Here is a 144,179-nt window from a genome sequence, read left to right as displayed (position 1 = left end):
GCATTAACCACTACAATACAGGGCACTTTCACCCCCTTCCTTCCCAGCCCAATTTTCAGCTTTCAGCGCTCTCGCTCTTTCAGTGACAATTGCGCGGTCATGCTACACTGTACCCAAATGAAATTGTTATCATTTTTTTCGCACAAATAGAGCTTTATTTTGGTGTTATTTATTCACGACTCCGTTTTTTTTTTTTGCGATATAAGCGCAAAAATAGCGGAAATTTGGAAAAAAAACTATATTTTCTTTTTTCTATTTGAAAAGAAATCCAATAAAATCAAATTTTGTCATAAATTTAAGCCAAAATGTATTCTGCTACATGTTTTTGGTAAAAAAAATTCCGTTAAGTGTATAATAATTGGTTTGTGTGATCACGGACATATGTACGCAAATGATCATGTACATATGTGTGCAGGTGATCACGTACATATGTGTGCAGATAATCATTGGGACATGTGATTTTAGTGGGACATATGTGGGGGACATGTTTTTATTATTAGGGACATGTGTTTTTATTATTTGGGGACATGTATGTTTTGGGGACATGTGTGTTTTGGGGACATATGTGGGGACTGTGTTTGTACTGTGTGGTGTGTTGTGTGTGTACACTACACTGATGATCAGTGAGTAAAAAGCTGTAAAAAGCAGCCCATACTCACTGATCATCAGCCGGCTGCAGCGATCTGCTCTCTTCTCCTCAGCGGTGACTTCCGTGTGAGGAGAGGAGAGCCGATTGCCTAGCAACCGGCTGTTTGTTTACATCACATGACGGCCGTGATTGGACACGGCCGTCATGTGATCAGGAGGGCCAATCACAGAGCCCTCCTGCCGATCTGAGATGTGCCGTGTCCGGGTGACACGAGCACATCGGGATCGCGCCGCTGCGCGGGCGCGCGCGCGATCCCGCTGCTCCTGAATGACGTTCCCAAACGTCCTATCAGGAGCAGGCGGCTCCCACCCGGCCGTATATACGCATTGGCCGGGTGGGAAGTGGTTAAGGGAACAGAATGGGAACAAGGCCAGACTGCCAATGCCAAGGGCCAATGCGAAAGCTTGGGTCACAAGGCAATTGTTCATGGAATGGTTGCACGAGATGTTTGCACCCACCAGAAGAACAAATCTGACAACCAACTGCCTGAAAGGTGCCTTCTTCTGATGGACAGTGCCCCGGCCTTGGTGGATGATATGGAGGCTGAGTAGTCAAGTTAACCCCACCCCCACCCAACATGACACTTCTTTCACAACCCATGGATTAGCAAGTCAAATTTTGCAATCCAAAGACATGCAGGTAGGTTAATTGGCTTCTGTCCAAAATTGGCCCTAGTATATGAATGGGGACCTTGGATTGTGGGCTCCTTGAGGGTAGGGACTGACGTGAGTGTGCAATGTACAGGGATAGGGACAATTGTAGACACTCACTCAGGTTGAACTGGATGGACTGGTGTCTTTATTCAACTTAAACTATGAAACTAGCAAGTGATGTGCAACTTCAAAAAGCTGTACACAAAGGCCCTCTTCACTAGGTGTTTTAATGTTACTGAAGAGATGTCCTCGAGTCTGAAAGAATTCTGTAAGAAACATTTCAATGTTCTCCACTGCATTAAACTCATTGATAAAGCCTGGGAAGATGTCACTCACCAAACCTTAAACTCAGCCTGGAGGAAACTGTGGAAATTTGGAAGGGTCTGATGCAGAGGCAGTGGAGGAGTTTGTGTTTATGGGCAACAGTATTGGTCTGGACATCGATGGTGCAGACATAGAGGCGCTTGTTGAGGAACATGAGGAGCGGACCATGGAAGAACTTTCTGCACTCCACAGTGAGCAGCAGAAGGCTCTTATTGAGAAGCATTCCACTGAGGAAGATGGGGAGGAGGTTAGCAGTGATGCCCTAAAATCCATTATAGAAAAATGGAATGAGTGCCATTTTTTTTGAGAAGCACCACCCCAACATAACTGTAATGAGCCGGGTGTTAAATCTCATGAACAATAATGTGGTCTCATCTCCAGAGGGTTATACAGCCAAGGAAAAGACAAGCGACAATGGACAGATTTTTCACTGAGACTGCAGCTAAGAGACAAAGAGAGGAAACCCCTGAAGATCTCCCCAATGTCCGTATGGAGGGGGGACTCCCCCCCTCTGAACAATAACCACCTCCCACCTGCTTTCCTCCATGCCAGAAGCCGTCTCAAGCAAGGTTAGTGTTCTCTCTTCATACTGAACTGTACTTTGTTTCATACTTTTGTGGTTCAAAAACAAAACGAGTTTAGAACGGATTAACCTGATTTACATTGCACCCTATGGGAAAATTTGTCTCCGACTCGGTTCATGAGCAATTCGGTTTGCGACCAAAGTCGTTTCACAAATTAAGTTCTTGAACTGTGGTATTGCTTTAGATTGTGGTTGTACAGAAGACGCTCTGTGTCCATATATTGATCATCCCTGCGGACCCAGACAGATTTCCATCCCTCATTGGGAAGATTAATAGGCAGAGAAGCTATGGGCACTGTGGCTTCCACATAGTTTTGCAAATATGTGCAAACCCTCCGTTTTTAAAAGCAGTTGTAAAGGCAGAAGGTTTTTTTTTTTTTATCTTAAAGCATTCTATGCATTAAAATAAAAACCTTCTGTGTGTAGCAGCTTCCCCAGCACCACCCTAAAACTTACCTGAGCCCCTTCTCTCTCCAGCGATGTCCACGAATGTCTTGGCTGTCAGGGACTCTTCTCCTGATTGCTGAGACGCAGCAGTGGTGCCACTGGCTCCTGCGGCTGTCAAAGTCAGTTAGCCAATCAAGGGAGAGAGGGGGTGGGGGCGGGTCTCAGTGTCTGAATAGACACAGGGAGCTGGGACTCGACTCGGGGTACCCTATAGCAAGCTGCTTGCTGTGGGGGCACTCGACAGGAGGGAAGGGCCAAGAGCAGTGAAGAGGGACCCGAGAAGAAGAGGATGCGGGCTGCTCTGTGTAAAACCACTGCACAGAACAGGTAAATATAACATGTTTGTTATTTAACTTTTTCTTTTTTTTTTTTTTATGAGACTTTACAATCAATTTAATGTGAATCGTTGGACAGAATCAATTTGGTTTGTTTGCAGGCTAGCTGGTAAGTGTTCTGGGAAATTCTTGGGAGGAGAGGCTGGCTGCTGCATAGTAACATATTTATTACAGGTACTTCTATAGCACTGGGGTGCGCTACCTACAGGGTTCGAGGGGGTGCGCCGCGTACAGACCGCAGGGTTCGAGGGGGTGCGCCGCGTACAGACCGCAGGGTTCGAGGGGGTGCGCCGCGTACAGACCGCAGGGTTCGAGGGGGTGCGCCGCGTACAGACCGCAGGGTTCGAGGGGGTGCGCCGCGTACAGACCGCAGGGTTCGAGGGGGTGCGCCGCGTACAGACCGCAGGGTTCGAGGGGGTGCGCCGCGTACAGACCGCAGGGTTCGAGGGGGTGCGCCGCGTACAGACCGCAGGGTTCGAGGGGGTGCGCCGCGTACAGACCGCAGGGTTCGAGGGGGTGCGCCGCGTACAGACCGCAGGGTTCGAGGGGGTGCGCCGCGTACAGACCGCAGGGTTCGAGGGGGTGCGCCGCGTACAGACCGCAGAGTTCGAGGGGGTGCGCCGCGTACAGACCGCAGGGCTCGGCAGGTGTGCTATGCACAATGTGCAAGCTGCCAAATCATTGTTGTAGCTCTAGTCACTGCTACCTCTCCCTACTACCCATGTATTTGGCTTTGATCTATCTCCCTGTGTAGGTGGCGCCGCATGGCGGGGGAGTGAGATTGTTCTCACTTCAGGAGAGCCATCCCCATCCAGTGGGATAGGTGACATCCGGAAGCCAATGAAAACAAAAAGTTTCCCGTTGTAAACACCAAAGGCTTGACAGCGGGGAGGGTGACAGCTGGAGGTGGTAGAATAGAGTTCCACCACAATCTGGCTGCAAAAACTGGGTGAGAGGGCCACATGACAAGGCCCAGTAGCCAAGATTTGTCACTCTTGTGTGTGACATGTGCTTTAGCCATTGCAGTTCAGGACAGCCCCATTAGAAGGGATGATTTCTCCTTTCCCCAGAGGTCATTCATAACAAATGATCAGATGGAACAATGTGAGATATGTGATGTGTAGGAGAGGTGACCTATAGGGTGCAGTGATCATAGATCTGATGAATGGGCACTGGATGCCCAGTCCTCTATGGGGTCCCTCTATACTACCCATATGGGAAGATTCCTATGGTTCCTGCACACAGCCCTCCATACACCGCCTGGGTCACGAGCTCCCCCTAGCTGCAGGATGAGGTGAAGCCCTCTGCTGGGACCCCCGTGTACACCTCCTAATAAGAATCAACGGCGCCGTATCCTGTCTGTCCTCACCTCTCCTCTTCAGCAGCAGAGCCGCCACAGCACTGTCCACCCCTCCGGACATGGCACACACCACCCGCTGTACCGCCTGCATGTTCCTCACACACACCTCCACCCCCCTCAAGGACAACCGGCACAATTCATAGGAGGTGCAAGACACACAAATCACCGGCCAGAAACTTCCACCGCGACCGGCAGTTCCCACGTCTCCTTTATGGTAATGTCATCAGCGGCCGCTAGGTGTCAGAACTGTCCTAGAAAACACGGAGGTCACCCGCGTGCTTTCTGGGTGATATAATGATCTGTCAGTATCAGTCAGCATGGGGGGAGGAGCTTTGATGTGACGAGACTCGCATGTACAGGAAGTAATACACCACAAAGCACCAAACTGCTGGCCCAGAGAAGAATGTTTATTGCATGTTTATGGAGCGGACAGGTTATATCTACATGAGTTGAATGAATTATATTTTATATAATAATTTCTTTTATATATATATATATATATATATATATATATATATATATATATATATATATATATATATATATATATATATATATATATATATATATATATATATATATATATATATATATATATTATAAAAGTATATGTGTAAATAAGGGATGGAAAGGGATCACCGCTCCAGGTGGAAATGCGGGTCTAGAACTCTCCTTGGAACTGCAACACCAGGTGCTGGCTAAGCATATAGCAACATGAGGCAAAAAGGAAGTTCTGGACAGCCACACTCTTGAATACAGCCATTATTTGTAAAAAGTCCAACAGATACAAGCCACAGCAAAAATAATGGGGCAAACAAACTGACGCGTTTCACACTTAACCATTAGACAAGGTTTAGGAGTGTGTCTATGGGAATTAAGGATAAGCTCAAGCATGTTCACAACTCCAAATGTTGGCACCCGCCAGGAAGCTGACACTCTGCAGCGCTAATCACAGGCAGTGAGTCATTTCCTTATCTGTGCAGCCGCGGATCGGGAAATGTCTCACTACCTGTTAATAGTGATGCGGAGTGTCAGCTTCCTGGCAGGCGCATGGAGTTGTGAACATGCTTGAGCTCATCCTTATTGGGAATGTTTGACCTTTCTTCCAGAGGTCAGGACTCTGTGCAGACCAGTCAAGTTCCTCCACTCCAAACTCGCTCACCCATGTCTTTATGGACCTTGCTTTGTACACAGGTGCGCAGTCATGTTGGAACAGGAATGGACCATCCCCAAACTGTTCCCACAAAGCTGGGAGAATGAAATTGTCCAAAATGTCTTGGTATGCTGATGCCTTAAGTTTTCCCTTCACTGGAGCTAAAAGGCCAAGCCCAACTCCTGAAAAACAACCCCACATCATAATCCCCCCTCCACCAAATGATTTGTACCAGTGCACAAAGCAAGGTCCATAAAGACATGGATGAGCACATTTGAGGAGGAGGGACTGGCCTGCACAGAGTCCTGACCTCGACCCGATAGAACACCTTTGGGATGAATTAGAGTGGAGACTGCGAGTCAGGCCTTCTCATCCAACATCAGTGCCTGACCTTACAAATGCACTTCTGGAAGAATGGTCAAACATTCCCATAGACACACTCCTAAACCTTGTGGACAGCCTTCCCAGAAGAGTTGAAGCTGTTATAGCTGCAAAGGGTGGGCCAACTCAATATTGAACTCTACAGACTAAGACTGGGATGCCATTAAAGTTCATGTGCGTGTAACACCCCTTTCACACCAGGGCGTTTTGCAGGCACTATAGCGTTAGAAATAGCGCCTGCAATCCGCCCTAAAGAAGCTGCACCATTGTGTGTAGTGTGAAAGCCCCGAGGGCTTTCACACTACAGCGGTGGGCTGGCAGGACGTCAGAAAAAAGTCCTGCCAGCAACTTCTTTGGAGCGGTGAAGGAGCGGTGTGATTACCGCTCCTCCACTGCTGCTCCCCATTGAAATCAATGGGGCGCTATTGCGGCGTATTGCCGGCGGTTTTAACCCTTTCGCGGCCGCTAGCGGGGGGTAAAATCGCAGAAATGCGCCGCAAATCCGGTGGTAAAACGCCGACGCAAAGGGCGGTGTGGTGTGAAAGGGGTCTTAAGGTGGGTGTCCCAATACTTTTGGTAATATAGTGTATGTGAACCAGGGCTGACATTTCGGAAATCCCACGATTGCTAACTGTCACATTTGCTTGTGTTCTCAACCAAACTGTCAAACCTTTAAATGGCTGATGTCATAACTGATCACATGTGCAGCACCATGGCAGTTGCAGATCAAACTGAAGCACGCTCCTTGGCAGGAGGATTTAATTCTGCTTTAAGGCTGTCGCCAGTGCCTAAAAATTATAAATAGAGAGCAGCCGAGCATGTGCAGAGCAGAGTGAGACAGTGTAATACTGGATTTTAACTACTTCAATACAGGGCACTTACACCCCCCTTCCTGCCCAGGCTATTTTTCAGCTTTCAGCGCTGTCACACTTTGAATGACAATTGCGCAGTCATGCTACACTATAACCATGTGAGATTGTTAGCATTTTCTTCACACAAATAGAGCTTTCTTTTGGTGGTATTTAATCACTTCTGGGTTTTTTATCTTTTCCAAAAAAAAACAAGACTGAAAAATTTAGAAAAAAATTAAAGTTTTTCTTAGTTTCTGTCAGTAAATTTAGTAAATACCGTATTTATCGGCGTATAACACGCACTTTTTCCCCCTTAAAATCGGGGGAAAGTCGTGGGTGCGTGTTATACGGTGATCCCCACTGTCTGCGAGTCAAAAATACAGAGCGCTGCCAAACAATACCGAGCCGATTGCTCGGCTCCGCTCGTAGTCCCGCCTCCCTGCTGTTTCTCTAGCGAGCACTGCCGAAAAAGACCGAGCCATCTGTACTGTGTATTCGGCTGGGCTCCACTCGCAGTCCCGCCCAGTATGGGCGGGACTGCAAGCCGAGCCGAGCCGAGTACACAGTACAGTCGGCTCGGTCTTTTTCGGCAGTGCTCGCTAGAGAAACAGCAGGGAGGCGGGACTACGAGCGGAGCCGAGCAAGTCGGCTCTGTCTTTTTCGGCGGCGCTCGCTCGGTCTGTCTCAGCGGCGGGAAATTTAAACATGGGCAAGGCTGCAAACGGCACTGGCCAAGCTGCAAATGACACTGCAAAGCTGCAAACAGCGCTGGGCAAGCTGCAAATGACACTGATCATTCTGCAATGATGGACAAGGCTGCAGATGGACACTGATAAGGCTGCATTGACTGGCATTTAAATGTAAGTTTTTTTTTTTTTCCTTAAACTTCCCTCCTAAAACTTTTTTCCTTAAAATGCCCTCCTAAACTTGGGGTGCATGTTATACGCCGTTGCGTGTTATACCCCGATAAATACGGTAAGTCATTTTTCTCCTTCACTGATGGGCGCTGATGAGGCGGCGCTGATGAGCACTGGTGAGATGGCACTTATGGGCACTGATTAGGTGGCTCTGATGAGGAGGCACGAATATGCCAAACTTATGGGCACTGATGGGTGGCACTGATGGGCGGCACTGGTGGGCACAGATAGGCAACACGGATAGGTGGCACTGATGGGTGGCATTGATAGCCAGCACTGACTGGCATCACTAATGGGTACTGATTACTGGCTCTTGTGGGCACTCACTGCTGGCACTGGTGGGCACTCACTTCTGGCACTGTGGGACACTTTGGTCAGGCATTAGTAATGTATAGTGGTGCATTAATGTTGTTATGTACAGTACTATATATAGGCTGTATGTGTCATTGTCCCCTATATTACTGGCCAGTAGTATATGTCATAGTGTCTGCAGTCATAGTGTCCCCTATATTGGCGGTTAGTAGTATGTGCCATAGTGTTACCTATATTGCTGGTCAGCAGTATATGTCATAGTGTTCCCTATAGTACTGATCAGCAGTATATGTCATAGTGTCTCCTACACTGCTGGTCAGCAGTATGTGTCATAGTGTCTCCTATATTGCACCCTAATGACTATGTGTGGTGCCGATTCCCCTTACGTCCCAAGCTTCCCTCCCCCTGGTTGACCTCCCACCCCACAGTGCTGCTGGTTTCCCTCCTCTGTGAACACACTCGCTCACTGTGTCCTTTCATAACTGAAGTATTGTAAACTGTGTTTATTATGCTTCCATTTGTGAATAAACAGGACGCCATTCAGCACAGAGCACTTCCCATGCATTCACTGTCCAGTGCATCTGAGGCTGTCGAGAAAGGTATGTGTGTTTGGGCTTTGGGGTGCACACCCTACTCTAATAGGCTGCGTACACCTATGATTGCTGGTCAACAGTATGTGTCATAGTGTCCCCTATATTCCCGATAAGCAGCATGTGTCATAGTGTCCCAAATATTGCAGATAAGCAGTGTCATAGAGGTTTATTTACTAAAGCTAGGGAGTGCAAAATCAGGCTCACTTCTGCATAAAAACCAATCAGCTTCCAGGTTTTATTGCCAAAGCTTAATTGAACAAGCTGAAGTTAGAAGCTGATTGGCTACCATGCACAGCTGCACCAGAGTCTGAGTGCTCTAGCTTTAGTAAATCTACCCCATAGTGTCCCCTATATTGCTGATAAGCAGTATGTGTCAGTGTGTCCCCTATATTGCCGATAAGCAGTATGTGTCATAGTGTTCCCTATATTACAGATAAGCAGTATGTGTCCCCTATATTGGTGATAAGCAGTATGTGTCAGTGTGTCCCCTATATTGCCGATAAGCAGTATGTGTCATAGTGTTCCCTATATTGCAGATAAGCAGTATGTATCAGTGTGTCCTCTATATTGCCGATAAGCAGTATGTGTCATAGTGTCCCCTATATTGCCGATAGGCAGTATGTGTCATAGTGTCCCCTATATTGCCGATAAGCAGTATGTGTCATAGTGTCCCCTATATTGCCGATAAGCAGTATGTGTCATAGTGTCCCCTATATTGCCGAAAAGCAGTGTGTGTCATAGTGTCACCTACATTGCTGGTCAGCAGTATGTGTCATAGTGTTCCCTATATTGCTGGTCAGCAGTATATGTCAGAGTCTCCTATACTGCTGGTCAGCAATATGTGTGATAGTGTCCCCTATATTGCTGGCATAAGCGTGCGCAGGGGGTTTGCCAGGTGTACCTGGGAACACCCTAATGGCTATGTGTGGTGCCGATTTCCCCTACTGCCCAAGCTTCTCTCCCCCTTGTTGGCCCCACACCCCACAATGCTGCTGGTTTCCCTCCTCCCCTATGACCCTGGCTACTGAGGGGTATGTTTCAGGATGGAGAGCAGGGGGAAGGGACTAGTAAATACGTAGTTTACCAGCCCCTTCCTTTTCTAAATGAACACAGTGAGCACACTCGTTCACTGTGTTCATTCATAACAGAAACATAGTAAACTGTGTGTATTATGCTTCCATTTGTGAATAAACATTTAGCACAGAGTACTTCCCATTCATTCACTGTTCAGTGCAGCTGAGGCTGTAGAGAAAGGTACAGTGCCTTGCGAAAGTATTCGGCCCCCTTGAACTTTTCAACCTTTTGCCACATTTCAGGCTTCAAACATAAAGATATAAAAATTAAATTTTTTGTGAAGAATCACTCGTCCCCACCCCCTTTCCTGGCGGGCCGGGTAGCGTGCTCGGATAAGGGTCTGATATGGATCTAGGGGGGGGACCCCCACACCGATTTTTCAGCATAGGGATTCCCCTTTAAGTCAATACCAGGTGACGGGGCCAGCGACGCCTCCTTTTGCTGGCCCCGGCTACCTGGAGACGCACTCAAAATGAGCAGACTTTCCTCCGCGTGTGTGGGCGAGTCCGTCCGTTTCAAAAGTACGGCGGATAGTCCGGCGGACTCAGTACGCTGTATAAGTCCGCCGCAAAAGTACCATGTGTGGGCAGGTAGCTCGTTCGGAAAGTCCGGCGGACAGTCCGGCGGAAAGTCCGCCAGACTAAGTCCGCCAGATAGTCTGCTACGTTTGTACGCGGCATTATATTGCTGGTCAGCAGTATGCGTTAGAGTGTTCCCTATATTGCTGGTCAGCAGTATGTGTGATAGTGTCCCCTATATTGCCGATAAGCAGTATGTGCCCTAGTGTTCCCTATATTGCCAATAAGCAGTATGTGTGATAGTGTCCCCTAAATTGCTGGTCAGCAGTATATGTCATAGTGTGCCCTATATTGCTGGTCAGCAGTATGTGTGATAGTGTCCCTTATATTGCTGGCCAGCAGTATGTGTCATAATTTTCCCTATATTGCTGATAAGCAGTATGTGTCATAATGTTTACTATATTGCCAATAAGCAGTATATGTCATAGTGTCCCCTATATTGCTGGTCAGCACTGTATGTCATAGTGTCCCTTATATTGCTGGTCAGCTGTATGTGTCACAGTGTCCCCTATATTGTTGGTCAGCACTGTATGTCATAGTGTCCCTTATTTTGCTGGTCAGCATTATGTGTCATAGTGTCCCCTATGTTGCTGGTTAGCAGTATGTATCATAGTGTCCCCTATATTACCGATAAGCAGTATATGTCATAGTGTACTCTATATCGCTGGTCAGCAGTATATGTCATAGTGTCCCATATATTGCTGGTCAGCAGTATATGTCATAGTGTCCCCTATATTTCTGGTCAGCAGTAGGTGTCATAGTGTCCCCTGTATTGCCGATAAGCAGTATATGTCATAGTGTCCGATACATACTGCTGGTCAGCAGTATGCATCATAGTGTTCCCTATATTGCTGGTCAGCAGTATGTGTCATAGTGTCTCCTATATTGCCAATAAGCAGTATATGTCATAGTGTCCCCCATATTGCCAATAAGCAGTATGTGTCATAGTGTTCCCTATATTGCTGGTCAGCAGTATGTGTCATAGTGTCCCCTATATTGCTGGTCAGTAGTATATGTCATAGTGTCCCCTATATTGCTGGTCAGCATTATGTATCATAGTGTCCCTTATATTGCTGGTCAGCAGTATGTGTCATAGTGTCCCCTATATTACTGGCCGGTAGTATGTCATAGTGTCTCCTATATTACCGGCCAGTAGTATATGTCATAGTGTCTGCAGTCATAGTGTCCCCTATATTGGCGGTTAGCAGCATGTGTCATAGTGTTCCCTATAGTACTGATCAGCCGTATATGTCATAGTGTCTCCTACACTGCTGGTCAGCAGTATATGTCATAGTGTCCCCTATTTTGCTGATCAGCAGTATATGTCATAGTGCCCCCTATATTGCTGGTCAGCAGTATGTGTCATAGGGGGTTATTTACTAATGGAAAATCCATTTTGCACTACAAGTGCACTTGAAATTGCACTGAAAGTGCACTTGGAATTAAAGTCTCTGTAGATCCGAGGGGGACATACAAGGAGAATTAAAAACAGCATTTTAGCTTGCACATGATTGGATGATAAAATCAGCAGAGCTTCTACTCATTTCAGATCTACCCCTTAGATTTAGAGTGACTGCACTTCCAAGTGCACTTTTACTGCACTTTCAAGTGCACTTGCAGTGCAAAGTGGATTTTTCCTTTCATAAATAACCCCCATAGTGTTTCCTATATTGCTGATGAGCAGTATATGTCATAGTGTCCCCTATATTGCTATTCAGCAGTATATGTCATCGTGTCCCCTATATTGCTGGTCAGCAGTATGTGTCATAGTGTCCCCTATATTGCTGGTCAGCAGTATGTGGCGTAGTGTTTCCTATATTGCTGATCAACAGGTGGGAAAAATGAATTGTCAAGAGAAGGAAAAATGTCTGGCGTCAGGGGGAGCAAAAAATGTCTGCGATTGGTGGTAAACTTAACGAAAAAATGTCACACAAATGCCAATACAATAAAATAAGATTTTTAAAGCAGCTTACCTGTAAATGCCTTTTCTTTGATGTACATCGGGGACACAGAGCCATAGTAGTTACTATGTGGGTTATATCGGACTGTTAGGTGATGGACACTGGCATGCCTCTAAGGCAAGGCGTGTACTCCTCTATATAACCCCTCCCATTACTGGGAGTCCTCAGTTTTGTAGCCAAGCAATACAAGTGTATACCAAGAAGGGAGGGACCTCTGTGTCCCCTGATGTACACCAAAGAAAAGGATTTTACAGGTAAGCTGTTTTAAAAATCCTAATTTATTTTCTTACATCAGGGGACACAGAGCCATAGTAGTTAATATGTGGGATGTCCCATAGCAATGGCAACTGAAGGGGGGGAGACACAACAAAAATAAAGAAAGCCAGAGAACTCATACTGCAGCCTGTAGCACACTGCACCCAAAGGCAATATCCTCATGACCTTTAACATCAAATTTGATAAATTCTGGTAAACATATGAGGATTTTTCTTTAAACCATAAGCCTGAATATTGACTTGACGAATCCACTTGCAAATAGTGGATTTTGACGCTGCCTGTCCTCTCTTTGGACCATCTGGCAGTACGAATAAACCATCTGTTTTACGAACCTGAGAGGTTGCCTTTAAATACACTCTGACCGCTCTCAATACATCAAGGAAATGTAGTGCCTTTTCTTCCCTAGATCGAGGCTCTGGGAAGAAAGAAGGAAGAACAATATCTTGGTTTAAGTGAAAACCTGTCACCACCTTTGGTAGGAATTCAGGATGAGGACGTAACACCACCTTATCCTTATGCATGATCAGATATGGCTCTTTACAAGACAGAGCCACTAGTTCTGATACTCTTCTAGCAGAAGAAATGGTAACCAGAAAGACTATCTGTCTAGTCAAAAGAACCAAGGTAATTTCACGTAAAGGTTCACAAGTCTGTTTCTGCAAAGCCGATAAGACCAAGTTTAAATCCCAAGGATTTAGAGGTGCCTTGATAGGGGGATTGATCCGTTTTACCCTGAACAAACATATGCACTAAAGAGTGAGAAGCCAGAGGCCATTGAAAAAATATTGACAAGGCCGAGATCTGGCCCTTGATAGTATTCAAGGCCAGCTTAATTTCTAATCCCATTTGCAGGAAATCAAGAATCCTACCTATGACATATTTCCTGGGGTGCCAACCCCTGGATCCACACCAGGAAACATATGCCTTCCAGACTCTATAGTAAATGACCCTGGAAGCCGGCTTCCTAGCATTAATCAAGGTAGACTCTACCGAAGGAGACAACCCACGATCCTTTAGAATGCGACTGTAAGGTAGGATGGAATACCAGACCTTGCACGAGAAGGTCTGGCCGTAATGGCACAGTCCAAGTGACTACTACTGTTATGTTTATGATCTCGGCAAACCCAGGTCTTCTGGGCCACGCTGGGGCCACCAGAATGACCTCCTTTTGTTCCTGCTTGATCCTGCAAAGAAGACGTGGAAGTAGCAGAACTGGAGGAAATAGATCAGAGAAAACTGATCCCATGGTAAGTCTAATGCGTCTGTTCCGCAAGCTAATGGGTCCTTTGTTCTCGACACAAAGTTGTCGACCTTGTTGTTGAATTTGTATGCGAACAGGTCCATGTACAGAGTACCCCATCTCTGACATATCGGTAGGAAGATGTCTGGTTGAAGAGACCATTCTCCCGGAAATAGTTGTTGGCCACTCAAGTAGTCCGCCTGCCAATTCTCTATCCCTGGAATGAAAATTGCCGATAGGCAAAGGACATTGTGTTCTGCCCAAGACAAAACATGATTCACCTCTTTTTGGGCTGCACGACTCCTCGTACCCCCCTGGTGATTGATGTAATCACCAGGGGGGTACGTGGCATTGTCGGACTGAATCCTGACAGGACAGTCCCTCAGTCTGACCTTCCAGGACTTTAGAGCCAGACGAACTGCCCGAATCTCCAAAATGTTGATAGGCAAGGTCCTTTCCAACTTGGACCACTTCCCCTGGACAGAATCCTCTTCCAGGACTGCTCCCCAGCATAGAAGACTGGAATCCGTAGTCACCACTTTCCAGGAGACTGGTAGAAATGATTTTCCCTTTTGAAGGTTGCTGGATATCAACCACCAATTTAGGCTCTGACGCACATCAGGAGCCAGGCGAATTGGAAAATCTAAGGCCTGAACCCTCTTGTTCAAGGCTGACAGGATTGTGTTTTGTAGCAATCTTGAATGAAACTGCAAACTCGAAGGAGGCCACCATTTCCCCCATAGTCTCATGCACAACTGAATGGAAGGCTTTTTCTTTGCTTTGATGAACTGAATTAGTTCTACAATGGAACTGATTCTTTTCTGGGGTAGAAATACCTTTTTTCTGTATGGTATCTATGACCAGACCCAGGTACTGTAATCTCCTTGATGGTTTTAAGGAGGACTTTTCTAGGTTGAGAATCCAGCCTAGAGATTCCAGGTAGTTTACTGTTGTGACCAGACTGTGGTTTAGCCCTGAAACTAAATGATCTATTAAAAGCAGATCATCTAAGTAGGCTAGGATTGTTATGCCTTGAGTCATTAATCTGGCTAAAGGAGGTGCCAGAATTTTTTAGAACACCCGTGATACTGTGGCTAGACCGAATGTCAGGGCCACAAACTGAAAATGATGATTTTCTGTTTCGAAGAGCAGAAATTTCTGGTGAACGGGAAATATTGGCACGTGGAGATATGCATCTTTGATATTGATAGAAGCCAAAAATTCTCCTCCTTGGAGGATGGCAACAACCGTCCAGATTGACTCCATGCAAAAGGATCGGATGTTCAGGTGCCGATTCAGATCTTTGAGATCTAGAATAGGTCTTACTTCTCCGTTTGGTTTTGAAACCGTAAAGAGGTTTGAATAAAAACCTGTGCCTTGTTCCTCTAAGGGAACTTCTTATATCATTGACTTGGATAATAGATGATCCAGTGCTAGAAGGAGAGCCTTCTTCTCTGGGTCCTTGAGAACATTTGACCTTAGAAACCGAGGAGACAGAAAAACTCGTAACTCTAGTTTGTAACCTAGAGAAACGGCAGAAGCCACCCATCTGTCTTGACATTGTACCTGCCAGATCCTTGAGAATTGCAGGAGCCTTTCCCCCACCCGAGCGAGCGGGGGCGCCCCTTCATAAGGAGGTTTTAGCACTCTGTTTTGTGGGCTTTCTGCCCCATGATCTCTTCTGACCTTGGTGCTGCCCTTGGGGTTTTCCCCTTAAACCTGATGGTTGAGACTGTCGAGACTGCCTAGAGGCTGATGCCCCTGGTACAGGAGAAGAAGCCCGCTTAAAGGAGAAATGCCTGAATTTATTTTTTACTGTTAAAAGAGAGCTTTTGCCATTAGAGATCTTTTGTAGGTATTTATCCAAATCATCTCCAAATAACCATCTCATGGTTATGCAGTGATCTTCCTGTGTTTGCTTTCCTCCCCTCATGTCTTCAGACTAAGAGGCCAGCCACTTCCACCTGGTGGTTTTTATAACCTCTCCTCTAAGCATGGCTCCACCCCAGGCCCTATCAGGGAGCCCTATATTAACCTGTGCACTGCAGGCCATCAGGGCTGATCAACCATTGTGTATTCCTTTGTGTGTTAGCTTCCTGTTCCTGCCGTGTGCTCTGCTACTGTTTTCCGTTACTGACTTTGGCGTGTCTTGACTATCCTTGTTTGCCTGTGATCCTGACCTTTTGGCGTGTACCCGACTATTCTTGTCTGCTTGTGGTCCCGACCTTGGCTTTGTCCCTCACCATCCCTATCCTCCTGTTGCCTTCTGTGGGTGTGAGCTGGGGGACCCTGGGGGTCGCGACCTGGAGCCAGTTGCAGCCAAGTCCATCCTCACCACCAGAGGCGCTGGTGAACACCTGCTGGCTCTTAGACTCCACGCCCCAGGGAATCTTACGCTCTAACCCCAGTGGGATCTGTCCCCCGTCTGCAGCAGTCAGCCGTAGGGTCCACAACCTTGCGGTGCACTCCTGATCCCTACGGTGTGCACCTGTCACCTCGCCTCAAGGTGACCTGACAAACCATTTACTGCTGACCAATTTTTCAGCCAAAGAATTCTGTGAGAATACACTAATCCAAGCATAAGCTGTGAGATTTGAATGACAGCATCTGTCATAGCGTCTACTGTGAAACACAGTGCGTCTGATAAATCAGCGCAATGTTGGGCCTGTTCATCAGGCAGAACTTTAAGCATCTCCTCAAACTGTTATTTAATGGACTGGGATGCGGCAAGAACTGGCTGCGCTACTGAACTTGCTAAAGCCATATGGATTTTAGAAAGAAGCTCCAACTTTTTATCTGCTGGATCCTTTAACATGAGCGGATTATCCACCTGACATGTGAGATTCTTATTCACTGAGGCAATCGCAGCATCAACCGCTGGAACCCCCCATTTTCTTCTTCCATAGGGTAAAGTGTGGAGAATCTCTTAGGCGGATAATATTGTTTACCTGGATGTTCCCATTCAGCATACATAAGCTTCCTTAGCCATGCATGAATAGGAAAGGCAATACCAGATGGAGGAGGTTTTAATGATCCCAACTTAGAGATGGGATCATCAAGAGCCTGCTCTGCAGGCAGCAAAAAGGTTAAACAAACCCACTTAGTAAGAGAATGCACAAGCAACCTGTCTTGTGATGTTACACCTTCTATATTAGGATCCTCAGAAGAGGATAAACCAGTATCTTCCAAATCTTTGGGAAGATCTACCTGATCCCCAGCATCCTGAACCTCTAAAGGAGGGTCTTGAGCACTAGATGGGGATCTGCTACCTTAAACCCCACTATGGAGGGATAAAATAGCATCAATCTTCTTTTCCAAATTAGCAATGGTAGAAGACAAAACCTCACGTGTGACATACTCAGGGGCTGAAGCATCTTGTGCGACTGCAAGCAGTTTTCCCTGACGGCTCAATCTGACCGGCCGCAACACTCTCAGAGGAGGATGACATTCTTTTGGAAATGGCTTTAGTTTGTTATGTAACCTTTGACCCCTTAGAGGAGTTCCTGGTCGCTTTGCCACTCATACCTTAAAAGCACAAAGCAGAGGCACTACCAGCAAAAGAATGTAAACTGCTAGGCTATATTACAGCGCAATAGCTGCTATTAATCCCAGCTTCTTTACAGTACAATGTGTCAAAGGGAAATGCCTGTGTCACCAAACCTGATCCAGCCAACCTCTTTGCTCTGTCCCTCCACCGCCAGGCAGCAGCTTCACACACACACACACAGCGCTTAAATCACTTCATGAATATGTGGCCGGCGTCTGGCGCCATTAGTCACACCCCCCACGCTGAATACGGCCCCCCTTTTCCTTTTCAAAGGAAAGCACTTTCCCACGCGAGCGGCATCTGCAGCATGGCGGGGGTAAATCCTCTGCTGAGCAGCCGCGGTCTGCCCTTTTATTTATTTATTTATTTTAAAAAGGCAACTATCTTGGCATCCTGTCCCCCGAAGGGGAATAAAGCCCATCTAGGGGCACAGGAGGAGACCAGACCCCCCCTTCTTACTGGAGGGTCTGCTGCCGGCTGGAGGAGAGGACGATGAAGGCTTCTGTTGTTTGCAGCATCAGGACAGTGAGTGCTCAATACAGCCCCCATTGGTGACACATAGGCATGACAACATTATACATAGAAGAAGAAATTCCTGAGAAAATCTCCCTTACCTTATCCTCGCAGCAGGGGTTTTTTTAGAGATAAAGACCCAATCTTCACCCTTCACAGTGGGCTCCGAGACCTTTTAGGAAACCTTCAAGAACCGGGGAACCTCGGGTTACCCACAATCCTGGACCAGCACCCTGCCTGTAAAAACTTTATGGCCTTACTACCAAAAAGTACTGGATCCCAGGGCCCAGAGCTCTCTAAAGAGAAGCGTTTGCAAGCAAAACCTTGTTTCTTCGGACACGAGGCCTGGGTACCATTCATTTAGCCCATGAAAAGACATCAGAACGGATCCGGTCAGCATGGCTAGGCCCAGCAAGGATTGCTTCCAGTAGAGCTCAGCACAGCACATCTTTACTCGTGACCAACACCTTAGACATGGCGAAAAAACTGAGGACTTCCAGTAATGGGAGGGGTTATATAGGGGAGTACATGCCTTGCCTAAGGGGCGTGCCAGTGTCCATCACCTGTGGATCCGATATAACCCACATAGTAACTACTATGGCTCTGTGTCCCCTGATGTAAGAAAAGAAAGACAAATTGGCTTGTAGTTATTATAATGGAGGGATAAGAATTGCAAATGAGCATGTGTACCATTGTACAAACTGAAGGAGGAAGGAGTATATATAAAAACATAATTAACCACTTCCCGACCAGCGCACGACGATGTACGTCGACAGAATGGCACGGGCAGGCATATTGGCGTACATGTACGTCCAATATTCGTTGCCGCCGTGCCATCGGGAGCGCGCCGCCGTGAGTCCGGTCGCGCGTGAGTCCGGTCGCGGGACCCGCAGACTCGATCGCCGCGGGCATCCCCGCGATCGTCTCACGGAGCGGCCGAATGGAGGAAATGCTGTATAAACAACATTTTTCCATTCTGCCTAGCAACTAGTGACGCTGATCTCTGCTCCATGTGATTGGAGCAGAGATCAGTGTACACTAAATGAAAGCCCAACCCCCCACAGTTAGTAACACACCCCTAGGAACACTTAACCCCTACACTGCCACCCACTGGTTAACCCTTTCACTGCCAGTGTCATTTACACAGGAATCACTGCATTTATATAGCAGTGATTACTGTATAAATGACAATGGTCCCAAAAATGTGTCAAAAATGTCCGATGGGTCCCCCACAATGTCGCAGTCACAATAAAAATCGCAGATCGCCGCCATTACTAGTAAAAAAAAAAATAATAAAAAATTATTAATAAAAATGCTATAAAACTATCCCTATTTTGTAAACGCTATAACTTTTGCGCAAACCAATCAATAATCGCTTATTGCGATTTTTTTTACCAAAAATATGTAGAAGAATACGTATCGGCCTAAACTGAGGGAAAAAAATGTTTTTTTATATATTTTTGGGGGATATTTATTATTACAAAAAGTAAAAAATAATGCGTTTTTTTCAAAATTATCGCTCTATTTTTGTTTATAGCGTAAAAAATAAAAACCGCAGGGGTGATCAAATACCACCAAAAGAAAGCTCTATTTGTGGGAAAAAAAGGACGTTAATTTTGTTTGGGAGCCACGTCGCACGACCGCGCAATTGTCAGTTAAAGCGACGCAGTGCCGAATCGCAAAAAGTGGTCTGGTCTTTGACCAGCAAATTGGTCCGGTCTGAAAGTGGTTAATGTAAATATTAGCATCTGTAATATCAGATGTTATATCAGAAGAAAAACGGTCTGAAAGCGAACGACAGGAAAACAGGAAAATTGTAGGGGCCCTCTAAACTTGCTCCCATGTGGCTATATTGTAGCGTGCTCAGTGGCTATAGACTGTATAGACAGGCCTGCTGTGGACAAGTCAGCAACTCTGTGTGCATTCCAGCAGGCTAATTATTTCCATTCCAGGTGGATATGTGTTCCACCAGAACCACAAATGTTTAGACTTAGGCCTCATTTACACCAGCGCTGTCAGATCTGCATGTATAGGTATTTAGAGAACAATTTGAAAAGCAAAAATCTTTTGCAATTTGGTCGCATTGTACAAGTTATAGTTGCACAAAAAGGTGTCTGAAAAGTGACCGCCCATATAAGATGGGTATGCAGGGGGCTCCAGATGGCTTTCTCTCCCTTCATAAACGTGGAAGTCATATGTCTACCCAGTGGCCCTCACAAAATTTATATAACTTCACCCCATATCTGGCATGTTTACAGGGGAGCTACTGTTTGATGGTAAGTCTGCCTGTGAAATGTATGAGGAACCCATCAATGCAGATATTTTTGTGGGGAGTATAAATGTAAGAAATTTTTGTGAAAAAATTGATAAGTGGTCTAATTATAGTAGCTCACAAAAGTGAGTACACCTCTCACATTTTTGTAAATATTTTATTCTATCTTTTAATGTGACAACATTGCAGAAATTAAACTTTGCTACAATGTAAAGTATTGCGTGTACAGCTTGTATAACAGTGTCAATTTGCTGTCCCCTCAAAATAACTCAACACACAACCATTAATGTCTAAACCGTTGACAACAAAAGTGAGTACACCCCTAAGTGAAAATGTCCAAATTGGGCCCAAAGTGCCAATATTTTTTGTGGCCACCATTATTTTCCAGCACTGCCTTAACCCTCCTGGGTATAGAGTTCACCAGAGCTTCACAGGTTTCCACTGGAATCCTCTTCCACACCTCCATGATGACATCACGGATCTGGTAGATGTTAGAGACCTTGCACTCCTCCGCCTTCCATTTGAGGGTGCCCAACAGATGCTAAATAGGGTATAGGTTTGGAGACATGCTTGGCCAGTCCATCACCTTTACCCTCAGCTTTTTTAGTAAGCCAGTGGTCGCCTTGGAGGTGTGTTTGGGGTCGTTATCATGTTGGAATTCTGCCCTGTGACCCAGTCTCTGAAGGGAGGGGATCATGCTCTGCTTCAGTATATCACAGTACATGTTGCCATTCATGGTTTCCTCAATGAACTGTAGCTCCCCAGTGCCGGCAGCACTCATGCAGCCCCAGACCATGACACTCCCACCACCATGCTTGACTGTAGGCAAGAAACACTTGTCTTTGTACTCCAGTCCTCACCTGGTTGCTGCCACACATGCTTGATACCATCTGAACCAATACGTTTATCTTGGTCTCCTCAGACCACAGGACATGGTTCCAGTAATCCATTTTCTTAGTCTGCTTGTCTTTAGCAAACTGCAGGCTTTCTTGTACATCATCTTTAGAAGAGGCTTCCTTCTGGGACGATAGCCTTGCAGACCAATTTGATGCAGGGTGCGGTGTATGGTCTGAGCACTGACAGGCTGACCCCCACCCCTTCAACCTCTGCAGCAATGCTGGCAGCAATCATACATCTATTTCCCAAAGACAACCTCTGGATATGATGTTGAGCACGTGCACTCAACTTCTTTGGTGGACCATGGCAAGGCCTGTTCTGAGTGGAACCTGTCCTGTTATACCGCTGTATAGTCTTGGCCACCATGATGCAGCTCAGTTTCAGGTTCTTGGCAATCTTCTTATAGTCTAGGCCAGTGATGGCGAACCTTGGCACCCCAGATGTTTTGGAACTACATTTCCCATGATGCTCATGCACTCTGCAATGTAGTTGAACATCATGGGATATGTAGTTCCAAAACATCTGGGGTGCCAAGGTTCACCATCACTGGTCTAGGCCATCTTTATGTAAAGCAAAAGTCCTTCTTTCCAGATCCTCAGAGAGTTCTTTGCCATAAGTTACCATGTTAAACTTCCAGTGACCAGTATGAGAGCGATAACACCAAATTTAACATACCTGCTCCCCATTCACACATGAGACCTTGTAACACTGATGAGTCATATGACACCGGGCAGGGAAAATGGCTAATTGGGCCCAATTTGGACATTTTCACTTAGGAGCGTACTCACTTTTGTTGCCAGTGGTTTAGACATTAATGGCTGTGTGTTGAGTTATTTTGAGGGGACAGCAAATTTACACTGTTATACAAGCTGTACACTCACTACTTTACATTGTAGCAAAGTGTCATTTCTTCAGTGTTGTCACATGAAAAGATGTAATAACATATTTACAAGTGTACTCAATTCTTTTTGTTATTCCCATGTTTACAATAAGGCCAAGAAAGGTTTAAAAAGAAATAGGGATTACTGGCAATGTACTTTTGGACATACAGGTTACATTGCCTCACAATTCATTTGAATAATTCTTAGGTGAAAAACAAATAAAAAAATAAACAGGTGAAAAACCTTTTGTTCCACCTGAATTCCTGCTTGGACTTTAAAAGGGATAAGGCATATCTCTGAAGTATCCCTGATTTCAAGGGACTGTCCCTCATTCCTCCTCATGTGTCCCTCATTTTGTTCTGATCTATATATAGTTGTATATAAAATGCACAATGTATCTTTTAAATAGTGTTTCTCAGTACTAATCCTTTCATCCAAATTCTAAATTGCTGCATTTTTTTAATTCCAAAAGCCAATATAAATGAATAGTATTAGTGTAGTAGTAGTGGTAAAAAAAAAAAACTTGTGGGTCTAACCAATCATTTGATTGTGCAATTGTCCTTTTAAGGAGGGGGGGGGAGGCATGGCAGGGGGTGTGCCTTATGCCTGCATAATTTTGCTAATAGGTGCCCCTCACTCTCATCTCAGAAAGTTGGGAGGTATGGATATGGTCTTGCTGAAGTACTGAAGTACAGGGGCAGAGAGTAGCCACAAAAGATTTGAAAGTGCCTCTGAGGCCCTAATCCTAATGACTGATATTGTAACACCCCACTACTTGTGCTTGCCACTTCACGGGTCTGGTGATACTAGATCTGGTGTGGCTAATGATCCAGAACACTGTTGCTGGCTAATGCTGGTCTGGCAACACTGTGACTGGTGTGGCTAGGGATTAGGAACACTTTATGACTCACACTGGTCTGGTGACACTGACATTGTTGCTGATGTACATTGGTCAGAGGCAGGTGGTGTTCCATTTTGGGGGGGGGGGCAAACAAACCAAGTGACCCCCCCACCCCGTTCGGTCACGTGATCAAACCCTCCACCCATCCGCCCACCAGCTCCTCACTTATCCCTTCCAGGTCACAGGCATCTTCAGCAGCTTCCCCCCTGCTTCTGCTCCCGGGCGATACCGTCGCGTCTCTTCTTGGAGAAGGCCTTTGCCCTTTCTTAAACCAGTTAGAGCCTCAGGCTAAAAATCATGTGCTTAAAAAAAAAAAAAAACCTTTGAAACCCATGCGACCGGTGCCCTGCATGTAGATTAGGGGCCGGACAAATGGATCCCCTGCACCCCTAATGGAGCAGCCACCACTGGGTCTGGTGTTACTGACACTGGGGTGGCAGAGATCGGGAAACAATGTTGCTGGGTTACACTGGCATGGTATCACTGATACTAGTTTGACCGTGATCAGGAACGCTGTCTGGCTGCAACGATCTGTTAACACTGTGACTAGTGGGGCTAACAATTAGAGAGACTGTTGCTGGCTGCACCAGTCTGAACATACTGCCAGCAATCAGGAACACTAGGCCTGGCTTACACTGGTGTGGCTACCAATCATGGACACTGTGGCTTCTGCACACTGTACTGGTGTGGCTAGCTATCAAGGACATTGTTGCTGACTGAACTGGTTTAATGACACTGTACTGGTGTGGCTAGAGATCAGGGACCATGTAAATGGGAAAAAATAAATAAATGATTCTTCCACAGTAGGAAACGCTCTGTTTCTTCTCACAGTCATTGGTGAGAGGAAACAGAGCGGTGGCTGTCACATGCAGCCTGTGTTTACTTTTTTGATCACTATGGTTAGTCCAAGGAGACAGTGATCACAGGGCTATGGTTCTTATTAATATTTATCAGCTTATTTGCCTCTTATTTAAGGTTTTCCTCAATCCAGCAATTAAAATCCAGCAATTAACAGCATATTGCTCTCTTGTTTTTATTGGATATGATTAGCTTGTCTTTTATACTTTTTTTTTTTTTTTTTGTTTTTTGTTACATTTCTATTATTACCTCCATTTAATTTATTTTCATTATTCATTTTAAATTCAGTCAGGATGATTTTTCTATATTTTATTTAGTGATATTATATGCTGATTCCTTACATTTCTGTTTACTAAGGGTTAATTCCCATCATGTGCATTGCTTATATAATCCCCGAAAGGTATCAAATAGGTTAGACTGATGAAGGGGGTGTCCCGACTCCTAAAACGCGTATCTCATCGATCTTTGCGAGAGGGAAGCTCTTCAGGTTACCACTTGGTGTGGTGCTCCTGCCTTCAGCGATGTCTCCAGCGTTCTTGGATCCTCGTCAAGTATGGCAGCTTCCTATAGCAGTGAAGCCTGGAATGTAAATACATATTTAACATTTTCACCTCTGGTGCAGTGTTAGCATGTATAAAAAACAATTGTGAAAAGACAACACCTTGTAGAATGTAAAAACAAAACAAAATTTAAGTGATAAATATCCTAGAACAAAATTTGAATGCCTTTGGTAAATAACGCATATTTTTTTTTTAGTGAACTGACTACATTGGAGAAAAATACCACGGGTCATATTAACACAAAAATGTGCGGTATTTATCTCTTAGTGAATTGAGATGTATGTATCTATTTTTATTTCGATATTAGGTCCAGATATGGGATCCCTAAGAAAACATTGCTTAGCAACTAGCTGCACCTGGGGTGAGGTGATGTGATTTCAAGTTATTTTTTCATAATATATATTGAAATAAAAGTATTTATTGATAAAGTTTAGATTTTGGGGAGTTTGAGGGTGGGGGACTAGCTGTATATGTCTATAAAATAAAGTCGTTTTAACATTTAAGGTCATATTTTGTGGGGGGGGGCGTCAATATTTTAACATACAATCTCTTGAAGCCGCAACATACACTTGCTGTACATCCCCCAATTACAGACACGGTTCTCCCTACTAGGACAGGAAAGATGATGAAAAGAAAGACCGGAGGGAAGAGAGACCAGCAAAGTGAAGCAAAGAAGTCACCAATGGAGAATGTCCGACCCTTCAAGCTCTTCTGCGGCTCCCAGAGATATAGAGGCTTTCTACAGGTTTACTGGTATGTCCTCACTTTTCCTTTATGATAGGAAACCTGCTGAATATATTGCAAATATAACCACTTTTTTATGTTCATTATATCTGTCAGACCCCCCCCCCCCCCCCCATCCTTGAACACTTACCTGCTTTTTGTCACCACTCCAGCTCTGTTCTGTCTGCAGCACCGCTCCTTTCAATTCCAGACCTCACAGGAGTTGCTGTCAGTCAAACTTCTTTGAGGAGGGAGCTGGGGCAGGGCCATCTTTAAGGCAGGGCAAAAGGGGCAGCTGCCCTGGGCCCTGTCATTATTGTGGGGCCCAAAGCAGCTGCCTCATACTTGCCAACATGTCCCTTGAGGTTTTAGTCCTGTTGTTGTGTACAGACGACTCACCTGCAGACCCTGTGTTTACATGTAAATAACCAGCATTCATATGTAAATAGCAGTGACATGCATATGTAAATAGCTGAGGCCAAAGGCATTGATATGTAAATAAGGCAGCATTCATATGTATATCATGCCCTCTGCAGTGAGAAGATGATGTGCTGTAACCTACAGCAACCAGTGAGCAGTATTACTGTACAGTAATCTCTAGCAGCCAATCAACAAGCCGAAATCATGTGCTGTAACCTCTAGCAACTAATCAGTGAGCCTTAAGGAATGCTGTAACCTCTAGCAACCAGTCAGTAAGCAGTAATGATATGCTGTAACCTCTGGCAACCAATCGCAGCCTGATCTGATACAGTAAACTGATTTTAAGTCTAGCTGCTATTTATTGTATGTCTCAGAGAATGTGGAGAGCCAAATTGCATGGGGGGAGGGGGGCCCTAAGCAAATTTTTGCCCAGGGCCCAATCAATATTAAAGATGGCCCTGAGCTGGGGCATGGCTTACCAGCACTGTGTGCGTCTATGGATGCATACAGCCCGAGTCAGAAGCATGCCCGCATGGGTGCCCCCATAGTACACTACTTGCTAAGGGGGCACTCAGAGGAAAAAGGAGCAGACAGCGTCAGTGAGGGACTGCCAAAAAGGAGGTAAAAAAACGAATATTGATAAACAAAGCAGGTAAACATTTTTATTTATTTAATTGTAAACATTTGCCTTTAATAGCACCTTAATGTTAAACTGATGACCTGTAGGGGCTTTTAAAATGCCATCTATGGGAAGTTTAGGGTACTGAAGCTTTTTATTTTTGTTTGACATGTTGGGTATTATATTTTGTGCACCAATACTAAAGTGGGATTTTTTATTTCAAGCCTCCTTCACGTAAAGGCAAAAAATCAACCAACAATGAGATTTCAAACCCATTTTCACCTGAGATGAAGGATGAGATCTTTAGGCTAAGGATCCGTGCACAGGTGGACAGAATCTGTGATTCCTTCATTGTCAGATTGGGAGGACCAAGATTTTTTGACAGAAGACACAATGAGCTCCAAACTGCAGGGGAACCTGGCTATGTTCCAAGGAAAAGAGGATTTACATTTATTTACTGACACACACTGGTCAACATACATTGACTGACATACACTGATCTAAACTAACAGAGGACATCCAGATGTACATAAACTGACTGGTACATCATACGTTAGAGAGATGCACACAGACACACAACCAAATTAGAAGGCCTCCTGCAAACATACATCTTACATTAGAAAAACGATGACTAGCATCGAGTAGGGTAGCTTAGTGTAGTTTAGTGTAGGTCCTGCCCTAGAATAGTCTACCTTGCCGTGGTGGGCAGGCTTGGAATCTCCTGGTCAAAAGTGTGTCAGTAAATGGAAGGAGATCTCTAGAGCTTCACTCTTGGCCAATTGATTTCACTAAAGGACTCTTGTGGGGTTCAATCTCAGTGCATCGGCGCCATGCATAAAGGGGCCCCTCGAGTGGTGTCAATAGACACTGCAAGGTGGGAGTCTATTGTTTGTTTTTGTATTTTTTTTTTTTTTTTTTTTTTTTTCTCTGTCTTTCCACCTGATGCTGCAGCCAAGATGGAGGGGCACCCACTGAGGTATGGATTATCCTCAGCTGTGAGTGTTCCCTCATCTCTTCACAGCTGCAAAAGACATCATGCATGACGCTGGCGGGGATCCGCCCAGGGCCTGGGGTATATGAGCTGGGACAGACAGACAGTTCACTCCTCCACTGTGCTCCACTAGGAAGAGATCACTCCTTAACTCTACATATGGGTAATAGCTTTATGCATGTTTTTTTTTTTTTTCTCCTTTTTGCAAATACATTGTTTCATTCAGAGCACTGCACATACTTTTTTACACATTTGGATTGGATGATTTTGTATTTCCCCATCATCCATTTCCACTTATTTAACACACATTTAGTCTTCTCCTATTTCCCAATCATTCATGTATATCTCATTCACACACATTTTTTAGCAATCAGCTATATTCATTCAACACGTTCAATCCAACACTCAGTGTCCTGCTTTTGGGTTTTTTTTTTGTTTTTTGTTTTTTTTTTTTTGTTTTTTTGTGACCCATCACACTTTTCTCTTTCACAGATTTGGGTAACACACATATACATTTAGTACCTAGTGGACCTGTGTTGAGGATGTCTGTTTCGGTGCCCCCTGACATTGTTGGGGGATGGTCTGAACCCTGCCTCAACCCCGGATGAGACGGTTTTATCCCAGCTCTAACAGTTCCCATTGCTGGAAGTTCTGCCCAATCTTTGGGCTACTTTGTAAGTCACTTTATCAATCAAGTGGACCAATTTGATACTTTCTCTATTTAACTGAGGTTCCGCCTATATTAACATTTGTCATATTTATTTGCTTTTTTAGTAAAAACATGCATCCCACCCCTGATGACTGGCAAGAAGCCAAGAAACGCGTCGGGTTCTCAAACTAAGGATGCCTACCTAAGCTTATTTTAATCCTTGATAATATCAACTTTTGTCTTATTGAGTTTGTACTCGTTCATGTGATTTTATGATTTTTGATTTATGCATTTCTGTTATGAACTGCATCCATGTATGTCCATTGATTTGTCTATACTTCGAGATTCTCTGATTACTATTATGAAAATATATTGAGTGTATATCCATATTTATATTACTGTACTACTATTGTATGCATTCCGATCTTGGACAACCCCTAGTGGCTATTGATTATAAATTAAATCTAAATCATTTTATTCACATGTATTCATATATTGTTATTTTCAATTGACATGCTTCGTTTAAAGTCCCACTTGTTCCCCTTTTCTTTTTACATAATGTACCCGGGATGGAAGCATGCCATTGCTATTTAGTACTGCAGCTAGGTCACTTATCTTTAAACTAAAGGACTCTTGGGTTTATTTAATGTACATAAAAATAGTTGTAAAAGGGATGGATGTTTATTGGTACATAATCATACTTTCATAAAAAGTAAGCAGAAGAAGACATTCTGCCCCTTATCTCCATGTTACTTTGTGTGCATTGAGCTGTATTTATCATTGATGCTGGGAAAAAAACTGACCCAAATGGGGGGGGGGAGTTACTAAAACTGGAGCACACAGAATCAGGTGCAGTTGTGCACAGTAACCAATCAGCTTCTTACTTTAGATTGGTAAATTTTAGCTTTGACAAACCTAGAAGCTGATTGGCTACCATGCACAGCTGCACCAGATTCTGTGTGCACCAGTTTTAATACATTTCTCCATAGAGTCAACAGCAATAGCAGATATATAGATTTTATCTTTCATTTCACACTGCACCTGAAATATCATGGGTGATTACTGTGGGAGGTGTAGACTTTTACTGACATACTTATTTCCCCAGGCGTTACAGTGTTACTAAACCCACATCAGTAAAATGAGTCTATATATGCAGTAAAGCATGCTTGTTATAATCAGTGTGGAACCTAAGGGGTTAATCCTCTGCATTATGTAAAAAGGCTGTTTGATCTTGTTTCCTCTCATCCTCCTCATTCTTCCACAGTTCCCAATCCATATCCTTTTAGTACAGAGCCTTGAGGGTACTCTGCACATGCTCAGTTTGGTATGTTTTGCTAAAGAGTTTTTTTTTGGGGGGGGGGGTGCATGTGATCAGCGCAGAGTCATTTAGCATTGTCCAGAGTGCAGGGGTCATGCAGCCTCATAGGATAGTCAGAGGAGAATGGAGACTCCTCCTGCAAGCTTTCACCAATGTCATAGTCATAAGACTGCTATATACTGCGATGAGTAAATGTATTTAGCAGTTTATATTTACTAAAAATAATTGTATTTCCATATTTTATGTACTGTGGGAGACCAGATATAGTGAATGCATTGTCCTGGGTTTAGTAACACGTTAAGTTATATTAAAGAAGTTCTATTGACACAGCATCGGCGATCGTGTGTACGAATTGTATCTTAGTGAGGACTTCTGAGAAAATCAGTGAGCCAATCACACAAGCAGGAAATTATGTTTTGAGGGGGGGGGGGGGGGGGGAGCCATATTGCATTGCACTTTACAGAAAATTACAGTACTGCAGATTGAAAACGATAGGTCATTTTTAATAACATTCAATTACAATATGACTATTTTTTTTACCCATGAAAGTGGGTAAAGTGCTCCTAAGGCACATCACTGATATTCCGCCTTCAACCTCACCGATATCTAATTAACATTTGCGAAACGTTTGTGTTATCACACTGATACAGACGTGTTCACACCACGTTACCTCAGCTGTGAATTAAAGGAGTTGACAATCTCCAATTTCTCCCAGCCATGACATATACCTTAATTTTTTTGCCACACAGGTTTGCAAAGTGACACAAAAGCTACATATATTTTTATGGAGGCTGGATTTGTGGTAGCTTCACATTCACAGAGGCATTTCATGTATAATTGTCCTCAAGATCCTCCCAACTGGGGGTTCACTTCCAGGCCCAGGTCCCATAGCAGCCAGGTGGGCAGCTAGTGTTACTCCACTGGGCAAGGCGCTTTAGTTAAAGTGGAACTAAGATGTACAAAATGCAGATTCTGTGAGGTTGTTTTACTAAAAGTAGAGTTCAAAACTTGGTGCAGCTGTGTATGGTAGCCAATCAGTTTCTAACTTCACCTTGTTCAGTTAAGCTTTAACAACATGGAAGCTGATTGGTTTCTATGCAGAGCTGTACCCAATTTTGCACTCTCAGTTTTAGTAACCCCTGTATGTCTCCTCTTCCTCGCCTGCTAGCTAATTCTTCCTAACACTGAGCCAAACAGGTGCAGCTCAGCACAAAGTCTCAACCTGTTTTGGGTGTTGGGAAGAATTAACTCCGCTGTTGGCCAGACAAACAAGACATTAAAATAACATTATAAAAATGCCAGTAGCTTTGCAGTGAGTTTTTCAAAGTTTTTGCAACGGCATTTTCCCGCGTTAACTTTGTTTGCTTTTTGTTTGTTTCGTATCTTCTTCTTTTTTTTTTTTTTTTTTTTTTATGGATCAAAAACGCTGGTGAGCCACGTTTTTGAGCATTTTTTTGATGTTAGAGTGTTTTTACAGCTGAAAAATTCCTCTCGGAACCCACTAGTTGAAAGCCAAAAAACGCCGCAGCCAAAAACTGCTGATAACAGCCTATGTGTGCGTGGACACATGGGTAACATGATGGTGAGTTTATTGACTGTGGAAAAAAAACACCTGAAGCCAAAAAACAGCAGCTGTAAAAACGTCCAGAAATGTTCAGTGTGCATGAGGCCTTAACCACTTCAGCTCCGGACCAATAAACACCTTAAGGACCAGAGGTCTTTTTGCAATTTCGCACTGCGCTGCTTTAACTGGTAATTGCCCGGTCATGCAATATTGCACCCAAACGAAATTTGCGTCCTTTTCTTCCCACAAATAGAGCTTTCTTTTGATGGTATTTGATTGCCTCTGCGATTTTTTTTTTTTTGCGATATAAATGGAAAAAGAGCGAAAATTTTGAAAAAAAATATATTTTCTTCTTTTTGTTATAAGAAAAATCGAATAAACTAAATTTTAGTCATACATTGAGGGCAAAATTTATTCAGCCACATGTCTTTAGTAAAAAAAATGTCAATAAGCGTATATTTTTTGGTTTGCGCAAAAGTTATAGCGTCTACAAACTAGAGTACATTTTCTGGAATTTACACAGCTTTTAATTTATGACTGCCGATCTCATTTCTTGAGGTGCTAAAATGGCAGGGCAGTACAAATCCCCCCCAAATGACCCCATTTTGGAAAGTAGACACCCCAAGGAAATTGCTGATGGGTATGTTGAGCCCATTGAATATTTATTTTTTTTGTCCTAAGGGATTGAATAATGACAAAAAAAAAAAAAAAAATTTTTTTTTACAAAAAGTTGTCACTAAATGATATATTGCTCACGCATGCCATGGTTATATGTGGAATTGCACGCCAAAATATATTCCGCTACTTCTCCCGAGTATGGGGATACCACGTGTGTGGGACTTTTTGGGAGTCTAGTCGCGCACGGCACCCCGAAAACCAATCACCACCTTCAGGATTTCTAAGGGTGCAAATTTTTGATTTAATTTCTCACTACCTATCACAGTTTCGAAGGCCATAAAATGCCAAAATAGCACAAAACCCCCCAAAATGACCCCATTTTGGAAAGTAGACACCCCAAGCTATTTACTGAGAGGCATGTTGAGTCCATGGAATATTTTATATTTTGCCACAAGTTGCGGGAATATTACAAACTTTTTTTTTTTTTGCACAAAGTTGTCACTAAATGATATATTGCTCACACATGCTATGGGCAGAAGTCAAATTACACCCCAAAATAAATTCTGCTGCTTCTCCCGAGTACGGGGATACCACATGTGGGGGACTTTTTGGGAGCCTAGCCACGTACGGGACCCCGAAAACCAAGCACTGCCTACCGGATTTGAATATAAAATGCTATAAAAAACAAACTAACCAGAGTCACCCGTAACACTTATACGGTGATCAGTGGTGAAAGGGTTAACTAGGGGCAATCAGGGGGTTCAAATTTTTATTAGGTAGTATATGGGGGTCCCTGGCGCTATATAAAAACCTGACGGGGAACCTAAATAACTAACTGGCTAACCAGCGTCACCAGTGACACTTATACTGTGATCGCTGGTGAAAGGGGGTGAAAGGGTTAACTAGCAGCAATCAGGGGGTTAAAACCATTATTGGGTAGTATATCGGGGTACCTAGCGCTATAAAAACCTGGCGGTGAACCTAAAAAAATAACTAGCTACCTAGCGACACTGATGCAGCGTTCAGAAAAATTATCGCTTAGTGACACTGGCAAAAGGGGGTGAAAGGGTTAACTAGCGGAAATCAGGGGGTTAAAACCATTATTGGGTAGTATATCGGGGTACCTAGCGCTATAAAAACCTGGCGGTGAACCTAAAAAAATAACTAGCGACTGTAGCGACACTAATGCAGCGATCAGAAAAACGATCGCTTAGTGACACTGGCAAAAGGGGGTGAAAGGGTTAACTAGCGGCAATCAGGGGGTTAAAACCATTATTGGGTAGTATATCGGGGTACCTAGCGATATAAAAACCTGGCGGTGAACCTAAAAAAATAACTAGCTACCTAGCGACACATGCAGCGATCAGAAAAATGATCGCTTAGTGACAGTGGCAAAAGGGGGTGAAAGGGTTAACTAGCGGCAATCAGGGGGTTAAAACCATTATTGGGTAGTATATCGGGGTACCTAGCGCTATAAAAACCTGGCGGTGAACCTAAAAAAATAACTAGCTACCTAGCGACTGTAGCGACACTAATGCAGCGATCAGAAAAACGATCGCTTAGTGACACTGGCAAAAGGGGGTGAAAGGGTTAACTAGCGGCAATCTGGGGGTTAAAACCATTATTGGGTAGTATATCGGGGTACCTAGCGATATAAAAACCTGGCGGTGAACCTAAAAAAATAACTAGCTACCTAGCGACACATGCAGCGATCAGAAAAATGATCGCTTAGTGACACTGGCAAAAGGGGGTGAAAGGGTTAACTCTAGGGGCAATCAGGGGGTTAAATCTTTATTGGGGGGTGATAGGGGGCTACCCTGGACCTAACACTAACTGTCCTGACAGTTTTTACTGTCACAACTGACACTGAATGCATTGATCAGTAAAGAAATGATCAATGCAATCAGTGACACTGTGACTGGGGGGGGAGGGGGGGCGGGATCGGGGGGGGGACCGGGGGGGGTTTGTGTGCCTGTGTGTACCTACATGTCAGTGTAGTGTTGGTGCACACTTACTTTTACTCTTCTCCTCGTAGTCCGGTCAAAAAGACCGCCCCGAGGAGAATGACATCACTTCCTCCTTCCTGTGTAAACAATACACAGGGGAGGAAGCTTCTCATTGGCAAGGAGCGATCCAGAGGGGGTGGCCGAAAACCAACGGCCATCCCCTCATCACGGAGCGCTCCTGGACCGAATCGGACCGCCGTAAACAGCGGGAGGGGGTCCGATCGGACCCCCCACCCGCTGGAAGGCAATCACGTAGATGTACGTGATTGTGCCTGCCTGTGCCATTGTGCTGACGTACATTGGCAATACGGCGGTCCTTAAGTGGTTAAAGTAATATTGTTCTGGCAATATTACACTATTGGAGTGTTTTCATTTTATATTCGGTTTGGTACCTCTCTGTACCAGGTGTGTATGCGCTTTTTTTTTTTTTTTGTGCTGCTGCCAGGGTGCTGGAGTTGTTTGAGCGCCACTCTGAAATGGACCCTCCTGCCTGTGAGATGCTGAATTGGCTATGTTAAAAAGAGCATGTTTACCACTCTTAGCAGGGGGTTACAATCTTTCCGGCAAGCAGAGCATGAGAGTAAAGGGTGTTTACCGGGCTTTCTTGGAGACTCTTATTTGCATCATTGCTGTGAGATCACCTGAAGATTATGCTTTTCTTGTTTTTTCTGGACTTTTCTTTGGCTCACTTGCACTTTATGGACTATTGATGTGTAATTGCATGTACTGTTTGAGCACTGCACTATTTTTTTATTATGTAATAAGTGTTATTAAGCCGACCCCCTAATTCATGCACCTGGCCCCGAATCTACATGCAGGATGTCGGGCACATGGATTCCAATAGGGTTTTTTTTTTTTTTTTTTTTTTTTTTTTTAAGCACCCGATTAGAGCCTAAAGCCCCATACACACTATCAGTTTTCTGCCGCATTTTTCCTTCAGATTTACCAAAACCATGTAGTGGAAGGACCTGTGTGATTGCACACAAATTGAAACTCCTAAGGTTTGACCTCATATTACATGGTTTTGGTAAATTTGAAGGAAAGAAAATCTGATAGTGTGTATGGGGCTTAAGGCTCTAATTGGCTTCAAAAATGGTGGAAATGCAGAGCACTTTGCCCCCCGAGCCCACCCACTTGTGTGACATTAGCGAATTAATATTTACTAATGTCTTCCTGCTTCTCCTCCTGGCCAATCAGGAAGTGGGACCTGAGACCCGACTGGCCAGGGAGTCTTGGCACTCCCAGCCAATCGGGTCTCAGGACCCTCTTCCTGTTCGACCAGTAGGAAAAGCAACGACCCCATCCTGCACCTCTCCCACAGCAAAAGGAGGCTGCCCAGATTGCCAGCTAAGTTGGGTTAGTGTGAGTTTGCACCCCTCCAATTTATAAAAAAAAAAAAAAAAAAAGAGCACTAGCCCCCACTGATCAAGACACAGTGCACAGCTGCTACATTTTTGTGAATTTATCCTAGCGCAGGTTTTACACTTTTTTTTTTTTGTATATTAGCTAAACATGCAGGTGCCGTTAGAAGTGAAACAATAAAAATTAGACCTTAGGCAAAACTGAGGCGACAACAACAGTTTATGGGACTCCAAAGTTACATTTCCTGGCAGCATACCAATAATGGTGCCCCATCGCTATTTCCACCCACAGGAGCACTTTAACCTCCTGCAGACCGCTCACAGAAAACCTTGTCAGCTTGCTTCCAGGTTTAGGTCGAGGGCAGGGGCTGGTGAGCGTGCGCTCCTGCCGGCCCGTGCTGTGATTGGACACAGCATGAGTTTGTCAGCCAATGATTTCGGCTGAAACCTGCTGATCGGCTGTGTCAAATCTCACACACAGAGTTCTATGTTTACAAACATGCAAAGCTCTGTGTACAGAGAACAGCAATCTGACTGTTTCTTGTCCCTGAAAAGCAGGGGGGGGGGGGGGGTGGGGGGGGAAACTGCCAGATCAGTATGTAAAAATGGCACATCATTACACTTGTTAGGCACACCTTTGACCCTCTGACTGCCCCTAGATGTTAATCCCTTCCTAGCCAGCGTCATTAGTACAGTGTCAGTGTACAGTTTTATCATTGATCACTGTATTAGTATCACTAGCAACATCAGTGTCTGTTAGCACCAGATTTCCCGCCACCCTATCAGATTAAAACTAGAAGTCGCTGATCAGGGCCATTATAGTATAGAACCTATAGCTGCGTCAATTCTAATATACCATTGTATAGATGTTATTTTCATACAAACCAATTAATATACACTTGAGATTATCTTTTATTTTTTTACACCAAAGACATTTTGGTCTAAATCTATAAAGAAATTTTTATTGGTTATGTTGTACAACAAATAGAAAAGGGTGTTTTTTTTTCTGTTTAAAAAAAAAAAAAACGCAGTGGTGATCAAATACCACCAAAAGAAAGCACTGTTTGTTTGAACAAAATTATATAAAGTTAATTGACGTACAGCATTGCATGACCACACAACTGCCAGTTAAAGTAGCGCAGTGCTGAATAGCAAAGAAATGTCCAGGGATAAAATCTTCCAGAGGTCAAGTGGTTAAAGTAAAACAAAAGTAAAATCAGTCTGCACGCGGCCCTAAAACACGAATACCACTGAATACAGTGCCCAATCACTGGGTATTTCAGCCTGCCATAGATAGTAGGCTGCAGACAGCAGGGCTGGATCCTGCACCTGTGGCTTGCGGGCACACAAAAATTCCAGGTTTTAATGCACAGGGACTAAGAGCGGGGTGGGCATGAGGCCGTAGTGTCTAGGAAAACCTTGTAGGTCACAGTCTAATTTCTGCCTGAAGAACCACTTCAAAATCAATACAGTAAAGAGAGCCCTGACCACACTGGGCATGTGTAGACCCACCCCAGTAACAATTTTTTTTTTTTTTTTTTTTTTTTTTTTTTAACGGCATGCAAAACACACCCAAAAAAAGTGCACACACATCAAGAGTGAACACAAAAACATTCAACGGGTGTCTACTGTCCTCCACAAGGAAGGACCTTACCCTGATCCCCTGGGGAGTTAGGCTCCAGACGGGGACTGAGGTACCAATACATGGCCCATCTAGCCGAAGCCAGACGACCACCTTTCTCTGGAAGGTCTGCCGAAACAGACCCACCCAGGGACTTGGGTAGGGGCTCCCCCGAAGGAATAAAAATAAAAGGGGTAGGTTGCGCTAAGGAACTTATGAGCGAATCCACATAAAATATAAAAAAGGAAAGTAGGTAAGAGCTGCCTCTATTACTATCCACCTGGTGGGGTGGAAAATGTTAGATAAAGGAGTGCTATGAATAGATCTGGCGCTATACCTGTGTATCAGAAACTTAATTAATGTGCTGAATTAAATTTGAAATTGTTACATTAATCCGGTGTGTAAGAGTTGGTGTGCAATATATTAGTGTTGGGATAAAGTATAAAATATAAACTGTGGGTGGGAAGTAAAAACTCAAAAATATATGTGTATAAATTGTTAAAAATTTACCAGCATGCTGGCTGGAAAATAAAGTATTGTCTCAGGTGCGATAAACCTAAATGGGTGATTACCTTATGCACTCTTAATCACATGAGTACCTTAAATATGTGAACTACTTAATAATTCAGGTAAAAATATTACATGTAAATATGAACCATAAACATAATACAATTGTGCACAAATGTGACAAATAAAATCTATGCGTGCAATAATACAATTGTGCACAAATGTGACAAATAAAATCTATGCGTGCAATACTAAAATGTACAATAAATCCGTGATAAATATCAATACCCCACGTGAAACATGCCAAATATTACGAGTGAAAAAAGAAAATAAATTTAAAAGGAGGTGAAAAAATTCCAGAAATAGAATAAAATAAAATAAAATAAAAATGAAAAATAAAAAATATTAAAAATAAAAATAAAGGATTTTTTTAGGTATTTGTCCCAAGTAATAAAAATATAAAAATGTGTACAAAGAGAAAAAAAAGGGGGAGTAAAAAAGAAGCAAAAAAGCACAGTCTCTGATGCAGTGTAGTTAATGGGGGATTTCCCGTAGATACAGGAGGGGATGTGATGGATCCAAACAACTAATCTTCATGCATTGTGGGCACTTATAGGATGTACTCTCACCAGAAAAATAACCCCATCCGGGGTGGATCAGCCTTCACAGTATAAGCTACCGTGTCGCTCTCTGGCTTGCTTCAGATAGGCTGTTGAGGATCCCTCGTTATTTCCAGGTGGAGTGTGCCTCAGTATATATATTGAAAGAGAGGACCATACATAGTGTGATACTGTATAAATCACTTTATTAAGAAGATACTAAAAATTACTCACACTTTTGAAAGAAGAAAATGGCTTGAATAAATGCAGTATAAAGGTGCAGTGTGAAAGGTATGGAAGCTGCTGAGAGCGTTCCGTTCGTCTTCCACGCCGTAGTGTAAAGGTACAGTGTTAAAGGTAGGAAAGCTGCTGAGAGCGTTCCGTTCGTCTTCCACGCCGACTGTATTGGAAGTGTGTATTCGATAGGCCACGCCCTACGCGTTTCGTCACTGGGACGTCATCCGGAGCGGCTCCGGATGACGTCCCAGTGACGAAACGCGTAGGGCGTGGCCTATCGAATACACACTTCCAATACAGTCGGCGTGGAAGACGAACGGAACGCTCTCAGCAGCTTTCCTACCTTTAACACTGTACCTTTACACTACGGCGTGGAAGACGAACGGAACGCTCTCAGCAGCTTCCATACCTTTCACACTGCACCTTTATACTGCATTTATTCAAGCCATTTTCTTCTTCCAAAAGTGTGAGTAATTTTTAGTATCTTCTTAATAAAGTGATTTATACAGTATCACACTATGTATGGTCCTCTCTTTCAATATATATACTGAGGCACACTCCACCTGGAAATAACGAGGGATCCTCAACAGCCTATCTGAAGCAAGCCAGAGAGCGACACGGTAGCTTATACTGTGAAGGCTGATCCACCCCGGATGGGGTTATTTTTCTGGTGAGAGTACATCCTATAAGTGCCCACAATGCATGAAGATTAGTTGTTTGGATCCATCACATCCCCTCCTGTATCTACGGGAAATCCCCCATTAACTACACTGCATCAGAGACTGTGCTTTTTTGCTTCTTTTTTACTCCCCCTTTTTTTTCTCTTTGTACACATTTTTATATTTTTATTACTTGGGACAAATACCTAAAAAAATCCTTTATTTTTATTTTTAATATTTTTTATTTTTCATTTTTATTTTATTTTATTTTATTCTATTTCTGGAATTTTTTCACCTCCTTTTAAATTTATTTTCTTTTTTCACTCGTAATATTTGGCATGTTTCACGTGGGGTATTGATATTTATCACGGATTTATTGTACATTTTAGTATTGCACGCATAGATTTTATTTGTCACATTTGTGCACAATTGTATTATTGCACGCATAGATTTTATTTGTCACATTTGTGCACAATTGTATTATGTTTATGGTTCATATTTACATGTAATATTTTTACCTGAATTATTAAGTAGTTCACATATTTAAGGTACTCATGTGATTAAGAGTGCATAAGGTAATCACCCATTTAGGTTTATCGCACCTGAGACAATACTTTATTTTCCAGCCAGCATGCTGGTAAATTTTTAACAATTTATACACATATATTTTTGAGTTTTTACTTCCCACCCACAGTTTATATTTTATACTTTATCCCAACACTAATATATTGCACACCAACTCTTACACACCGGATTAATGTAACAATTTCAAATTTAATTCAGCACATTAATTAAGTTTCTGATACACAGGTATAGCGCCAGATCTATTCATAGCACTCCTTTATCTCCCCCGAAGGAAGACCTCACAAAGAGGGAAAACCAAGCCAGAAGGCCTATGTCCACCCTCCCACAAGACTTTCAGGGTTTGCCCGAGGACTGACACCCTACTCAAACGTGCAAGTGACAAACATAAAACGTGCCACACAACAATCAATAAAATAAATAAAGTGGGGAAGGGATAGTGAAGGAGGAGAGTGAAAAGGTGGCCATTGTGAATACAATGACCAGGACCTCCGGCCAGGAATCAAAAATTCCTCTGGTCCTAGCCAAAAGGCCCGACCCTAGAGGCAGGTGTGAAAAGACGTGTTATAGTGACGTGACCAAGGTGCCAAACATCACAGTGAAAGTAAGGCACCCCTGAACTGCCACTTCAGGGGCACATCACCATAGGCTTTTCAACAAAAGCATCCCAATCCCCCACCCCAGCCAGACAGGCATGGAGATCCAGGAGCTTAGTGAGAGCCCTTTGCCATCACTCCTACCTAATTACATTCAGGAAGTACTGGCCATTTCCCCGGTTGGAGAAAGGGGAACCAACGTTCCCTCCCGAAAAACTGACCGGAGATAAAGCTGCCCCGATCCAGGCCAGAGTCCCCTCCCTTGGCGCCAACCAGTGGTTCTCCATCCTCATCAGGCGGCTTCCCTTTCAGCTACGAACCGCTCCAGGTTACCTTCACACCAGCAGGTTTTGCATAGCAACCGCCACCCCTGCTCCACCTCGCCGTAGAACAGGGACGGAAGCAAGCGTCACAGTTGCTTGAGCTCTCAAAAGAACCTGTCAACACATAAAATGGCTGGTGTCATAATGGATCAGATGTGCAGTACCATGACAATTGCAGACTAAGATGGCAGATTCCTGGGCTGTAAAGGATAGGAACAGTCACGTACCACTTTAAAAATCAAATTTATTCAGTTTTTTTTTTTTTTCAGTAAACCGTTACTTTGTCCATAATCCCCCGTGGCTAGAGGGATGTTTGTGCCAGATGGTTGTAAACAGGCTATAAAATACCAGCCTGCCCCATGCAAATACAGGCAACATACACAATTGTTGGCAAAATGCTGGTTCTAGGGCAGTGAGGCTGAATGCCAGCGACAGTAACTGCAACATTAGTGTCCAACTAGGATGCAAGTATCTGTTACAGCCATCCCACTAGACATGGGGATTATGATTTTCCAAGTACATGAAGAATATAACACTCTATGCAGCTTTGTTTATGTAGTGGGCTCTCTTTAAAAAGGGAACCCGTTACAAATTGGTGTTCATCCTGCTCTGGAAGCCAAAATTGCCAAACCCCTTTGTATTTTAGAGGAAGATTGGCCATGTGAAGGATTAAAAAAAAAAAAAAAAAAAAAAAAAAAAAAAAAAAGAAAAGAACAAAATAAGTTGCCTTTTTTTGGAAAAAAAAGATGGTATATAGAAACTGACCAAAATAAAAAATGTGTAGATCTGTGATTGGGACAGCATTGACACCATTCAACTGGTATTACAAAGACTTTTTTGGGCAAAGACAAGAGCAGGCAGCAGCCCACACAATTCCCTTTTATTCGGAGTTGCAGACACTTTTTTTTATATCAAAGTGGAACTAACCTTAGTTCTATCTAGTAGCAGTTAGTCATAGTCAACTTGACTTCTGTCATGCTGACGATGGCTCGTAGCTTATCCAAGCCACTTTGAGTTTCAGCAGGTTGAGTACAAGCCCCAGCATTTGTATCCACATGGGTAACATTGGCACCTTGATCCAGTCACCGTTAAAATGCTGAGGTTATTGTCTAATAACAAGATGGGAGATCAGGGTGGTTCTACAACATACACATCACCACAAGGCATAGTTGTAAAGCCAGTTTGTTTGTTTTGTTTTTAACAAAAACAGCCAAGGCTTGATTCACACCTATACAGTTTTAGTGCATTTTGCAGATTTGCACTACAGTCCATTTAACATTGGTTCCTGTGGAACACATTCTGTAGTGCAAATCTGCAAAATGCATAGGTGTGAATCCAGCCAAAAGGGAATTCCTGAATTTGACTTGGCAGCAGCCTCTTGGAATCCCCTGTACAGCAACACTCAACATGCATGAGAGAGGGCTGAGGTAGGACTGGGGACCAAGCAGTTGTGTTGCATGCAAATGCATTGACAAAGAACATGCTGATGAGAAAAGCAAGATGAGGGAGAACCTCATTAGTATTCAGTTTTTAGGCTTGGTTCACAATTGCCCAGTCTGAGGGCTGGTTGTAGGAATTGTTCCAGCACCTGCAGCCAAATTGCACTGCTCTTACGAGACACAGAGCTGCCATTCATTCTAAATTGCACCCCAATACATCTCAGCCCGCAGAGCTCTATGCTTATGTGGGAAGCGCAGGGTAATCACATGGTCAAAAAAAAAAAAAAGTTATATATAATTTGTTTTGTACTCACCATAAAATCCTCTCTGTAATTCACTGACTGACAAAGCTCCTCTTAGACCATTGGGTTTGTTACACCACATTCAGGAGAGAAGTAGGCATGACATGTTAACATGCAATACAAAAACTTGAATTTTCTCGTTCCGCCCAAGGGCCGTCACTTAGGTAACAACCCCACACCCTGCCTTTCAGCTTCAGTACGTCAACAAGCAGTATAACGTAGAGAAAAATAGGAGAGGCGGGTGCTGTGTCAGGCGGTGAATAACAGAGAAATGGATTTTATGGTGAGTACAACAAAAAAAAAAAAAAAAAACACACACACAGGCATCAGTAGGCCCAAGACTTTCCGATTGCCCTTGCGGAGTGGGCCGTGACCAGAAAGGGGACACCTGCCCCATTAAGGCGTAGGCCTGTACTACAATCTGTCTGAGCCACCTGGAAATGGTGGCCGACGAGACCACTATGCCTTTTTTCAGACCAGCCACCGAAACAAGGAGTCTGACTTCCAAAAGGGAGCCATAGACAAATACACCCTCAGAGCCCGAGCCACTTCCAGGAAGTGAAGGGCCACCTCCTGAGGATGTGTCGGCTTTCGACACAGAGATGGTAACAAATGTCTTCATTGATGTGGAACGCCAAAAACAACCTTCGGCAGAAAAGAAGGTTGCGGACGCAACACCACCTTATCCTTGTGGATAACCAGATAGGGCAACTTGCAGGACAAGGCCGCCAGTTCCGTAACCCTCCTGGCCGAAGCAATGGTCACTAAAAAGACCACTTTCTGGGAAAGGGTCAATAGAGGGATCTCCGATATTCTCAAATGGCGGTTTCTGAAGCGCTGATAACACCAGGTTCAGATCCCACGAGGGTAACAGTGGACGCACCGGAGGAACTACATGTTGGACCCCTTGAACAAAAAGTGCTCACTAGAGAGCGAGACACCAGGGGTCGCTGAGAAGAGAAAAAAAAAAACCAAAACAAACAAACCAAACAAACAAACCAAAAACACACACACAGCCGATATTGGTTCTTTAATGGTGCTTAAGGCCAATTTCTGGTCTATTCCTTGATGTAGAAAATAGGATCCCAGATATAGAAAAAAGGAGCATGGACACCATCCTGTCTCCGTACCTGGAAGGCCTACATCTCCATGTGTGAGAGGATATATCTTCCGAGAAGATTTCCATGCTCTTAGCATGGTTGGAATCACAGAGTCTGAAAGACCCCAGTTCCTAAACACCTGGCTCTCAATAGCCATGCTGTTAAAACCAGCGATGGTAAAGCAGGATGGAGAATCGGACCTTGAGACAGAAGGTCTTCTTGTAACGACAGTCGCCAGGGGGCATCTGCCACACCAAGGACGCTGAGGCCAATCTGGGGCAATCGCTATTACTGGGATCCACTCAGTCCCCACTCTGCAGAGCAGACGTGGCAACAGTTTCAGCGGAGGAAAGGCATAGATCAGCTGGTACTGATCCCACGGAGCCACCAGCGCATCTGAAGTCTGTCTGCCCAAGGATCTCAGCACCTTCCGATTGAGACGGGAGGCCAGAATATCCACGTCTGGTGTGCCCCAGCACAGTAGCCTGAACACCTACGGATGCAACGCCCATTTTCCTGGGTCCAGCATCTGGTGACTTAGGTAGTCCGCCTGCCAGTTCCACTCCCGGGATGTAAATGTCCGACAGGGCCGGTACATGTCGCTCTGCCCACTGAAGGATGTGAGCGACCTCCAGTGCGGTGGCCGAACTTCTTGTGCCTCCTTGGCGATTGACGTATGCCACCACCGTGGCGTTGTCTGACTGGACGTCCTCCAAGTCTTATTGACCATGTGGAAAGGCATAGCCTGATCGCTCTCAGCTCGAGCAGATTGATAGTCAACTTTGATTCCTCCACCGACCAGAGGCCCTGGATTGACTGAACTCCCATTACTCCACCCCAGCCGGTTAGGCTGGCGTCCGTTGTCATCACTGTCCAATTCTGGAGGTAGGAACGACTTCCCAGACTGAAGTGCCGGGGACCTCAGCCACCAGAGCAGGGAATCCCTGACTAACTGGCTCACCTGAATCTGCAGATTCAGGGACAATGGAGATTTGTCCCATTTTGTCAAAATGTGCCTCGAAGGAGGCCACCACGAGTCCCAGAACGCGCATGCAGAAGCGAAGCGGCGACCACCTGCGGTTCATCAACAGTTTTACTGTGGCTCTGAGAGTCTGTAGCTTGTCTGAAGGGAGAAACAAACACTCGCTTCCATGGAGTCCAGCAGTAAGCCTAGGAACTCCAAAACGCTGAGTCGGTACCATCACAGACTTTTAGGTTCAACAGCCACCCAAATTCCTGCAGGGTCTGCGTGGTAATCTCCACATCCTCTGAGGCAGAAGATGCACTCAGGAGGAGATCGTCTAGGTATCCCACAATCGCGATCCCGCGCTGCCGCAGCAGTGCCAGACCAAAAAAGGGAGAGCCACAAACTGGTAGTGGGCTTCCGACTGCAAATCACAGAAACCTCCGATGCCACAGGCATATGGGTATGTGCAGGTACGCAGCCTGGATGTCCAAGGAAGCCAGGGAGTCCCCTTGATGGAGCGCAGCAACTACTGAGCGAACTGATTCCATTCTGAACCTCTGTACTTTTACAAAATAATGGAGGGCTTTCAGGTCCAAGATTGTAGTCCCCAAAAAGGAAGGGGTACGTCCAAACAGGTTTGAGTAGAACCCCTGGAAACGTTACGATTCCGGAACAGGTACTATCACCATGACTCAGCAGGTCCCTTACCACCCCCAAAAGGGCCTCCCAGCGAGCCGGGAGTATGGTTATGCCGGAGGGGAAGAATCTGTTTTGCAGCCAAGAGAGGAACTATCTTGTAGCCTGAGGAAATCGGATCGCAGACCCATTGGTTGGACAGCCGAGAGGTCCACCGGGCTGCCAACTCCCGAAGGCGACCCCCCCCTTCATGCGGTAGCACTTTTGCTCACAGGCTTGCGGTTCCATGGACGCTTTTGTCCTTCAATGGTTGTCCTGTCGGGCTGGGAACGCTTGGTCAAAGCCCCGGGTGGACAAAAAAAAGCCATTTGTTAGCGGAGAATGTGGGCCCTACGGCGTGGCTCCTTAGCCTTCCTGGACTGTGGCATTTTTAATAATGTCATCCAATGAGGCTCCAAAGAGCTGGTCGCCAAGGAAGGAAAGATCCGTCAGGGCTTTTTTGGATGCCTGGTCAGTAGACCAGCATTTTTGCCAAATCAGGCACCTCAGCACCACTGCTGACACTGAAGCCCTGGATAACAGAGGAAGAGTATCCAGGGCTGCGTCACAAATGTACTTCAGGCCTTGCACTAGTTGGCGTGCTAGTTCCACGCAGACAGGATAAGCCTGTTGCTCTCCCAATTCACGGTGCAAAAGTTTTGCCCACTTGGTTAGTGTCTGAGACACAAGTGCGGATGCCAGTACTGGTCGCATGGTTGACCCCACAACTGTAAAAACAAGGAACGAGCCACTGCCTCGGCCTTCTTGTCTGTGGCATCCTTGAATGCAGGAGTCCCCTCTATCGGGATTGTGGTTACTTTGTTTAACCTGGATACTGGGGGGGGGGGGTCCACGACCAGGAGGAGCCAACCACTTTGAGAAGGCTCTCCTCAAAGGGGTAACGTACCATGTATTTGGGGACCGAAAAGGTCCATTGCAGTCGACCCATTCCTTGAAAATGAACTTATCAAAATAAGTCAGATACAGGAACACCTTAGGTGAACGGGCTGGCTTACGGGACCCAAAAGGTACCGCTACATCAGCAGAGGGATCTGCTGACTGCTGAATCTTCAGGGGGTCATGCACAGCTGTGATAAGGGCTCCATCAAGCGCTTTGTCACGGACAGACACGGACGGGGACTCATCCTCACTGTTTTGGTCAGCGTCATCTGAAAAGGACAGAGCAGGGGTCACCAGCCTCAGCAGGGCCAGAGTGCGCGTCAGAGCTCTCCTCGGAGGACAGGGGCCATTTACACAGCCAGCGCAGTCCCCACAGGTGAGAGTCCCCGTCTATGACACACACCACTCAGCAGCATCCCCCACAGGGGAGGGAAGAAAGGGACAGGGAGAGAAGAGAGGAAGGTGAGGGACCCCTGAATCGACCTCCCAGCAAATGCCCAGCTGCTCAACCCCACCAACAGGGAGAGCTGTACTAACCAGTCCTGAAGAGCTGTGAGAAATTCCATCACAGTCCCACTCTCTGATCAGTACAGGGGTGGCTGCTGGCCCGGCACACTGACGCAGACATCAGTAGCCCAGTCATATATGTGCCCCGGAGCATTTATGCTCACCGACCACCTCTGGAGCTGAGGCATGTCGTGGCTGACCCAGCGCGAAGCTCTGGTCTGCACACACTCGCTGGCCAGGCTGGGGAGACTACAAGGATAAGAGTATCCAGCCTGTCACCCAGCCGGCTGTTGATAGCAGATACAGGATCTTTAATCTTTCACAAAAAGCAAAGCTTCTGCAAAAAAAATTCATGGACCAATGGGCTTGCAGGGTTCCTAAGTCCTCCTTCACTAGGCAGAAAAAAAACAAAAAAAAACCTGAAGCTGTGGGAAGGGACCGCCCCTTGGGCGTTACTAGAAAATTCTAGTTTTTGTATTACATGTTAACATGTCATGCCTAGTCCTCTCCTGAAGGTGGCGTAACAAACCCAATGGTCTAAGAGAGGAGCTGTGTCAGTCGGTGAATACAAGAGAAAGACCATGCGGGTTCCCTGTGGCCAAGTTTTTAAAAAGGTGCATGCACCTTTTTCCTGTGGTAAACGTAGGTAAAGCAACACATTCAAATTAATGGGCTGCCATGCCTGAGCAAACGCGGGCCGTGCAGCTGGCAATAGTGTGGACCTTGCCTTACAGTCAGCAGGTTGGGGCTGGAAAGAGGATACCAATGTATCATGCACCTGGCTACAGTATGTGATCAGGTGCAAGTCTCAAAATATCAGTTTCATTTGTACTGACCTTAGTTACAAAAAAAGGGAAGGGAGAGACAGACACACACGTAGATTAAAACTATATATCCAAATACAGAGAAACTTACCAAATATCTTTTAATTTTTTCAATTATACACAATTCAAAGTGAAAATGTACAACATAAAATCAAATATTGATCCCTCAATATGTTTATAGCTCTTTTGACATTTACTTAAACATACACAACAATGTACCTTATTTTTAAAAAGGGACAATACATTTAAGCATCAGTTCCAGGTGGCTATGTTATTAAATACAGACCAATATTACACCACTTTGATAGACAGGTTGTAGATTATGAAAGATAGGACAAAATATCCAGCACTGAATGAATATCATTTAGGTCATCACAGTCTAAAGTAAATCCATAACAGTAATGTACATAGTCTAGCAATATCTACAAAGCACTTTAGATTTCCTCTAAATCGCCATAGAGCCCCCAAATTTTGGGCTCCTGTTACATGCGAGCGTCAACACTCATCATAGTAGCCCTGTAGAAACATGTAGCCAGCTCCCAACACTACCAGTAGCGTTAAAACTTAAGTATCTGACCTAGGTGATCCAGGTAGCAGAACTGTAGAGGTTGCATAGATGGTCTCCTCCAAAATCAGCTTGTCAGTATCACAAAAAGGTTCAGACTCCATGTTTATGGTTTAGGAAAAAGGAACGGAGTACATATTGTGCACATTTTTGTAGATTACTTTCAAGTAGTGCAGAGCTGTACAAAGCAAAGTCTTTATTGTGCGAAATGGTCCATGATCCTCAAGTCATATTTCAAGATTCAAAATTTCAGGAGGGGCGAGTCCATGTTCTCTTTGTTGGTTGCAGGGCTCAACATTATAAGAGGCGAGCCGAAGTCAATTAACTGAAATGGAGGGGGGGGGGGGGAATAAATTATTGAAGGAGGGGGGAAAAAAACACAAAATTCACAATGTGACTTTTAGAATACCATTGGTTCGCTGAATATTTTCTTAACTATATGCGTACACACCCCCTCTGCAAGTATTGTTTCTGTAAGAAGCATACTTTCCTGGAAAGCACATAGTACTCGGTCATAAGCGAAGCACATTTTAAACAAATTTACTTTACTTGTCCCCAACTACTAGCCTTGGTTTTCATATTTTATCTGTGCTTTATGAGAGTGAGAATGGACACAGTACAAGCAGTACATTAGCGACGGAAGAGTTTTATCCTGAAACACTTGCACTACCTGGATCTAACCCATCAGCTATACTTTAAAGGGTTACTAAACCCACAACAGTCTGTATATGCAGTAAAGCATGCTTGTTACACTCACTGGAACCTAAGGGGTTAATCTGCAATATGTAAAAAGGCTGTTTGATAGAGTCTTCTGATCCTCCACTTTGTCCCCAATCCATCTGCTGTTAGTACAAAGTCTTGGAGGCACTCTGCACATGCTGAGTTTGGTATGTATTGGTAGAGGTTTTTATTTCTTGGGAGGGTGCATGTGATCAGCACAGGGCCAGTACTGTCCAGACAAAGTCAGGGGTCATGCAGCCTCATAAGACAGTCTGCTTTAGCCAGTGCTCGACCGAACAAGGTTCATGAGAACTAAAAAACTGCTACATACTGCTGATGAGAAAAGTTATTTGGCAGTTTAAGTTTACTAAAATAATTGCATTTCCATGTTGTGCATTGTGGGATACCAGATATAATAAATGCAGGGTCTAGTAACAATTTAAAGAATGCAAGTTAATGTAAAGTATTTATTCTTTTAGCCACTTTGCCACAACTTCCTGTTACTAAACCCCAGACCCTGCATTCACTATATCTGGTCTCCCACAGTACATGGAAATACAATTTTAGTGAATATAATCTTCTAAATACTTAATCAGCAGATAGGTCTGTCTTGTGACCATTCGCATCTGGTTAAAGCTTGTGGGAGAAAACATTAAAACAAAAAAACCCCTGTAGCAATACACACTAAACTGAGCATCTGCAGCTTGTCCCCTAGCTCCTTACCATCAGGAAATATATTGGGACAGTGGAAGGGGAGGATCAGAGAGGCGCCTTCTCACACACTGCAGAGTAATAACCCCTTAGGTTCCACAGCGAGTATAACAAGCATGCTTTACTGCATATAAAAACAGATTTTACTGTTGTGGGTTTAGTAATACTTTACTTTGGGTGTGGGGTCATCAGCTTAGAGTATGATTAATATTTATTGGTTTTAATGTAATTATGTGTTTATAATATTTTGTTACACCATTGGGACACTGTTTGCTTAGTAGTCCCTCTGGTTTTAATGTATTTATGTGTATCTTTTGTTCTGCATTTGTTAATATTCATGTTTTTGATTTGTGTGTGGTGTTGGTGGTCACTTATAATCCCATTTATATAGAGGGATTTTTTTGTTCAAAATGTATCAGGGATGAGACCACCACACTAGAATCTTCTGATCCACTGAGAGCGCCCTTGCTTTCGCATATATACCATCATTGGGACTTGACACATATTGCCACTCCCTAATTGTGTCACTGTACAATTTGTTGATTTATATCCCTTGTGTCACCATGCAATTGTTACATTTTTTCACTATATTAGAGCACAGCTGCCATTTTATCATGTATGTATCCATCTAACATTTGAGCTGCGGCTACGTTTAGGATACAGCGCAGTCTTTTACACATCACATTAAGGCTTGGTTCACACCTATGCATTTTAAGTTTTGCAGAAAGACTACAGTCCACTTAACATGGTTTCTTATGGGTCATGCTCAAGTCTGCATTTTATGGAAAGGGTCGGGGACTTTTTTTCTGGGCCCATAGACTTCAATGGATCAAAAGAGTGTTAAACACAAAATTCACCTGGAATATGCAAACTGCATAGATGTGAACCAGGTTTAAGACAGGGGAGAGAAAACTCATGTGGATGTTTTGGAACAAGAAAAAAAAAAAAAAGCAAGGTCGCGATTGGGGGCATTAAACATATTAAGAACTGGGGATGCCCCCATCATTGTGAAGGGGCCTTGAAACCAGGCTGGTTTGGAGGGATAGGTCTTCATATAAAAGCATTTTCTGTATTAGAGTTGGCCTTTGGAAGGCTTAGGGACAAAAAGGTGTTCAAGAAACCAAGTTATAAAAAAGGCAGTTGAGAACTAAGCTGGCCTGGTGTAACAGCTATGCAAGGAGATGAAACAAGCCTTGGATACATTTGTTTTGACCCCTGTATGCATGTCAAGACTTCCTTTCAAATCTGATGGCCGTTTGTATATTTTCTCCAGTGACCAATACATTGTTAGGGGGATATATTACAAACTTTCCCCTTTTCTCATTGTACATCAGTGTATTGCTAATAAAAACAACTTACCTGGTTAACATATGTTGGTTTCAGTAGAATAGGTTGCTTGTTCAGTTCAGGGGTATTTGAAAGATCAATTAGAGGTTGACTATCATTTTCAATCGATGCTTGCTTCCGTATTTTAGTATTCGCTTTTTCCACCTCAATATCAATTAATAAAACCTATTAAAAGAAAATTAAATATCTTCCAGTGTCAAAAATAGGATTTGTACTTCATTACGCAATGAATTGCAAGAGAAAAAGATTTATTTTATTACTTTCTTATTTTAAGTAATCTTAGTTTTTTTTATACCTTGAAGGACATAGGAATTTGGGAGTTCTTGTGTGAATGTGGAGATAATGCTACAAAGGGCATCTAAAAAAGGAATAAAGGCCAAAAATGAACAGAGGGGGGGGAGACAAAATAAAAATAAATCTATAAACAAAAAACACCCCTTACCTTAGTTAGGCTTACCGGTATTTCTAGGAGCTTCTCAGGACAGCACTGGAGAGCTCCACCCCTTCACTGGAAACACTGCAGTGACAACCCGCTTTTAAATGCAGCCGCTTTTACCATGCCACCAGTCGTACATGATAATGCCTCCTACATGCTGAAAGAAGCAAAAAAACAGCACGGATTATATATCAAAACACATAATACACCAATGAGGGAAGTAGCTGTCCTGGAAGGCTCATAGGCATACCGTTACGTCCAACTCAGGTTTTCTCCCTTTGCCTTTCAGGACAGCACCTTGGAGATGACCGAAAACTTACTCCAGGGTGGGACCACAGCTTGTAAGACCTTCATTACAAAAGGACTGGTCCGAGGCAAACAGCACGTCAAATCTGTAGCATCTTACCACGAAGCTGCCACTGCCCGTTTGGAGTGGGGCACTACACCCTCCGGAGGATCATTACCTTAATGCAAAGGCAGCTTCTTTCATAGCCTGCTTTAGCCATCTTCCCAAAAGGTACTCCTGAATGCTTTGCCTTCGTGTGCACCTGCTAACAGGAGGAATAGGGAAGATTATTTCCCAAGGTCTTTCGTTACTTCCGGGTACCTCAAGACACCTGACATCTAAGGTTTGAAAGGCCTCCTCTCCCAGACCAGATAGGGACTGGACAGAATGTAGGCAGTATAATCTCCTTCGTGTGGTGGAACGTGGAAGATACTTTTAGAAGGAAACCTGGATCTGTCCTTAATTATTCTGTCTGGAAGGCACCTCAAAAAAGGGTTAAGCATTTGATAGGATCTGAATTTCACTAATCCTGCAGGCTGAAGTGACCGCTACCAGGATAGTTTTTATAAAAACGCAAGAAAAACCTTTAAAGATGCATCTTCCAAAGGTTCGAAGGCTGCCTTTGTGAGACCCTGAAGAACTAAAAGATAAATTCTATTTTGGGAATAATTTAAAAGGCACGCACCGACGGTGCTGCCACCTGCGGCTTGAGGGTGCTTGCTGCTAGGCCTTTCGCCATTCCATAATGGATAACTGATGTGTTTAGAAGAGTTGAGAACCAAGGTCTTTTTGGCCAGCAGGGTGCCATTAGAATAGTGTCTATTCTATTCTGAACTTTGCTAGTACTCAAGGGATCAACTGGAATGGGGAGATGCGAGTGAGCGTAGCACAGAGGGAAGTCCCATTTGTGGGCCAACACATCCAATCCTTTTGCTTGATCCTCTTTGGAGCACAAAAAAAAAAAAAAAAAAAAAAAAAAGGCAGGCGTCTTTGCGTTCCCCTGGATTGCAAATAAATCCATCTGGGGCAGGCCAACTCTCAGCTAGAACATTTGCGTACCCTTCAGGTGAATTTCTGATAGCGAAGCTAGGATTTGATTGCGCCCAAGATGGGATCTGATGCGCCAGCTCCATTAGAGCTCTGCTCCTCGTTCCACCCAGTTTTGTCAGATACAGGACAACCGTCATGTCTGATAGAACCTGCACATGCCGATTTCCCAAGGACTGCTGGAAGACCAGCAGACTCAGGTAAATCACTTTTAGTTTCCTCCAGTTGGAAGATCTCCTGGCCTCTGCCTTGGACTATTGGCCTTGCGTGGTTTGTTCTCTGAGGTGGGCTCCCCATGCGCTTGTGTCTGTTAAACACTTGGTTAGTAAAAAGGGAGGGAGGCCCCCCTGAGAGGTTCTTTCGATCCTTCCACCACCATATGGACCTTTTTGCTCTCACTAAACTTGATTTTTTTTTCTAGGGACTCCCAATATGAACTCTGGAGTATGTCGCTTTTAGTGGGAAAAGCATGTAGTCTGGCCCACTCTCCCGCTGGAATTACTGCTGTGAATAGCCCCAGCACTGACATGACCTTCCCTAAGGATGCTTACAGGTTGGACTGAACTAACGTTAAAGTGGATGTAAACCCTCACATATATACAGTGAGGTAAACAGTCTCAGATGAAACATATGTATAACTTATGTAGGGATATCTGCTATCTTCATCTTTATATGCCATTTAGAAAGTGCACATCATGTTAGATGCTCTTCCTCTTTAGAGCTGCAGTAAAGCCTGGGCATACAGCCAAGACAGTTGATGGAGGGAAAGGCACACATCACCTCTCCTCATTAGGTAGAGACTTTCAGCTCCAAATCATTCAGCTCTATGCTAATTTATAGCAAGCTCCCAACACAAAAAAAAAAAAAAAAAAAAACTGTCGCATATGATAAAAGTGGCCAGAGAAATGGTCAAGGGTTATCAGGCTGATAACTGAAGAACGGAGTAGGAGGCAGCTACGGGACATAGTTCTTTGAACAAAAAGACAAATTAAATTTGAGCTGGGCACATATGTGCAATCGGGTTTACATCCACTAAGGTTAACATTTTCTATCCCTTTTCTCCTGAAAGAAAGATTCCCTGTTGTGTCGAATTTATCTTGTACCCTAGGAATCTCACTCGCTGAGCCGGGATTAGAGTCGACTTTTGTTGATTCAGCAGTTAGCCCAAACTGTTGAGGTGCTTTTGGGTTACTTACAGGTTGGCTGCTACTAGTACCCTGGACTCCACAAAAAAGTAGGTCGTCCAGGGAGGGCACTATGGCAACCCTCTTCAGCCTCAAGGCCTCTGCCAAAAAAAATTGTAAACACTCTGGGTGAGGAGGAAAGGGTCGAAGGGCAGAGCTATGAACTGGAGATTACATACAGTTGCAATAAAAAGTATGTGAACCCTTTTGGAATGATATGGATTTCTGCACAAATTGGTCATAAAAAAGGTGATCTGATCTTCAACCAAGTCACAACAATAGACAATCAGTCTGCTTAAACGAATAAAACACGAAATAATTAATTGTTACCATGTTTTTAGTGAACATACCATGTAAACATTCACAGTGCAGGTGGAAAAAAGTATATGAACCCTTGAACTGGTTGAACCTCCTTTGGCAGCAATAATTTCAACCAAATGTTTCCTGTAGTTGCAGATCAGATGTGCACAACAGTCAGGAGTAATTCTTACCATTCCTCTTTATAGAACTGTTTCAGTTCAGCAATATTCTTGGGATGTCTGGTATGAATCTTTCTTGAGGTCATGCCACAGCATCTCAATTGGTTTGAGGTCAGGACTCTGACTGGGCCACTCCTGAGAGCTCTTTTGTGTGAGGCATCATTCACATCAGGCAATGCTTCTTGTGAAAAGCAAACCCAGAATATATATATATATATATATATATATATATATATATATATATATATATATATATATATATATATATATATATATATATATATATATATATATATATATATATATATATATATATATATATTCTGGGCTTGCTTTTCACAAGAAGCATTGCCTGATGTGAATGATGCCTCACACAAAAGAGCTCTCAGGAGTGGCCCAGTCAGAGTCCTGACCTCAACCCAATTGAGATGCTGTGGCATGACCTCAAGAAAGATTCATACCAGACATCCCAAGAATATTGCTGAACTGAAACAGTTGTGTAAAGAGGAATGGTCAAGAATTACTGACTGTTGTGCACATCTGATCTGCAACTACAGGAAACATTTGGTTGAAATTATTGCTGCCAAAAGGAGGTTCAACCAGTTCAAGGGTTCACATATTTTCCACCTGCACTGTGAATGTTTACATGGTGTGTTTAATAAAAACATGGTAACAATTAATTCTGTGTGTGATTAGTTTAAGCAGACTGTCTATTGTTGTGACTTAGATGAAGATCAGATCACATTTTATGACCAATCTATGCAGAAATCCATATCATTCCAAAGGGTTCACATACTTTTTATTGCAACTGCATTTCCCCTCCCAGGTGAGCTGTCAGACGCAGAAACCTTTGAGACGAATTTGCAATTGGGAAGTGCAGGTAGACATCCCTTAAAATCATTTGATGCCATAAAACAATTGGGGGTGAGCAGACTTCTTACGGAAAAGTGTCCATTCCCAATCTTGTATCTTATGGACCTGTTCAGGATTTTTAAATTTAAGATCAGGTGGAATTTTCCTGATGGTTTGACTAAAAATGTGGTGATAGAAACCCTCCCCGGGAATTTAGATGATAACACCCCCCCCCCCCCCGTTGTACGTAGCTTTTTCTTGATCCCTTGCGAGAGCCGTTATATAAAAATGATGTGTGTGCGCGTGCGGTCAGAACGCTAGGTTGTAACCTTGCCTAATAATATTCAACACAAAATAGACTTGTCATTGCTTCCTTCCAGATAGGAAAGGTCTGTAGCCGTCCGCCCACTGGAAGGTGATAGTCATTGCATTTTTTGCAACTTGTTCTGGGGGAGTGAAGTGTGCCCTTCCGAACCTGCTCTTTTTGGGCCTGCTGTAAAGAGGATAGATAGATAGTACTTTTGCACCGTAAAATTATTTTCTCTGAAGTTCACTGACTGACACAGTTCCATTAATCTTGACTGTAGGGTTATTGCGCCACCCTTCAGGAGAGGACTAGGCAGAACATGTTATACATGTGGGGAAAAAACAAACAAACAGAACTTTACAGTTCCCAGGGGGCAGTCCCTCTGGTAATAACCCCTCAGCCTGCCTCCTGCAGCTCAGTACGTCAACAAGCAGTATAACTTAAATCAATAGGAGGGGAGGGTGCTGTGTCAGTCAGTGAAATTCAGAAAAAAAAAAAAAAAAAAAAAAAAAAAATTTACAGCGAGTACAAAAATCCTATTTTCTCTATCGTTCACTGACTGACAGCTCCATTAATCTTGACTGTAGGGATGTCCCCAAGCAGTGTCAAACGAGGGGTGGGAACAGCATTTAACCACTTGGCACCCATACTACATCTATTGACGTCATGGGCTTTCGGTGGTTATATCTGAATGATGCCCGAGGCCACAGGCATTCAGATATCTGCGTTTTCAGCAGGCGATTCCCTGCACCATAAGAACGATTATAGCGGCTGTTCCGCTGCTTGATCGTGCTTGCGGGAGGGGACCCCCCCCCTCCCATGCTTGTACCGACTCACCACTCCCATCGGTGAGTCGGTGACAGGATCCGCCGGCCCCCACCAGTTACCATAGAGATTTCCGGCGGACCAGATCGTCCCCGGAGTCTATAATCGTTCGGAGGCCGAGCACGATGTTATGACGTCACGCCCGGCCTCGGTATTCAAATTAACGGCGCAGATTTTGCAGGGAAGCCAGGATCGGGGTTTTTTTTTTTTTTTTTTTTTTTTTTTTTATTCTTCCCAGCCTAGAGGTGAGATATGGGGTCTTATTGACCCCATATCTCACTGTAAATATGTCCGATTGTGCCATATACCTATTACAAGGGATGTTTACATTCCTTGTAATAGGAATAAGTCAGTTTTTTTTTGTTTAAGTGTCAAACTAAAAAAAAAAAAAAAAATAAAAGTAAAGCGTCCCTGTCCCGGTGAGCTTGCACACAGAAGTGAACGCATACGCAAGTCCCGCCCACATATGAAAACAGTGTTCAAACCACACATGTGAGGTATCGCCACGAATGTTAGAGCGAGAGCAATAATTCTAGACCTCCTCTGTACCCCAAAACATGTAACCAGTAAAATTTAAAGTGTCGCCTATGGGGATTTTTAAATACCAAAGTTTGGCACCATTCCATGAGCGCGTGCAATTTTGAAGCGTGACATGTTGGGTATTTACTCGGCGTATCCTCCTTCACATTATGCAAAAAAATTGGGCTAACTTTACTTTTTTTTTTTTTTTTTTTAAGCATGAAACTTTTTTCTGAAAAAAAACGTGTTCGAAAATTGCTGCGCAACGACCGCCATTGTATTCTCTAGGGTCTTTGCTAAAAAAAAACAAAAAAAACAAAAAAAAAAAAAAAGCTTCACCCACAACCAGAAGTGCTCCTTAACAGGGGAGTCACCATCTTATCTAGCCGCATCAGCACTTGCGGTCAACAATTCTCAACTTTTTAAAACAGAGTAAAGAGTGCCGAATTGCAACATTACACGGCCGCCTGCAAAACATTGCAGCCAAAGCAGGCATCAGACGATGCGCTTACATCCACTTTGTAGAATTTGGTAAAGTGTGAACGGACGACCAAGTCGCCGCCTTACACACTTGAGCGACTGATGATTGATGTCGGAAAGCCCAAGAGGTTCCAATTGACCTGTTGGAATGGGCCGTGTCAGAAAAGGTGGGCACCTGCCCCTTCAAGGCATAGGCCTGTACCACAATCTGTCTAATCCACCTGGAAATGGTGGCCAACGAGACCACCATACCTCTTTTTGGACCAGCTACCGAAACAGAGAATCTCACTTCCAAAAGGGAGCTGTAGCAGACAAATACACCCTTAGAGCCCAGACCACGTCCAGGGAATGAAGAGCCACCTCCTTAGGGTGTGATGGTTTAGGACACCGAGATGGTAACACAATGTCGTCATTGATGTGAAACTCCAATACCACCTTCGGCAGAAAAGAAGGTTGCGGACGCAACACTACCTTATCCTTATGGATAACCAGATAGGGCGACTTGCAAGACAAGGCCGCCAGTTCCGAAACCCTCCTGGCCAATGTAATGGCCACTAGGACGACCACTTTGAGAAAGTCAACAAGGAAATTTCCCTGATGTTCTCAAACAGCGGTTTCTGAAGCGACAAGCGGAGGGGCCGACCATTTTTTTTTTTTTTTTTATTAAGGCTCTCCTCAGCGCACCTCCATTCTTTCAGGGACTGAAAAGGTCCATTGCGAACTTCCCCATTCCTTGTATATGAACTTATTGAAATAAGTCAGATACGGAAACACCTTTAGGTGTACGGGCTGGGTTACAGGACCCAAAGGGGACCGCTACTTCAGCAGAGGAACCTGCTGTAACCTGAATCTTCAGGGTATCACGCACAGCTGTGATAAGTGCTCCAAGCAGCGCGGACCCAGACGGACTCATTTTCACTGTCCGATCGGTCCTGGTCAGTGTCATCTTAAGCAACAGAGCAGGGGCCGCCAGTCTCAGCAGGGCCCGAGTCTGCATCAGGCAAAAGGCCGCTTTTAACCACCTTTGCGCCCACACACAGCCTCCACCCTGGCAACAAACATTTCAAGGACCACCGACAAAGGGTCCAAAGGCAATGCACTGTTTGCAATTGCAGGGAGTTCTGGGGGAACACACATCAGTTTCTGAAGCCATGCTGACCCACCCCGTCTGCCACCCTTGGGGACTTAGGACAGGCTGACAAACCGTACACAGTGAAAGGAAAGAGAAAATGGCGGCAGAACAGCTCTATGGCGATCAGCACATGCAGACCTCCAGATACCCAGCGCAGCCCCAATCCAAGGTGAGAGCCCCCCAGGGGACCCCTGGCTATGGGTACACACCACTCAGCAGCCCATCATGCAGCATCCCCCACAGGAGGGAAAATAGGGACAGAGAGAAAAGAAAGGGACCCCCTAATCGGCCTCCCAGGGAATGCCCAGCTGCTCAATCCTGCCGAGGCAGGGAGAGCTGTACTTACCATCCAGATGAGCTGGGGACAGCCAATCACAGACCCATTCTCCGAGCCGTATGGGGTGGCTGCTGGCCACAGCAGACTGACAAGGACATAGGTAGTCCCGTCATGTGTGCCCCGGAGCACTGCACTCCCCAGCCACCCTTGGAGCATGAGGGGCATGTCGTGGCCGACCCAGCACGTAGCTAGGGTCTGCACACGCTTGATGGTCAGGCTGGGGAGACTACAAGGCTCTAATGTATCCAGCCCGTCACCCAGCCGGCTGTTGATAGTAGATCCCAGGATCTTAACATCTTGCGCAAAAGGCAAAAAAAAAAAAAAAAAAGAAGAGCTGCAGGAGGCAGGCTGAGGGGTTATTACCAGAGGGACTGCCCCCTGGATGGAACTGTAAAGTTCTGTTTTTTTCCTTTTTTGTTTATTTTTTTCACATGTATAACGTTCTGCCTAGTCCTCTCCTGAAGGTGGTGTAATAACCCGACAGTTAAGATTAGTGGAGCTGTGTCAGTCAGTAAACAATAGAGAAACCTTATTTTTGTCAGTCGTTCTGTCCAACACGGCTCTGCTGCTGGCCCAAACAGTAAGTCCTCTGCCAGATACCTTGTGCTTTTTAAAGCCCGAATCCTTCCGTGGTCCCCTCACTCAAGGGCTGGAAGGAAGCCCCAGCCAGAGGACCAATCCCCTTCCCTCTGCTTTCCAGTGGCCAGTGTTCCGTCAGATTAGTCAACACATCAAATTTTGTAACAGAAGTGATGTTCCATCACAGCCATCATTTTACACCCCCCAGTTGCCCACAGTAAGGCTACAGACAGTGAGATGGCACCAAGCAGACAGCTTGTACACCCACCAAAGTCTGGCATTTCCTTTACCAGTAAGTAAATAGCTTATAGTGAAATACAGCATTTTGAAATCCGTCTGACCGTTTTAATGTTGAATTTCAAAAACAGCAGCCAGCCTGCTGATCTGACAGAACACGGCTGCTTTTAAAATGCATCAAAAAACAGTATTTCACTATATAAGCTCAGTTTACTGGTAAAAATACAGTATCACAAGAGTACACCCCCTCACATTTTTTTGTAAATATATCTTTTATGGGACACTGAAGAAATTACACTTTTCTACAATGTAAAGTAGAGTGTACAGCTTGTATAACAGTTCCCCCAAGTGAAAATGTCCAAATCGGGCCCAATTAGCCATTTTCCCTCCCCTGTGTCATGCGACTCACTCATCACTGGAAATTCAACATGGCATCTCATGGCAAAGAACTGAGGATCTGGGGAAAAAAAAAAAAAAAAAAAAAAAAATTGTTGCTCTATATAAAGATGGCCTAGGCCAGTGATGGCAAACCTATGGCACACGTGCCAATGACCGGCATACCCGAGCCCTCTGTGGGCACATGAGAAAATACTGGTGTATCTCGTGCACAGCTCCCCTCCCCATAGAACGTCATCTCCCACAAATCTCTGGGGCCATGGGTGATGCGTCTAGGATGGGCGTGGACGAAATGAAGGGTTGCTCCGGGTTGGATGGCAGGCTAAACATGTGGTGGGGATTGAGCCAATGGGGGGCTCGGTCTAGGATGGGTGTGGACGAGATGAAGAGTTACACCGGGTTGGATGGCAGGCGGAACATGTGGTGGGGAAGATGCCCAATCACAGGCCATTGTCATGCCCGGGAACTGAGTCGGCTGATTTTTTTTTCTCCAAAATGACAATTTTTTTTTTTAAATTGCATTTTAGTGTAAATATGAGATGTTAGGCATCTCTGACCCCAGATCTCATATACAAGAGGACCTGTCATGCTTTTTTCTATTACAAGGGATTTTTACATTCCTTTAACCACTTCCCACCCGGCCAATGCATATATACGGCCGGGTGGGAGCCGTCTACTCCTGATAGGACGTTCAGGAACGTCCTTCAGGAGTAGCGGGATCGCGCCCACGCAGCGGCGCGATCCCGATGTGCTCGTGTCACCCGGACACGGCACATCTCAGATCGGCAGGAGGGCTCTGTGATTGGCCCTCCTGATCACATGACGGCCGTGTCCAATCACGGCCGTCATGTGATGTAAACAAACAGCCGGTTGCTAGGCAATCGGCTCTCCTCTCCTCACACGGAAGTCACCGCTGAGGAGAGGAGAGCAGAACGCTGCAGCCGGCTGATGATCAGTGAGTATGGGCTGCTTTTTACAGCTTTTACTCACTGATCATCAGTGTAGTGTAAACACACAACACACCACACAGTACAAACACAGTCCCCACATATGTCCCCAAATAATAAAAACACATGTCCCTAATAATAAAAACACATGTCCCCCACATGTCCCACTAAAATCACATGTCCCAATGATTATCTGCACACATATGTACGTGATCACCTGCACACATATGTACATGATCATTTGCGTACATATGTCCGTGATCACACAAACCAATTATTATACACTTAACGGAATTTTTTTTTACCAAAAACATGTAGCAGAATACATTTTGGCTTAAATTTATGACAAAATTTGATTTTATTGGATTTCTTTTCAAATAGAAAAAAGAAAATAGTTATTTTTCCAAATTTCCGCTATTTTTGCGCTTATATCGCAAAAAAAAAAAAAAAAAAAAAAAAACGGAGTCGTGAATAAATAACACCAAAATAAAGCTCCATTTGTGCGAACAAAATGATAACAATTTCATTTGGGTACAGTATAGCATGACCGCGCAATTGTCACTGAAAGCGCTAGAGCGCTGAAAGCTAAAAATTGGGCTGGGAAGGAAGGGGGTGAAAGTGCCCTGTATTGTAGTGGTTAAATACATTTTCCCAAAAAAAAAGTGCGCTTGTAAGTCCGCTGTGCAAATACGGTGTGACAGACAGTATTGCAACGACCACCATTTTATTCTCTAGCCGACATGTTGAGAGCTTTAGGCTTACTCAGCACACCCACAGCCTCTGAGCACCCTTGAGTGTGATCTGTGGGGGGGGGGGGGGGGGGGTGATGAGCTGGTCGTAGGCGACACAAAAAGGAGAAGCCAGAAGGTACTGCAACCCTGCCCTTGGAGACAGTGCAGCACTACTACTAGTAGTTCAGCAGCACTTCCACCATGGCAGACCGACAGCATGGTGGAAGCAGCTGCATTTAAAGGGTTGTCGTCATGGCAGAGTTTCCCGTGAAGGGGGTGGAGCTGGGCTCTCCAAGGTGCTGTAAAAAATAATAAAGTAAAAAAATACAAAATAATAAAAAGTAAATCCATTCCTATAGCGAAGTTCAAATAATGTAATAATGTCTAAGGCTTGCCTGACACTTGTCTGCACAAGCAAGCTAGAGCAGTGTTGGCTCCTGCAGGGAGTGTTCCAGTGCAACTTAACCACTGGGCACTTAAACACCCTTAATAACCAGACCAATTTTCAGCTTTCGGTGCTCTCACATTTTGAATGACAATTACTCAGTCATGCAACACTGGACCTATATGAAATTTTTGTCCTTTTTTCCACACAAATGGAGCTCTCTTTTGGTGGTATTTAATCACCGCTGGGTTTTTTATTTTTTGTGCTATAAAAGAAAAAAAATACAGAAAATTCTGTAAAAAAAATGAATTTTTCTTTGTTATAAAATTTAGCAGTAATTTTTTCTTCATAAAATTTTGGGCAAAATTTATACTACTACATATCTTTGGTAAAAATAAGTACAAATTGGTGGATATTATTTGGTCTTTGTGAAAGTTATAGAGTCCACAAGCTGTGGCGCCAATATCTGAAAATTGATCACACCTGAATTCTGAACGATTTGAATTCTTGAGACCCTAACATGCCAGAAAAGTACAAATACCCCCCAAATGACCCCTTTTTGGAAAGAAGACATTCCAAGGTATTTAGTAACAGGCATGATTAGTTTTTTTGAAGTTGTCATTTTTTCCCACAATTCTTTGCAAAGACAAGATTTTTTTCACTTTTATTTTTATTTTATTTTTTCTCACAAAATTGTCATATTATCAGTTTATTTCTCACACAGCATATGCATACCACAAATTACACCCCAAAACACATTCTGCTATTACTCCCGAGTACGGCGATACCACATGTGAGACTTTTACACAGTGTGGCCACATACAGAGGCCCAACATGCAGGGAGCGCCATCAGGCGTTCTGGAGCACCCAGGACAATTCTGACATTTCTCTCCTACATGTAAAAATCATCATTTATTTGCTAGAAAATTACATAGAATCCCAAAACATTATATATGTTTTTTTTAGCAAACACCCTGGAGAATACAATGGTGGTCGTTGCAACTTTTTATCTCGCACGGTATTTGTGCAGCAATTTTTTGAATGTTTTTTTTTGTTTTGTTTTTTTAAGCACAAAAAAAACAGTAAAGTTAGCCCAATTTTTGTGAAAGATGAAGTTACACCGAGTAAATCAACATGTCACTCTTCAAAATTGCACAGGCTCGTGGAATGGCGCCAAACGTCGCTACTTAAAAATCCCCATAGGCGACGATTTAATTTTTTTTTACTGGTTATATGTTTTGAGTTACAGAGGAGGTCTAGGGCTAGAATTATTGCTCTCGCTCCAACGTTCGCAGCGATACCTCACATGTGTGGTTTGAACACCGTTTTCATATGTGGGCGGGACTTACGTATGCGTTCACTTCTGCATGCGAGCACATGGGGACAGGGGCACTTTAAAAAAAAAAAAAAAAAAAAAAAAAAAAAAAATGTATTGTTCATTTTACTTATTTTAGTTTGACATTTTTTTTCCCCAAAAATAAATTTTCTGATCACTTTTATTCCCATTACAAGGAATGTAAACATCCCTTGTAATAGGAATATGGCATGACAGGTCCTCTTTACAGTGAGATATGGTGTCAATAAGACCCCACATCTCACCTCTAAGCTGGGAAGCCTTAAATAAATAAATAAATAAAAGATTCTGGATTTGATCGTATTGGCGAGTCGGTAGAAGCACCGGAGGGCGGCGGGAGGGGAAGGGGGTGTCTATGGAAGGGTAATGCAGAGTATTGGCGTGGCAGGGTATTGCAGAGTATTGGCGTGGCAGGGTATTGCAGAGTATTGGCAGGGAATTGAGGGGTTAATTTTCGGTGAGCAGGGATGTGGGCACTGCAGATGCAGCCCACATCGCTGGCGACACCGATCTCTTCCCCCTCCGCTGTTCCCCGGGATTCATGCTGATGGCAGAGGAACAAAGCAGCAGACAAATTACACTTCGTGCTCTTAAGGCAACTACACACTATAGAGGGATACACTTTGTTCTCATTTCAGGTCTGAGGTTTACAACCACTACAGTTTGCTTGCTAGTGTGTCAACATCCTGCAGGTGGCAACTTAATGTGAATGTAAGAATACCTAAACTCCTTTGTCCCTCAATGGGCAAAAGAAAAAAAAAAAAGAAAATTATATTTATATATAATACAGTCCTATAAAAAGGTCATCTATAAAACAAATGAATGATGGAATTTCTGTGATTACCTGGCTGTGTAAATACCTTGACAATATTTTGAATGAAAGTAAAGTCCATAGATATATTTTACAGTATATATAAACTCCCATCCAAAATCAGTTTATTCTGACTACATTGTAAACCATAGCAGTACCTGGGAATGCATTACCTCAGTGTGCTGGGGGATGGTCATTGCTTGTTGCTTCTCTGACACTGGTTTATTTTCAGGAGAGAAGTTTAACGAACAACAGATTTCTGCAGTAATATGGTCTTCAGTAGGAGAAATTGGACTGCAAGAGAGCTTGGGCTTGGTTTGCTCACACTTAGATCTACAAGATGTTATGCAAAACATATTACAAAATGAAAAGATTTTATATGCACATCTTCAAGCAATGACATTACAAGATGGGAAAAAAAAAGCTGCATTAGGAATAGCTTTTGCTTAGACTTGAGCACATCAAAACATGGTTTGGATGTGTACAGTATTCACAAGTTCTTGGGATTCTAGGTACGGCCTCCAATACTGTAGCGTGCCCCTAAATACTTACCCGAATAAACCAGGTCTTACATTAATTTTGGCAACAGGAGACACAGTAGGACAGTGATGGCGAACATTGGCACCCCAGATGTTTTGGAACTACATTTTCCACAATGCTCGTGCACTCTGCAGTGTAGTTGAGCATCATGGGAAATATAGTTCCAAAACATCTGGGGTGCCAAGGTTCGCCATCACTGTAGTAGGGCTTATTTTCAGGGTAGGTCTTATGTAATGTGTATTTTCCCGTTCCTGTGCCCCGTCTTCTCTCCCCATCTCCATCCCTGCCTGTGAGCTCAGAAGTCATTAACATTATGAGTTTAGGAATTCCCAGTGTGAACCGAGTTAAAATGGTCATAAAATCCTATAATTCCCTCTATTAGTGCATTATATCACGTACAAGTGTGTAATATTGTGCCAAATACCTTCTTACACAGCCGCTGGGCACTTGCGTGACCCACCGGAGCTGTTCCCTGCTCTGAGCACTGCAGAGGGAGCGACCGAGATCCCCCGCTGACAGCTGGGAGGAGGAGAGCAGTGAGAGCTCAGGTGAGCATTGCTGTAAAGAGGATATTTGGCACAATATTACATAAACACACACTCTAATACTGTAATAGGGTGATTTATAGGATTTTACAACCACTTTAAACTAGCAATGTGCATGAGAGCAGCTTCTCTCCCTCATTGGTTCACACACAGCTGTAGGGAGCAAGGGGCTTGGGAATAAGCATGGCTGAGTGCCCTCATAGCAAGTGACATAGAAATAGCAAGGGCCGGCTGATAAGGCAAATATCTCACCAATACTATATCCTACACAAAAATGAGTAGTTAACCCATGCACTGTGGGCACAGCCCCACTGCATGGGAGGGGGGGAAAAGAGGAGGAAATGCATACAAGTTCCCATAGTTTTGCTTTAAACTTTCAGGTACCGAGATGTTCCATTAACCTGGAAACCACCTAATCCAGTTGCAAAAGCATCCCACTACTCAGAAATCTTCTATGGCAACATTTATACAAATTCCCACAATCCAAAATAGAAAAAAAAAAAATTCAACAAGGATCATAGTCTCATACTGTAAATCACTAGTGTCGGCACCAAGACCCCAGTAGAAGGAATTGATACAACCATTACCAGCTAGGATGTTGCTTCTGTTTTTGAAAAATTCACAATATTAAATCACTTGAGAATGTCAATGTTACTCGCTCCTACCTGTCCAGGCTAATTTTGGGTTTCAGCGCTGTAATAATTTTTAACCTGTCTATGTACAGCGGCAGAAGGGGATTTAACTAGCTTCAGACATAAAAAGGCATATAAAACCAAGTACTATTAAGATGTACAGCACTAGTAATCTTAAATGATTTTTAGATCTCACAAAGATTGCACAAAAAGCACCAATACACGTTTTTGGGCTTATTTTACTGCAACAAAGTAATGACGTTTTCTTACTCAACAAGTGACTTCTTGGATAACTTGCTAGAAGTCTGTAAAGCTGGTGTAGGTCGGAAAGATGGAATAGCTCTTGGGACAGTCCTTGGAGTTGTTAAGATTCCAGACGTTCTGCGACTAACTGGTGTAGGCAAAGCAGATGTACGTTTTGAGCTGGGAGTTGCCGAAATACATCTTCCTATTAAACTGGAGTTCATCTGCATTCCTTTAGCAGCTCCCATGGGAGTGCTTTGTACAGTAGCACTGAAAAAAAAAAAACAACGTACACATCAGTGCTTACTTATGGGACCTGCATATGAAAAACTTAAGTACTAAAGTGATTGTTAATGGAGGGGGGGGGGGGTGCGGCTTTACAAACACGTTCTACTTAGCTACTCTGTTGCAGTCTATTTGCACAGAGCAGCCTGGATCCTCTTCTCAGGTCCCTCTTCTGCAATGATGGCCCCCTCACTCCTGTTCCATGTCCCCATAGCAAGCAGCTTGCTATGGGGGCACCTGAGCCACAGCTTCCTGTGTCCATTCAGATAGAGCCCCGACCCCCCTCTCACCCTGATTGGCTAGCTGACTGACTGCAGCGGGAGCCAATGTCGCTGCTAGGTCTCAGCCAAATCAGGAAGGAGAATCTGGAATGGCGGAGACACTCGTGCCCATCACTGGACAGAGGGGGGTTGCTGCACATAGAAAGCCCCCTTTATATTAAATTGTGCATTTACAAACCCTTTTAAGCAGTTCTGGGGGAGGGGGCAGGTAAAAAAAAAAAAAAAAAAAAAAAAAAAAAGTGAAGGAGCATTAGCCATCAGCTTAAAATACTACAAGTACTAAGTTAATTCCCATCCATAGGTAAGGTAAGTAGAACGTGTTTGAATTACCTGTAAAATCCATTTCCTGTTACAGAGCCTTTACTGGGAAAGGAGGAATTCGATCTTTTATAGGTTTGAGCCACAACCTCACAATTGCATCTGGCAATGTTAGAAAGATGCAGGGAAACTCCCTGCAAGAACCCTCTGGGAGGACAAAACTGACTGCTTCATTAAAGCGGGAGTCCACCGGGACTCCGCGTTTTTTTTTTTTTTTTTAAAAGCCAGCAGCTACAAATACTGCAGCTGCTGACTTTTAAATAGTGACACTTACCTGTCCAGCGCGCCCGCGATGTCGGCACCCGAAGCCGATCGCTCGCTCGGCTGCCGGGTCCCGCCGCCATCTTGGGTATGGGAATCAGGAAATGGAGCCTTTCGGCTTCATTTCCCGGTTCCCTACTGCGCATGCGCGAGCCGCGCGGCGCAATCCGGACGGTCCCCGCTGCCTCTGGGAGCTGTGTGTTTCCCAGCAGGCAGCGGGGCACTTGCTGAAGGGGGCGGGCGCTTGCGGAACGGGGCGCAACGTACGGCCCGTTCCGCAGAGAGCTAGCCCGGAAGTGGGTGCAGTTACCTGGATTATCCAGGTAACTGCACCCCCCTCCCCCCCTGAAAGGTGCCGATTGTGGCGCCGGGGGGGGGGGGGGGGGGATTTCGATGAGCGGAGGTCCATTTTAGGGTGGACCTCCGCTTTAAAGCTGTGGCAGAGACTAAAACCTCGAACCACATCTAGAGTGTGGAGTGACATTTTCGGAGGTCGATTTGAAGGACAAAAAAAAACAAAAAGGATGGCAGCAGTAAGTGCTAACTGAGGTGATATTGATGGAGAGAGACAAAAACACACACACACACACACACACACACACACACACACACACACACACCCCAAAAAACACCCCATCCAGGTCTACACTTCATGTATATATGATTGAATAGTGTGAAAAAATAAATAAAAATAATGATATTAAATACACACACTATAAGGAGACATGTGATAGAATAACTACCATATGACAAAAAATACATAGACAGACATACACTCATAATGTGAAAAGATAGTAGAGAACATGAAACAACTGTGCATGTACATAAAAAAGGGCAATATAGCACATGTAGAGGTATATTTATATAGGAGTGTGAATGGGTACAAATATATATAACTTGGTCTACAGTTACACAGTTAGTAAGGTTGAATAAAGACATCAGTCCATCCAGTTCAACCTGAGTGAGTGTCTACAATTGTCCCTATCCCTGTACATTGCACACTCACATCAGTCCCTACCCTCAAGGAGCCCACAATCCAAGGTCCCCATTCATATACTAGGGCCAATTTTGGACGGAAGGATAGTGGGAGGAAACTCAAGCAGGCACAGGGAGAACATGCAAACTCCAGGCAGGTAGCGTCGTGTTGGGATTTGAACCAGCGACCCTTTTTTACTGCTAGGTGAGAGTGCTACCCACTACACCACTGTGCCGCCCCGCAAGTGTTATTCATAAAAGTAGGAAACGTCCCAATCATAATTTAATCCTTCCGGTAATCTTGTATGTAAAGTTAATATCCAGTAAACTTTCTTTCTGCACAAGATAGCAAGTTTGTCACATTCTCTGATGGGCATGCTTAGTTTCTCCATACCCCGATCCACTAGGCTAGATGTACCGTTAGACCCAATGTCTGGTTAGGAGCGTTTTTTTCTCTGATATCGTATAGATGATCATATAAAAAACACTCCCACAGACGTCAGGTGGTCCTTCCTACATTCCTGAATCTGACATGTGGTGCATGTAATAACCTACACCACATAGCGCGTGTTAATAGGGGTGCACTGAAACCAATAATGAAAAATACACTAGGCCGAAAACCGAATCAAATTGCTAAAACACACAGTAGATGATCAGAGACTGGGGACATGGTACAGGAGATCAACGCAGCCAGCCAGCACGTGTCCCCTATTGTAGGCAGCCTGTGAAGGGAAGAGAGGAGAGCCACCTCCGCTGTCTGTTTGCTCACAGCACCGGGAACATCACAGCTTTCATTTCAATAGCTGTGTGACGGCGCGCAGCTATTGAAATGAAAGCTGTGATGTTCCCGGCGCTGTGATCAGATGGCGGAAGCGGCTCTCCTGCGCTACAAAACACCCAGCCCCGCCCCATCATCGGCCGTTTTTCTCTTTAGGCAAATTGCCGAAAAGGGCATTTTCAGCGGCCGAAATTTCAGTGCATCCCTACGTGTTACAGTAAATAAAGGAACTAAACCTAAAAGATTTACCTGTGGGCAACGAGGTGACACGATCACCTGTTTTACGGAATGAGCAACTATTGACGCCACACTTAAAAGTGCCTTTAAACTGGAGCCAGTGCGCAGGTGGCCGTGTACTAGTATATAAACTGGGTGACACCTGCCTAGAGTAGGCACTCTCCTCGAAATGAGATAAAACTGAAACCCCCCCCGGAGGTCCCTCTGCTCAGACTGAACCGCGTGACTGCACAAACGAGCTCCTCGTTTGGGGGGGAACCACACGAAAACCCAACAATCAATTCTTAAATAAAAAAAAAGAAACCTCCAACACAAGATAGCGATTCACATTACCTTCCAATATCCCCACATGAAAGTAAGCGTGTTGGCTTTAGAGATCGTCTTGTGTTGTCAGGCGACAGCCCTGTATCACAAAAAACAAAACAAAAAGAGAAGGAGACTGGATTAGTGGCAGAAGCAATAGAAGGCTCAAAAAACAAAAAAAAAAACAAAAAAAAAAAAAGAAGAAAAATATCGAAAAAGATATATTCTTTAAATTGAATCTTACCCTCAGACTTTAGTGGTGGCTTTAGTCTGCTTGTTGGGGTAGGCATTATTTTTGCCTGCGGCTTTGTGGACATTTTTACTCCACTTTCTGGTTTAGCAGGAGGAGGCAGTCTATGTAGATTAGGTGCAGAAGTCTGCCTTTGAAATTTGCCAGCTGGAGTCTGTGGTTGGGCCAAAGACACTGATACGGGTTTGTTACCATTTGTTTTTGTTACTGCATTTGGTTTTAGACGGTTGTTTGCGTCGGAACTGGGCATCTTTAATGTAGATCCTATCCCACCAAGAGGACGTACAAGTGCAAGTTTGTTCATATTTGGCTTCAGTCTTGAGCTGTTTATTGAGGTGCTCAGGGATGTGTTAAGAGATGCATTTCGTTTAGCTGAAAGAACAAAATTAAAAAGGTTGGATGAAGAATAAATAATATTTCATGCAGCATCTGAGTAAATAGCAGTACAAATTGTGGGTAAGCCAACAGATGTGTGCACACCACAAGCAGGGATTTGTAGCTTACCACTGACAGCAGGTGGAGAGGATGAACTGGAATTCAAGCTAGTGTTTACACTGGAATGGGAAGATGATGAAGATGAGGTATTCGTTCTGAGACTTGGAGTAGCTGATGGGTTTTTAAACTGTGTTTTGCCTAAAGGAAGCTAAGAAAATGAAAAATGAAAAAAAATAAAGGGGGGGGGGGGGGCAGAGAAGAGGGTTCAGTGTAGGGACACGGAGACAAACACACACCTTTTTACCCATATCTTAAGTGTTATGGCAGAGCTTAGGAGAGGTAGATTTCCTAGTGAAGGAAGAACGGATTTGGCTAGCCCCCTAAACTTAGGACACAAGTTACCCTGAAAAACATTCTGGTGGTCAGGAGTACCACATCTGTGTGACAAGATCAAAATACTCTCCATCCTTTTACTGCAAAATAGACAAAGGAGCTCTTTGTAGGCTAGAGCATTCCTGGAGCTGAAACACTACCCTTCTCATTCTTAAGAGTGAGAAGCAGGCAACATCTTGAACAAATTGGTAGGGGCAGACCGCCTTTTGATGGTCTCCAAGGCCAAGCATTGATCCGGGGCAGACTAGAAAAAAAATAAAAAAAAAATAAAAAAAAAATAGGATTTTTTGTACTCACCGTAAAAATCCTTCTCTAATTCACCGACCGACCCAGCTCCTCTCTAACTAAATGGGTTGTATAGCCTGCCATTTAGGAGAAACTAGGCAAAATTTTTACACAATACACAGAACTTTAATCCTGCCCCGGGACAATGCAACAGAGCATTAACAACACAGTACTGCGTTTTTCTCTAAAACCAGGAAGAAAAAAATAAATAAAAAAAATATAATAAAAATTGCAACTACACTGCAAAACCTTGCAGCCGAAACCAGCATCAGCCTATGCACTGACATCTACCTTGTAGAACTTGGTAAACGTATGGACAGACGACCAGGTCGCCGCCTTACACACCTGAGCGACAGATGCTTGGTGTCGGAAGGCCCAAGATGTTCCGATTGCTTTTGTAGTGTGGGCCGTGATTGGAAAGGGAGGCACCTGCCCCTTCAAGGCGTAGGCTTGGACTACAATCTGTCTGATCCACCTAGAAATGGTGGCCGACGAGACTGCCATGCCCTTCTTAGGACCAGCCACCGAAACAAACAGCGAGTCTGACTTCCGAAAGGAAGCTGTGGCAGACAAGTACACCTTCAGAGCCCTAACCACATCCAGAGCGTGAAGGGCCACCTCCTTGGGGTGCTTCGGCTTAAGACAATGATGGCAATACAATGTCCTCATTGATATGAAAAGCCGAAACCACCTTCAGTACAAAGGACGGTTGCAGACGCAACAACACCTTATCCCTGTGGATGACCAGATAAGGGGACTTGCAGGACAAGGACGCCAGTTCAGAAGCCCTCCTGGCCGATGTGATGGCCACCAGAAAGACCACCTTCTGTGAAAGGGTCCGCAGAGGAATCTCCCTGATATTCTCAAACGGCGACTTCTGAAGCGTCAACACCAGGATCAAATCCCACAAAGGTAACGGAGGACGCACTGGAGGGACTACATGTCGCACCCCCTGCACAAAGGTACTCACTAATGAGTGAGACGCCAGGGGTTGTGGGGGGGGGGGGGGGGGGGGGATGACAGCCAGAGCTGAAATTTGTCCCTTGATGGTGCTCAACGCTAGGGCTGAAACAACTAATCGATTATGAAAATGGTAATCGATTAATTTCATAAGCGATTAATAGCCCTTTGTAGAAGAAAAATATCACTACTGTCACTGTTCTACAGTAAAAAAAATAAAAATGAACCCCTTCCAGTAGTGATTATCGGCTTTCTTTGTACTATAAAAGGGCTAATTTTTAGTCTTTCTAACCCCATTATGTTACTAAAACGTCTTAGGCCTGGTTCACATCTTTGTTTATTGGTGCTTTTTGCAGAAACGCACTGCAGTTCAGTTACATGGTTTCCTATAGGACACATTTATATCTGTGCTTTTTTCAGCCGCTGCATATTTGGAAAGGGTTAGGGACTTTTAAACACAAAACTGTGCTTCTTTGGTTCAATATACTTCAATTAAGAAGCTGCAGAAAATAATGTAATGCGTTTTTGCAGTAATGCGTTTTTTTAATCTGCCCAAAAAGAAAAAAAAATTATGCAAACACAAATAGCAGTAAAATCACGTGCGCAAAAAGCAAATGCACAGCAAAAAGCACTACAGAAATGGATCAAAAAAGCAAAAACTGCATAGATGTGTACTGAGCCTTATGCTGGCCTCACGGATCAATTTTCAGGTGAGAATATTCCGATGAAAAAATCTTTGTACATTTGCTGAATGAAAGAACTTTGTTAGAAATTTTCACTTAATTTCTGAACAAAAACCACATAAAGTGTCTGAAAAGTCCTTTGACCAAGAAGTTTTCTATTTACAAATTTTGCCGTCACTGTGGTTGAAAATGAACGTCCATTTGACCCACTTTTTTTTTTTTTTTTTTTTTTTTAAGGTTATTAACCGAAACAATAAAATCGGCCAACTAATCTATTATGAAAATAGTTGCAGCCCTACTCAATGCCAACCTCTGGTCTGCACCTTGCTGAAGAAACAGCAGGATCCTGGATATAGAGAAGGAGTGCGGATGCACATGGAGATATAGGCCTTCCAAGTACGATGGTATATCTTCCTGGAAAAAGATTTCCGCGCCCTCAGCATAGTTGGAACATAGTCATAGGACATAGTCCGACAGACCCCAGTTCCTCAATACCTGGCTTTCAACAGCCAGGCCATTAAAGTCAGCAATGGTAAAGCAGGGTGAAGGATTTAACCTTGAGATAGGAGGTCCTCTCTCTCTCAACGGAAGTTGCCAGGGAGAGTCTGCCACCAGGTCTGTGTACCAGGCCCACTGAGGCCAATCTGGGGCAATCAGGATTACTGGAATCCCCTCGGCTTCCACTCTGCGAAGTAGACGTGGCAACAGTTTCAGCGGAAGGAAAGGCGTAGATCAGCTGGTACTGATCCCACGGAGCCACCAGCGCGTCTGCCCACAGATCTCTGGTCCTGGACACGAATCTCGGTACCTTCCAATTGAGACAGGGAGGCCAATAGATCCACATCTGGTGTGCCCCACCTCAGGCACAGCAGCCTGAACACCTCCGGAAGCAAATCCCATTCTCCTGGGTCCAGCATCTGTCGACTCCTAGTCCGCCTGCCAATTTTCCACCCCTGGGATGTAAATGGCCGACAAGGCCGGTACATGTCGCTCTGCTCACCCAAGTATGTGAGCGTCCTCCCGAGCAGAGGCTGAGCTTCTTGTTCCTCCTTGGCGATTTATGTACGCCACAGCTGTGGTGTTGTCTGACTGTATTCTGATCGGACGCCCTTGGAGGGTCATTGACCACGTGTGGAGGCACAACCTGATCGCTCTCAATTCGAGCAGATTGATGGGCAACTTAGATTCTTCCGTCGACCAGAGGCCCTGAGCCGACTGAATCCCCATCACTCCACCCCAGCCGGATAGACTGGCATCCGTAGTGATCACTGTCCATTTCAGAGGAAGGAACAATTTTACGGACTGAATCACCAGGGACCTCAACCACCAGATCGGGGAGTCCCTGACCGGCTGGCTCACCTGGATCTGCCAATCCAGGGACAACAGAGATTTGTCCCATTTTGTCAAGATCTCCTTCTGCAGGACTGGAACTGGGCATAAGGTACTGCCTAGAAGGAAGCTACCATGAGCCCCAGCACCCGTATGCAAAAGCGGAGCCTGGCTTAACGTGGGACCTGGACAGACTGCACTACAGAGACTATCACTGAAGCGCTGGACGCTTCAGTTGTTTTGCCTATTTTAGTCAGCTTAAATGCGAGTGGAATTGTTTTTTCCTAATAGGGCATCTTTTTTTAAGATATGTGCACAATGAGCGTTATTTTTCTATATCCACATGACTGCTGACCTGCATGGGAATCTTAATACCTGTTCATGATTGGAGAGATTTCTGGTTCCAGTGTACTGCTTGTGAGGAGTAGTGGAGCAAAGTGGCTTTTCTATTTGTGCATTATCGTTGCACTGATGGTAAGGGTCTGTCGTGTTGGGTGATGGGACCCCTACTATCCTTATCTCGGCTGAATGAGGTGGAGGGAGATCTGTTGTGGATTCACTGAAATTTCAGTACCCGTTTTGGACTTTTACACATGAATGCGTTACTTTAAAATGTGTTTAGATTTTTTGCGCCGCATTTTCTTTGTTTATAAAAGTGGAGCGATGACCACTTGCGGTTCATCAGTAGTTAGATAAATTGCTGACTCTTAGATCTGTGGTCAGAGGGGAGAAAAACCCTTGCTTCCCTGAAGTCCAACAGCAACCCCAGGTACTCCAGATGCTGAGTTGGTACAACCACAGACTTCCTTAGGTTCAACAGCCACCCAAATTCTTGCAGGGACTGCAAGGTGATTGCCACATCCTCCTCTAATTCTGAAGAAGCTCTCAGGAGGAGATAATCTAGGCAACTCATGATCGCAATCCTGCATTGTCTCTACCAAAGTACTGGCTCCAGTATTGGTGTTAAGACTCGGGGGGGCTGATACCAGGCCAAAAAGGAAGAGCCACAAACTGGTAGTGGGCTTCCCCGACTGCTAAAACGCAGAAACTTTTGATGCTGAAGGCATATGGGTATGTGCAGGTAGGCATCCTGAATGTCCAATGACGCCAGAAATCCCCTTGATGGAGTGCAGCGACTACTGAGCGAACCGATTCCATTCTGAACCTCTGCACTTTTACAAAGTGATTTAGGGCTTTTAGGTCCAATATTCCAGGGATGCTTCTGACAGTCCATGGGCATTCTGTCGGGCTGGGGTCGTTTTGCCGAAGCACCGGGCGGACGAAAAAGCCGCTTGTGAGCTGAAAAAGAGGGCCCTTGCCTGCAGCGTGGCTCCTTAGCCTTCCTGGCCTGTAGGAGTAGTGTACTCTTACCACCCGTGCCATTTTTAATAATGTCATCCAAGGAGGCTCCAAAGAGCCGTTCGCCAAGGAAGGGAAGATCCGTCAGGGCTTTCTTGGATGCCTGGTCAGCAGACCAGCATTTCAGCCAAATGAGGCGCCTCGGCACCACGACTGACACTGAGGCCTGGGATAGCAGGGGGAGAGTATCCAGGGCCGCGTCACAAACATACTTAAGGCCATGCACTAGTTGGTCTGCTAGTTCCACGCAGACAGGGGAGGCATTCTGCTCTCCCAATTCACGGTGCAAAAGTTTTGCCCACTCAGTCAGCGTCATGGATGCCAGTACAGGTCGTGCGGATTTCGGGGGAAGAAACCAGTTTTTGAAGCCATGCTGACCCTAGCCTGTCTGCCACCTGCAAGGGGACTTAAGACAGTGAAGGTCCCACCCTCTTGCTGCTGCCGCCATGTGGGGGGGGGGGGGGCTACCTAGCGATAGACTCACCACCCTGGGGCGTTCTGTGATAGCCACAGCAGAGCCTGTAGTCCCTAGAAGGTTTCCAGTCGCAGAGAGGAGAAAAAGGTGTGATAGGGAGGCGAGGTGGCCGCTGAATCGACCCCCCCAGGGAATGCCCAGCTGCTCACCCCACCAAAGCAGGGAGAGCCATACTTACCAGTCCTGAAGAGCTGGAGACATTCCATCACAGACCTACTCCTGCACAGTTACAGGGTAACCGTCTGCCTCGGTATACTGTGATCCAGACATCAGTAGCCCGGTCATATGTATACCCCGGAACATTGAAGCTCACCGACCACCTCTGGAGCTGAGGCATGTCATGGCCTGCTGAGCCTTAGCTGCGGCCTGCTCACGCTCGATGGCCAGACTGGGGAAGACTACAAGGATATCTTCTATCTTGCGCATAAATATGGACAGAGAGGCCTGCAGGGTTTCCTAGGTCATTCTCCTTGCTAGGCCAAAAAAATAAATAAATAAAATAAAAAACACACACCTGAAGCTGCTGGGAGCAGGGGGAGGGTTGATAGCATGGGGCCTGCCCCCCGGGGCAGGATTAAAGTTCTGTGTATTGTGTAACAATTTTGCCTAGTTTCTCCTAATGGCAGACTATACAACCCATTTAGTTACAGAGAGGAGCCGTGTCAGGTCAATATAATAGAAAAAGCTCTTTAATCCTAGGGAGGTTCCCCCTACCCATCATTGCACCAAGCAAAGTAGACCTAAATGCAATAAGTCTGCCAGAAGTTGATTTCCTAGCTTTAAGAGTACTAGGAATGATAGATTATGCTAGGCCTCTGCCGCATGGGACCTAGACCCGAACAGTCATGTCGTCAAAAGCCAGCAACAGAAGCAGAATGCTAGACCAGCTCTTAAAACAGAAGATGCAGACAAACCCTTGAAGATGTCCGAGTACCAGAGTACCACGTTTTCCTGGTACAGTTTGTGGACAATTACCAGAGTGTCCTCTGCCCCTTTCCTATGGATATAAAAAAAAAAAAAAAAAATAAATAAATAAAAATAAAAACACCCCCCCCCGACACACACTCTACCCAGGTACTGCCAACAAACCTATTCAGCTTCTTTATCAACCTGGACATCCAGGGTACCATATCCAGCATCTACCTGTGACAGATGTCTAGCATACTTTGGAGTGGAGAGACCACACCCCTGAATACATGCCATAATGGGGGAGTGAGGCAATGACAGCCACTGCTGAAAATTTGAAGTTCAAACCAATAGAGAATCAGCACTGAGCACCGCCTGACTAGTCAACAACTGTAGCATATCTGACCGAATACTGGTCCAATGACCCTGCAGTCTAAGTCCAGCATTTGAGGGATAGCAAATTCATGCCAGCTTCAGCATGAAGCGCCTCAGACTGGCATGTTGTGAGAATCTGGCAAACACATGAAAGGAAGGACTTCCTGGACTCTAGATAACTGGCCCACAAGGACAGATCAACCTACTTATGGGACTTCTTGCCATACAGTCAAGATGTTGTGTGGCAACAGTCCAGATTGAGATTGGCATATGAACTGCCTTAGGGAAAGAGAAAAAAAAAAAAAAAAAAAAAAAAAAAAAGGCACACACACACTGCCAAGTTTGTCACAACATTGGAGATAAAGAGATACAATGCAACATGTAGTTCTTTAGATCAAAGGAATGGACTTCCACCTGTAAATAATGGTCAGTTTAACCACTTCCTGCCCAAGGACATCATATGATGACCTGGACTTTCAGTGGGAACATCTGAATAATGGCTGCAGCTACAGGCATCATTCAGATATCCTTGTTTTTAGCCAGCGATTCTGTGCACCTCCTGGATGACATGCATAGAGATGACCGGTGACCAGATGGTCACCTCTGACCATCAGAGGCCCAGGCACGACATTATGACGTCACCTCCGGGCCACAGATGTAAACAAAAAAAAAACGCAATCACAGCTGGCAAGCATGAGATCGTGGTTTCCCCCCCCCCCCCCCCCCCCCGATCTCATGCTTTCCAGCCTGAAGGAGAAGCGAGATGTGGGGTCTTAACTCAGCATCTCAATGAGAAGAGGACCTGTCACAAAGGATTCCTATTACAAGGGATATTTACATTCCTTGTAATAGGAATAAAAGTGATAAAAATAAATTTTAAAAAGCGCCCCGGATAGCTCAGAAGCGAACGCACACATTAATCCCGCCCATGTAAACCCCGTTCAAACCACAGGTGAGGTATTGCCCTGGGTGTTAGAGTGCAAACAATTCTAGCACTAGAACTCCACTAACTCTAAACATGTAAAAAAATTTAACGCGTCGCCTATGGAGATTTGCAAGTACTGAAGTTTGGCGTCATTCCATGAGTGTGTGCAATTTCAAAGCGTGACATGTTTGGCATCCATTTACTTGACGTAACATGTACACATATACATATACATACACTAACTTTGCTGTTTTTTTTTAAATCATGAAACCGTTCACAACAATTAAATGCTGAGCAGATCCAATGGAGAGCAGAGTAGAAATGCCGACAGAGGCTCCGTCCCTAGCTCCAGCCACAGATCTCCCCTCAGCCCTCCCCCGGGACTCCAGCAGCTACCAGCATCCTCACCTGGACTCAGTGAGGACAGTGACTAGAAAACAATCTCCCCTAGCCACCCGATCCTCCGTGCATTCCCAATCTTCCGCCGCGGCCTGTCCGCCACCTGCTCCGGGTAGGTTGTTTAGGCAACACCGCAACTCCGGCCTAGTCCGGACAATGCAGACTGATGGCTGCAGCTGAGCCACAGCTCACAAAAAACTCTCCTCCCGGCTATCCTACCTCCATCCACCCAGCAGGCCGAAGGGCCCCCTTCATATTAGAGACTCCACTGCACGTGGCAACCGGACCGCTCACCAGAAGCGCGAGGTTTACAGCAAGCCAGGACCACCACAACCAGGCCACCTGACAGCCAACTGGGGCCACCACAACAAGCTCGCACATCCCCCCCCCCAGTGTGATTGATCCAGGGACAGCGTCCGGAAGGAATTTTTTCCCCACTGGTGGGGTTTTTGCCTTCCTCTGAATCAATGGAAGGGCCGTAGGTTTAGCATACCCCTACCTCCAGCCTCCATATCACATCATCTTTAGGACTATTCCAGATCACCACCAGATTTCTGAGCGGGGATCTTCACCTCAAGCAAAAAAAAAAAAAAAAAAAAAAAAGTAGCTGGAACAGCCAGCAACCCAATACAACAACTCTTTTCCGCACAGGCGTCCCCTGATCAACTTGTGCGCTTACTAATAGCCATAGCACGGCAGCAAGTTTGATACCTAGCCCGTCCCCAGGGTTAAAACCCTGATCAGGATCATCATCATCTTAGGCCCCTAGTACTATCAACCTCATCCATGGACCATGTGCCACTTCAAATACTCAGAAGTTCTCCACAGACTAAGGATCATCAACACAACATTGCCATCTTCCATACAAAAAAAAAAAATCCTTCAAAAAAGAACAAGCAACCACAGGAAGAGATCTACTCAACCACTACAATTAGATTGCGCCTTGATCAACGCCAGGTCTGCAGTCAAAACACAGACTGTGCTCAGTGATGAAGTCATGTACTTCCAATGTAGACTGCCTCTTCATCACCGAAAGCTGGCTAACCTTTAACTGCAACACCATCCTCACCGGATTGGTGCTGAAAAACTACAGGATCCTAACCGAGCACCGGAAAGGGAAAAATAAATCTCAACTGGGGCTCAAACCATCTTCACAGAACCCAGTGCCTTTTATGGAGACGCTACATCTTCAATCAACACCCTATGACACCACTCATTCTACTATGCTACAGACCACAGTGCAATCTTCTTTCACCCCTCTCAGAATTCATCGCAACACACCCTAAAATTCAAAAGTTTCCTGGCACTCAGATTTCAACCTCTGGGCAAACGAGCCCAAAAACCCCATTGCGACCACCTGCATCAATCAACTGGAAGAATTGGGTCTCCAGCAACTGATAAAGACTCCCACACATGGGTGAGGACACCCTGGACCTCATTTTTAAACAAAACATTGACATAAACATACTCGACAACATGACATTGCCATGGACGGACCACCCCGCCATCAAATTCAAAATCTCCTCCAACATCACCCAATAAAAAAACGGAAGCCTGCGACAATGCATTGGACCAGATCGCAGAGAAAAAAAAAAAAAAAAAAAAAAAAAAGCTGTACTCCGAATCCTTCAAAACAACTCTATCCAATATTATAACTACAATGAACTTAAGCCACTCTGCGGAGCAAACACTCAACTCCCTGAATAAGGCATTACTGCAATCAGCAGACTCGGTAGCCCCAAAACGCAGGGCTCTCATCAGGAAGAAAAACTCTGGATGGTTAATGGCTCCCTCTCTCTACTAAAGCAAGAACGCAGAAGAGTGGAAACATGAAGAAATCCCACGAGGAAAACCACTCAAACTACAAAAGGTCTCAGAATTATCACAAAGCAATCTTCAAAGCTAAAAAAGGATCATTTCTCATATACAATGAGAACGGCCTTAAACTGCCTGTGGGAACTGTTTAAAATAGTCACTCAATGAACCCAGTATGCCTAGAACCCACAGCAAATGAATCCCAAGATTACTGTGACAAACTGTCCGATTTTTTTTCATAAAGTCGAAGCCATCAGGAAAACAATTTGTCAGAAGAAAACAGCCAACCTCCACCATCAAAAACAAAAAGTTAGGATAGTGAGGATATCTACACCAACATTCCACAACCGCCAAAGTTTCCACTGCGGACACCACAAAAACCATCAATAAACTTTGTGACAGTACATCAATTGACATCATCCCCACAAAACTACTGAAAGAATGTTCTGACATCGTGGCTCCCACTATAACGCACCTCAAACTGATCATTCCAAGAAGGGATCGTTCCTAGCACCTTCAAACAAGGCATCGTCAAACCTCTGCTAAAGAAACCTAACCTCGACCCTCAGGACCCAAACAACCGTAGGCCAATTACAAGCCTTAACACCATTTCCAAGATCACGAAGAAAGCTGTAGTACAACAGTTACAACTCCACCTGGATACACACAAACTCCTGGACCCGCTGCAATAAGGCTTCCACCCAGGTCATGGAACAGAAACAGCACTCCTTAAGATTTGGGACGACGCCCTTGAAGCAGCGGATGACGGAGAGTCATGTCTCCTGGTACTGTTAGACCTCAGCGCTTGATACAGCAGACCACAATACTCTACTCGTCCGCCTCATAGAAGTAGCCAGAGTCCAAGACGCAGATCTCCAATGGTTCATGTACTTCCTAGGAAATCGTTCAGACAGTGAAACTAGGAAAATTCTTCTCTGAATCCCAGGCAGTCACCTGTGGAGTCCCTCAAGGATCACCCATGTCACCAGTTCTCTTCAACATTTACATTGACCCACTCCTCCAAATCAGATGTTCAGACTTTTGCTTCCACTCGTACACTGACACGACGCAACTTTATTTCCATATCACTGGACAAAGACCACCAACAACTAGAAAACTGCCTGAATTCAGTAGAAGACTGGATGACCACCAACTCCCTCAAACTCAACGAATCAAAGACAGAGTTTCTTATCCTACACCCAAATCATAATTCTGTAACCAACCAAAACCTCCTGGACACCACCCACCGTCTTTGGGCAGACCATCTCCCCAAAGACCAAGGCCAAGAGTCTCGGGGTTATTTTAGGATTCACAAATGTCAATGGATGCACAAGTAGGAGCAGTAGTCAGTGGATCTCACCATCTACTACGCAAACTCATCCCAAAGAATGACAAAGCAGTGGTAGTTGGAACAATCATTAATTCACGACTGGACTACGCAAACTCGCTTTACATAGGATTACCACAATATCAACTTGCGCGATTACAACCGATTCAAAACACGGCGGCAAGGCTGATAACAGGAAAAAAACCCTGGGAAGGAATCTCTCCTTCCCTGAGGAGCCTACATTGGCTAACCGTAAAAAAAAAAAAAAAAAAAAAAAAAAAAAAAAAAAAACATCTCCTCCTCAAATCCCGGTTAAAAGCGAAGGGGGATCGGAGATTCGCTGTCCAAGGACCTCGGCTATGGAATGCTCTACCAATCAACATCCGCCTGGAAGAAAACCACCTGGCTTTTAGGAAAAAAACTCAAGACCTTCCTCTTCTAGCTGATGATCAAAGCTCGTCACAGCACCTTGAGGCGATTCAGTTCGTGTTGTGTGCTATACAAATATTTAATTCATAACACACACACACACACACACACACACACACACACACACACACACACACACACACACACACACACACTAGCTGAGGGGGAAGCACTGGAGGATGCCAATCAGGTTCCACCTGAGGCTTTATATCATGGACACTCATTTTCAGAAAGACTAACTGAAGAGAGGCAGTCTGTCACACTAAGCCACCAGAGCGCTGGGCACGCAAGGGTGTAAACAGGCATTTCCAAAAAGGAAAAACTATTGTTTTTCAACAAAAGAACTGTTATTTTGGTGACATTGTCTTTGCTAGAATTGTTGTCAAGCAAATATTTTGTGTGCACCTCTGCTTTGCACTGTCTTCCAGACCTTAAAAAAAAAAAAAAAAAAAAAAAAAAAAAAAAGTGTACCCAAGGTGTCACATGGCAAGCCAGGGTGAGTCATTGGAAGCTAGCAGTGGTGCAACTGCTTCACACACTTCAGCCCCTGTATGTGACTGAAGATGCATTTTTCTCTGCCTTGCAAGGCTTAGAAGGAAGGTTACCAGCTTTAATCACATCCTCCATCCAAGTGGTTAGGAAGCATCCTAGATCCCCCCCCCCTCCCCCACCTTAGACTCTTTACAGTCAGTGGAGGGTCCAAAAGAATTATGGGGACAGGATGGGGCATTGCCCTCAGAGGATTGGGAGGAAAGACAAGCAGATTATTCCTCTGCGGAGGAAATAATTGAAGTTCCAACTTCATAATGTGAAGTACAGAGCCTTACAAAGACGGTTCACTCTGCTTTCATGCTACCCCTAACAGAGTTAGCTGAAGGTCCGGTCTCCTCCTTGGGTTTCTTGAAGCCTTTGAATGCGTTTCCCATCCACACATTACTGGAAAAGCTTATTTATACCAAATTGGATCATCCGAATAAGCATTTTTTCCCCTCCAAAGAGATTCTCAAGTCTATCTTATGGAAGAAAAATTCACTAAAAGATGGAAAGTTCCAGCAGTTGACGCTGCGATTTCCAATGTGAATAAAAGTTGAACTTGCCCAGTGGACAATGCCCTCAAATGAGCTCCCTGCACAACGAGCAGGAATTGTCCGAGCAACCTAAAGAATTATGCTACGCTATGAAGGATTCTATTCACCAGGCATCACGCCTTGCGCTTGTAAATATGCGAAGGACCCTTTGGTTAAAGGGTTGGTCAGCTGAAACGCCTTGTAAGAACCAAACTAGTTTCCCCTTTAAAAAAGGGAGAACAATTGTTTGGCAATAGTTTGCATAAATACATTCAAACAATTTCCAGTGGAAAGAGTACTCTTTTGCCAGTCAAGAGAAAATATATAAGCGTCCTTCGTTTAACCACTTTCAGACCAGACCATTTTGCTGGTAAATAACCAGAGGTCTTTTTACACTTTGGCACTGCGCTGCTTTAACTGGTAATTGCGCGGCCATGCAATGTTGTACCCAAACGAAATTTGCGTCCTTTCCTTCCCACAAATAGAGCTCTTTTAAAAGGTATTTGACTGACTGCGATTTTTATTTTTTGCGATATAAACGTAAAAAGACCGCAAATTTTGAAAAAAAAAAATGATATTTTCTACTTTTTGTTATTAGAAAAATCCAATAAACTCAATTTTAGTCATACATTTAGGCCAAAATGTATTCAGCCACATGTCTTTGGTAAAAAAAAAAAAAAAAAAAAAGTCAATAACTGTATATTTATTGGTTTGCGCAAAAGTTGTCACATCTACAAACTAAGGTACGTTTTCTGGAATTTACGCAGCTTTTAGTTTACGACTGCCTATCTCATTTCTTGAGGTGCTAAAATGGCAGGGCAGTACAAAACCCCCCCAAATGACCCCATTTTGGAAAGTAGACCCCCTAAGGAAATTGATAAGTGGCATGTTGAGCCCATTGAATATTTTATTTTTTTGCCTCAAGCGATTGAATAATGACAAAAAAAAAAAAAAAAATTTATTTTTTTTTACACAAAGTTGTCATTAAATGATATATTGCTCACACATGCTATGGGCATATGTGAAATGACACCCCAAAATAAATTCTGCTGCTTCTGAGTACGGGGATACCACATGTGGTACTTTTTGGGAGCCTAGCCGCGTACGGGGCCCCGAAAACCAAGCACCGCCTTCAGGCTTTCTAAGGGCATAAATTTTTGATTTCACTTCTCACTACCTATTACAGGTTTTGAAGGCCATAAAATGCCCAGATGGCACAAAACCCCCACAAATGACCCCATTTTAGAAAGTAGACACCCCAAGCTATTTGCTGAGAGGCATGTTGAGTCCATGGAATATTTTATATTTTGCCACAAGTTGCGGGAAAATTACAAACTTTTTTGGTTTTTTTACACAAAGTTGTCACTAAATGATATATTGCTCACACATGCTATGGGCATATGTGAAATGACACCCCAAAATAAATTCTGCTGCTTCTCCTGAGTACGGGGATACCACATATGTGGGACTTTTTGGGAGCCTAGCCGCGTACGGGGCCCCGAAAACCAAGCACCGCCTTCAGGCTTTCTAAGGGCGTTACAGTTTTGAAGGCCATAAAATGCCAAGATGGCACAAACCCCCCCCAAATGACCCCATTTTGGAAAGTAGACACCCCTAAATTTACGGGTACACTAGTGAGACTAGGTAATAAATGGCGAGTGCCCTGAAACTATAAAAAAATGACTAACCAACCAGCGTCACCTGTAACAGTTATATGGTGATCACTGGTGAAAGGGTTAACTAGGGGGCAATCAGGGGGCTTTATGCGGTAGTATATGGGGGTCCCTGGCGCTATAAAAAGCTGCGGCGAACCTAAATACCTACCTGCCTAACTAGCGTCACCTGTGACACTAATACAGCGATCAGAAAAACGATCGCTTATTAGGCTGGGTTCACACTGGAGCGATGCGGGAACGCCACGAATCCGCGGCGGGTTCCCGCATCGCATGCCTCCCGGCGGCAGTTCACACTGCCCTATGCGAACTGCTGGGAGTGTCAGTGAAATGTTAATGACACCCCCAGATCAGTTCGCATATCGCAGTGCGATCTGCAAACTCGGATCGCATGGTGTGAACACCCATGCGATCCGATTCTGCTGCGGTCCAAAAAAGGGTCCCGTGCGAATTTGCGGCGGGTGCGGCGAATGGCTGAACTCGAATCGCAGAGATCGGATGTGATTTGCACTGCGAATCACATCCGTTCTCATAAACCGCTGCAATGTGAACCCAGCCTTAGTGACACTGGCGACGGGGGGTGATCACGGGGTTAAACCTTTATTGGGGGGGGTTAGGGGGGTACATTAGAACTAAAGGGGGCTAACCCTAACTGCCCTAAGTTATTACAGTCACAAATGACACCAATGCAAAAAAAAAAAAAAAAAATGCATTGGTGTCACTGTGACTGGGGGGGGCAGGGGTAATTGGGGGGGTGATCGTGGGGTAAAGGGGGGGGTGTGAGTGTGCCTGGCATGTTCTACTGTGAAGTGTCGTGTTGGTGCAACTCACCGATCCTCTCTCCTCGGTGCCGGAACGAAAAATACCGACACGAGGAGAGATTACATCACTTCCTCTGCCTGTGTTTACATTACAGGAGAGGAAGTGATGTCACAAAGGATTTCCATTCGTCGGGAGCGATCGCGAGGGGGTGGCCATGAATGAATGGCCGCCCCCTCATCCCGGATCGCTCCCGAACGAATACCGACCGCCGCATGCACCGGGGGGGGGGGGGCCCCGATAGGGCCCCCCACCCGCGGGAAGGCAGGGACTTATATATACGCCCCTATGCCTGCCCGTGCCATTCTGTCGACGTATATCGTCGTGCGGCAGTCGGCAAGTGGTTAAACTGTTTTTTCCCCCCTTGCCAGGAGCATCCACCTCTAGGCAGGGGGGCGACAACCTCCACCATCAGACTCTACGGGAAGATTTCTGAGGTACTCAGAAGTCTGGCAAAGGGAGATTCAGGACAAATGGACCCTCTCCACAGTGTCTCTAGGATACAAGCTAGAGTTTCCACTGTCTCGTTTTGAGATCAAACGTTCCCAAGGATCCAGGGAAAAAAGGCAATCCCTGTTGCAAGCATTAGACCGATTATTGGCTCAAGGGGTGATCAAAACAGATTCCCAAACAAGAGCAAGGTTTGGGGTTTTACTCAAACCTATTTACAGTGCCAAAGCCAAATGGGGATATCAGACCAAGTCTAGATTTACGGAATCTAAATCAGTTCCTGAAGATCCGCTCCTTTCGCATGGAGTTAATCGTTTCCATCCTGCAAGGAGAACTTCTGGCATCCATCAACATCAGAGATGCATAGCTGCATGTCCCTATATTTCCTCCTCACCAGAGGTTTCTGCGGTTCGAAGTAGAGCAGAAGCATTTTCAGTTTGTAGCCTTGCCCTTCGGGCTTGCTACAGCACCTCTGGTATTCACAGGTACTAGCCCCACCTATAGCCAGGTTAAGGGCACAGGGCATAACTGTCTTGGCTTACTTAGACAATCTATTGTTAATAGACCAGTCAGTGGCTCGCATGAAGCAAGGTGTAGCCATTACAAGCAGTTACCTGGAAGGTTTGGGTTGGATTCTCAACCTAAAGAAATCCTACTTAAAAGCCACTAAGAAGGCTGGAGTATCTGGGCCTGATCATAGACAGCCCAGAAAAGGGTGTTCTTGCCTCCTGCAAGGATCAGGTCCATACAGGAGCTGGTGAGGACGATCAGGTCGAAGAGAAATGCTTCAATTCGCCTTTGCATGAGGTTGTTAGGGAAGATGGTAGCTTCATTCGAAGCAGTTCCCTATGCCCAATTCCATTTGAGACTGTTTCAAAACAGTATCCAGTCTGCTTGGAACAAAACGATTCAAGCTTTGGACTTTCCAATGTGGCTGTCCCCATGAGTGCCCCAAAGCCTCAGTTGGTGGTTACTATCTTGGAACCTGCTGAAGGTAAAGTCCTTCAGACCAATTATCTTGGAGGTAGTAACGACAGATGCATGAGCCTTGCCCATCAACATCCTAGAGATTCGGGCAGTGTATCTGGCTCAAAAAAACCTGGACCCCCAGGTTAAAGAATTGTCCTGTCAGGATCCAATCTGACAATGCCACGGCTGTAGCATATATAAATCACCAAGGGAGCACCAAAAGTCTCAGCTCAGAGAGAGGTGAACCAGATTCTAACTTGGGCAGAGGAGAATGTCCCATGCCAATCAGTTTTCATTCTGGGAGTACAGAATTGGCAGGCAGACCAAGTTGACAGAAGTTATTTCCGGGGGAATGGTCTCTTCACCCCAAAGTGTTTTGGGCTGTTTGCCAAAGATGAGGGACTCCGGACGTAGACCTTCTAGCGTCCAGATGCAACACAAAGCTAGTCAAACTTTGTGTCTAGGACAAGGGACCCACTTTCATATGGAACAGATGCATTGGTGACCCCGTTGGATCAGTTCTCCCTGATCTATGCATTCCCCCCCCCCCCCCCCCCAATTCAGTTGCTACCTCGAGTTCTTTGCAGGATCAAGCTGGAAAGAAAGTCGATAATACTGGTAGCACCAGCATGGCCCAGAAGGTCATGGTACACAGATCATAAAGATGGCAGTGGAGGGTCCATGGCCCCTCCCACCAAGGCCAGACCTGCTATCTCAGGGGCTGATAATCCATTCTTTACGAATGCTAAATTGAATGGCTTGGCTATTGAGACCCACATTCTGAAGAAACGTGGGCTTTCCAGGTCAGTCATCTCTACTTTGATTAATGCTAGGAAGCCAGCTTCTAGAGCTATATATTAGAAAGTCTGGAAAGCTTGTTTCCTAGTGTGAATCCAAGGGTTGGCATATATTATAGGCATAATCCTTGCCTGTCTACAACTGGGCGTAGAGATGAAGTTGGCCCCAAGTACTATTAAGGGCCAAATCTCACCCTTATCGGTTTTATTTCAAAGACCGCTTGCTACGCATTCTTTAGTCCGGGGTTTTATGCAAGGGGAGATGCGGATTAATCCACCAGTTAAATCACTTTTAACCCCTTAGGATGCAAATTTAGTTGTCAGGGTTACAAAAACCATTATTTGAACCATTACAGCATGTTCCCTTAGTCCGACTAGGAAGCTGATATTTTTGGTTGCTATATCCTCAGCAAGGAGGGTTTCAGAATTGGCTGCTCTCTCTTGTAAAGAGCCATATTTGTTTATTCATGAGGACAGAGTGGCATTACTCCTGTGTCCAGGCTTTTTTCCAAAAGTGGTTTCAGGCTCTCATCTGAAAGAAGATATTGTCCCACCTTCGTTCCAGGGAAAAGTCACTACATTGTCTTGATCTAGTGAGAACAGTGAAGATCCATTTGAAGAAAACTGCTCAGATTCGCTAAGTGGATTCGGCAAGTTACAAATCAAACTTATGATTTAAAGGGAAAGATTCTCCCTTTTCAAGTTAAGGCACACTCTGCCAAAGTGGTTGGTGCTTCTTGGGCAGTGCGTCGCCAGGCCTTTATGTCTCAAATCTTCAAGGCCACGACTTGGTCTTCAGTGCATACATTTGAAAAATGTTATCAAGTGGACGCAAGATGGAATGAGGATATCGCCTTCAGGCGCAGTGTGCTGCAGGCAGCAGTATAAGTCCTCAAGTCTGGGTTACCCTATGGGTTGTGTCTTCCTCCCCTCAAGTAGCATTGCTATGGGACATCCCAGGCTCTGTGTCCTATGATATACGATAAAGAAAATAGGCTTTTTAAAACAGCTTACCTGTAAAATCCTTTTCTTGGAGTACATCATAGGACACAGAGCTCCCGCCCCTCTGTTTTATGGGGTGAGAATATATTGCTTGGCTACAAAAACGGAGTGCTCCTGGAAGGAAGAGGGGTTATACAGGGGAGTCAACTTCCTGTATTGGTTATACCAGTGTCAACACCTGAAGGTAGGCCCATAACCCACTAAGTAAATACTTGAGGCTGTGTCCCATGATGTACTCGAAGAGGATTTAAAAAAAATAAAAATACCCAAAAACCCCCACACTTTACCGTTTAGTTTTTATCTCCAATTCGTTAAAGTTAGCCCAATTTTTTTTTTTTATAAATGTGAAATGTTACGCCACAAGAATCACGATTTCCCCCACCCCCCTTCTTAGAATATTCTCATTTTAGCCAGAATTGTGCAGCTCTAACACCACTTTACTACTAGTTTTTCCACCTGTAACCCCTTGGGGTGATTATCCTACATTTCCTGTCACAGATCCAACCGAGTGCAAAGACTTCCCCTCACTTTTCTGCTTTGGCTGTGCAGTCTAATAGTTAAAAACCCTTACGTTTTAAAACCCAAACCTAATGCCACCATTTTTTCTGTGCCTTGAATCACAGAATGTGCAATTATTAAATCAGGTGTATGGTGTTCTAGATAATAGGATGAGAGACAAGGGCTGCACATTTTACCTTGTTCTGATAAGTCAGAGTCCTTTTGCTCTGCCCTGCAGAGATGTTGAAAGAAGAGTCACTGATATCAGATGCAATGCTAGAATTTCCAGAAACCAAATCTTCTATAGAACCCATGCTGCTCAGATTTTTCCTTCCCACTGGACTCGGTTTTTTAACAGCTTTTGGCTAAAAAGAAAAGAAACTGCAAGTTTTTAAAGAAAGTAATGCGCCATTACAATTTATGCAAAATAAAGTTAAAAAACAAAAAAAAAAAAAAACAAACACACAAAACCTGTTCCAAAGACTTTACCCAGAGATGCAGTTTAAAAGTAAGCACCCTAGGCTAGATTCACACGGTTTCTCTGTGCAGGTGCATTTGCACAGCAGCCCAGCAATTTGAATGGGCTGCTGTACGTACAGGAAATAGGGAGGGGGGGGGGGGGAAGTGTAGAAGATTGCCAAACTTTTCCAAAATGCACCACCAGGGAACCACATGGTGCACTGGGACACCATGTGGATTACACACCCAAAATGTGTTGCAATTTCAGAATAAAAAAAAAAAAAATTTTTATATATATATATATATATATATATATATATATATATATATATATATATATATATATATATATATATATATATATATATATATATATATATATATATATATATAATAAAAATGAATAAAACAAACCACCTTTACAAACATGTTACTTTCCTCCTCTGCAATTGGATTTGCACAGAGCAGCCTGGACCCTCCTCTTCTCCCTCTTTGCGTGCCCCTCAGCCAGCTACAGTCAGAGCTCCGTGTATCCATTCAGACATGGAGCCCCAACCCCCCTCTCCCCCGATTGTGCTGACTGACTTTGCTACACACAGAAGGTTCTGCCTTTAAAATTCCTTTAAGAGGGTTTGTAACAAAAAATAAATCACTGCCAGACCCTCTTTTATGCAGCCATAACACACAGTGTAAGGCCTCATGCACACGAGACGCTGTTAAACGCGTGTTCAGAGGCAGTTGGACACTTTTCTCAACTGCTCCTGAACTCATTCAATGTTATCCTATGTGTCCATGTACACAGTCTCGTTTTTTGCCGTTTTTATGCAGTTGCGTTTAACCTAGTTTTTCCAGAAGCAAAAAAAAAAAAAAAATGGGTTCAGACACAAAAGTTTCCACGTTTCAGGCGCAAAACGCTGCTACCGTGTTTTCGTTTATAAGCGTTTTTAAAGGTGACCTATTTTTTTGACATTAAAAAATCTCAAATGATTGCAAAATGATGAAAAACCATTACAAAAATATTTTAAACAATTGCAAGGTGGCAAGTGACGCAGCAGGTGAAGTGGCAAGTGACGCGGCAAGTGGACAATCCACAACACGCGGCAAGTGGACAATCCACAACACGCGGCAAGTGACACGGCAAGTGGACAATCCACAACTTGTGGCAGGTGACGTGGCAGGTGGACAATCCACAACTTGTGGCAGGTGCCCTGGCAAGTGACACGCTAAATTCAAGTACACTGCAGCTCTCACAGCTGCTGCTACTCTCTGGTCTCACAAAATTGCTGAAATAGTTAATACTGTTTTTTGAGCTGGGGAGGGTCTATGATGTTAGCTTAACTAAACGCTTCTAGACGCAAACGCGGTAAAACGCAGCTAAATCGCGGTAAAAATCGTGACAAAACGCGCGTTTATTAAAAAATTAAGCATGTAAATTTTATTTTATTTTTTTCACAGATTAGAGGCCAGTCACGAGACTCCCAGCCACCCTCCTACTCCATCTATGGGCTACAGTGGAAGCAACCAAGATCTCCCTCTGATGTCAGTGGAGGAGGTCACGTGACAGCTGTGCCGACCACTCAGTTCCGCTGTAGCCCTTAGATGGGGGAAGGAGAGCGGCTGGGAGTCATGTAACTGGCAAGAAGATATCTGGGGAAGAAAAAAAAAAAAAAAAAAAAAAAAAAAAAAAAAAGAAGAAGTATTTACAGGCATCATTTTTAACAAAACACTTACTACTACACTTGACAGGTCACACATAGGAGCTGAAACGTGAGGAAGGAGAGGGAGAGCTGCAGGTGATGGAGGCACGTAAAACTGACCACAATAATCAAGGACCAGCAGCCATGATTGTGGTCAGCACAAGGGGGGGGGGGGGGGGGGGGGGGGGTGCGACGTCACAGGAACAGGTTTTTTACAGCTTAGACAGGGGCAGATGACACTGCACTCTGCTGTGCAGTTTAATCTCCTCAAAAGGGAACAGGAGCCTTTTTTAGGGTTACAGTTGGCACCCCACAAATCTGCTAAAGAGCAGTGTGTTTTAGCTGCAAGCACAGGAACATGTTCAATTTACATGCGCTCCTCCAAGAGTGTGAACCTAGGCTAAATATGAATTGGCCTCTTGCAGTCCCTGTACAGAAAAGCTCAGGATTTTGAGAGGAAGCACACCCACAGAAGCCAAACAAACGTGCTGCAAAACTCATGTACAAAAAAAAAAACAAGCTTATAGGAGATGAGATTGCCAAAGATGTGCTCATTGCCCAGCTACTTTTCCTTTCAGTGTGGAGCCACAGTATAGATGTTGATAAATTGCAGCAGAGAAAAATCAGGTCTCCTGCCCTGTCAGACAGGGGGTGTTTTGTGTAGCAGAGCCCCTCAGTTCTGGATTAAAGAGGAGCTGCACAAAAAAAAATTATTAAAAGCCAGCAGCTACTAATATTGCAGCTGCTGACTTTTAATAATATCACACTTACCTGTCCCAGGTTCCAGCGATGTCGGCGGCAGATGACGAGCGATCGCTCGTCTCGCTGCAGCCACCGCCGCCATCCTCTGTCAGGGAATCGGGAAGTGAAGCAAGAGGGCTTCACTGCCCGGTTCCCTACTGCGCATGCACGAGTCGCGCTGCGCTGGTTCCCCGCTGTGTCTCTGGGAACTGTGTGTTCCATGCGGCGGTGGGCGGAGCCATGCGGCGGTCTGGCCGGAAGTGGGTGCAGTTACCTGGATTATCCAGGTAACTGCACCCCCTCCCCCCCGAAAGGTGCCGATTGTGGCACCGGAGGGGGGGGGAGGGATAATACTAGCGGAACTTCCCCTTTAGGGTGAAGAACCGCTTTAAGTACTTTGGCACTTAAAGCAAAACTTTTTCTAGATTTGGATAAAGTGGAGCAGGATTAGACAGCCCTCTGTTTTATAAACACACTATATTGTGGCACAAGCAGCAACTCCACTAAAATGGATAAAAACTCAGCTGGCTGCCAAAATTAAGTCCCCAGTGCCATTATGTTCTGCCGTATAATGTCCGGCCATCAAATAGTGTCCGGCCATCAAATAGTGTCCGGGTCGTATGGAGCAGACGAAGCTTCGGAAAATCTCCGAAGCTGAACGGCGCATGCGCCGTGAGTGGAGGTGGTAGCCCCACCATCCAAGCGTCGCTCACCACGCTTCGGGCTCGGCCTCGCCTCTTTTTTATTCCTACTCTATGTCCACTTGGATAGTGGGGATAGAACCTGGACTCACGGCGCAGGCGCCGTTCATCCTCGGCAATTTTTGGAATCTGTGTTGCTGTGTACTGCGCATGCGCAGTACGCAGCGGACACTATCGGATGGAGGACGTTATATGACAAGACACGGGCAGGGAGCCTTCCCTGCCAGAACACAATTAGTGTTGCCGGTGTTTTATCAGGAAATACCCCACCACCCCTTCTCTCTGCATTACTTACCTGATCCCAATCATGATCCAGTGCTGTGCATGAGAAAGGCGGCAACTGTCAATCACAGCCAGTGACTAGGGAGGCGGGCCGAGCCGTGAGAGACACAGAGCTGGCTCAAGATTGAGCTTATAAAAGTATCCCCATAGCAAGTGGCTGGCAAGTATAACTTGTATAGTATACAAGTATAATTGTATCATTTTAAAAAAATGTCCTTTAGAATAGAATCACTTAACGTTGTAATATGTTTCTCTCCTAAACTGCTCAATTAATACTATGTCAGCAGGCAGGATCATGGTTTTCTCCTTCGGAGTTCTTCCGCATATGTACATTCTGAAGGTATGTACTTTATATTTAAAACATACTCAAGTCAGGTCATCCCTGGCTTCTTTCAAATCACTTCCGTTTATGGCTCATAACAGGAAACTAGGTTGTGTAAAAAGATAAGCCAGTTACACAATTTGTTCAATATTTACACTTTCCAAAAAAACGTAGCCCATAGGACCTGTAATCATATATAAAACATGCAGTTTGAATCACTACATTTAAAGAAAATCTACAAATTTGTTCAACAGAAAAAAAAAAAAAAAAAAAAAAAAAAAAAAATCACACAAACACCCAGTACTTCTGGGTCTCCTTTTGGAGACATGCACACATTTTCTAGAAACGTATTTTATATATCCATGACCATTTCAATTGTATCTGGTTTTGATAGCTTTAAAGTAGTAGTAAACCCAAGAAAACAAAAATGTAATATAGGGCAAATAACCAATCATTAGATGTGATGGCTGCATCAGTTTTGTCATGGCCCCCTCCCCCTCAAATATGAATTGCCAATAAAACATTTTTATCAATAAACGTGAAGCGTTTTACTGGACTTGATGCCTCCTTTTGCTTTATTGCTATTCTGTCCCCATTAGGGAGATTCACCTTCTATATCCCGGTTTACTATTCTTGCTGAAAATTAAAGGAAATCCCCAATTTGGGTTGTTACCAGAACAGGAAGAGAGGGTAAATCTTCCAAAGGGGACACTAGTTCTGGTGACCCTGGTAATTCTTAGGCTATGGCCTATACACACACACACACAACTACTTTCAGGTGGAGATATTTGGCCCTGTGGCGACAGTCACTTTATACCTGCAGTCTTTACTCACTTGCAACAGCCATTCAGCAAACCAATACATACCTTTTCCACATTTAGACTGTTCTTGTTTGATTGTGCAGCATTTGCCTTTATAGGTTGCAGTCTGCTAACCATTTTACCAATACTTAGCGATGAAACTGTACTTTTCACCTGAGAAGCCTTTGCCTTCTGTGTAAGAGGGGAGACCGACAAACATTTCACTACTTTTGGGGTTGTCAGGCTTTGAGATCTTTGAGTATCCGTATTAGGCTTGACAATCTGCTGTTGGACTGATGGCGGAAGCTGGTGGAGTGGGCTATCTGGTATACAATAAGTCTCCCTTTTAATGGCAATTGGTGTTTTATTGACATCATTAAATGTATCAAAAAGTTTTAATTTTGACTTTGATTCCTGTACAAATTTCTCCACTGCTGGGTTTGGGACTGTCTGCAGTGGTTCTTTTTTGTCACCATTTTTGTCATCATTTGCAGAACATTCCAGCTGTAGTGCCAGCAAGTGAGCTTCTTTGAAGATTTCAACAAACTTATCACCACTTAGAGGACTCCAGACAACTTGATCATCTGGAAGAGGCGTTTTATCCGATTCATGCAACTGTATGGCTGCACTAACACATTTTTCTTTGTGTTTAACTGGCCCAATGAACACTTCGTCGTCACAATCTTCAGTGTCTTCTTTAGCACTAATGGAAAAAAAGGACAGCAAGCAAAGATTAGTTAAGTATCTGGAGGGAGGAAAGAGGGGGGGGAAAAAAAGGGGGGGGGGACCATCTGGATAGCTGCATATTACATGCTTCTTGTTTCTGCAAAATCCAGTGCCATGTCAATTTTATTTGCACTCAGTTCCCTTCTCAATAGGCACAGCAAGGTCATGTGCCTGCATGCTTAGCACATCAACCCTATTTAGTTGCCATAACAGGGGCAACAAATGGATACTCTACCTTGCTGCAGTTACAATTTGTAAGCTTCACACCTCCAAGGATGTTGGCGCGATAAGGTAATCAGAACACGCACGTGTGTATACACGTGTGCATCCCAGGAGTCTGCAGGATATGTTATTCTCGTCTAGGAAAAAATAACTACTCAAAAAAAGCATTTAATAGTTTATTACAGTACATCTTAATGTTATGGGAGAGGGAAATTATTAAAGATACCTTAAAATGTGGTTAATGGTCAGCTTTAAAGGATGTTTCAAAACATCAATTATAACTTTTTTTACCTAGTTGCAATTCAAGATACCTGGGCATCTTGCATGTTCATCTCACTTAGGTGGATGGCAACACTCTATGCAACTATCCTCTCTAGAATGGTCAGTCCTGTCTGTGTAATCCACATTATGCTCTCACTTTCCTATATTGAGATCCTTATGTCACGAGCAGGCTGCAAGCCGGTTGAGTCAGAAGAGCTCAATGATCCTTTTGTTTCTGCCTACAGCATAAAGGACACTATACTGGTCTCTGAAGTGAAATTAGCAAAGTCAATGGAAGCAGCAGAGCGCCAACACATCGTTCCTTGCCCTCAGACAATGAGGGACAGAAATGCATGCCGAGTACACTGTACTTGTTTAGGAGCATTTGTAAGGAGTGGAAATTAGCAGTGCCAGGGTTTAAAAAAGCACCCTACCTCTTGCCTCCCACACACAGGGCCACCATCAGGGGGTACAGCCCATACTGATGTAGGAGACTCGGGCCCCAACCAGGGCCACACCGACTATAAGGGCACTTGGGCTGAATCCCAGAGCCACAACAAGTTCTGACACCTCGCTCTGGTAACTGGCCTGAGTAGGATGTCACACAAAGTAGATGTGCATAGAATACGCACACCTTGGGAGCAGGTCCTTGGCGTCTGCATTTATACAATTTTATTATGCATAGAGGAAAAAAAAACCGAAGTGCACTACAAGCCCCTGCTTTCACCAGTGCGTCAGGGACATCAGCAGTTCAGGGGGGAATTCAATGATTGAATCAGAAGGATCCAGCAGCTTCCTGGATCAGGAAATGTAGCCCACACAAAAGCCTGGTGCTACTAGGCATTTTTTGTAGTATCAAGTTGTTTTGGGAAATGTGTTCTATTTTTTTTTTTTTTACAAAACTTATAATATAAAATTGGATTGACACCAGGGGTCAGTTTTCACTTTGGCATCTTATAGTTCTTAGACTATGTGCATGGCAGTGCAGTTAACTGAACACTATAGTACCTGCTGCATGCCCTTTGTCAAACTGTTACCAGATAGGTTACCTTGAAGGAGACAGGGATACGTCAAAGTCAAACTTCTCATCCTCCAGAAATGTGAAATCTAAATAAAAAAAAAAAAAAAAATAATAAAAAAAAAAAAATAAAAAAAAAAAAAAATTTGAAATCAACTTGCATTGCAAACAGTGATAGAAAAAAAATAAAAAAAAAATAATTGTTACTTAAATGTAAAACCCATTTCTCTGAGCTCATTGACAGACACAAAAACTTATTCCCAAAGATGATGTTTATAGCACCACCTGCAGGAGTAAGACATTTGGCAATGCTAACCATAACATGCAAGGCCATTCACAACATTGCCCCATCTACATCACCAACCTCATCTGCAGCCATCACCCAAATCATCCCCTCCGCTCCTCCCAGGACCTCCTGCTCTAGCTCCCTTGTTGCCTCCTCCCATGCTCGCCTTCAGGACTTCTCCAGAGCCCATCCCATCCTCTGGAACTCCCTGCCCCCGTATCACCCCCTACCCTGTCCACCTTTAGCAGATCCCTGAAACCACATGTATTCAGGGAAGCCTATCCCACACCCACTTAACAACTGTCCCTATCAAATCATTCTCTGCAGCCATTGCATTTTGTACCACCACCTCCTCCCTTTAGAATGAACAAGAGCAATACAAAAAAAAAAAAAAAAAAAAAAAAAAAAAAAAAAAACCCCATTTCTATAGCTCCGTTATAACAGTAAGCTCCGCAGTGCATGTCATTTCTAAAAATATGCTGTATAATAGCTTACTTCAGAGAGAAGAGGAGAGAGAGCAGGCTGCAAATGACGGAGACACATACGCCGACTCTGGTGTCAGAACTCTGCAGCCCTGATAGATCAGAGTCAGCGCAGAGAGGGGAGGGTAGAAACTGGCATAATCAGACAGGCATTTTTAGGCGATACAGGAGGCCAAAATGACCAAGCACTGTACAACATACGTTAAGGGAACAAGATTTTATTTTTAATTTTTTTTTGGGTTTAACACTTTAAGCCACCTGCAAATGCGAGACAGACATTATGTCAGATTGCCCAAGAGGCACCAACGCTCCGATGAGGGAGAAACCCAATCCCCTATTACTCTAATGGCATAAGTCTGAACCACTGTCTGACAGATTCATCAAGAAAAGTGGCAGATGGAGGCCACCAGGCCTGTTTGTGGGCATCCGCAATCAGAAAATTCAACCTCCAGAAGGAAGCTGTAGCAGACCGGTACGAACCTCCAGGAATGCAATGCAACCTCTTTAGGATGTGGACGGTAGAATATCCCCCTGTGGGGTAGAGAGAAAAAAAATAAAATAAAAACTACACGCCTCTGGAAGGAAGGAGGGACATGTCTGGAGATATACCTTTTCCCTGTGTAAGATCAAAGGAGACTTACAGAACAAGGTCACCAACTCCAGCACTCAAAATGTGAAGGAATAGCCAGAGCAACTGGCCACGGGATGGTCCAAGAGTGTCAAGGACCCAAAAATGGATGGCTTTCCATCTGAATTTTGTAGCAATTTGATGGAAATTCTTGCACCCAAATTGACTGCCCTTATCTCAGACTATGGTTCCATGACACGTATGAATGAAGCCATGAGTGTGTTGGTTCCCCAGCCCGGCAAGGACCCACAGGACTGTGCAGCATATAGACTAATATCCTTACTAAACGCGGATGCCCGCTCAACCCCGCCCCCCCCCCGCGCCAGTCTTTTTGCCCTGGCATTGGAGCCCCTGCCCATTTTGATCACGTCTGCTCCTGACATTATGGGCCTTTGGCTGGGAAAGTTAGAAGAGCGGCTGTCCTTGTATGTGGATGATGCATTGCTGTATTTTAAGGACGCGGGCACCTCATTATTAGCCGCTCTTCGTATTTTTGACGAGTTTGGTGCCTTCTCAAGTATTAGGATAAAATTGGTCCAAGTCGGTCATATTCCCCCATAGATGCAGATGTAATAAAGACTGATGCCTCCTCCCCCTTGCGGTGGGTAGAGGAATTTCATTATTTGGGGGTAATAGTGACAACTTCCCACTGACTATATGGATAAGAACCTTCTTCCCCTGTTGACAACCCTGAAAGCTAAATGTAACTCCTGGGCCCACCTCCCACTCAATTTACTGGGACGGCTAAATCGCCTTAAAATAGTCTTCCTGCCCAAATGCAACTTTTTTTTTTTTATATTAAAGAAATTGAACAATGTGTGGGGTCCTTCCTCTAGTGTGGAGGTATCCCCAGACTGCCACGCTCTACCCTATGGCTTCCGGCTTGCCTGGCCTTACCCAACTTTAAGGTCTACTATTGGGCTGCAATGCTGGTAACAGTCCAGTGGTGGTTCATAGGCTTGAGATTGAACGTGGCCACTTGTTTGGAGGCAGTTGGTCTGGATTCCCTTGCCGATTTACAGAATTTTGATAGAGGCCCCAAGGTGTACATGCGTTCTGGAACAAGAGCCATATGGAGAGAGTGGGTGGCTGCTAGATGTAGACTTGTACAACCCAATCAGTTGTCTCCAGCCCAACCACTTCGGGGTAATCCCAGCTTGCAACAGTTCCGTACCCTGCCTGATCCCCAGGCTTTGGCCAGGCGAGGTGTTGTAATCCTGGGAGATGTCATGCATCAAGGAGCTTTACTCCCCTTGGATAACTTAATTCACAAATTTCAACTGCCCCAGTGGATGCAGTTTAGATATCTTCAACTATGACATGCCTCTAGAGCACAGTTTGCCCAGCCGTCGCTCCTCCAGGCTGACCCTATTGAAGACTAATGCCACACACACACACACACACACACGACCTTGAAAGAGTTGGTCTGGCGGACAATCCGACGGACTTTACAGCTGAGGTCTGCTGGACTTTCAAACAAACTTGGCCACACGCGATCACTCTAAAAAGGCAGACGGATTTGAATGTGATGACGTAGAATAAGGAAGTTAATAGCCAGTAGCCAATAGCTGCCCTAGCGTCGGTTTTAGTCAGACTAGCACACAGACAAACGGATTGTCTGCTAAAAGCAAAGTCCGGCTGACAAATTTGAAGCCAGTCTTATTTCTAGGTCCGCCTGACTTTTGGAAAGAAAAAGTCAGCTGTAGCCAACACACGTTCGAATTGTCCGACAGACTCTGGTCCACCGGAAAGTCTGATTGTGTGTACGTGGCATTAGTCTCCCCCGGGGACTTAGATAAACCCCTATTGACCTTGTATATTGAGCTTTTGGGCAGACTCCCCTGAGATGGAGGGGGTTGTGGAAGGTGTGGCGGAGTGATCTACCGTCACTGGACAGGGAGGACTGCCTGGTAATCTCCTCTAGGGACAAACTTATTCAGGTTAAGTTCCTACACGGGGTATACTACGTTCCTCAGAAACTACAATGTATTTTCCCAAGACCAAGACTTGATATGCAGGACACAAGTGGGGTCTTTCCTGCATATGTTCGGGGAATGCCCAATTATAACATCTTTTTGGTCAGAGGTCTTTAGCAAAATTAATCTTAGGCTACAGTTGTCCCTTTCAGTTACACCCAAGTGGGCACCACTGGGGGTCCATGATGTGCAACGTTCCCACCACTTGAAACTTTTGATATCCTACCTCCTGTTTTATGCAAAGAAGGAGATTCTCCTGAAGTGGAGATCAGTCGCTCCCTCTTCTCTCTCCTCCTGAGAAGCCTTGATAGATGCAGCCCTACCCATGTATAGATTAACCTACATTAATAGAGGCTGCCAATGGAAATTGGACAAGGTGTGGGCCCTATGGGTGAGCACGTGGAGACTAGAAGGGTGGGGTATGCATGTTTATTAGCAACAAATCTCTTCTGTTCAATCCTGTAGGTGTTCATCTCTGATTGCAACCATGTACTTAAGCAATTACTCTGCCCTTACCTTCTGTATAGTATCCAAGCATTTTGTAAGGTTTAGTTTTAAGCTAATCTGTATGCTCTGTCTTGTTCGTTTGACAAAGCACTTTTTTATACAAAACAAAAAAGTGGAAGATAGAGCGCATGAAAGGGAGAATCCCCGATATCGTCAAAGGGTGGCTTCAGGAAGACCAAAAGAAGCAGGTTCAATGATGGCAACAGAACACATAAAAGAGGCCCCACATGCCTAATCCTTTGGATGAAGGTACAATCCAAGGGTGTGGCCAAAGGATGCTGGGGGAGGAAATAAATAAACACACACACACACACACACACACAGGCAGAAACCCTGGCCCTTAATAGCACCCAAGTTACAGTTGTAAAAGGAAGGTTTTTTTTTTTTAATCTTAATGCATCAAGATAAAACGTCTTCTGCTCCTCCACAGCACTCCCGAATACTTACCTGAGCCCCATGTCTGTCCACGAATTGGCCGACACTCTCCAGCCTGATTGGCTGACTTTGAGAGCTGCGGGAGTCAATCAGGAGAGAGGGGCGGGTGCCCCTATAGCAAGCCGCTTGCTGTGGGGGCACTAGATAGGAGAGGGGCCAGGACCAGGACCAGTGAAGAGGCACCTGAGAAGGAGGATCCAGGTTGTCTTGGCAAAACCACTGCTCAGAACAGGCAAGTTTTTATTTTTATTTTTTTTATTAAACACACACACAAACCACTTTACATTAAGCCTTGATAAACTTCATTAAGGGTGGCACCAGAAGAGATTACCAAGACCATTGTAAAACATCCTAAATTAGGAAACAGCCTGACCGTGTGGTGCCCTACTGCAGGTGCATAAACATCAGCACCCCACTCCTGCCCAGTGACAGTGGAGCAGGACATATGACCAGTGGCTCTGTACAGCGCATGGGTGAAAGGAGGCAGATTAGGGCAAAACCCCAAAACCAATATGGCCAGCAAACAGCTTGGCTGCATGGTGAACACACCCATGGGATTACCCAGGGAAAAAACAAAAAACAAACACTCAGCAACTCCATCAATGCAGGATCAAAGACCTGCACTGCAACCTGCCCAGCCACATACCATGTGGGAAGGAAGGCCCACGTGCCTGTAGAGTTATCCAGGATCCAGAGACACACGCCCCCCCGAGGCTGCATACCTATCCAGGAACAAATGCTGTACAACAAGTTAAACGAGTCCCCAATAAACACAGCCATAGCACTGTGCATACCCACAACAGCACTGCACCCCTCAACATCCGTCCTAGAGAGGATATGGCCCAGCTTCCATGAGTGGGAGCACCCAGCATGTACTGCACCATAAAAAAATAAAAATCACAACGCTTAGCATCGGAGGAGACCCAAAGCAGGATCGATCACCTCTAGAAGCCCACCACTGTGCCTGAGGAAAAGGGTGGGGGGTGACTACTTACCAGTCTAGCCAAGGTAGAGGGTAACAGAAAGGTGGTTTGTGTTCTGCCTAGTGTCCCACTCATGTAGGTGGAGCTATAAGCCTCATGGTTAAGAAGAAGCTGTGCCCATGAATGAACATAAGAGAATTTTTTTTTTTTTTTTTTTTTACTTTTAATGCCATTGTATGAAAATAAAAAACCCACCACAACACACCCCACTGTTCACACATTCAGTTCCCATATTTAGTCCTTGCAGTTTCATTTTTTTTGGCAAAGTTATCTGCCACATCACTTTGCCCATTTCAGAAGCAGGGTAAGTTGAGCTACAAAAGTGCTCCTGCTGTGAACTTAGGATGATCCATTCTACAATACTCTGAGGGCTCTGTGGAGGCTTCCTTTCAAAATCATTTACTGAGCAGCATGGACCTTTTCCCCCTTGGTCAAAGTTCAAATAAAAGCTGTAAGGGAAAGTAAGGTTGAACACTAAACTCTTCTCCTGCTAAAATATGTCCAATTTGGGGTTAAATGTCTGCTTTAAAAAAGGTCTGAAGATGTTTATACTTACTGCCAGCATCCATTTTGGGAAGGGGCTTGCTGCTTTTAACTAAGCCACCTAGACAAGAATAGGAGGGACATTAAAAACACACCAACATTAGATGGCAATAAAGACTAACAGAAACCCATGCAAGTCATCACAATTAGTAAGGCAAACCAATATCTTATGAGCAATAACCAATATATCTCAATGACTCACATCTTTTTGTTTTTTGGTTTTTTTTGGCAAAATGTCATTATCACTCAGTAAAGCACACACACTTACGCTGCGTTGAGAAATAAGCTGATCTAGCAATTAGTGGTTGTGTGCCAGCAGGAGAGAAATTCTGGACACATTTCAAGTGTCTCTTAGGGTCCGTTCACACAGGGGCAACTCCGATCCGACTTCAGGTCGCCCCTAGTCGCCTCAGGTCGGACAACATTTAAAAAAGCAATGCAAGTGAATGAGAGCCGTCTTAATGCACACTACTGAAGTCGCTCCGACTTCAGAAAAGGTTCCTGTACTACTTGAATCCGACTTGTAGGCGACCGGTACCCATTGATTTCAATGGAGGTCGCCTCCGAAGTCGGATCTCTGTTTATACGGAGGCGACTGACAATTATCAGCTCTCAAGAGGGCACTCCACGCCAAAATTTATGAAAAAAATTTGGCGTGGGTTCCCCCTCCGAGAGCATACCAGGCCCTTAGGTCTGGTATGGATTCCAAGGGGAACTCCCTACGCCGAAAAAATGTTGTGGGGGTCCCCCCCAGATTCATACCAGACCCTTATCCGAGCACGCTACCCGGCCGAACAGGAAAGGGGGTGGGGACGAGCGTGCGCCCCCCCCCCCTCCTGAGCCATACCAGGCCGCATGCCCTCAACATGGGGGGGTGCCTTGGGGAAGGGGGGGCCGCGCGGCCCCCCCACCCCAAAGCACCTTGTCCCCATGTTGATGAGGACAAGGGCCTCTTCCCGACAACCCTGGCCGTTGGTTGTCGGGGTCTGCGGGCGAGGGGCTTATCGGAATCCGGGAGCCCCCTTTAATAAGGGGGCCCCCCCGGATACTGGCCCCCCACCCTATGTGAATGAGTATGGGGTACAATGTACCCCTACCCATTCACCTGTGAAAAAAAAAAAAAAAAAACACACAAGATAAAATAGTTTATTGCACAGCTCCGGGGGTCTTCCGTCTTCGAGGGTCTTCTCGCCGGACTCCTCCGCTATCTTCTTGTAGCTCTTTTACTAGCGGAGGAGCCCGGCTTTCTTCCTCGCCGCCGCCCCCTTCTTCCAACTTCGGGGGTCTTGTCCCTCTCTTCGGTTCTTCTGCCGGGCCACTGCGCCTTCTTATAGCTCTTACAGGCGGTGGCCTGGTCTTCTGTCGCCGCCGCCGCCTTCCGTTCTTCTCCTGGAGATGTTGACTTGACACACTCTCCGGCCGCAATGCCAGGGACGTGCTGCGCAGCGACTTATATAGGGACAAGGGGCAGGGTCATCGGTTGATGTCACATGGAGACAGTCCCAGCATCCCCCGGGACTGTGACATCGTAAGGGGGCGGGGTCACCATGTGACACCAACAGATGACCCCGCCCCTTGTCCCTAAATAAGTCGCCGAGGAGGAGGAGGCCGGGCCACCGCCTGTAAAAGAGCTATAAGAAGGCACGGTAGCCTGTCAGAAGAACCGAAGAGGGGGACAAGACCCCCCGAAGTCGGAAGAAGAGGGCGGCGGCGAGGAAGAAAGCCGGGCTCCTCCGCTAGTAAAAGAGCTACAAGAAGATAGCGGAGGAGTCCGGCAAGAAGACCCCCGAAGACGGAAGACCCCCAGAGCTGTGCAATAAACTATTTTATCTTGTGTTGTGTTTTTTTTTTTGTACTTTTTTTCACAGGTGAATGGGTAGGGGTACATTGTACCCCATACTCATTCACATAGGGTGGGGGGCCGGTATCCGGGGGGCCCCCCTTATTAAAGGGGGCTCCCGGATTCCGATAAGCCCCTCGCCCGCAGACCCCGACAACCAACGGCCAGGGTTGTCGGGAAGAGGCCCTTGTCCTCATCAACATGGGGACAAGGTGCTTTGGGGTGGGGGGGCCACGCGGCCCCCCCTTCCCCAAGGCACCCCCCATGTTGAGGGCACGCGGCCTGGTACGGCTGAGGGGGGGGGCGCACGCTCGTCCCCACCCCCTTTCCTGGCCGGCCGGGTAGCGTGCTCGGATAAGGGTCTGGTATGAATCTGGGGGGGATCCCCACGCCGTTTTTTCGGCGTAGGGGGTTCCCCTTAATATTCATACCAGACCTAAGGGCCTGGTATGCTCTCGGAGGGGGAACCCACGCCAATTTTTTTTCATAATTCCCATAGTTCCCTCTTGAGAGCTCATTCTCTGATTGGCCATGGCAAAAGTCGCCTGGCCTGGGGCGACTTAAAGTCATGTTGTAAGTCGCCCCAAGTCGTGTTCAGGTCGTGTCCAAGTTGCCTCCAAAAGTCGTGTTGAAAGTCGTGTTGCCCCTGTGTGAACGGACCCTAAAGCCAACACTCTTTTTAAGTTTAAGTGAATGGTTTCAATGTTTAAATCATTGGTCAGTTTCTGAATGCTGTGTCCCCTTTTAGGAGACTTCCTGCTTCTGCTGGGGAAAATACGAAAGGAAATCCCTCCAAAGTGAGGGGAGATCAACACTTCAGAAAGTGTGCGTTTCTCAGAAGGGATATACCATTCTTCTGCAGGGATAGCCTTTTGTAGATTCACCTTCAAGACAGGGTTGCTCTAACAACTTACAATTGGGATGATTTTACAAATTAAAATCTGCAAATTTTAATAAAAAATCCCTTAAAACCCCCAAATTGTATACTTGCTAAAAGCATAGGCCCTATGGAATAAAATGGAAGCGGTTACAATTTTATACAAAAAAAATAAAAATAAAAAAAGAAGGGGTACACACACACAACCCAACTCAAGCCTTAAAAAAATGACCTTCAGCCTACACCATCCCCCCTTTTTTTCTATACCCCTGCCTTCCAGGTGGTGTTGTAGGCATAGTTCAGATAAAGCATTTACAGGTCATTGGTTTAGAGTTCACGCTAAATAAAGGCCCTAAAATTATTACACTCACAATAGTGTGCATGATAATACTAAATGTCTAGCACAATTGTTTTCCTATAGGAGGTGTAACCATTGCTTGCACGTTCACATGTGCGCATACAAGAGGACAGGGGAGCATTAAAGCGGGAGTCCACCGGGAGTTCCACCATTTTGTTTTGTTTTTTAAAGCCAGCAGCTACAAATACTGCAACTGCTGACTTTTAAAATAGTGACACTTACCCGCCCAGCATGCCCGCGATGTCGGCACCTGAAGCCGATCTCTCGAGTGCTGCCGCCGCCATCTTGGGTATGGGAATCAGGAAGTGGAGCCTTTCAGCTTCATTTCCCAGTTCCCTACTGCGCATGCGCGAGTCGCGCTGCGCAATAAGGATGGTCCCCGCTGTCTCTGGGATCCGTGCGTTTCTCAGCAGGCAGCGGGGGACATTCGGAAAGGGGCGTACCTTCTGCAGAATCTACGCCGGAAGTGGGTGCAGATACCTGTACTGTACAGGTACCTGCATGCCCCCTCTCCACTGAAAGGTGCCAATTGTGGCGCCAGGGGGGGGGGGGGGGGGGAGGAGGATTCCAATGAGCGGAAGGTCCACTTTAGGGTGGACCTCCGCTTTAAACAGGATTTACATGCTCTGCCATTTTTGTTTTGCTTTGGTTGTAGGTGTCTCGTGCTGCCTATTACTGTGATGCTGGGAGCGGCTGCATGCAAGCCTGTAGTTCGAAACAGAGGGACTCCTTGCCTCCTGGCAGGCACAGGGGGCACCAACATACCTTAAAGAGGAAGTAAACCCTGATGGATTTACTTCCTCTTTCATTCCCTGCAAAGGCATCGCATAGTAGTCCATTATGTGTCACTTACCTGACACAGGAGCCAGCGAAGTCACCGCTGTCCCCTGTAGTCCGGCACATCCATCTTCTCAGTGGGGTCTCACAGCTCCGCCGCTGTCATTCGGCGAAGCCGCGACGACGTCACGGGAGCCGACACGTGCGGCATCTTCGTCATTGACAATGCCGCGCTCAGTGCGCCTGCGCGCCGCTGTCTATGGCACATGCGCCGTAGACAGCGGTGCCCGTCTTCGGGCAAATATCTCCTAAACCGTATAGGTTTAGGAGATATTTCTTGGACCTACAGGTAAGCCTTTACAACCAGTTTAAGTTGGGCAGTGTAACTAAAAGATGATAAATTAAATACAAAACACACACACACACACACACACACCTTTAAAACGGTTGCGCACACGCACTGATGAAACGGGCCACTAGTGCCATTTCTCCATGACTTGTGCCGTGACTGGCAGCTCCCGCGCGCATGCACAGGAGTGACCTCATTACGGCTCCAGCCAATCACAGCACCAGAGCCACGAACCCAGAAGTAACTCCAGTGGAAGATGCCCGCTGTGTACTCGGAGTGCCAACTTTGATTCAGGGCCTCGTTCTAAGGCAATTATTTCATACCTTTTGATCTATAATATCTTCCTGCTGTTCCTGGAAGTGCAACTCATTGTTCCAATTGGATTTATAAAAGGCATTTAACCTATGCCCATGAGGCGAGTTCTGCAAGCACATTGGTGTGGTGTCAGCAGTTTCACTGACTGGATAAATTGTCAAGCTTTTTTTGAAATTTCATCTACACTTTCTACTTAAAGTGATGTTTCTCCCAACACCCCCACCCCCTAAATAAAATAAAAAAAAATTAACTCACCTCTAAATGCCTGTTGCTAGGGGGTCCCTCGTAGTCTGCCTCCTTCAGTGCCCGGGCACCTGACGTCACTTCCTCTTAGCGCAGTCAGTCACCTGGAACACATGACAGGTCCCAGATGACTGCGCAATGCACCGCATGCGCAGCGGGTGCCCAGTGGTGAAGCCACAGCCGGGTGCCCACAGTAAGAATGCCGGCGCCGCCAAGCGGAGCAGGGAATGAGCGGGGCTTCGTTCCCCTGCATCGCTGGTCCCTGGGACAGGTAAGTGTCCGATTATTAAAAAAAGTCAGCTGCAGTATTTGTAGCTGCCGACTTAAAAAAAAAAAAAAAAAAAAAAATTATGGGGCACCACACTTTAAGGATTTTTTTGCACTTATTTAACTATAGCGTGTCACTTTTGAACATTTACTGAATGTTATTTCACATTAATGCAATAATTGAACAAATTTTGATTGAGAATGGATTGCTAGGTTATGCGCAAGATCACCCATTTTAATTATTTCAAGAGGAGAAAAGAGCAGTTGACTGACAGTCATGAGCAGAGGTTAGAAATGAATGATCAGCGGTGTTTGATCGCTCAGTTCTTACTGCAGAGAAGATCTTCACCCTAGGAACAAAGAAATAAAAGTCAGCAGCTACAAATACTGTAGCTGCTGACTTAAAGAGGAAGTAAACCCTGATGAGTTTACTTCCTCTTTTTTTCCCTGCAAAGGTAAAGCATAATGGACTACTATGCATCGCATAGTAGCCCATTATGTGTCACTTACCTGACACAGGAGCCAGCCAAGTCACGCTGTCCCCTGTAGTGCGCCGCATCCATCTTGCTGGTGGCGTCTCGCAGCTCCGCCGCTGTCATTCGGCGAAGCCGCGATGACGTCACTCCTGCGCATGCGCACGGGAGTCGACAAATGCGGCAGCTCCATTTTTGGAACTGTCGCGTTCAGTGCGCCTGCGCGCCGCTGTCTACGGCGCATGCGCCGTAGACAGCGGTGCCCGCTTTCAGGCAAATATCTCCTAAACCATATAGGTTTAGGAGATATTGCTTGGACCTACAGGTAAGCCTTAATCTAGGCTTACCTGTAGGTCAAAGTGGTTTGTAAGGGTTTACAACCACTTTAAAAAGACGCTCATCTGATCAAGGATCCAGTGGTGTGCTCACTCAAGCTGTTCTTTGGGTTTCCAGCGCTGGCATCTTTAGTGTGGGAAGCCAACTGACTCCTTGCAGCCGACCTCCCACTCTGCATATGCAAGCCTTGCTTTTTTTAAATGGTCCCACAAGACTCATGCAAACTTCTGCTCAGACCGCCCAGGAAATCCAAGCAGAAGTTGGAGTGAGTACATATTAACCACTTGCCCACTGGGCATTTATACCCCCTTTTTACCCAGTCCAATAATTGAATGACAATTATTCAGTCATGCAGCACTGTGCCCATATGAAATAAAGTGGACGTCAATTTCGTTTGGGTACAACGTCGCACAACCGCGCAGCATCTGCTGACTTTTTTTAAGCAACTCTGCTTCAACCACTTGACTGGCACGTGCCGATGTACCTTGGCAGAATGACATGGACAGGCAAATGGGTGTATAGGTACGTCCCTTTAAAATTTGCCGCCGTGCCATCTTGTGCGCGCCGGCCGGGACCTCCGTGAGTCGGATCGCGGGTCCCGATCGCCACAGGGATACCCGCGATCGGCTCATGGGGAGGAAGAACGGAGAGATGCTAATGTAAACAAGCATCTCTCCATTCTGCCTAGTGACAGTGTCACTGAGCTCTGCTCCCTGTGAGCGGAGCAGAGATCAGTGACTTGTCACATGTAGCCATGCCCCCCCCCCCAGTTAGAAACACTCCCTAGGACACACTTACACTGCCCCTAGTGGTTAACCCCTTCACTGCCATTTACACAGGAATCAGTCCATTTGTACAGCACTGATTGCTGTATGAAATGACAATGGTCCCAAAAACATCTGATGTGTCGGCCATAATGTCATAGTCACAAAAAAATAAAGTGTGTGTAATCTCATTCATATATATCTATCTCTATATCTATCTCTGATTGCCCCCATTACTAGTTGAAAAAAAAAAAAATCCCCATCAATAAAAATGCCATAAAAATATCTCCTATTTAGTAAACACTATAACTTTTGCGCAAACCAATCAGTAATCGCTTATTGCGATTTTTTTGTAAAAAAATATGTAGAAGAATACGTATCGGCCTAAACTGGGGGAAAAAATAAATAAAGTCACACTTTTTTTGTTTATAGCGCAAAAAATAAAAACCGCAGGTGTCATCAAATACTACCAAAAGAAAGCTCTATTTGTGGGGGGGGCATCAATAATTGTCAGTTAAAGCGACGCAGTGCCAAATCGCAAAAAGCGCTCTGGTCTTTGGCCAGAAAAATGGTCTGGGGCAGAAGTAGTTAAGGAATATGGAGCAGGTTGAGGACAATAAGCCCTTGAGCACATTGAATTCAGCAACCTTCTCTGAAATTGCATGATTTCAAAGCCACAACAGTGCGACTTCAATGTCATTTTTGAGTCTTCATGCACAAATCTCCATGCAAGTCACACCTAAAAATCACCAAAAGTAGTGCCGATACGAACAGAACCATGGCCGACAATGTAGCACGACTGGTTATAGGATTTGACCTATAAAATCGCTCCAATGTGAACAAGGGCTAAAGAGACTGCATTCAGACCAGGGGGTTTAGTGACACAAAGGAAAAGTGAGATAGATAGATATAGTCTGGGCCATTCACGTCATAGAAGCCCAGTATTAGATGGCAGCAATGCTATAGAAGAGGTCAGTACATGAAGCGTGTCTCCCATAGCCCCTCCTGTATACCTCAGTAAGCGGACGGCTGCCAGGCACACGATAGCCGGGTGTAGAACGGGCGGCGAGAGGGACTCCTCCTGCACTCACTAGATCTCTCTACCGTCCAACACAGACACACAAACGGCCTACGATTCAAACTTCCCTCTGACCTCGGAACAGGACATGTGACAAAGAATGCAATCCTCCCATTGGTTGCTTTAAAGACCCGCGATTACGCGCTGCACGTTCCGACGGGGTAAAGCAAAGCATTCCGGGAAATGTAGTCTGTTCCCTTGCTCCGGTAGTCCTCCTAGCCTCGAATGCGCTGCCGCAGTGTCACGTGTCCTCGTATTTGCAGGTTCCCCGTCATAAAGCAAACGCTGGAGTACAGAGACCTGAATAATTATATGACTGGTCTCACTATTACAATTATTACCTCATAACCAAGGGTCCATTCACACTGCATTGCGTGGCTGTTCCAGCACAGTTCCACCACAATGTGAAACACTTTCGCTGTCACCGGTTCACATCACTGAGTTTACGGTGGCATGCGCTGAAAAAAAAGTAGGCCTTTTTTTTCGGAGGAACGTGTAGTTAGGTGCAGTCTGCGACGAGGGAAGTTGTAGGGAACTTGACTCCTCTATGACTTCCTGCGTTCACAGGGGAACAGCTGTCTTAATGGATTCTGGTGATACATGTGACTCCAGTGGCCATCTTGGGTCAGGCAGAGCCTAACTGCTTCCTGCCTTTGTTGTAAAATGCTGGGCGGGCAGGAACCCGTCATAAGACATCTTCCCGAGAACACACCCTCTCTGTTGCCATCTGTCACCCGCTGTGCCCACTAGACATGGCGGATTACTGATCAGTGTACCGGCCCGCTGCGAGTTCCATGTGATCGCTGTGACCAATCACAGCAGATCACATGACAGTTGTAAACAATGAATGACTGAAGTACAGCAATACCTTGTATTACAAACATGATTCGTTCCAGAAGCATGCTTGTAACCCAAAGCACTCATATATGAAAGCACGTTTCCCCATAAGAAATAATAATAATAGATCTCAGATGATTTATTCCACAACCACTGCTGTGTATGCAGTACTATATGGGGCCAGAGGTGTGATGGCGCTGGTGGCTCGGGAACTGTTGACACTTTCAGGTGCTCTGACACACGTTACGCTCGCCCCACCCAGGTGGGAGTGTCTCCAAGTTCTCCACAAAGCGCTGGGAGCCACCAGTGCCCCCGGACCTCTGGCCACATGCAGTACTGCATACACCAGCGTCTTTTCTATATGGATTGTACTGCTCGTAAGTCAGCGCTCGCATATCAAGTAAAACATTTTAATAAAATGCTGCTCGTCTTTCAAAACACTTGTATACTGCGTTACTCGTAATCCAAGGTATTACTGTTCAGTAATGGGTAGGTGGAATTAGCGCTGCTTATGTGAAATGTGCATTCATGTGTCAAATAAAATCACATCATAATATGAAACATTGCTTGGAAATGTTGTCCAATTGTCTGTTTTGGCTGAGTTCCGAGCTGAAGACATTATATTTTTCCCTTTCAAAACCTGGAATACTTTCCTGTTTTGTTAAAGTTTCACACATGGAGAGACCCCTAGTATCCACTAAAGCACCTGCGTGGGACACCATAAAATGGTTGTTCTGGTGTGCCACACTAGTGCTTCTGTGTCCAGATGTGTAAACAGCTGCTGAGTGTCCTCTCCTTACATAGAATCAAGTTTGGCTTTCATTCTAGTTACAAACACATCTAGACAACAATGTACTAAACTTCTTTTAATACAAATAGGCATGAACAGATGTAGTTAACCTGCATGTGCAAAAAAAGTTGTATTAGTGGTCGAACGAACAATTACTGTGCCTACAAACCTCAAACTAGGCATTTTAACCACTTGCAGACCGGACCATTTTGCTGGTCAAAGACCAGACCACTTTTTGCGATTCGGCACTGCGTCGCTTTAACTGACAATTGCGCGGTCGTGCGACGTGGCTCCCAAACAAAATTGGCGTCCTTTTTTTCCCACAAATAGAGCTTTCTTTTGGTGGTATTTGATCACCCCTGCGGTTTTTATTTTTTGCGCTATAAACAAAAATAGAGCGACAATTTTGAAAAAAAACACATTATTTTTTACTTTTTGTTATAATAAATATCCCCCAAAAATATATAAAAAAATTTTTTTCCCTCAGTTTAGGCCGATACGTATTCTTCTACATATTTTTGGTAAAAAAAATTGCAATAAGCGATTATTGATTGGTTTGCGCAAAAGTTATAGCGTTTAAAAAATAGGGATAGTTTTATAGCATTTTTATTAATAATTTTTTATTATTTTTTTTTTTTACTAGTAATGGCGGCGATCAGCGATTTTTATTGTGACTGCGACATTGTGGGGGACCCATCGGACATTTTTGACACATTTTTGGGACCATTGTCATTTATACAGTAATCACTGCTATATAAATGCAGTGATTCCTGTGTAAATGACACTGGCAGTGAAAGGGTTAACCAGTGGGTGGCAGTGTAGGGGTTAAATGTTCCTAGGGGTGTGTTACTAACTGTGGGGGGTTTGGGCTTTCATTTAGTGTACACTGATCTCTGCTCCAATCACATGGAGCAGAGATCAGCGTCACTAGTTGCTAGGCAGAATGGAGAAATTTTGTTTATACAGCATTTCCTCCATTCGGCCGCTCCATGAGACGATCACGGGGATGCCCGCGGCGATCGAGTCCGCGGGTCCCGCGACCGGACTCACGGGGGTCCCGACCAGCGCGGGAGCGCGCCGCCGGCGGCACGCTCCCGATGGCCAATACCTGTACGCCAATATGCCTGCCCGTGCCATTCTGTCGACGTACATCGTCGTGCGCTGGTCGGGAAGTGGTATTAAACTGTACAACAGTAAAGAAAAGCACATGGACCAGCACAAAAGTAATAATAATAACAATAGGAACACAGGACAAATATTTACTTTTTTGAAACACTTTCCTGATCCTTCTATATGGATCCTGCTCCCTCAATATCAGGTCTGATCAGCGTTTCCTCAATTGCTCCTTGGATCGCTATACCCCAAAATTCCTGTGCAGACTTCTCACAACCTTAGTCATGATCTTGGCCATAGGCTTGCGCACAGGGTGTGCCCAGTGTGCCTGGGCACATCCTAATGTGTGTCTGGAGATCTGCTGTAAGATGCTGCAAGAGACTGTATAGGGAGCTGCCCGTGAGACAGTTTCCCATTGAGCAGTCAGGGAGGAATGCAAGAGCCTTAGTGCTTTAAACTGTAATGTAATGTCACTGCTTGCAGATAGGAGTTGTCAAAAATTGGGGCTGATGTCGGGGTGGGTGGGACAAAACAGCTAGCCTATAAAACACGCTGATGTCAAGGGCTGGGCGGGCTGGTCCCTATATGTGGCTCCGCCCCCCTTTCTATCAGCTATTAAACACCAGCCAATGATTGGGCTGCTTAAGAAAGGGGGTGGGGCCATACACACGGAGCAGCCCACCCAGCCCCTATTCCTTTGGCTGGTGTTTGATAGCTGATAGAAAGGGGCGGGGCCACATAAACGGAGTGGCCCACCCACCCCTGACATCAGCTCAGAGTTCTGACAGCTCCTTTCTGCAAGCAGTGACATTACATAACAGTTTCATGCACTGAGCGGCTCTTACATGCCTAGCTGACTGCTCAATGGGAAACTTACCCTCTCCTAGATCATTGCCAATCGGTGCCACCTATCAATGCCCATCAGTGCCACCTATCATTGCCAATCAGTGCCATCTATCAGTGCCACCTGTCAATGCCCATCAGTGCCACCTGTCAGTACCAATCAGTACCCACCAGTTCCACCTGTCAGTGCCCATCAGTGTCACATGTCAGTGCCCACCAATGCCACCTGTCAGTGCCAATCAGTGCCCACCAGTGCCACATGTCAGTGCCTATCAGTGCCCACCAGTGCCACCTATCAGTGCCAATCATTGCTCATCAGCACCACCTGTCAGTGCCAATCAGTGCCCACCAGTGCCACCTGTCAGTGCCCATCTGTGCCACCTGTCAGTGCCAACCAATGCTGCCTATCGGTGCTGCCTATCAGTGCCCATAAGTGCTGCCTATCAATGACCATCAGTGCTGCCTATTAGTGCCAATCAGTGCTGCCAATTAGTGCCAATAAGTGCAACCTATCAGTGCCACCATGCAGTGCCTATCAGTGCTGCCAATCAGTACTGCCTATCAGTGCTGCCTATCAGTGCCCAGGAGTGCTGCCAATCAGTGTCACCTATCAGTGCCAATCAGTGCTGGCTATCAGTGCTGCCTATCAGTGCCTATGACTGCTGCCTATCAGTGCTTCCAATCTGTGCCCATCAGTGCACTGAGTTCAGGGATGGGCAGTTGAACTCAGCAGCTAGGCACATTGTCTATGGGGGCTGGCCTGGTGGTGCACAACTGAAATCCGTCTGTTTATTAATGCCACATGCCAATCTTTAGTATAATACGTAATCACCACACTACTATTTATAATAAACTACTGGAGGTAAATTAAAAAAGTGTCAGTAAAAGGTCTACCACTAAGCACTGTTATGTGTTCCCACATCACAAAAAAAAAAGCGCACTCTAACTTACTATTCAATAACTTAACAATAATTGTGGATCAATACTGGTGATATGCAAAATCACATATAATACACATCAAACTGAAAAAAATAAATAAAAGATAAAATTTAGCAGGGATGGTGGAAACCCCTCCTATAGATATTTGCCATACAAATTAACTACAAGTGCAATAATTCCAGTGATATGTGATTTCACATGTAATACACATCAAAATGATAATAAGACATCTTTTTTTTTAACTTAGTAGGGATGGTGGAAACCCCTCTACAGATAATTGAAAAACAAATTAACTTCAAGTCCAACAACTTTTTAGTTGGGAGGTCCACACCATTATAGCACTTGGAATTTGTTATTGTTTAGATTGTTACACTTAATTTTATATGTTTTAGTTACGATTATAATGTGAATTTTTGTGCTTGAAGTTAATTTTCCACAACCCTGGCTCAGTCCATGTCTTTATGGACCTTGCTTTTTGCACTGGTATGCAGTCATGTTAGAACAGGAAGGGGCCATCCCCCAAACTGTTCCCACAAAGTTGGGAGCATAAATTTATCCAAAATGTCTTGGTATGATGATGTCTTAAGAGTTCCCTTCACTGAAACTAAGGGGCCAAGCCCAACTCCTGAAGAACAACCCCATACCATAATCCCCCCTCTACCAAATGAATTGGACCAGTGCATAAAGCAAGATCCATAAAGACATGGATGAGCGAGTTTGGGGTCGAGGAACTTGACTGGCCTTCACATTAAAGTGGCGACTGCAAGCCAGGCCTTCTCATCTAACATCAGTGCCTGGCCTCAAAAATGCTCTTTTGGAAGAATGGTCAAACATTCCCATAGACACACTCCTAAACCTTCTGGACAGTCTTCCCAGAAGAGTTGAAGCTGATATAGCTGCAAAGGGTGGGCCAACTCAATATTGAACCCTATGGACTAAGACTGGGAAGCCATTAAAGTTCATGTGCGTGTAAAGGCAGCTGTCCCGATACTTCTGGTAATACAGTGTATATGTGTATGTATATATATATATATATATATATATATATATATAAAAGCATGTGTGTTTGAGCTTTGAGGTGCACACCCTAATGCAATAGGCTTCGCACGCCTATGATCTTGGCCTTTCTCACATTTGCTACGGTCCATACTTGCCATCATAGTCTGTCCTCTTCAAGATGTCCACCATCTCCAACATCTCTACAAATAACATATTTGAGGCCTTATATCTCGTCCTGGATGTGTAACTGCCCTGCTGCGGGCTTTCCTCATCGTTGCTGATGTCTGCACGCACCTGCTGTATCTCCACCCTGTGCTCTCCCACTCTCCTGAAAGAGAAGAGGTGGGAAATACACTAGAAAGAAGGACAGGGGCGGAGTTTCACGCATGTGCAGTGTATATAATGCATAACATGCAGGCGTCGTATGTACGATCTGTGAGTGGAGGAAGGAGGATCGTAAACGCTGATCGTGCTTATAGATTGAGACCTATATTGGGACAAGTTTAGGAGAGTTTAGCCTGACATTAGGGTTTGTCTTGTGTTGTGTCTTGCAGATAAAATGGTGGATAAATTCACGGACCTGGACTTCCTGCCCAAATTCCTCGACATGTACAGGAAGCTGCCATGTCTCTGGAAAGTGACACGCAGAGACTACTCCAACAAGCAAAAGAGGAAGGCAGCACTGGATCAACAGATGGAATTGGTGAAGCCTGTGTATCCCACTGCAGACATCAACTATTTGAAGGCCAAAATCGGTAGCCTGAGGAGCACATATAATAGGGAGCGCAAAAAGTTCCAGGATTCCCTGAGATCAGGAGCAGCAGCAGATGACGTATATCTACCCGGGCTGTGGAACTACGACAGACTGCGTTTTTTGTCAGACCAGAGTGAACCCAGGCCATCACTATCTACACTTCCTTCCACATCAGCTGAGGCTCCTGAAGTGGAACCTGGGCCTTCCACCCAGGAAGATGTGGAAGAGCCCAGCTTGAGCCAGGTATAGCATTGTTGAACATATTTATTGTCAAAAATGTAATGATGTTAATTAGATGTTATTGATCACTAATTTCTGATTTATCAAAGAGGTTTACATATCAATAGACAATAGTAGCCAAAAAATGATAGGAACAAGAATGAAAAATGCTGGGGTCAGAATGATAGTCTTTTCTATTTGTTAACATTTAATTTGCAACACTCATGAGCTAAAAATTGTGTGTGATTGATGAACAAAAAATTAAAACTATGTACCATTTTCATACACAGGAAAGCCTCAGACAGGAGGAGGCCATGGCAAGCAGCCTGATGGAATCCAAGGTTCCTCCCCTCCGCCCTCCAACCAAAAGGACCAGGAAGGCGAGGAACCTGGAGGAGTCAGCGACAGCTTTAATTTGCCATGCTACTGCGGTACTTACAACGACCCCTGGTGTCCACGAGTCATTTGGATGTATGACAGCAAGTAAACTGGAACACATGGAGGAGGGCCAATGCATGATCTGTGAGGAAATTCTTCTTCAGGCCCTAAACAAGGGGATGAAGGGCCAACTCACAAATCAAAGCCACCTGTGTGAGTTGGACCATACTACTTCTCCACCACCTCCAGCAACACCACTAACACCACAGAAATCCAACCAACCACAGTAGCATGGAAGGAAGAGTGGAAGGAAGTGTTGAGAGTGATGGCCTGGGTTTGGTGTGGTCTGGCAAAAGACGCAGGCTGTTGTAAGACCACAACCTCGGAACATTTATGTCTTCTGCTGCTGCTCCCGATCTCTGGAGTCCTGGACCGTATTGTACTCCCTATTAAATGGACTCCTCAGGTTACCAATTTTGACAGTCAAATAATTGATGTCTGCCCTGGGGTACCAAGGCTTCACCAATTCCAACTGTTTCTCCAGCTTTGCCTTCCTCTTTATTTTGTTATGACCCCTATTAACCCCTATTAACCATTTGGCTGGCCAAAGACCAGAGCACTTTTTGCGATTCGCACTGCGTCTCTTTAACTGACAATTGCATGGTCGTGCGACGTGGCTCCCAAACAAAATTGACATTCTTTTTTCCCACAAATAGAGCTTTCTTTTGGTGGTATTTGATCACCTCTGCGGTTTTTTAATTTATTTTTAACAAAAAAAAAGCGTAAATTTTGAAAAAAACACATTATTTTTTGCTATAATAAATATCCCCCAAAAATATATTAAAAAACATATTTTTTCCTCAGTTCAGGCCGATATGTATTCTTCTACATATTTTTGGTAAAAAAAATCGCAATAAGCGTATGTTGATTGGTTTGCGCAAAAGTTATAGCGTCTACAAAATAGGGGACAGTTTTATGGCATTTTTATTAATAACTTTTTTCTTTCTAGTAATGGCGGCAATCAGCGATTTTTATAATGACTGCGACATTATGTCGGACAAGTCGGACAATTTTGACACATTTTTGGGACCATTGGCATTAATACAGCGATCAGTGCGATTAAAAATGCATTGATTACTATAAAAATGTCACTGGCAGTGAAGGGGTTAACACTAGGAGGCAGTGAAGGTGTTAATGTGAACAAAATAGCTGATAAACAGCGATTATTAAACTCCGCGCCACTAAAAATAATCGGATTTGATCAATAATCAGTGAAAAATAAAATAACTAATAGCTGCTCCCTAAAAAAACAAGGAAAAACTTGTCATACTGGAAATATACTAATGATAGGGGCGCTAGTGCAGATGTAAATATCAAAAAAATGTGAAAAAAAGTGACAATCATAAAACATCTAAAATAATCCACACCATATCACAAAGCTGCAATAAACAACAAAAAATGCAAGCAAAGTAAATAAAGTCCCACGTTCGGGTAATAGAACTCCAAAGTTCAAAAACAAATGTGATTTTTTCAGTGAAAAACTCCTTCTGAATCCATAAATCGGAAAAAATTGAAATCTTCTATAACGTGATAAAACGTCCCTTCACCAAACAACTTATGGATAAGGAAAAACAACACCCCACTTTTAAAGATAAAGATGTCTTCTTACCAGATGCTGTTGACTACTTTAATTAAAAAGATAGTCAAATAGGCTTATGCAGGTTGATTCCCTGCTGACATGGAATGTGATGGACCTCATATGGACAGAAGCTTCCTCCTCATAGGCTCAGATAGGACATAAAAAAGCCAAACAAAATTCCATAGCATAATACCGTTTAATCATAAAATCAATTTAAAAACATAAGGCCAAGTGGCTGCTTACATGTGTAGGTGCCCAACCTGGCACTGGGGCTGCTTGCTTAAAACAAAAATTTCGTAATGGATACGTAGTTCCTCGTGGTGCAAGGCGTGCGTTCCACCGAAGGGCAGCCTCACTGCCTCGCTGCCCTTCGGTGGAATGCACGCCTTGCACCACGAGGAACTACGTATCCATTACGAAATTTTTGTTTTAAGCAAGCAGCCCCAGTGCCAGGTTGGGCACCTACACATGTAAGCACCCACTTGGCCTTATGTTTTTAAATTGATTTTATGATTAAACGGTATTATGCTATGGAATTTTGTTTGGCTTTTTTATGTCCTATCTGAGCCTATGAGGAGGAAGCTTCTGTCCATATGAGGTCCATCACATTCCATGTCAGCAGGGAATCAACCTGCATAAGCCTATTTGACTATCTTTTTAATTAAAGTAGTCAACAGCATCTGGTAAGAAGACATCTTTATCTTTAAAAGTGGGGTGTTGTTTTTCCTTATCCATAAGTTGTTTGGTGAAGGGACGTTTTATCACGTTATAGAAGATTTCAATTTTTTCCGATTTATGGATTCAGAAGGAGTTTTTCACTGAAAAAATCACATTTGTTTTTGAACTTTGGAGTTCTATTACCCGAACGTGGGACTTTATTTACTTTGCTTGCATTTTTTGTTGTTTATTGCAGCTTTGTGATATGGTGTGGATTATTTTAGATGTTTTATGATTGTCACTTTTTTTCACATTTTTTTGATATTTACATCTGCACTAGCGCCCCTATCATTAGTATATTTCCAAGGTGTTAATGTGTGTCCTAGTTTGTATTCTAACTGAAGGGGGGTGGGGATTGTGCAGGGAAACTAACAGATTGCTGTTCATACACTGTATGAACAGACAATCTGTCAGTTCTCCGCTCAGATAACCGGAAACTGCGTTTACACACACAGTTCCGGGTTCTCCGTGTGCCCTGAGCGATCGCGGGAGCCCGACGGTGATTGAAACCGCATGCGCTCGCCCTCTAGTGGCCACAGGGCAAAGCGACGTTACATAACAACGTTCCGCCCAGCCGTGCCATTCTGCCGCAGCATTTGTTTTGACAAATACTTGGCTATGTATTTTACTTAAAAAAAGGACAGTTTGTTTGTGAGTAGGCAGGTACATATATAAAATACAATGTCAAATTAACAAGGGACACCAACATAGTTGTGTCTCTTTGAGGTTTAAAAATACAAGATAATAATGGTGTTGTGGTAACACAAAACAACAAAAAATATTATGGAGATCACTAGAAAATATAAATAAATAATATATACATATTATATTATTATTATTATTATACAGGTTTTATATAGCACCGACAGTTTATGCAGTGCTTTACAACATTAGGGTAGACATTACAATACAATTCAAGACAGGGGGAGTCAGAGGGCCCTGCTCGTTAGAGCTTACAATCTAGGAATATGTAGCACCCTGCTCCTAATGAGCAGACGCTATTGTTTTTCAAATTTAAGTTGCCTAAAGCCGCAGTTGGGCTCAGGCTAATTATTCTAAAAAGTTCTGGTTTCTGTACCAGTTCAGCTGGGTTGCACTGATTTCCACTTGACTGTAGGCGTCGCTGTCACCAACGGTGAGTGTAGAAATGCAGCAAGCTGGATGCATTGAATACCACTTTTTGGTACCAGGGAGAGTGGTTTCCTCACTGAGCATTCCGGGAGAGGGTATTTAACCCCTTCCCGCCGAGCGTACGCAGATGTGCTTACTCGGCTTTCGGAGGGTATACCGGGATGATGCCCGCACCTGCAGGCATCATCCGGTACCGTTTTTTCAGAGCCGGAGGAGCGGGAGGCAACACCCCCCCCCACCGCCGCCTCCCGCCGCTCTTACCGGGCCTCCCGTTCAATCGGGAGCCCCGATCAAACATCCGATGCCTCTGTTGGCTAGGGACAGACTGGAGTGTAGTCGTAATCCAGTCTCCTAATCGTAAACACGGAAGCGACGTCATGACGTCACTTCCGATTTACTCAGCTGTCAATGGCACTGGTTTTAAAAAAAAATACAGTATTCAGAATCGGCAAAAACAGCGATCTGAATACTTTCAAGTGTAAAGGAGGGATTGGAGGTCTTTTAGACCCCCGATCCCTCCATAAAGAGTACCTGTCACCACCTATTACTGTCACAAGGGATGTTTACATTCCTTGTGACAGCAATAAAAGTGATCAAATAAAAAAAAAAAAACTATTTATTAATTTTAAAATAAATAAAATAAATAAGAAAAACATTTTTAACGCGCCCCTGCCGCCGCGAGCTCGCGCAGCAAAGAAAATGCATACGGAAGTCGCACCTGCATATGTAAACGGTGTTCAAATCACACATGTGGGGTATTGTCGCGATCGTCAGAGCGAGAGCAATAATTCTAGCACTAGACCTCCTCTGTATTTTTCTGATTTTTAGGTAACGTAGTTTGTCGTCATTCCACGTGTGCGTGCAATTATAAAGCGTGACATGTTTGGTATCTATTTACTCTGCGTAATATTATCTTTGACATTAAGCAAAAAATTGGGCTAATTTTACTGTTTCATTTTTTTTTTTATTCATGAAAGTGTCCCTTTTCCCAAAAAGTTGCATTTAAAACACCGCTGCACAAATACCATGTGACATAAAATATTGCAACAAACGCCATTTTATTCTCTAGAGTCTCTGCTAAAAAAAATATATATATAATGTTTGGGGGTTCCAAGTAATTTTCTAGCAAAAAATATGGATTTTAACACCAAATGTCAAAAATAGGCCTAGTCATGAAAGGGTTAAGGTACCAACGCCATTTTGTGGGAGCTTGTTCTCGGGGTTTGCAATCCACGACCTTTTCTGGTAGAGGACTGAGCACACGGCTGGTATATCTGGAGGAGCCTGGAAACCCAGTTGGGGACGCAACCTGGATCAACAACCATACAGTATCGCCGGGTCAGCTGAAAGGATACTGGTACTGTATGCCAGTTCTTTAAATCTCTCAAGAATGTTTTGGTTCAATTGACAAGACTGTGGCAGAGACTTTGCTTGAGCATCCCGCCGGCTGCTAGGTCAGTGAGAGGGGCCTATCCGGTGGTTGCTGGATCCAGTCTGTGGAGCTGTTTGCCCTCTGGATCTGAACAATACCTCTAACCCGCAATTATTAGGTGCCTGAACTCCCCTTAACCCTTTGACCCTCTACTGAAGGACTTTGTGTTTATCTCAAATAAATCTTTGAAAAGAAGACTAAGGCTGGATTCACACTTATGCATTTTTAGTGCTTTTTGCATTTTGCAGATTTGCTCTACAGAACGTGTTCCATAGGAAACCATGTTAAGCTGGCTGTAGTGCAAATTAGCAAAATGCAAAAAGCACAAAAAATGCATAGGTGTGAATCCAGCCTAACTGTCTGATCTAACATTCTTTGAGCTACTTTCCAACGGGACCCCCAAGACAGCGAAGCAAGGAGATGAGGTAACGGTAAGCTCAACAAAATTCAGCAGCTCCTTCGGGGGTCAGTGCTGCATGTGGGGGCTCGCCCGGGATTTGCCGTTACCTCTCGCAACTCAAGGAAATTGTTTGTTGGAAATCTATACAGTACAGGGTTCTGGACTGCGCCATACTTTTTGCAAGGGGTTAATTGCGGGTTAATACCTGGCACATGAGCTGTGGGCGGTGTCGAGAAAAACCCACGAGTTACGTGACCAGAGGAGCCAGTAGGAGGAGTTTTTCTGTCTACTTGCTGCACAAGGCACAGCGTGTCTGTGTTGAGACGCTGAGAGGAAGAGTTGATCTTTCGCTAAAGAAAATGTTCAGAATGCCAGGAGTACCGTCTGCTATGTGACCCATGTTTTCTGGGGGTACCACTACAAGTATCAGACTGCCTGGAACTTTGTTGACAGATACAGGGATTCGCCTGAGACCGCAGGGGCGTTTCATACTGTATACTACAGGAGATGTTGAAGCCTTGGGTATGCTGTGCAACAGATGCGAGGGACTGGTTGCAAACCCTCCTCTGTTTGTCCGATGTTTGCATTGCGGAGAGTACCTGTTCGCAGTGGAACAACCCACCGTGCCGCCTCGTGCTTATAGGATGGATTGGACCACGGGCTTCGCACGGGCTACATTTGCTCCTACGGCCTCGCCTACATCCTTAAAGCCAACTGCTGCAACCAGTGTTCCTGAAGGAGATGGTACTGTTTCTGCCATCAGAGGAACAACCATGGACATCGTGGAAGCTGCTTCCTCTACCACTACTCACTTTCCTGCAGCTGCCCAAAAAAAAGTGGGGTATGTGAAGGCCTCCCGCGGCCGTTGTCAAGGCCTACCTCAGAGACTGCCTGGACCAAATCCGTAGAAAATGATCGCTCCAGAGGAATCCACTACAGGAACGGGTGAGAATTCTGGGGAAAATATACCTAGTGGGACTGTGTGTAGATATCTACCAGCAGAAGAGTTACGTGACTCTGAGGTAGATTCTCTGTCGGACGTATCTGGGGATGATGACCCGTTTGAAACCATGTCCCAAGAAATGTTGTGGGCAAATGCTGACGATGTTGCTGCAATGTGTAATGTGTCCGGCTGGTTAACCTTAAACTCGGGGAGTGCATCGCCTCGGGCGGGAACCCCCGCTACTACTAGTGAGACTTTGCACAAAGATAATAGTTCGTTCGGGCCAAAGAAATTGCCTGCTTATGCCATGGTACAGAAGTCGGCTAATTCATGTGTACTTCCCGGATTAGGAAGTGCCCAATCCCTGCCTAGACTTGCCCGATCACAGCGGCTGCTGAACAAACCGCTAGCTACAGAGTATGGGCTGGAATTCCCTTATGTTCCTAAAGAGGTCATGCAGGAGATTGAACAGAATAGAGAACGTTAGTATGCTTTGGGACTATTTGAAAGTACCAAAACCCTTCAGGAAGCCAGGATGTTCTCCCAGCATGGATGATCATTTCACTGGGTGTTTTCAACACTGGAGCTACGGGAGACACATTTATGCTGATAAAGTAATCATTTGCCGACCAGGAAAGGACAACATTGTATATTTCATCAGAACTGTGGATGCTAAGGGGAAAGCTGTAACTTTGCCAGACCCTCGGTTTTATTGGTGATGGATCACAGTGACTTTTCTTCAGTGCTAGTTCTAAAAATAAAAAGAGATTTTCAAAATACAAGGACTGTGGGGACTAGCTAGGTAGTATTAGGTTTCTAGAAGGAAGCTTCGGGTCAAGATAATCTACCAGCATCAGTACTTGTATAAAGGACTTGAATTACAATGCTTTTGCTACTAGATGGTGGAAGTCTGCACAACATTTTGGACTCTCGCACTTAGCCCTTGTACACACGATCGGAGACTCCAACGGAATGTGTCCGATCGGAGCCTTTTGTCGGATATTCCGACTGTGTGTGGTATGCATCGGACTGTTTCCGTCTGAATATCCGTCGGACCAAATTTTCCAACTTGCCGGAAATATTTTCCGACAAAATGCTCCGATCGGATATACCGTACTCCGATCATGTGTAGAGAATTCCGATCGGACAAAGTGGCACGCATGCTCAGATCAAATTTCTACATCAAAGCTATTGGCTACTAGCGTGAATGTAGTCCCATCGTAACGAAATAACGTCATCACGTTCTGAACGTTCGGATTTTCCGACAACTTCGTCCGACCATGTGTATACAACAGTTTCTGACAAAATCCGACGGATTTGGTTGTCGGAATCTCCGATCGTGTGTACAAGGGCTTAGACACTACAGTTAATTATGTTGGAAAAAAAGTGTCATTTTCTTTTGAAATTAGGCTTTGCTCAAATATATTATGTGTTCGCTTTACCTTTTCTTTCCCTTCCCCATCCAAATTTTGAGTTCAGGTACCAAACTTTCAGGACTGAAAGTCTCTATTTTTCCAGATGATTGGGACATCATCTAATGCGGAGGGAGGAGTATGTAGCACCCTGCTCCTAATGAGCAGACGCTATTGTTTTTCAAATTTAAGTTGCCTGAAGCCGCAGTTGGGCTCAGGCTAATTATTCTAAAAAGTTTTGGTTTCTGTACCAGTTCAGCTGGGTTTCACTGATTTCCACTTGACCGTAGGTGTCGCTGTCACCACTGGTGAGTGTAGAAATGCAGCAAACTGGATGTATTGAATACCACCTTTTGCTCGGAAGTGGCTCAGTGGGAGTGGTTTCCTCGCTGTGCATTCCGGGAGAGGGTATATAAGGTACCGGCGCCATTTTGTGGGAGCTTCTTCCCGGGGTTTGTGATCCCGACCTCATGGCCCTCCTGGCCTGGGGTGTGTGTTGCATGATCCTGCGCCTCGGGCCGGCTGGCCCGAGGCTTCGCAACAGAGAGAGTGGACCCAGAAGTCTTGAGGCCTACTGATCCAGGGGTGGTCCTGTGCCGTCTTGCCTGCGGGGAGAGGCCAAGCAACTGGAGGATCCAGGGGAGGACTTTTCTGGTAGAGGACTGAGCACACGGCTGGTATCTCTGGAGGAGCCTGGAAACCCACTTGGGAGACGCAACCCGGATCAACAACCATACAGTATCGCCGGGTTGGCTGAAAGGATACTGGTACTGTATGGCAGTTCTTTAAATCTCTCAAGAATGTTTTGGTTCAATTGACAAGTCTGTGGCAGAGACTTTGCTTGAGCATCCCGCCGGCTGCTAGGTCAGTGAGAGGGGCCTATCCAGTGGTTGCTGGATCCAGTCTGTGGAGCTGTTTGTCCTCTGGATCTGAACAATACCTCTAACCCGCAATTATTAGGTGCCTGAACTCCCCTTAACCCTTTGACCCTCTACTGAAGGACTTTGTGTTTATCTCAAATAAATCTTTGAAAAGAAGACAAAGGCTGGATTCACACCTATGCATTTTTAGTGCTTTTTGCATTTTGCAGATTTGCTCTACAGAACGTGTTCCATAGGAAACCATGTTAAGCTGGCTGTAGTGCAAATTAGCAAAATGCAAAAAGCACTAAAAATGCATTTCCAACGGGACCCCCAAGACAGAGAAGCAAGCAGGTGAGGTAGCGGTAAGCTCAACAAAAAGCTCAACAAAATTCGGCAGCTCCTTCGGGGGTCAGTGCTACATATATATATATATATATATATATATATATATATATATATATATATATATATATATATATATATATTAAGGAGATCACAAGAAAAAACAAAAGAAAAAAAAATATAGAAATCACTAGAAAAAAAAAGATTATTTTGGAGATCACAAGAAAAAAAAATATGGCGATCACTAGGAAATAAAAAAAAAAATGATTCTGGAGATCACGAGAAAAAACAAAAACAAAGATTATTCAGGAGATCGGGAAAAATAATAAAAAATCAGTTTGTCAGAAACAACAACAAAGCAACAAAGCAACTTCATTATTATAGCATTATAAAGAAGAAGAGAATGTGCTGCATTGAGAGATTTCAAAGTTTACCGCGTGACAGATGTGCTCCATTACGAACGCTAGTTTTACAAGACCGAGTGCTTCTGGGTCGCACTTGATTCTTTGCTTGCGTGAACTTTTGTGCGCGGACTTCTGTAAACACGATCGGACTTTCCGACAACAAGGTTTTATTGGCATAAAATTTGAGAACCTGTTTGTCAACATTTGTTGGCGGAAAGTCCGACAGCAAATGTTCGATGGAGCATATACACGGTTGGACTTTCCGAGAACAAGCTCACATTCAACATTTCCCGTCGGAAAATCCGACCGTGTTTATGCGACATAACAATACCATCTGTTCTGGTAAAACTGATGAAGAGGGGATTTCTCTCATTTTAAGTAGATTTCTTCTCATCTCCTGTTATATCTCTTGGACAGGAAGTAAAAGTAAATCTCCATAAAGAGACATGGGGGGGGGGGGGGGGGAAACAACAGATCAAGCTTTTATCTAAAATAAAAATAAAAAAAAAAGGTTTGTGCTTTATATGTTATTGTAAACGTTCTGCTCTAGTGCCACCTAGTGTTCACTACCAGTATGGTAAATCAATCAGGCTTTTTGTGCTGGAATCATGTGGAGGTTTAGTTACATTGTATCTCCTTTTTCTAGGAAGATACAGTACATTTTAAATGAATCATAGAGAGGCAATAAACATTTGCATCATTGTGATAGGGAGTTGAAACAAAAAATATTTTACCAGGCTAGTGAATTCAGGTGGCATATATATTGGCTTTATCCATTTTGCATACACTGCAATGCATAAAAAGCCCCCTGAGCATGCTTAAAGCAGTAATAAACCAAAACCCAAAATATGTAATATATTGCAGCTTACCAATCATTAAATGTGGTATTCACTTGATGATCTGGTCAGTAACACACCTCCTGTATTACAGTGCCCCCACTCTGGGTGAAAGACCACTGGGGCACCTTTGGACAACAGCATTGTCAGTCTGGGCAGAGGGTAGTTATAGATGTACTAGCAGATTTAAATACAGTAACAAATTGAAGTCAAACTCCAACTCACACTGCAGTTAGACAAGCAGTTACAACAACTTTTTTTTTCTTTTTGGGATAAAGGTTTTACATTAATAAATAAAAGCTGATCATTGTAAGCACCCTTGTTAGTGGTAAATAGTTTGTTGCAACACTCTAAACTGCTACAATTACAGAAGAGCTTATTCTGTTAAAAAAACAAACAAACTGGCAGGATCACCAGATGAAAATAAATAAAAGAAAGACTAAAAAATAAATGAATACAGCCATCACATCCCAGAATTGGTAAGCTGCAATATAAGCAAAGTTTGCTTTTGGGTTTAATTTAGCTTTAAAATGTATGATGCGCTACTAAATTCATCACTCTCTCCATGTATTGAGGATAAACATAGGCATGTTTGAAGTTTAGCCTGGGTGGCAACCATGGCTGCCTCCATAGATTCACTGGGGAGCCACATGGGAATCAGAAGTGTGTTATTCACAGAATTACCGGGTGAAAATAATGGGTACAAAGCAGTGACGGCCCGTTTATAGAGGGCGCACAGGCACCACCTTCCTTATCCTGATCTACATATCAGTGGCGCCACACCATGGATTTTAATGCAAGGTAGGTGTTTTTTTTGATGCTTCTGATTAGAGCCAGAGGCTCTAATAGGATTTAAAAAAGGGTGGCCTTGTAGTGCGCAGAGCATTACGCTCTGAGGCCACCAAGATGTGTAAATGAATGTTTGGTATTTTTACACAAAAGTTCCTCCCCGCCAATCAGGAGGTAGGTCTGTGAGACCTGTTTCCCGATTGGCCAAAGCATCTGGTGATCCTATTGGATGCCTAGCGCTTTGGCGGAAGAGAAGACACACGGTGGAGGAAGCTGGAGGAGTAGACACTGGAGCTGCCACAGTCGCTGGCCACGCTCCAGGAGAGGAGGAGAGGACACCGCAGCCCCACAGGTAAGTGCCGGACTGCCCGGAGGGTGCTTTTTCATTGCCGTGCCATGCCACTGGGAGGGGGTGGTCTTTGTTTGCCCCCCCCCCCCCGAAAGAAGAACCTACCAGCTGCTACTGGTACAAAGCCTGAAAAAAGAATGCAGCCACACCTCATCTAAGGATTGTCAGGCTACAATATATTACATTTTTGTTTTTGGTTCTGGATATCCACTGTGGTAGGCAATGATTGAGTGAGAAGCATCATGTGCAGGGAACAGGCAATTCTTAGCCCTTGTACACACGGTCGGACATTCCGACAACAAAATCCGTCGGATTTTGTCTGACGGATTTTTTCTGAAACTTGTGTTGCATACACACGGTCAGACAACGTTGACAGAAAATCCCATCGTTCAGAACGTGATGACGTTATTTCGTTACGACGGGACTATGTTCAGGCTAGTAGCCAGTAGCTTTGGTCTAGAAATTTGATCTGAGCATGCGTGGCACTTTGTCCGATCGGAATTCTCTACACACAATCGGACAAAGTCCGATCGGATCATGTTGTCGGAAAGTTTTATAGCCCAGCTCTAAAACTTTGTCCATTGGATATTTCGACGGAAACAGCCTGATAGAGCCCACACACAGTCAGATTATCCGACAACACGGTCCGATCGGACATTTTCAGTCGGAATGTCCGACCGTGTGTACAAGGGCTAACACTCAGGGCATAGCTTCCAACTGTCCCTGATTTCGAGGGACTGTCCCTGATTTGGAGCAACGTTCCCCTGTCCTCCTCATTTGTCCCTCATTTTGGTCTGATCTATATATATGTATATAAAATGCACTTTTTATCAAAAAGTGTTTTCCAGCGCTAAACCTTTCATCTGATTTCTAAATTGCTGCATTTGTAAATTTCAAAAGCCAATATAAAGGAATAGTAGTGGTAAAAAAATGCACTTGTGAGTTTGACCAATCTTGTTTTTTTTGTACAATTCTCCTTTAAGGGGGCGTGGCCAGGAGTGTGTCCCATGCCTGCATACTTTTGCTGATAAGTGTCCCTCATTCCCATCTCAAAAGGTTGGGAGGTATGCTCAGGGGGTCTTGTATAAAACATTTGTTATTTTTCTGAAATACCAGAATCAAGAAATGTACTGCAATTGGCCATTAGGTAGATGGAGCTGACAATTATAGGAAGTCATACAATTAGGAAAAATATGGGGAAAATCCATGCTACCTGGAAGCATGCTTGTGACATTCATCCAACAAATGGTTTATAAATAAACCCTTATGTTACTATTTATAGAAAAGGTCAACCATTGTACAGAGCTTTTCCAAGAACAGCTGTTGTACCCTTCTGAGATAACATTTTATGCTTTTATTGCTCTGTATTGACATGCTGGGCAGTGTATTGTTCTTCTTAGACATGCCAGCTGATTCCTCTACCTACGGGGAATGAATGAAAGCAAGCAAACATTCATTGATGGGCACTGGCAGGCTGCATTGATGGGAGTTGGTGAGGCTGCATTTGATGCAGTGGCGTTGCTATGGCGGTGCGGGGGGTGCAGGCCGCACCGGATGACACCGGGGCAGCCACTAAACACTACTATAGCTTGGAGCAGTGTGAGCAGAGAATTCGGCCATGCGGGGGATGGGAGGTGGCTGCCTATAACACTCCCCAGCTTTCACTCAGGCCAGGATCTCCAATATCTCCCGTGGCAGCCGGATTAGGTGGGCGGAGCTGGGGGTATGGCTGCCTCCTCCACTCCTCCCATAGACCCCTTCACGCCGATCCCACAGCTGAAGGAGTTAGACCCGAGGACACAGCAGCCCCTTCATCTGTATGCATGAGGTAATCAGAGGTATGCTGTAAATTACTGCACAGCACACTTCACACATTCCTACCTGCCTTGTATCACCCCAAACCTGCCCTGTGCCACCCCCAACCTGCCCTGTACCACCCCCAAACTGCCTTGTGCCACCCCAACCTGCCCTGTACCACCCCCAAACTGCCCTGTGCCACCCAACCTGCCCTGTACCACCCCCAAACTGCCCTGTGCCACCCCAATCTGCCCTGTACCACCTCAAACTGCCCTGTACCACTTCCAACCTGCCCTGTACCACCCCCAACATGCCCTGTACCACCCCAAACTGCCTGTATCACCTCCAACCTGCCCTGTACTACTCCAAACCTGCCCTGTACTACCCCAAACTGCGCTGTACCACCCCCAACTTGCCCTGTACCACCCCCAACTTGCCCTGTAGCACCCCAAATCTGCCCTATACCACCCCAACCTGCCCTGTACCCCCCAACCTGCCCTGCACCACCCCAACCTGCCCTGGACGACCCCCAACTTGCCCTGTACCACCCCAAACTTCCCTGTACCACCCCCAACCTGCCCTGTACCACCCCCAAACTGCCCTGTGCCACCCCAACCTGCCCTGTACCACCCTAAATGGCCTTGTACCACCTCCAACCTGCCCAGTACCACCCCAACCTGCCCTGTACCACCCCAAACTGCCCTGCACCACCTCCAACCTGCCCTCTACCACCTCAAACCTGCCCTGTACTACCCCAACCTGCCCTGTACCACCCCAAAATTGCCCTGTACCACCCCAACCTACCCTGTACCACCCCAAACCTGCCCTGTATCACCTAACCTGCCCTGTACCACCCCAAACTGCCCTGTACCACCCCAACCTGCCCTGTACCACCTCAACCTGCCCCGTACCACCCGCAACTTGCCCTGTACCACCCCAAACTGCCCTGTACCAACCCAAACTGCCAATATACCAATCCAACGTACCCAATACCACCCCAACCTGACACTATACCACTCTATACTACCCTAACCTGTCACTATACCACCCTATACTATCATTTACAGGGGCTGGTTTTGGCCATGTCCGTGCGCTGCCTGCAGGGTGTGGGCAGCCTAGGCAGGAGGGGGGGTGACACCATATTTTACCGCACCAGGTGACACCAACCCTAGTGATGCCACTGATTTGATGGGTGCTGGTGAGACTGCCTTGATGGCTGCTGGTGGGCTGTATTGATGGGCACTGGTAGACTGCAGTGATGGGCTCTGATGAGGCTGCATTTGATGGGCGCTGGTGAGGCTGAATTGATGGGCCATGGTAGGCTGCATTGATGGGCGCAGGTATGCTACAGTGATGGGCACTGGTGAGGCGGCATTTGATGGGTGCTGGTAAGCTGCATTGATGGGTGCTGGTAGGCTGCATTGATGGGCGCTGGTGAGGCTGCATTTGATGGGAGCTGGTGGGCTGAATTTGATGGGCGCATCATTAAAAATGTGGGGTGTACATGGGCAGGGCAAAAGGGGGTGGAGTCAGGGATGGAGCCGGGGGGGGCAAAATTAGGTTTTGCCTAGGGCAGTGATGGCGAACCTTGGCACCCCTGACGTTTTGGAACTACATTTCCCATGATGCTCATGCACTCTGCAGTGTAATTGAGCATCATGGAAAATGTAGTTCCAAAACATCTGGCGTGCCAAGGTTCGCCATTACTGGCCTAGGGTGTCAAAATCCTTGCACCAGCCCTGCTGACATATCTCCATAAACAGTATCATTTTTCAGAACAGTTGTGACTTTTATCATTAAAAAGCTATTTGTGAGCTCCAGTCAAGTGACTCTGCCTAGGCTGAGATGAAATCATCAGTCTGCTGCAGGCAGGAGAAAAGAATTTTCTCAGTCTCCTCTCCCCTGGTGATCAGACAATAAGTTTATAGCAAGTCAAAAGGTGAAAGGCTGCAGCAGAGGGTTGATCTGTATCCCACAACAAAGAACTGTGCAGACAACAGAATTCCCATGATTGTATAATCTCTGAGCCAGCATCTCAATCCAGGAAGTAAATGCTGATCTGAAAGATGCTGGAACAAAGGTGGCTCAGCTCTTCTGTCAAAGAAGACATAGTTGGGGGAAGTAATCTCATCCCTGTGGGAACTAATATATTTTTGTTAAAGTGATACTAAAGTCTATTTTTTTTTCTTTAAAAATAACAAACATGTTATACTTACCTGCTCTGTGAAACAGTTTTGCACAGAGCAGCCCAAATCCTCCTCTTCTCAGGTCCCTCTTCTGTGCTCCCCCTGCCCCTCCCTCCTGTTGAGTGCCCCCACAGCAAGCAGCTTGCTATGGGGGCACCCGAGCCGAGTTACAGCTCCATGTGTTCATTCAGACACAGAGCTGCAGTTTGGCCTGCCCCCTCTCTTTCCTGATTGGCTAACTGACTTTGATTGACATCAATGGGAGTCAAAGGCACCACTGCTGTGTCTCGTCAAACAGGATGGAAAGTCCCAGACAGCTGAGGCACTTGTGGACATCTCTGGATAGAGACGGGGCTCAGGTAAGTATTAGGGGGGCTGCTTCACACTGAAGGTTTTTTTTCTTAAAGCCTATAACAGGCATGTCCAAAGTCCGGCCCGCGTGCCAATTGCGGCCCGCGGTCCGGTTTTGAACGGCCCGCCTGGTCTTTCTCAATTTATTGTGCTGCGGGATCAGGGCTGTCAGATGAGCCGATCCCCGGCACTGTGAGAAGCTCCATGAGCTTCAAAAGTGAAAGTAAAGTGCAGAGGATTGTGCTGTGCTCTCTGCTTCCCCCTACAGTGCAGTACCCGGCTGAATGAGGAAGCTGCAAAGGTACTGTACTACAAGCTAGATTAGTGTTAAAAAGGCCTTTATTCATGTGTGTGTATGTATGTGTATGCATGTGTCTGTATTTGTGTGCATGTATGTCTGTATGTGTGTGTGCACATGTGTCTGTATGTATGTGTGTGTGCACATGTGTCTGTATGTATGTGTGTGTGCACATGTGTCTGTATGTATGTGTGTGTGCACATGTGTCTGTGTGTATGTGTGTGTGCACATGTGTCTGTCTGTATGTATGTGTGTGTGCACATGTGTCTGTCTGTATGTATGTGTGTGTGCACATGTGTCTGTCTGTATGTATGTGTGTGTGCGCACATGTGTCTGTCTGTATGTATGTGTGTGTGCGCACATGTGTCTGTCTGTATGTATGTGTGTGTGCGCACATGTGTCTGTATGTATGTGTGTGTGCACATGTGTCTGTATGTATGTGTGTGTGCACATGTGTCTGTATGTATGTGTGTGTGTGCACATGTGTGTGTGTGCACATGTGTGTGTGTGTGTGCACATGTGTCTGTGTGTGTGTGTGTGTGCACATGTGTGTGTGTGTGTGCACATGTGTCTGTATGTATGTGTGCACATGTGTCTGTATGTATGTGTGTGTGCACGTGTGTGTGTGTGCACATGTGTCTGTGTGTGTGTGTGTGTGCACATGTGTCTGTGTGTGTGTGTGTGTGCACATGTGTCTGCACATGTGTCTGTGTGCACATGTGTCTGCACATGTGTCTGCACATGTGTCTGTGTGCACATGTGTCTGCACATGTGTCTGTGTGCACATGTGTCTGCACATGTGTCTGTGTGCACATGTGTCTGCACATGTGTCTGTGTGCACATGTGTCTGCACATGTGTCTGTGTGCACATGTGTCTGTATGTATGTGTGTGTGCACATGTGTCTGTATGTATGTGTGTGTGCACATGTGTCTGTATGTATGTCTGTATGTGTGTGTGTGTGTCTGTATATATGTCTGTATGTACGTGTGTCTGTATGTATTTCTGTATGTGTCTGTGAGTATGTGTCTGTATGTGTGTGTGTATGTGTGTGTGCACATGTGTCTGTATGTATGTCTGTATGTGTGTGCATATATGTCTGTATGTGTGTGCGGCATGCATTTGTCTGTATGTGTGCCTGCATTTGTGTGCTTGTGTCTGTGTGTATGTGTCTTTTAATCCGGACCCCCCTCCCCCCATTCTTATACCATCAAAACTGCTTTTGTAGGGCTTGTGTGTGATATTAGCCAGGACTGCTGCTCCTCTGAAAAGCAACCCATGCACAGATCTCTTTTCAGAGGCATTTGAATGGCGGTAAAGAGGCATTATGTTGCCTCCTCACCACCTGTTTTAAGCCCGTAAATGCAACATCTGTGTGGCTGCGTACTGTGTGTAGGGCAGCCCATTAATTTCAATGGACTTCCCTACTCACAAAAATGCTGGGAAAGAAGTTCCCGAGCTTTTTTTTTTTTTTTTATTGCACTGCACCAAAAGCACCCTACATTTTCCAATGTGTGGGGTACCCCCTAAAGTGCAGAACATTCATCTGTGTGTTGGGAACGAGTGCGATAAAGGCAAGAGAATTCTTGTTGGGCCGTGTATTAGTGCTCGGATGGACACACTTAGACCGAATTTTCAATGGTTCAGAGAATGTCAGGCAAAATGGTCGGCCCTCGCACATGTTCACTTCATCAAATCCGGCCCACTTTGAAAAAAGTTTGGACACCCCTGGCCTAGAATGATTAAGATAAAAAAAACTTCTGCCTTTACAACTTCTGCCTTTACAACTGTGGGCAGCACAGTGGTGTAGTGGTTTGCACTCTCACCTAGCAGTAAAAAGGGTCGCTGGTTCAAATCCCAACCACGACACTACCTGCCTGGAGTTTGCATGTTCTCCCTGTGCTTGTGTGGGTTTCCTCCCACACTCCAAAGACATGCAGGTAGGTTAATTGGCTTCTGTCCAAAATTGGCCCTAGTATATGAATGGGGACCTTAGATTGTGGGCTCCTTGAGGGTAGGGACCAATGTGAGTGTGCAATGTACAGGGATAGGGGTAGACACTCACTCAGGTTGAACTGGATGGACTGGTGTCTTTATTCAACCTTACGAACTATGAACTATGAACTCCTTTAAATATTTCATCTGTTTGTTTTCTATACCAATCTAGACAGAACTCAAAGTGGGTTATTTACTAAAGGAAAATCCACTTTGCACTGGAAGTGCAGCCGCTGTAGATCCGAGGGGGACATGCAAGGAAAATAAAAAACAGCATTTTAGCTTGCACATGATTGGATGATAAAATCAGCAGAGCTTCCCCTCATTTCAGATCTACCCCTTATATTTAGAGCGACTGCACTTCCAAGTGCACTTTTGGTGCAAAGTGGATTTTCCTTTAGTAAACCCCCAATGTATCTCTATGGGCAGACGAATGTAAACAGATGTGCATATTTACATCCGCCCCCATCTGAGTCGGTTTATATTTTCAAAAACAAACTTTGCGTCTTTTTTCATTTTTGTGAGCTCAAATGGGGCAGATCATATGAACACTGAGGAAAATGAACACACTCCCCTTAGGGATTGCATGGGTCCATTATTTCTCCATTACAGGATGATGGAAAAATCGTAATGGACACAGATATCAGAAACGTGAAATCTGTCCCATCCTGATCTGACTCAGCAGGGGACCTGAAAAGCATATTGATTGCCATTTAAAGTGGTTGTAAACCCTTTACAACCACTTTAAACTACAGGAAAGCCTATAATTAGGCTTGCCTGTAACTGCACTGGATATCTCCTAAACCTGCACGGTTTAGGAGATATCCCTGTATTTTCATGTGCCGACATCATGCGGCACATGCACACTTAAGTCAACTGAAGCAATGGCATGTACATGCATGTACATGCTTCAGTTGTACTGTGCCGTTCATGGTGGCTCCCACTCATGTGCGGGAGCCTACCATAGCGCCGGAGCCGTGATACCCAGAAGCAAGCCCCGGGCGACATGTCGGCGGACTGAGGGGGAGACGAGGACAACTGTGGAGGTTTTGTTCTCGGGTAAGTAATTCATAATGAGCTAGTATGCATACTAGCTCATTATGCCTTTATCTTGCAGGGTGTGTTTTTATTTTATTTTTTTGCAGGAGGGTTTACTTCCTCTTTAAGCTTCTGCTACCAAATCCTGGAGGCTCCACTGTGGGTTCTGGCTTGGTGTAAAGAGCCCATCCCAATACGTATTCAAAAAGAGAAAAGGAGGCGCTGATCACCACACCCCAAACAAATCTGACCATTAGGCGGGTATTAGCAGCCTCAGCCCAGCTCTGTCCAAGCCACGCCCCTGATGAGTTTCACCACGCCCACGGGCATAATCATGGAGGTTGGAGCTAGACTGAGGCTGCTAATATCGGTAGGAGACCTGTTTACAGATCCACTGCTAACACAGAACAGAGCAGGGACTGTGTGAAAGGCCCCCAAGAGCTTGTTCACATTTACTTTTGCATCTGAAGAGCGATCTCTGTTTGGATCACTCTTCAGAGGTCATTTGATAGGTGGTGAGGAGGCATTGTACCATCTCCTCACCACCTGCTTTAACTCTGTGAAAACCAGCTCTAGTGTGTCACAACCACATGTGTTGCATGCAGTTGTGGGGCAATTGCACAGTGGCCCTATTCAATTGAATGGGTGGTATAGCACTGGGCAAAATCAACAAGGGGGTATAATTCCTGCTGCGGCTACAAAGCATTGATGCTCTGTGTGCACCCTCAGCCCTTGCCTCTGCAGCTAAAGGGGCAGTAAAGTGAAGCTTAACTGTGGGGTTTTAATGCCCTTCAACTGCTCAAGTGAACAAGCCCTAAGCATACCTTCCAACTTTTTGAGATGGGAGTAGGGACTCCTATTAGCAAAATTATGTAGTCATAGGACACACCCCCTAAATGAGAGTTATACAAAATAAATGATTAGTTAAAGTGGTTGTAAAGTCAGAAGGTTTTTTTATCTTAATGTGCAAAAAAGGAAAACTGTGCTGTATATAAACCATAAATATGGCTGCAGCTCAGTTGTAAGATAGACACAAAAACAGATATTGCAAAAAGGGGAGCTGCACACTAATTACAAAAAATATTAACTAGCATATAACTCACAATACACAATGACAAATATCACAATGATGATGAATATCAAAGGAGTCTCATGTGTGATGAGAATATAAAAGAAAAATAAGTAAGTCCTCCAAAATCAAGGAATAATATATGGAACCAGTGAGTCCTCAAAAAATAAATGATTTGTGAAAACAAAACACACAGTGTTGCAATCCTACTTCTGTGACCATGGTAATAATTGACAGTTGTGAATCCACCACCATCTAGAGTGCACTCTTACCAGCTGCACAAGCTTGGATGTTTGTGGCTAGTACCCAGCCAGGGTCTTTTCCTCTGGATGTTGCAAATGGATGGCAATTCAAATATCATAGGTCTCCAGACACCACTAGCAGGCAGGTATTGGTATGTAATCAGGGACACAACGATCCGGTATCCTCACTCGGTGATAAAATTCAAATCAACCCAAAAGAAAGGGCGGAAAGAATCGCCATAGGTAAAACCAATTTATATTTATTTATTTATTTGGTTAAAAGCAGTTCCACTTACATGTGGGTAAAATAGTTCCAATGTAAAACATAAGCCAGCCAGCTACAATAGGAATGTCTGTCCTGGCGGGACGCTAAACAACTCGTGATGTCAGTACATCGCTCCTCCCGGTGTGTTTTGTCACAAGCCTGAAGTTGTCCCTGGCTCCGGGACAACGTCAAACTTGTGACGAAATGCGTTTGGAGCAGCAACGTTACTGCGTTGTTTAGCGCCCCGCTAGGACGGCATTTGTATTGTAGGCAGCCAGGTTTTTTTTTTACATTGGAACTATTTTACCTACATGTAAGTGGAACTGCTTTTAACCAAACAAATATCAATTGGTTTTACCTATGGCGATTCTTTCCTCCCTTTATTAATTTATTTATTTTTTATCTTATTGCATTCTATGCATTAAAGTGTAGTTCCAGTCATAAATACATTTTTTTTTTAAGACACCATAGATGTTAATTTAACCTAATGTTACAAACGCTCAATATATGACAGGACACTGTATTATTGCTTTTTTTTCAAAAAACAAACCTTTAAATTCTGCTTGCTTCCATCTTAGTTGTGGGCGTGTGAAGCCCAGAAGTGTTTTCTTACTGGAATCGGTGCTGCTGGTTACCCAGCATACACCTCCGGATCTCGCACGTGCGCATAAGACACAAGGTGTGGTGCACAATTGTGTCTCTGGTTGCCATCACAACGACGGCGTTGTAGGAAGGTCCCGCCCCATTGTTATGGCAACCAAATGTAAGCAGTTAGAGTCTAGACATTAGACTGAAGTAATGCAGTCTGGCAGCCTTTTCAAAAATGGCACTGTTTGCAAATAACATGATGCTAAAAGGCAGTGATGCCCACTGACTAAAAAACAAAACAAATGTTGTTCAACTTGCGGGATTGTAGTGATTAGCAAAGATGAAAATATGGGTGGAACTCTGCTTTAGGATAAAAATCCTTCTGTGTGCAGCAGCTTCCCTCAGCCCCCCTAATACTTACTTGAGCCCATCTTGATCTAGCAATGTCTTGGCTTGCCCGGGACTCTCCCCCCTCATTGGCTGAGACAGCAGCGTGGCGCCATTGGTGTCCACTGCTATCTATCAAAGCCAGTGAGCCAATGAGAAGAGCGAGGGGCTGGGTCTGTACTGCGGCGGTGCATCTGAATGGACACACAGAGCTGTGGTTCAGCTCAGGTGCTCAGGTGCCCCCATAGCAAACTGCTTGCTGTGGGGGGCACTCAGCAGGAGAGAGGGGCCAGGAGCCCTGAAGAGGGACCTGGTCTGCTCTGTGCAAAACCTCTGCACAGAGGAGGTAAGTATAACATGTTTGTTATTTTTGAAGAATGAAAAATCTGAGAATTTAGTGACACTTTAAATCTACAAGTGTTGTTTTTTTTTAACCACTGTTATTACTTTATAGTGGCTTTTGAAATTTACAAATGCAGCAATTTAGAAATTAGATGAAAGGTTTAACACTGGGAAACACTTTTTGAAAGAAATAGTTGCATTTTATATACAACTATATAGATCAGACCAAAATGAGGGACAAATGAGGAGGAAAGAAGGACAGAGGGACTTTGTTCCAAATCAGGGACAGTCCCTTGAAATCAGGGACTAGTGATGGCCGAACGGTTCGCCCGGCGGTCGTTTCGCGGCGAATTTCCGACATTCGCGGTCCGCACGTTCGAACGCCTTTTTCCGTCGTTCGCCGCGGCGGACTTACGTGTTTAATGTATACAAGAACTTTAACCTTTGGTGACACGTTTATCATGTGATACAGGACAGCCAATTGAGACATGACAGCACATGGACACTTGTACATTCCCCCTAACCTATAAATACACCCGATCCGGTGGCCATTTTACATTCTTTCTTCTGTTACGATAGGGACAGGTTCCTGTGTGGAGTAGGGAGAGATAAACCACTAGCTATTTGGTACACAAAAGTTCTTTTCAGGACTGGTATAGGTGTTAGGTGTTGATAGGTTTGCTGTGCTGCTGATTCTTGCAGCAGCCTGAGTGTCTTTTGTTAGTTTAGAGAAAGGGAAAGGACGGTGTATGCTACAGGGACAGCCAGATTAGTCTTTCATCATCATCATCATCATCATCATCATTAGCTGTTACTATCAAGGTCCACAAAAGAGCTGTTCCAGTAACCACTAATCGTTCTCTTTTTTTGCCAATTTGTATAGGGACAGGAAGGAAGCAGTGTTGTCAGGCAGTGAGGGTAATTTTAAAGACTTGCTGTTATTATTAGTTCCACAAAGGTTCTTTTCAGGACTGGTATCAGTGGTACAGTAATAGGCTTGTACATGTATAATATTCTTTCTTCCAAATATAGAAAGGATATTATACTTGACTGCTGCCCTTCTGCTGCAGTCTGCTAAACATTCACAACTCACTTGTTCCACAAAAGTTCTTATAAGGACTGGTAACTTGGTATAGGGTGCTACGGTACATAGGCTTGAGTGCGGTACAGTCTGCTGTTCTGTAAGGACCGCTATCGGTCCACAATAGATAGGGTTGACGTGCACCACTGCTGACCGCTCACCTATACTGCAGCAGTCCTTCAGCGGTATAGGGACTGACGTACAGTCTGCTAATCACTAACACACAACCTGCTTGTTCCACAAAAGTTCTTATAAGGACTGGTAACTTGGTATAGGGTGCTACGGTACATAGGCTTGAGTGCGGTACAGTCTGCTGTTCTGTAAGGACCGCTATCGGTCCACAATAGATAGGGTTGACGTGCACCACTGCTGACCGCTGCCCTATACTGCAGCAGTCCTTCAGCGGTATAGGGACTGACGTACAGTCTGCTAAACACTAATACACAACCTGCTTGGTCCACAAAAGTTCTTATAAGGACTGGTAACTTGGTATAGGGTGCTACGGTACATAGGCTTGAGTGCGGTACAGTCTGCTGTTCTGTAAGGACCGCTATCGGTCCACAATAGATAGGGTTGACGTGCACCACTGCTGACCGCTCACCTATACTGCAGCAGTCCTTCAGCGGTATAGGGACTGACGTACAGTCTGCTAATCACTAACACACAACCTGCTTGTTCCACAAAAGTTCTTATAAGGACTGGTAACTTGGTATAGGGTGCTACGGTACATAGGCTTGAGTGCGGTACAGTCTGCTGTTCTGTAAGGACCGCTATCGGTCCACAATAGATAGGGTTGACGTGCACCACTGCTGACCGCTGCCCTATACTGCAGCAGTCCTTCAGCGGTATAGGGACTGACGTACAGTCTGCTAATCACTAACACACAACCTGCTTGTTCCACAAAAGTTCTTATAAGGACTGGTAACTTGGTATAGGGTGCTACGGTACATAGGCTTGAGTGCGGTACAGTCTGCTGTTCTGTAAGGACCGCTATCGGTCCACAATAGATAGGGTTGACGTGCACCACTGCTGACCGCTGCCCTATACTGCAGCAGTCCTTCAGCGGTATAGGGACTGACGTACAGTCTGCTAAACACTAATACACAACCTGCTTGGTCCACAAAAGTTCTTATAAGGACTGGTAACTTGGTATAGGGTGCTACGGTACATAGGCTTGAGTGCGGTACAGTCTGCTGTTCTGTAAGGACCGCTATAGGTCCACAATAGATAGGGTTGACGTGCACCACTGCTGACCGCTCACCTATACTGCAGCAGTCCTTCAGCGGTATAGGGACTGACGTACAGTCTGCTAATCACTAACACACAACCTGCTTGTTCCACAAAAGTTCTTATAAGGACTGGTAACTTGGTATAGGGTGCTACGGTACATAGGCTTGAGTGCGGTACAGTCTGCTGTTCTGTAAGGACCGCTATCGGTCCACAATAGATAGGGTTGACGTGCACCACTGCTGACCGCTCACCTATACTGCAGCAGTCCTTCAGCGGTATAGGGACTGACGTACAGTCTGCTAATCACTAACACACAACCTGCTTGTTCCACAAAAGTTCTTATAAGGACTGGTAACTTGGTATAGGGTGCTACGGTACATAGGCTTGAGTGCGGTACAGTCTGCTGTTCTGTAAGGACCGCTATCGGTCCACAATAGATAGGGTTGACGTGCACCACTGCTGACCGCTGCCCTATACTGCAGCAGTCCTTCAGCGGTATAGGGACTGACGTACAGTCTGCTAAACACTAATACACAACCTGCTTGGTCCACAAAAGTTCTTATAAGGACTGGTAACTTGGTATAGGGTGCTACGGTACATAGGCTTGAGTGCGGTACAGTCTGCTGTTCTGTAAGGACCGCTATCGGTCCACAATAGATAGGGTTGACGTGCACCACTGCTGACCGCTCACCTATACTGCAGCAGTCCTTCAGCGGTATAGGGACTGACGTACAGTCTGCTAATCACTAACACACAACCTGCTTGTTCCACAAAAGTTCTTATAAGGACTGGTAACTTGGTATAGGGTGCTACGGTACATAGGCTTGAGTGCGGTACAGTCTGCTGTTCTGTAAGGACCGCTATCGGTCCACAATAGATAGGGTTGACGTGCACCACTGCTGACCGCTGCCCTATACTGCAGCAGTCCTTCAGCGGTATAGGGACTGACGTACAGTCTGCTAATCACTAACACACAACCTGCTTGTTCCACAAAAGTTCTTATAAGGACTGGTAACTTGGTATAGGGTGCTACGGTACATAGGCTTGAGTGCGGTACAGTCTGCTGTTCTGTAAGGACCGCTATCGGTCCACAATAGATAGGGTTGACGTGCACCACTGCTGACCGCTGCCCTATACTGCAGCAGTCCTTCAGCGGTATAGGGACTGACGTACAGTCTGCTAAACACTAATACACAACCTGCTTGGTCCACAAAAGTTCTTATAAGGACTGGTAACTTGGTATAGGGTGCTACGGTACATAGGCTTGAGTGCGGTACAGTCTGCTGTTCTGTAAGGACCGCTATCGGTCCACAATAGATAGGGTTGACGTGCACCACTGCTGACCGCTCACCTATACTGCAGCAGTCCTTCAGCGGTATAGGGACTGACGTACAGCCTGCTAATCACTAACACACAACCTGCTTGTTCCACAAAAGTTCTTATAAGGACTGGTAACTTGGTATAGGGTGCTACGGTACATAGGCTTGAGTGCGGTACAGTCTGCTGTTCTGTAAGGACCGCTATCGGTCCACAATAGATAGGGTTGACGTGCACCACTGCTGACCGCTGCCCTATACTGCAGCAGTCCTTCATCGGTATAGGGACTAAGAGTTTTGTCACAGGGTCATTTAAAAAATGACAGGCAGAGGAAGAGGCAGGCCCTTCCGCAGGGGTGGTAGGGGTAGGGCAGGAGCAACAGGCTTGAGCCAAAGTGGGAAGTTGCAGAAGGTGCGTTCAATTACTTTAAAGGATGCACCAGACTTGGTTGAGTGGCTCGCTCAGCCTTACTCTTCTGCACCCTCCTCATCCTCTCGATCTGCACCCTCTTCTTCACTCTCTGCTATGTGCACCCCCAAAGACACTACCACCAACAACACGACCACCACCACCACCACCACATACCTTCCGCTTGAGTCACTGGAATTATTTTCCGATCCATATCAAGAGGACATTTCTGATGCGCAGCCACTCTTGGTATTGGATCAGGAAGAGGAGGTAGCAACAAGCGCTACTCAGCAGTCTGACGCCAGTACCCAGATCAGCCCAAGGAGGAGGTTGGTCCCCGGTGTTGCTGCCTACTCCGAGATCTCTACTTATAGCGGTGGGGAAGGTGACGTTGATGATGACGTGTCTAGTGATGTCACGTGGGTGCCCACAAGAGAGGAAGAGGAGGGGAGTTCAGAGGGAGATATGGACCAGCAGATAGGGAGGAGAAGCAGCAATGACTTACATTGCACAGCAGGGACAAAGCAGACTGCAAATGTATCAGGAGCGAGTCATCGACCATGTACGGTCACATCTGGCGCTCCCAGGACACCGGCACATGGCTCCGCAGTGTGGGCTTTTTTTAACGTGTCCGCTGCTGACAATAGCGTTGCCATCTGCAATCTTTGCAGTCAACGCGTTAGTCGCGGTAAGCCCAATACTCACCTAGGGACGACCGCCTTAAGAAGGCACATGAGCAGCCATCACCGAGCCCAGTGGGAGCAACGGAACACACAAAGCCACACTGCAGGCTCTCACCGTCCAGCCTCGTCTTCTACTTCTCCTTCTCCTCTCTCCTCACAATTGTCCTCCACTCCACCTTCCATCACGCCAAGCTCACATTTTTCTGCAAAAAGGCAGGCTTCCGTGGGCCTAATGTTTGAGCGTAAAAAAATGATGACGCCGGATAACCCTCTTGCCCAACGGTTGGCGGCTGGCTTGTCAGAACTCATAGCCCGCCAACTACTGCCATATAAACTGGTGGACTCGGAGGCCTTTCGCAAATTTGTGGCCATTGGAACACCACAATGGAAGGTCCCAGGAAGGAAGTATTTCTCAGAGAAGGGCATCCCAGAGCTATATGGCCATGTTCAGCGGCAAGTGAATGTATCTCTGGCACACAGTGTCGGTGCCAAGATACATCTGACCACAGACACGTGGTCTAGCAAACACGGGCAGGGAAGGTATATCAGTTTTACTGCCCACTGGGTGAACCTTCTGACGGCCGTCAAGCATGTAACCCGTGGCACCCGTGTAGATTTGGTTTTACCGCCACGGATTGCATGCAGGCCTGACTCTTCTTCTCCTCCTCCTACTCCATCCTCCTCCCTCTCCTCCTCAGCTGCCTCCTCCTTTTCCGCTGCTAGCGTCTCTTCCACTGCACCGCCCAAGCTCCCCAGAACCTATTCCACATGCCAGGTGAGACGTTGCCATGCCGTGCTGCGTCTGTTGTGCCTGGAAGCAAAGAGCCACACTGGCCCGGCACTCCTTTCAGCTTTGCGTTCACAGGCAGATGAGTGGCTAACACCGCTCAATTTGACAGTTGGTAAAGTGGTGTGTGACAACGGTGCCAATCTGCTTAGCGCATTGAAACAGGGCAAAATCACGCACGTGCCGTGCATGGCACACGTCTTAAACTTGGTCGTGCAGCGATTCCTTGTCAAATACCCTGGGGTCCAGGACATCTTGCGGCAGGCAAGGAAAATCTCGGCCCATTTCAGAAGATCTTACACGGCCATGGCTCGCCTTGCTGACATTCAGCGGCGACACCATCTGCCGGTCAGACGTCTTATTTGCGATTGCCCGACGCGATGGAACTCAACCTTCTATATGCTTGATAGGCTGCTCCAGCAGAAACGTGCAGTTAACGTCTACCTGTATGAACTCTGCGAAAGAAACGGTTCTGGGGAGCTGGGTTTTTTTTCACCGCGCCAGTGGCTGCTCATGCGCGACACATGCAGACTTCTGCGGCCATTTGAGGAGATCACCAAACTGGTCAGTCGCAGCCATGGCGCCATCAGTGACATGGTACCTTATGCCTTCTTTCTGGAGCGTGCATTGCGTCGTGTCATTGATCAGGCTGTGGAGGAGCAGGAGCGGGAAGATGAGGAAGTCGCAATGCTGGATGAATTCCCAGGGGGGGCTACTCTATCTGAGACAAGTCAACAACAGGAGTCTGATGAGGAGTCAGAGGAGGATGGTGCCGGGGCGGATGAGCAGGAGCAAGAAGAGCATGCTTTAAACCTTTCTGGGATCCCTGTTGTGCGAGGATGGGGAGAGGAGAATGAAGAGGACGACATTATCCTGGATGATGAGCAGGAGCCAGGCCACCACACCGCTTCCACTTTAGTGCAAATGGGGGCCTTCATGCTCCAGTGTTTTAATAGGGACCCCCGTATAAAAAGCATGAGGGTCAAGGACCAGTACTGGGTGGCAACGTACTTAGACCCCCGGTACAAACACAAAATGGCGGAAATGTTACCGCCGTCGCAGAGGGCTGTCAGAATGCAGCACTTCCAGGCCTTGCTTCGAGAAATGCTGCATTCTGCTTTTGCGTGCGCTGGCAGAGGAGCAATTCCCACTCCCAGAGAAGGATTTGCGGGTACCAATCCAACAGCGCCTGCAAGAAGAGGCCGGTTTGAAGATGTGTTGGTGACTTCGGATATGAGGTCATTCTTTCAGCCGACCCATCGACAGGTGTCATCCGGATCCAGCATCAGGGAACGCCTAGACCGTCAGGTGTCCGACTACATTGGGTTAACGGC

General features: G+C 45.1%; 2 protein-coding genes and 2 long non-coding RNA genes across 5 annotated transcripts in view; 1 reads left to right on the top strand and 3 right to left on the bottom strand.

Moving 5' to 3' along the window:
• Positions 1-4,662, bottom strand: part of TRMU (tRNA mitochondrial 2-thiouridylase) — a 35,382-nt gene extending 30,720 nt beyond the window's left edge. Inside the window, exon 1 of one of the 2 annotated variants that reach the window (XM_077473512.1) lies at positions 4,464-4,662. Coding sequence is in view for 1 of the 2 variants with exons in the window: in XM_077473511.1 (XP_077329637.1) it covers positions 4,361-4,442 (82 nt within the window). In the remaining variant the exon portion in view is untranslated. Of the gene's footprint in view, positions 1-4,360 lie in introns of both variants that reach the window. The other variant, XM_077473511.1, reaches the window with a different exon arrangement.
• A 19,188-nt stretch (positions 4,663-23,850) lies between these two features.
• Positions 23,851-26,666, bottom strand: LOC143964387 (uncharacterized). Its single transcript, XR_013271127.1, has 2 exons — positions 26,161-26,666; positions 23,851-24,135 (listed from the first exon to the last, which is right to left on the bottom strand). It is a non-coding gene; the product is annotated as an uncharacterized LOC143964387 (long non-coding RNA).
• Positions 26,667-27,322: 656 nt separating this feature from the next.
• LOC143960059 (uncharacterized) lies at positions 27,323-27,995 on the top strand. Its single transcript, XR_013270247.1, has 2 exons — positions 27,323-27,543; positions 27,644-27,995. It is a non-coding gene; the product is annotated as an uncharacterized LOC143960059 (long non-coding RNA).
• Positions 27,996-46,299: 18,304 nt separating this feature from the next.
• Positions 46,300-108,747, bottom strand: GTSE1 (G2 and S-phase expressed 1). The gene is made up of 12 exons (XM_077472796.1): positions 108,590-108,747; positions 100,991-101,038; positions 95,169-95,226; positions 92,977-93,613; positions 88,106-88,273; positions 69,043-69,181; positions 68,533-68,910; positions 68,319-68,388; positions 64,878-65,120; positions 63,064-63,223; positions 49,579-49,731; positions 46,300-47,113 (listed from the first exon to the last, which is right to left on the bottom strand). Exons 2-12 carry the CDS (start codon positions 101,001-101,003, stop codon positions 47,030-47,032), a joined length of 2,103 nt encoding a protein of 700 aa, XP_077328922.1. The 5' UTR covers positions 101,004-101,038; positions 108,590-108,747; the 3' UTR covers positions 46,300-47,029.
• Between the last annotated feature and the right edge of the window lie 35,432 nt (positions 108,748-144,179).

Source organism: Lithobates pipiens, unplaced genomic scaffold (assembly GCF_037356315.1).
Source record: "Lithobates pipiens isolate NorthernLeopardFrog02 unplaced genomic scaffold, aLitPip1_a1.2 Scaffold_8, whole genome shotgun sequence".
NCBI classification, from domain to species: Eukaryota; Metazoa; Chordata; class Amphibia; order Anura; family Ranidae; genus Lithobates; species Lithobates pipiens.
The sequence above is the reverse complement of the archived record's forward strand: the minus strand, read 5'-3'. Positions and strand labels throughout refer to the sequence as shown.

Coding starts and splice junctions, on each gene's coding strand:
- GTSE1 (XM_077472796.1), bottom strand. Junction 88,274..92,976: donor ACAGTCTAAATGTGGAAAAG/GTATGTATTGGT, acceptor TTTTCTTTTTAG/CCAAAAGCTGTTAAAAAACC. Junction 68,389..68,532: donor GCCACCACTAAAGTCTGAGG/GTAAGATTCAAT, acceptor TTTGTGATACAG/GGCTGTCGCCTGACAACACA.